At 43.6% G+C, this 124,918-nt stretch overlaps 7 protein-coding genes across 26 annotated transcripts in view; 2 read left to right on the top strand and 5 right to left on the bottom strand.

Moving 5' to 3' along the window:
• Nucleotides 1-2,682: 2,682 nt before the first annotated feature.
• On the bottom strand, nt 2,683-15,929 carry LOC110486648 (nucleobindin-2). The gene is made up of 13 exons (XM_036941352.1): nt 15,544-15,929; nt 14,893-15,025; nt 14,188-14,295; nt 11,301-11,433; nt 11,113-11,216; nt 6,491-6,676; nt 6,282-6,372; nt 6,144-6,202; nt 5,967-6,059; nt 4,822-4,911; nt 4,569-4,742; nt 4,290-4,404; nt 2,683-4,170 (listed from the first exon to the last, which is right to left on the bottom strand). The coding sequence occupies exons 2-13, from the start codon at nt 15,019-15,021 to the stop codon at nt 4,082-4,084; spliced, it is 1,371 nt and encodes a 456-aa protein (XP_036797247.1). The 5' UTR covers nt 15,022-15,025; nt 15,544-15,929; the 3' UTR covers nt 2,683-4,081.
• Nucleotides 15,930-16,433: 504 nt separating this feature from the next.
• On the bottom strand, nt 16,434-18,576 carry LOC110487552 (G1/S-specific cyclin-D2-like). Its single transcript, XM_036942627.1, has 4 exons — nt 18,064-18,576; nt 17,734-17,949; nt 17,221-17,541; nt 16,434-16,960 (listed from the first exon to the last, which is right to left on the bottom strand). Exons 1-4 carry the CDS (start codon nt 18,307-18,309, stop codon nt 16,811-16,813), a joined length of 933 nt encoding a protein of 310 aa, XP_036798522.1. The 5' UTR covers nt 18,310-18,576; the 3' UTR covers nt 16,434-16,810.
• Nucleotides 18,577-21,479: 2,903 nt separating this feature from the next.
• Nucleotides 21,480-30,430, bottom strand: LOC110486649 (TBC1 domain family member 17). Its single transcript, XM_021558409.2, has 17 exons — nt 30,273-30,430; nt 29,062-29,157; nt 27,255-27,332; nt 27,057-27,174; nt 26,748-26,931; nt 26,376-26,487; nt 26,122-26,292; nt 25,282-25,407; nt 25,052-25,155; nt 24,841-24,935; nt 24,625-24,741; nt 24,384-24,484; nt 24,179-24,278; nt 23,855-23,952; nt 23,609-23,725; nt 23,426-23,512; nt 21,480-23,308 (listed from the first exon to the last, which is right to left on the bottom strand). Exons 1-17 carry the CDS (start codon nt 30,300-30,302, stop codon nt 23,114-23,116), a joined length of 1,929 nt encoding a protein of 642 aa, XP_021414084.2. The 5' UTR covers nt 30,303-30,430; the 3' UTR covers nt 21,480-23,113.
• Nucleotides 30,431-30,654: 224 nt separating this feature from the next.
• On the top strand, nt 30,655-36,831 carry LOC110486650. Of its 3 annotated transcripts, none has more exons than XM_036941354.1 (6): nt 30,655-30,955; nt 34,135-34,945; nt 35,043-35,307; nt 35,395-35,478; nt 35,553-35,725; nt 35,821-36,831. In XM_036941354.1, the coding sequence occupies exons 2-6, from the start codon at nt 34,562-34,564 to the stop codon at nt 35,956-35,958; spliced, it is 1,044 nt and encodes a 347-aa protein (XP_036797249.1). In that variant the 5' UTR covers nt 30,655-30,955; nt 34,135-34,561; the 3' UTR covers nt 35,959-36,831. The 3 variants fall into 3 exon arrangements, with proteins under 3 accessions (XP_036797249.1, XP_021414085.2, XP_036797250.1); XM_021558410.2 differs by lacking the exon at nt 30,655-30,955 and adding an exon at nt 33,048-33,392; XM_036941355.1 differs by lacking the exon at nt 30,655-30,955 and adding an exon at nt 33,406-33,771.
• A 1,333-nt stretch (nt 36,832-38,164) lies between these two features.
• LOC110486651 (tripartite motif-containing protein 16-like) lies at nt 38,165-57,228 on the bottom strand. The gene is made up of 5 exons (XM_021558411.2): nt 57,028-57,228; nt 39,847-39,873; nt 39,609-39,671; nt 39,178-39,317; nt 38,165-39,025 (listed from the first exon to the last, which is right to left on the bottom strand). The coding sequence occupies exons 1-5, from the start codon at nt 57,086-57,088 to the stop codon at nt 38,618-38,620; spliced, it is 699 nt and encodes a 232-aa protein (XP_021414086.1). The 5' UTR covers nt 57,089-57,228; the 3' UTR covers nt 38,165-38,617.
• Nucleotides 57,229-63,590: 6,362 nt separating this feature from the next.
• Nucleotides 63,591-71,523, bottom strand: LOC110486652 (ER membrane protein complex subunit 10). Of its 2 annotated transcripts, XM_021558413.2 has the most exons (8): nt 71,370-71,523; nt 69,222-69,288; nt 68,986-69,098; nt 68,778-68,888; nt 68,490-68,674; nt 68,246-68,336; nt 64,481-64,581; nt 63,591-63,839 (listed from the first exon to the last, which is right to left on the bottom strand). In XM_021558413.2, exons 1-7 carry the CDS (start codon nt 71,463-71,465, stop codon nt 64,492-64,494), a joined length of 753 nt encoding a protein of 250 aa, XP_021414088.1. In that variant the 5' UTR covers nt 71,466-71,523; the 3' UTR covers nt 63,591-63,839; nt 64,481-64,491. The 2 variants fall into 2 exon arrangements, with proteins under 2 accessions (XP_021414088.1, XP_021414087.1); XM_021558412.2 differs by lacking the exon at nt 64,481-64,581.
• Nucleotides 71,524-80,466: 8,943 nt separating this feature from the next.
• The window catches only part of LOC110486653 (myosin-binding protein C, fast-type), a 48,014-nt gene continuing 3,562 nt past the window's right edge, over nt 80,467-124,918 (top strand). Inside the window, exons 1-31 of one of the 17 annotated variants that reach the window (XM_036941359.1) lie at nt 80,467-80,592; nt 96,500-96,520; nt 97,325-97,360; nt 97,486-97,491; nt 102,478-102,498; nt 103,868-103,888; nt 104,242-104,256; nt 104,948-105,022; nt 105,175-105,323; nt 105,591-105,708; nt 107,417-107,465; nt 110,216-110,272; nt 110,361-110,533; nt 110,751-110,883; nt 111,042-111,166; nt 112,388-112,493; nt 114,216-114,376; nt 114,511-114,676; nt 114,998-115,104; nt 115,208-115,237; nt 115,359-115,498; nt 115,691-115,850; nt 116,122-116,226; nt 116,432-116,620; nt 116,739-116,873; nt 117,013-117,180; nt 117,314-117,402; nt 117,674-117,869; nt 120,043-120,182; nt 120,390-120,549; nt 122,619-122,755. In XM_036941359.1, the coding sequence (XP_036797254.1) occupies nt 80,571-80,592; nt 96,500-96,520; nt 97,325-97,360; nt 97,486-97,491; nt 102,478-102,498; nt 103,868-103,888; nt 104,242-104,256; nt 104,948-105,022; nt 105,175-105,323; nt 105,591-105,708; nt 107,417-107,465; nt 110,216-110,272; nt 110,361-110,533; nt 110,751-110,883; nt 111,042-111,166; nt 112,388-112,493; nt 114,216-114,376; nt 114,511-114,676; nt 114,998-115,104; nt 115,208-115,237; nt 115,359-115,498; nt 115,691-115,850; nt 116,122-116,226; nt 116,432-116,620; nt 116,739-116,873; nt 117,013-117,180; nt 117,314-117,402; nt 117,674-117,869; nt 120,043-120,182; nt 120,390-120,549; nt 122,619-122,755 (3,210 nt within the window). In that variant the 5' untranslated portion in view covers nt 80,467-80,570. Of the gene's footprint in view, nt 80,593-95,053; nt 95,156-96,499; nt 96,521-97,324; nt 97,361-97,485; nt 97,492-102,477; nt 102,499-103,867; nt 103,889-104,241; nt 104,257-104,947; nt 105,023-105,174; nt 105,324-105,590; nt 105,709-107,416; nt 107,466-110,215; nt 110,273-110,360; nt 110,534-110,750; nt 110,884-111,041; nt 111,167-112,387; nt 112,494-114,215; nt 114,377-114,510; nt 114,677-114,997; nt 115,105-115,207; nt 115,238-115,358; nt 115,499-115,690; nt 115,851-116,121; nt 116,227-116,431; nt 116,621-116,738; nt 116,874-117,012; nt 117,181-117,313; nt 117,403-117,673; nt 117,870-120,042; nt 120,183-120,389; nt 120,550-122,618; nt 122,756-124,918 lie in introns of those variants that run through there. The other 16 variants (XM_036941356.1, XM_036941361.1, XM_036941362.1 and 13 more) reach the window with 16 other exon arrangements.

Here is a 124,918-nt window from a genome sequence, read left to right on the forward strand (position 1 = left end):
CCGGTGTCGAGATAATTGAGGTAATATGTACATGTAGGTAGAGTTATTAAAGTGACTATACATAAATAATAACAGAGAGTAGCAGCAGCGTATAAGAGGGGGGGGGGGGGGGGGGGGGGGGGGGGGGGGGGGGGCAATGCAAATAGTCTGGGTAGCCATTTAATTAGCTGTTCAGGAGTCTTATGGCTTGGAGGTAGAAGCTGTTTAGAAGCCTCTTGGACCTAAACTTGCCGCTCCGGTACCACTTGCCGTGCGATGGCAGAGAGAACAGTCTATGACTAGGGTGGCTGGAGTCTTTGACAATTTTAGGCCCTTCCTCTGACATCGCTTGGTATAGAGGTCCTGGATGGCAAGAAGCTTGGCCTCGGTGATGTACTGGGCTGTACGCACTACCCTCTGTAGTGCCTTGCGGTCAGAGGCCGAGCAGCTGCCATACCAGGCAGTGATGCAACCCGTCAGGATGCTCTCGAGGATGTAGCTGTAAAACCTTTTGAAGATCTGAGGACCCATGCCAAATCTTTTCAGTCTCCTGAGGGGGAATAGTTTTTGTTGTGCCCTCTTCGCGACTGTCTTGGTGTGCTTGGACCATGTTAGTTTGTTGGTGATGTGGACACCAAGGAACTTGAAGCTCTCAACCTGCTCCACTTCAGCCCCGTCGATGAGAATGGGGGCGTGCTCGGTCTTCCTTTTCCTGTAGTCCACAATCATCTCCTTTGTCTTGATCACGTTGAGGGAGAGGTTGTTGTCCTGGCACCACACAGTCAGGTCTCTGACCTCCTCCCTATAGGCTGTCTCATTGTTGTCGTTGATCAGGCCTACCACTGTTGTGTCATCAGTAAACTTAATGATGGTGTTGGAGTCGGGCCTGGCCGTGCAGTCATGAGTGTACAGGGAGTACAGGAGGGGACTGAGCACGCACCCCTGAGGGGCCCCAGTTTTGAGGATCAGCGTGGCGGATGTGTTGTTACCTACCCTTACCCCCTGGGGGCGGCCCGACAGGAAGTCCAGGATCCAGTTGCAGAGGAAGGTGTTCAGTCCCAGGGTCCTTAGCTTAGTGATGAGCTTTGTGGGCACTATAGTGTTGAACGCTGAGCTGTAGTCAATGAATAGCATTCTCACATAGGTGTTCCTTTTGTCCAGGTGGGAAAGGGCAGTGTGGAGCGCAATAGTGATCGCATCATCTATGGATCTGTTGGGGAGGTCTGCAAATTGGAGTGGGTCTAGGGTTTCTGGGATAATGGTGTTGATGTGAGCCATGACAAGCCTTTTAAAGTATTTCATGGCTACAGACGTGAGTGCTACAGGTCGGTAGTCATTTAGGCAGGTTACCTTAGTGTTCTTGGGCACAGGGACTATGGTGGTCTGCTTGAAACATGTTGGTATTACAGACTCAGACAGGGAGAGGTTGAAAATGTGAGTCTCTCTGATCTGGAGATGATGGTGAAGAAGACATGTGTCAGCAGCATCAGCACCATATCTAATACTAGGATCATTCCATAATGGTATCATTTCCTATTATTATCTGGTGATTCCTTCAGGTTCCAGTGGGGTTCATTGGGGGTACCAAAGGTCACACACAGGCAGAGACAGTCAGTTGTTCTATCCAGAGAATTAACACGTGGGAACAGAGGCTGTGCTGTGCCTCAGGCTATGGACATTGGACACATAAGAACAAGGTAACACAGGTCACCTCCATAACCAACTCATGAAGTAACCCCCCCCCCCCCCCCCAAAACTCCAAGATGGAAGCGAGGTGCTGTAAATATCAAAGCTGAAAGATGATTCCTTTATAGATAAAAAGGAAAGACAGTTACATAAATCTGTGTGAGGGACACTCAGTTTGATCCGTGTCCACCATCATCTGCTGTGTTGCTCTGGTACTGCATGTTTTCCAACCATATAGATGTTCAAAATGGTCACATATAGAACTTATCTTACTCATAACTTGAGATTACATCCAGCTGTCTCTCCTTCATGTTGTCACATACTTGTCTCACCTACTACCAGACTGAGAATAAAAAATATAACATTTAGAAGAAAAATGACATTTCAGATGTTGCTAGATGCAGATGTTGCTCATCCCTGAGCAGTGACATCACCAGCAGCGGAGTGATTGACAGCTAACAGCAGAAAGAAGGGGCAGTGAGGTCATCATTGAGGTCACCGGGGGTCAGTGGAATGCAGGGTAGGAATGCACTGTGTGCCAGGGGACCCATTCCATGGGAGACAACAACGATGAGCACATACTCCCCGGGCAACCATACCACTGGACAACAGCAGAGGAAAAGAGAGAGCACAGTACAGAGACACTGAAGGGATTCATTACTACAACAATGTTTAAAATACATTTAAAATAAGAAGGGTGATGACAGAAGGGACAAGGCTGGAATAACAACAATGTACAGAAAGAAGCATTCAAGATCCCAGTGACCAATATACAAATTAGTTACTGGCAGGAGAGGTCAAAGGTCAACTAGAGGAGTGTGATGGCAGAAAGAATTGGGAATTAAATATTCAAACAATGTACCTCATCTGGGAAAGGGTTAGTGGTCAGATATGACATTTGGGGGAAACAGTGGAAATAGTAAGCTAGGTATACACCACAGACAGACAACGTAAGGGCAGAATATCTAGAGTCATTTCACAGGCATGACAGAGAATTTAAAAATGAAGAAGGCTAGGTCCAGTGAGTTGAATAATTTATTGAGATCAAATGTAAACCACAGAGATAGGTGAACACCGGGACTGTGCCAGGGGACGATACGATGTGCTTGACTGACTGGGGTTTGTGCGCTTGTGCTGTATGATGTCATCTGCTGTACCCATCTGGATATGTGTGTCAGTGAAAGAGATGTGTTCCTGCGAGAGCGTGTGTGTATTTAGGGTTGCACAGCTACCACTATTTTACCAAAGTTACTGGAATCCTCCGTAATTTTGGTAAATAACAGGTAATCTATGGTAACTTTGGCGATTTATACTTGAACTAAAACAAATGTTATTCATATATATAGTAAAACATTTTGTATATCTGTGACCATAATGTCCATGAGTTTCTAGTGGATAGACTATATGGTTCAAGAGAAAAAATAACCTAAATAATTTTGGAAAAGCATCTAAATCAACAATTGCATTGTTTTCAATTCACTCCAAACTTTTCAAACTATTGTATTTTTTCACAACTGCCACCAGTTTGACCCCCAAATATTTACAACAAAGACATATTGACATAGTAAAATAAAAAAAGGCTATTTTATTCTGAAACTCTCATATTAAACATCAATGACATTCACTACGTTGATGGTTTATATTTAGGATATTTTACAGCTTTGTCATCTCATTGAATTATTGTATAGATTTTATATCTGATAAGGCCACACAGAGGGCCAGAGATAATTCATGAGTATGTTTACATGCACACTAATAATTCAATATTAAACTGATTATGGCAGTACGCCAGGTATGGATATAGTCATGTGAACACCTTACTCTGCTTATCTTAAAATCGGCGTAAGGTCAAAATCTAAGTAAGCATCCACCGATTAAAACACCTGGTTTTCGGCGCAATCTTTCGAATTACTGCATTCTAGCTGTGTATTTGATTTGCGCCAGCACAGGTAGCGCAAGACTCCCTCTTACGCGTGAATTTGGAAAAACAAAGTATGCATATTAGAAATTGTTTTCACATACAAACTTTATATGTCCCAACTCAGAATCAAAAAGGTTTTACAAAAAAGTTTGGCCAATGTGGTCGAACATTTTTATAGACGGCTGATTTTTGGAATTTATCATCTGAAGTCTCATCAGTAGCCTGATTTCAGACGTAAACAGGATTATTAGGGAAATCGTTCTTCTTGCAAAGCATGTAAATGTATTAAACAAAATCAAATTATGGTGCGCATGTAACCATGCTCACAAACACCTGTGATAATCTGAAGTACCAAAAAAAGACACTAGATGTCATCTGATAAAATTTCATACATTCCTTGAAAGTTACAAAAATTCTGGTAGTTTACTGGTAAACTTAGAACGTTTCCAGTAATATACCCTCCCATTGCAACCCTATGTGTATCAGGGTGCTGCATTAGGTGTGTATGGGCAGGTTCTGTGGTGGTTCTGCAGGCAGGTTATTCTGGGCCTCTTGGACTTCTTGTTCAACAGGAGCTTTAGCACCTGAATGAGAGCACCAGAGAGAACATTCCATTACTGAAAGAACCCCTCAGAGGAGACAAAAGCAAAAATGTCCCCAACTCACTCCATCCCCGCCCTTTTATCTCATCTATCCCGTTTACCTTGATCTTCCAGTTTCTGCATCTCTTGGTGGAACTGTAGTTCTCCGTTAGGACCCGTAGGAGGCTGCCCCTCCACTGCCTGTTTCTCCTTCCTCTGAGACATCTCTAGTACTGCCTGACAGAATCAGATAAACATTTCATCATATGGCTACTCATAGTTTCATATTTCATTGAAGATATAATCGCTATAGTGACAGTATGGCTTATTCTGCAGTATTTGGCTGTTCATAGTATGGCTATCCTCCATACCACTGTGCAGAGTAAGTGGTGGTTGTCTACCTGTTGGTACTCTCGTCTCTGGGCCTCCAGGGCCTTGCCCCTCTCCTTCAGCAGATCCTGCTCCTGACGAAGAGACTCCGCCCTCCTACCCAGCTCCTCCTCCTTGGTGTGCAGTTCTGCCTCAAACCGCTGGAGCTCAGCCTCTGTAAACACCGGCTTGGTGTCATCTAAAGTCTGGAGGGATGGGGAAGATGAGCCTGACATTACTCAACACACAAACTATAAAACGACCCAACGTCCATCACTCACTTACATCCCATTCTTTAGGGTTGTTGAACTCTTTCTTGTCTGTTGATTTAAGGAACTCTTCCAGGCTGACGAGTCGATCTTGATTGATGTCCACCTGTCAAAACAGAAAATAGCTGAAAAAAGTAATAGGCAACAGACCGAGAGTGAACGGATGAGAGGTGAACCGACAGAGAGTGAAACGACAGAGAGTGAACGGATGAGAGGTGAACCAACAGAGAGTGAATGGATGAGAGGTGAACCGACAGAGAGTGAAACAACAGAGAGTGAACGGATGAGAGTTGAACCAACAGAGAGTGAATGGATGAGAGTTGAACCAACAGAGAGTGAATGGATGAGAGGTGAACCGACAGAGAGTGAAACGACAGAGAGTGAACGGATGAGAGTTGAACCAACAGAGAGTGAATGGATGAGAGGTGAACCAACAGAGAGTGAAACGACAGAGAGTGAACGGATGAGAGTTGAACCAACAGAGAGTGAATGGATGAGAGGTGAACCAACAGAGTGTGAATGGATGAGAGGTGAACCAACAGAGTGAACTGATGAGAGGTGAACCGACAGAGTGAACGGATGAGAGGTGAACCGACAGAGTAAAACGACAGAGAGTGAAACGACAGAGAGTGAAACGACAGAGAGTGAACAGATGAGAGGTGAACCGACGGAGAGATGAACCGACAGACCGTGAACGGATGAGAGGTGAACCGACAGAGCGTGAACGGATGAGAGGTGAACCGACAGAGCGTGAACCAACGGAGAGGTGAACCGACAGAGAGTGAACGGATGAGAGGTGAACCGACAGAGAGTGAACCGACGGAGAGGTGAACCGACCGGGAGTGAACGGATGAGGTGAACCGACAGACCGTGAACGGATGAGAGGTGAACCGACAGAGAGTGAACCGACGGAGAGGTGAACCGACAGGGAGTGAACGGATGAGGTGAACCGACAGAGAGTGAACCGACGGAGAGGTGAACCGACAGGGAGTGAACGGATGAGGTGAACCGACAGAGAGTGAACCGACAGAGAGTGAACCGACAGAGAGTGAACGGATGAGAGGTGAACAGAGAGAGAGGAGAGAGGAATAAAGACACAGAAACAAGGAAAAACAGGAATGGAGGATTAAAACAGAGGATAGAAATCCAAACAATACTAACGTTCTTCATGACATGCTCCCTCATCCTCAGCCTCTCTTCCTCCATCTCCATCATATCATCCTCCTCATTCTTTGGGTCGTAGACCTTCTCCAGCTGGTGGTAGAGGGCAGGAGAGAGCTGTTACTATAGCACACGGACACACACACACACACACACACGTGTGAGGGCGTGCGTTACCTCTTTGGCAAAGAGGGCCTCTAGTTCCTGCTCATCTAAAACACCATCTCCATTCGCATCTACAAGGAGGAAAATGAACATTATTTGAACACATACAAACATCATCATCATGTAATAGTAGAGTGCAGCTTAACTGACCATGCAGTTTGAAGAAGGTCTTTGGGTTAAACTCTGTTGGGTCCAGTCCATCAGTCTCCTCCCATACCTCACGCAGTTGAGCTACACTGCCCTGTGCGAGAGATAGAAAGGAGAGGGAGAGAGAAAAGAGAAGAGATTCCATTCTAATGGTCTCGCATACAAAAAGCATTCCATCCATCTTACTCGCTCTCTCCGTCTTTCTCTCTCACCGGAGCGTTGACCTTGGGGTGCTTGCGGTGTTTATCCTTCAGCTCCTCCATCCTCTTCTCCTCCTTCTCTCTTTTCTCCTGGTCCAGACCCTTGAGGTACTCCCGTCTCTCGTGCTCCTTCAGCATCTCATAGCGTTTGAACTCATCATGTCTCTCTGCATCGTAGTTCTCTAGGTCTTTAGTGGCCTAGCAGGGAGACAGAGGACAAGGATGAGGGGGATACTGATGTACATTGGCCTATCAGGGAGACAGAGGACAAGAGGAAAACTGATGTACAGTACCAATCAAAATTTTGGATACACCTACTCCTTACTTTTTTTCTACAATGTACAATAATTGTGAAGACAAACTATGAAATAACACATATGGAATCATGTAGTGACCACAAAGTGATAAACAAATCAAAATGTATTTGAGATTTTTCAAAGTAGCCACCCTTTGCCTTGATGACAGCTTTGCACACTCTTGGCATTCTCTCAACCAGCTTCATGAGGTAGCCACCTGGAATGCATTTCAATTAACTGGTGTGCCTTGTTAAAAGTTCATTTGTGGAATTTCTTTCCACCTCAATGCATTTGAGCAAAGAGAAAACAACAGTCCATCATTACCTTAAGACATGAAGGTCAGTCAATCCTGAACATCTCAAGAACTATGAACGTTTCTTCAAGTGCAGTCGGAAAACCCATCAAGTACTATGATGAAACCGGCTCTCATGAGGACCGCCACAAGAAAGGAAGACCCAGAGTTACCTCTGCTGCAGAGGATAAATTCATTAGCATTAACTGCACCTCAGATTGCAGCCCAAATAAATGCTTCACAGAGTTCAAGTAACAGACACATCAACTGTTCAGAGGAGACTGCGTGAATTAGGCCTAAATGGTCGAATTGCTGCAAAGAAACCACTACCAAAGGACACCAAAAAGAAGAGACTTGCTTGAGCCAAGAAACATGAGCAATGGACATTAGATCAGTGGAAATCTGCCCTTTGGTCTGATGAGTCCAAATTTGAGATATTTGGTTCCAACCGCCATGTCTTTGTGAGACGTAGAGTAGGTGAACAGATGATCTCTGCATGTGTGGTTCCCACTTTGAAGCATGGAGGAGGTGGTGTGATGGTGCATTGCTGGTGACACTGTCTGTGATTTATTTAGAATTCAAGGCACACTTAGCCAGCATGGCTACCACAGCATTCTGCAGCGACACGCCCTCCCATTTGGTCTGCGCTTAGTGGGACTATTATTCGTTTTTCAACAGGACAATGGCCCGAAACACACCTCCAGGCTGTGTAAGGGCTATTTTACCAAGAAGGAGTGATGGAGTGCTGCATCAGATGACCTGGCCTCCACAATCACCTGACCTCAACCCAATTGAGATGGTTTGGGATGAGTTGGACCACAGAGTGAAGCGAAAGCAGCCAACAAATGGTTAGCATATGTGGGAACTCCTTCAAGACTGTTGGAAAACCATTCCTCGTGAAGCTGGTTGAGAGAATGCCAAGAGTGTGCAAAGCTGTCATCAAGGAAAAGGGTGGCTACTTTTAAGAATCTAAAATATTTAGATATTTTTAACAGTTTTTTGGTGACGACATGATTCCATATGTGCTATTTCATAGTTTTGATGTCTTCACTATTATTCCACAATGTAGAAAATAGTAAAAAAATAAAATAAAGAAAAACCCTTGAATGAGTAAGTGTGTACAAACTTTTGACTAGTACTGTACATTGGCCTAGCAGGAGACAGAGGACATGGATGAGGGGGATACTGATGTACATCGGCCTAGCAGGGAGGAAGAGGACAAGGATGAGGGGGATACTGATGTACATCGGCCTAGCAGGGAGGCAGAGGACAAGGATGAGGGGGATACTGATGTACATCGGCCTAGCAGGGAGGCAGAGGACAAGGATGAGGGGGATACTGATGTACATCGACCTAGCAGGGAGACAGAGGACAAGGATGAGGGGGATACTGATGTACATCGGCCTAGCAGGGAGGCAGAGGACAAGGATGAGGGGGATACTGATGTACATCGGCCTAGCAGGGAGGCAGAGGACAAGGATGAGGGGGATACTGATGTACATCGGCCTAGCAGGGAGGCAGAGGACAAGGATGAGGGGGATACTGATGTACATCGGCCTAGCAGGGAGACAGAGGTCAAGGGGCAAACTGATGTACATCGGCCTAGCAGGGAGACAGAGATCAAGGGGAAAACTGATGTACATCGGCCTAGCAGGGAAACAGAGGACAAGGGGGAAACTGATGTACATCGGCCTAGCAGGGAAACAGAGGACAAGGGGGAAACTGATGTACATCGGCCTAGCAGGGAGGTGGAGGACAAGGATGAGGGGGGACTGAAGTACATTGGCCTAGCAGGGAGGCAGAGGACAAGGACGAGGGGATAATGAAGTACATCAACACCAGTGTTATGATACAAGTAGATAAGAACAAGGGCCCGTATTCATAACGCATTCCAGAGTAGGAATACTGATCTAGGATTAGCACCCAATATAATAGCATTAATTATGATAAAAGATGGCAAGATGGTGCCGACAGACATACATGGCAGCTCTGCTTCTAGCGCTTAAGCAACTTTGCAGTATTTAGTTGTTTTTTGTGTTATTTCTTACATTATTAGCCCAGAACGTTTGTGTTATTACATACAGCCGGAAATAATTTTGGAAATCGGAGAGGCAGTAACTCACCAGCATTACGACCAGGAATACGACTTTCCCGAATACTCAGGAGGCTTGCACACCCTCCACCGCTTCCAAGTATATTACTCACTAATATTCAGTCTCTGGACAATAAAGTAGATGAGCTCAGGGCAAGGATCCCCCTCCAGAGAGTCATCAGGGACTGTAACATACTCTGTTTCCCAGAATCATGGCTCTCTCGGGATATACTGTCCCCGTCCATACAACCAGTTGGGTTCTCGGTACATTGCGCAGACAGGAATAAAGAACTCCCAGGGAAGAAGGGAGGTGGTGTATGTTTCATGATTAACTACTCATGGTGTGATTGTGATAACATACAGAAACTCAAGTTCTTTTGTTCACCTGACCTAGAATACCTCAAATTCAAATGCAGACCGTATTACCTACCAAGAGAATTCTCTCCGGTTCTAGTCACAGCTGTGTATATTCCCCCTCAAGCCAATACCACAACAACCCTCAAGGAACTACACTGGACTTTATGCAAACTGGAAACCACATATCCTGAGACCGCATTTATTGTAGCTTGGGATTTTAACAAAGCAAATTTGAGGAAAACGCTACCGAAGTTCTATCAAGACATTGACTGTAGTACTCGCTCTGAATAAAACACTCGACCACCTCTTTCGAAAAATGTCAGCCCAGACGGCATCCCTAGAAGCGTCCTCAGAGCATGTGCAGACCAGCTGTCTGGAGTGTTTACAGACAAATTCCATCTCTCCCTATCCCAGTCTGCTGACCCCACTTCCTTCAAGATGTCCACCATTGTTCCTGTACCCAAGAAAGCAAAGGTAACTGAACTAAATGACTATTTCCCCGTAGCACTCACTTCTGTCATCATGAAGTGCTCTGAGAGGCTAGTTAAGGCTAGTTACCTTACAACCTAGACACACTTCAATTTGCATACCACCCCAATAGATCCCCAGATGATGCAATCGCCATCGCACTGCCCTATCCCATGTGGACAAGAGGAATACCTACGGAAGAATGCTTTCAACACCATAGTACCCTCAAGTTCCTCGGCGTACACATCACTGACAATCTGAAATGATCCATCCGCACAGTGTGGTGAAGAAGGAGCAACAACTACTCTTCAACCTCAGGAGGCTGAAGAAATTCAGCTTGGCCCCTAAGACACTCAAACTTTTACAGATGGACAATTGAGAGCATCCTGTCGGGCTGTTTCACCCCCCTGGTATGGCAACTTCTCCGCCCGCAACCGCATGGCTCTTCAGAGAGTGGTGCGGTCTGCACAACGCATCACCGGGGGCACACTGCCTGCCCTCCAGGACACCTACAGCACCCGATGTCACATGAAGGCCAAAAAGGACATCAACCACCTGAGCCACAGCCTGTTCACCCTGCTATCATCCAGAAGGCGAGGTCAGTACAGGTGCATCAAAGCTGGGACTGAGAGACTGAAAAACAGCTTCTATCTCAAGGCCATCAGACTGTTAAATAGCCATCACTAGCGGGTTACTCAACCCTGCACATGAGAGGCTGCTGCCCTATATACATACACATGGAATCACTGGCCACTTTAATAATGGAACACTAGTCACTTTAATAATGTTTACATACTGCTTTACTCATCTCATATGTATATACTGTATTATATTCTACTGTATTTTAGTCAATGTCACTCCGACATTACTCGTCCTAATATTTAGATATTTCTTCATTCTTCATTACTTCTTTTAGATTTGTGTGTATTGTTGTGTATTGTAAGATACTACTGCACTGTTGGAGCTAGGAACACAAGTATTTCGCTACACCCGCAATAACATCTGATAAATGTGTATGTGTACCCATAAAATGTTATTTGAAAAGGCTAAACTGTTCCTAGATCTGCACCTACTATTAGATGTTCTATGAATACAAATACAAGCCTGGACTCTATGCTCACTGCATTACCGTTGAGATGAGCAGCTCAAGGTCTTTGGCCTCAAAGGTGTTCTGATTGTGTGGATCCAGGTGTTCAAACTGCTTCAACAGAGAGGCATGGTCCATCTGTAAACCTTGGGGATAAACAGAGGGTTTTAACAGGTGACTGAGAAAACATATATAATCTTGGTCTTCCAGGCCTTTAAAAAAAACCTCACTCTGTGTGTTGGTGCTGTCCAGTTTGGCTTTGAGCAGCATCCTGAGGCGAGACACCTCCTGTCTCTTCAGCTCATCCAGACGAGTTCTAACATGGTGCCCCACAAGGTCCAGCTCCTTACTGAGACGACCATTCTGAAGAAGATGGACAGTCAGTCAGACACATAGATTCACCTTTATTCGCCAGGACAATTACTTTACATGTACCAGGAACTTGACCCAGTGACTTGATGCTGCCACAATAAACAGAACATAGACAGAATGTATAGACAAAGAATTTACACATACTCGACATACAGTATATACACTATAGATTAGGGATGGGCATCTGAAATTATTTCACTATTCAAATATGATATTTTTTCAGATATCTGGATTGTCGAAGTACATGTTTGAAAGAAAACGGTACCCTACGCGTTTCAGCAGAAGGGTAAGTGAGGTGTGAGAGAGGAGCAGGGGCCAGTGTGTGTGGCACAGAGGGTGAGAGAAAAAGTAGACAAACCGACTTGTGCTAGTTAGAAAACCTATGGCAGCAACAAGTTATCTATCATACCATCTGGTAGTACCGGTCTTGACTGAACCAAATCATTGTAAAGAAGCTAGCTGGCTACAGTAGCCAGCTAAGTTAGTCAGCTAGCTACAGTGCCTTGCGAAAGTATTCGGCCCCCTTGAACTTTGCGACCTTTTGCCATATTTCAGGCTTCAAACATAAAGATATAAAACTGTATTTTTTTTTGTGAAGAATCAACAACAAGTGGGACACAATCATGAAGTGGAACGACATTTATTGGATATTTCAAACTTTTTTAACAAATCAAAAACTGAAAAATTGGGCGTGCAAAATTATTCAGCCCCCTCAAGTTAATACTTTGTAGCGCCACCTTTTGCTGCGATTACAGCTGTAAGTCGCTTGGGGTATGTCTCTATCAGTTTTGCACATCGAGAGACTGAAATTTTTTCCCATTCCTCCTTGCAAAACAGCTCGAGCTCAGTGAGGTTGGATGGAGAGCATTTGTGAACAGCAGTTTTCAGTTCTTTCCACAGATTCTCGATTGGATTCAGGTCTGGACTTTGACTTGGCCATTCTAACACCTGGATATGTTTATTTTTGAACCATTCCATTGTAGATTTTGCTTTATGTTTTGGATCATTGTCTTGTTGGAAGACAAATCTCCGTCCCAGTCTCAGGTCTTTTGCAGACTCCATCAGGTTTTCTTCCAGAATGGTCCTGTATTTGGCTCCATCCATCTTCCCATCAATTTTAACCATCTTCCCTGTCCCTGCTGAAGAAAAGCAGGCCCAAACCATGATGCTGCCACCACCATGTTTGACAGTGGGGATGGTGTGTTCAGCTGTGTTGCTTTTACGCCAAACATAACGTTTTGCATTGTTGCCAAAAAGTTCAATTTTGGTTTCATCTGACCAGAGCACCTTCTTCCACATGTTTGGTGTGTCTCCCAGGTGGCTTGTGGCAAACTTTAAACGACACTTTTTATGGATATCTTTAAGAAATGGCTTTCTTCTTGCCACTCTTCCATAAAGGCCAGATTTGTGCAATATACAACTGATTGTTGTCCTATGGACAGAGTCTCCCACCTCAGCTGTAGATCTCTGCAGTTCATCCAGAGTGATCATGAGCCTCTTGGCTGCATCTCTGATCAGCCTTCTCCTTGTATGAGCTGAAAGTTTAGAGGGACGCCAGGTCTTGGTAGATTTGCAGTGCTCTGATACTCCTTCCATTTCAATATTATCACTTGCACAGTGCTCCTTGGGATGTTTAAAGCTTGGGAAATCTTTTTGTATCCAAATCCGGCTTTAAACTTCTTCACAACAGTATCTCGGACCTGCCTGGTGTGTTCCTTGTTCTTCATGATGCTCTCTGCGCTTTTAACGGACCTCTGAGACTATCACAGTGCAGGTGCATTTATACGGAGACTTGATTACACACAGGTGGATTGTATTTATCATCATTAGTCATTTAGGTCAACATTGGATCATTCAGAGATCCTCACTGAACTTCTGGAGAGAGTTTGCTGCACTGAAAGTAAAGGGGCTGAATAATTTTGCACGCCCAATTTTAAAGTTTTTGATTTGTTAAAAAAGTTTTAAATATCCAATAAATGTCGTTCCACTTCATGATTGTGTCCCACTTGTTGTTGATTCTTCACAAAAAAATACAGTTTTATATCTTTATGTTTGAAGCCTGAAATGTGGCAAAAGTTCGCAAAGTTCAAGGGGGCCGAATACTTTCGCAAGGCACTGTAGCTAAAGTAGAAAGGCTAATTGAGGCACTCCTCGTAATTGTCCACGACAACTCCATTCATATGAAACAACAGCCTATCGGTTGGTTGATCATTGTAGCCTACTCCTTCTCATTTAGCCAACTTAATTCCCTAATTTTTATTATATTTTGCATCGATTAGAAATCTCCCACTTCCTTTGCTACACATTGAGCCTCCGACTGTAACACCACTTTGATTGACCAACAATAACAACAAGCTACACGTGTGAAGGCTACCGGGGCATCTTTTTTATGGCCATAAAAACGGTCATAAAACTGTTGTGTTATTAAAATGTTTAATGTAATGGTCTATCCTTGTAGGCTATGTAGCAATGTCACATAGATACTTTTAGGACATTTTAGACCAAGCATTTTCATTGTTAAAATAGACCATTAAGTAATCGAATACTAACGTCCATTCAGATCTTCAAATAACCCGTGCCAATCCCTACTATAGATGACTTGTGTAACATCATAGGTACTACACAAGGAGGTGAGGGGGTACTTAGTGAGTTAATACTTTAAAAAACTAATAAAAAACTACTAAGGTCAGAAAATATAAGACAAGGGGAAAAACAACAGAGAGCGAGAAAGAGAGAGCGAGAGACCTTGATGTCCTCTGTATTGGCAGTCTGGAGTTTCTCTCTGAAGTGGGGATCTGTCTCCAGCACCTCAATCACCTCTCTCAGATACCGGTCATAGTATAGGCCTGTGTCCTGCAATGGACAGGAAACCACACACACACAAACATCACACATGGATACAGATACCGGTCATAGTATAGGCCTGTGTCCTGCAACGGACAGGCAACCACACACACAAACATCACACATGGATACAGATACCGGTCATAGTATAGGCCTGTGTCCTGCAACGGACAGGCAACCACACACACACACAAACATCACACATGGATACAGATACCGGTCATAGTATAGGCCTGTGTCCTGCAACGGACAGGCAACCACACACAAACATCACACATGGATGGTTACAGACAGACAGGCAACCACACACACACACGGATGGTTACAGACAGACAGGCAACCACACACACACACACATGGATGGTTACAGACAGACAGGCAACCACACACACACATGGATGGTTACAGACAGACAGGCAACCACACACACACACATGGATGGTTACAGACAGACAGGCAACCACACACACAAACATCACACATGGATGGATACAGACAGACGGGCAACCACACACACAAACATCACACATGGATGGATACAGACGGACGGACAACCAACCACACAAACGGATGGATGGACGAACGACAGACAGAACAAAGGCGTACCACATTATCCTCCTGTTTGTCCTCCTGGGGAGAATGTGCTTCCTGGGGGGTTGCATTGCGGTCGAGGGGCACTGACCAAACCTCCAGAGACATGGATAGGAGCAGCAGCCAGCCAGGATCTAGGTTCATCCTCCTGCAAGAGAAGTATGAACATATAAGATCTGTCTATGTCAATTGTGTATTCAGACATTATTCAGCTATCTGTCATTTGGTACTGAACACCAACTGAATGATGTTTGACGGCTGACATCTGACAGACAGAGGCACATCACAGGAGGCGTATCCTGTTGCATGGACATTATATGGGAACTGGCAGACTGGCCATCAGATACTGTGGGCTAGTGACGCACTATGGGCTAACGCGAAACCTCACTGAATAAAAGGTCTACGCTCCGAATTCGTGTGACAATATACAGCTTTTCAGTAGAAAGCGCAACAACACGCAAAGACACTACCGCCCTCTGAACAACTGCAAGCTAGCTATCTAGCCAACGTTAGCAAGCTACGGATGAGAGAGAGAGAGGCTTCCATCCATCTTGCATCCCCCATTCATATTAAATGCGCGAATCCCACTAGAAAACGTCTGGCAACGCCAACAGGCCAAATGTTGTATTATGTACACTCGGTGTGACATGAGGGATACTCGCTTACCGTTACTTGTTGATCGGTGGCTAATTCTTGCCCGTTGTATTAGCCAGCTAACGTTACTTCCTTTACCGAAAGCTTTCCGAAATAAAAAATAAATGATTTTGCGTCGCAGTCGAAAATGACGTCCAAAAGAAGCGACTGTGTGTGACCGATTGTATGGGTACCGTCCGTTCTTATAACGCGTTCAACTACTATTCGGAACTAGGAAAATCGTATATTTCCGAGTTTGCTAGTTTTGAGGTTCCCAGTTCCGACTATCACATGAACGCGGCATTATTATACCTAAGCGTCTCCATCCCGTCCGTTCTTAATAAACTGTAGTTCAGTGGTCTCGTCAGAGAGGAAGGGGCGAAGCGAGAGGATTTACTGCGCCCAAAATATGTCCGCGTGAGATAAGCCCTTTTTGCATGGAGGGCTATGAGAGGGTGTCGAAATCGAATAGAAGTTTTGTAATGTTTAGGCTGTTACACATGTACTTATAGAAGCGGATTCATGTGGCATTCCGGCAACTTTGATAAAAAACAACTTAGTTGTGCCTGTTGGTCACACGCCTATCTGTCCTCTCATTGGCTAAAATGGTTTCACCTGATTTCTCCTGCCTTCCATCGTTGATGACATATGTTTCCGTTGTTAGAATGGTCAGTCTTGTCAATATAATAGATCATCTTTGGTCTCGTTCCAATACAAAAAACGTAAATTTCCTTTACGTCTTCCTTATCGTATGAAAAACACCCACATATGCGAAGTACAGTTATTGTTTTGAAGTTAAATAAGGTAATTGTATTTCATTTACATTGTAAGGGTGTTTTTTTTCCATAAGGGTGTTTGTCCATCACACACATCACATATAAAGAGAAAATAAATCAAATATCAAATTCCAACAGGTAAAAAGTATGTATTTATTTAATTAAAATAGATAGCTATGTATATTATTTCATCAATTACCTTGTCACTTCACGTACAAACACAAACAATGGTGAATTGAAATAAATTAACATTATGTAATTGCACATAATAAATAAATGGATAAATAATAGATTAAGGACATAGTATCAACAACATAATGACAAAGAATCACGGTCATGAAATAGATAATAAATATGGCACAATAAACACAATTAATAAATAAACAATATTAAATTAAAGTAATTTCAAAATATGATAATAAATTGTAGAGCATTTGAGGTCATAAAGAGTTTATATCAGTTTCACTGATGAGCTAAATGCAGGACTTTGATTGATTTGCACTTTGTCTCACACAATTTAGTGTTTAGAAATCAATCTCTCTCATATCAGTAGGAGTGCCTGCTCTTTCATCCTCTATTTCTCCATCCTTCTCCATGGCACTGTCTTGGAGTCCACCTCTGAGCCGTTGTTTGAGGGCAGCTTCTATCAATTCACTGTAACACTGCAACACCATCTGTCATCAAAGAAGAAAGATAAACACAGATTAGGATTAAAACCAGCACCCTTCCAGTCACACTAACCATATCACAACCAATCTGTAACTCAAACACTTAGTTCTGTGGTCCTTTCTTTCCAGTCCCATTTTCACCTCTAAATCAGTCTTTCATTCAGCATTGCTATTGAATAGAGTTGAACTGCAGCTCCTGGCTGTAATACAACAAATATGTTGAGATATTTTATGTAGAGATATTAGAGATACTGCTAGGCACTCACCAGGTCAGTCTGACACAGTTCTGCAAGCGTAGCACTCATATGACCCAGATGACCTGGACCCTTGTTGCCCAAACCCCGGAGGGCAGAGTTCAGTGCTGCCGCAGCAACCAGGGATGGAGGGGCTCCCAGGAAACGGTAGTCGCAGACACACATGGCAACCAGGGTGTCACTATGCCGACGCAGTGTGGAGAAGAACTCCTCTGTGTCTGTCTTTCCATCCTTCCTCTCCCCTACAGGGGGAAGGAAATGTGGAATGAAGTCCTGAGCGGTTACCGCAGCAACGTCCCATCGAAGAGTCGCAAGGATGACACGTTCCATCTCCTTATGATGAAAGGGCAAGAACATCAATATACATGTGTTTATGTGTAAAAACATTTTCATTTAGTGTATATATAGCCCACTGAATACAATGCATAGAATAATACAGAGATGGTTTGCATTCACAAGGTCCACCATATTGTCACATACAGAGTTTTGAAAGTGTCTCTCCTCAATATCAAAATGGTGACCTACCCGTATGTTGGAGGGCAGGAAGCTGTACTCAGCTGCAGCACAAAGAGAGTCAGCAGAGATTGTGTCACACTCTGTTAGTTTGGAGGCGATGAGGATGCAGGCTGCAGCCAGGCAGTAGGGTGAGACAGGGAGAGACAGGGAGGCAGACAGGAAGCAGTCCAACATAGAGACAGACAGGGGAAACACTGTTTCGTCACAGCCGCGCTCACAGCATACCTAGTAGAGAGACCAACAGGTGATAATCAATTAGTGCCTCATCACAGTACACCAAAGACATTAATGTGGGGAAAAAAGAGATGAAAATGGAATCCAGAGAATGAAAGTTCATACTTCCATAGCCCACTTGGCGAGCTCCTCTCTGCGCTCCGGATCTCTCTGAATGAGGGCGACGTAGAGGGCGGAGGGCAGATATCTCTCCTCCACCTGTAGCAGCCTTTGGATGATCCGCTGCCCAGACACACTGGGGTCCCAGGGGGCCCGGAGCTGTGAATGGCCCCTGGCCTGGCCCTGCTGGGCTCCCTGGCCTTGCTGGCCTCGGACTTCCTCCTCACACCACAGAGACACAGACACAGACATCCCTCAGCTCAGCCCACACACACAACTACCTAGGTGGGTTTGTGTTCCTCTCGGTCCAGAAAGTGGGATACAACAAGTCAATGTTACTCTGTCAGTGTAAGGAGAGAGAATGTAGGACCAATGTGTGTGCTGAAAATCTGCAACTAATCCAACTCAATTGAACCCTCTTCTTGTCACTGCTATGTTGGATGTCCTTTTATTTCCTCGCCCCTCTGTATGTGTGTGTTCCTGTGTGGCGCTGGTGTGAATCTGAGCCCGAACCTCCTCTGGCTGGGTTTTATACCCCTCAGAGAAAGAGGGTGACAGAGAGGGTGTGGTGAAGAGGGAATGAAAGAGAAAGAGGGTGGTAACATAGTGACTGACATAAAATAATAAAAAGACAACAATGCTGTCTGTACAACAATGGCATCAACAGGTGGAGAGAGGGAGAAAATAGAGAAGGAGAGAGAGGGAGGGGAGGAGAGAGGGTGCAGACAAGAGAGGGAGGGGCCCGCAGGGACAGGGCAACAGCTTGTCCCCAACAGTGAAAAAGAGAAGGGGAGAAAGGGAGAGAAGGGAGGAGAGAAAAGGTCATCTCCAAACTCTGACAATGGGAATGGATAACATGAGGAGTAGGTTGTTTGTTGACAATATTAAAGGGGAAAGAGAAAAGATGGAAATATATGTTCTCAAACTGAAAGTTCCAAATTCTTTCCCATTAAATAATATAAACTGTATAGAGAAATTAGAGATTAGAATTGCGGTTAATTGGAAAAGCAACTTGAGGGTTTATGCTGTGTTGAATGGTTGCATTTTTACAAAATCCTTTTGTAAATATTTTTGTCCTGTCCTGTTTGTAGCTATACAGTACTTATTACGAACTAATATCTATGTACAAAGATTTCCGGCCTCTAAATGTCTAACTTCTGGCATGAAACTCTCTCTCTCTAGTGCCCAGAACTCTCTGAGGAATCTCATTGTCAAAGCAACCTGTGTCCCGTCACTCTACTCCCCATTACCCCCCCCCCCCCCCCCACCCCCCCAGCCTGTGGCAATCTGCTCCCCCTGTTTAAAGAGCAGTGAATCCACTGGGGAGGACAGGGTATGGGGTATGAGCAACAGACAGTAGAGCAGGCAGGTCAATGAGCCGTATTGTCTCCTTTACAAATCAGTGTCAGACACCAGCCCCTGGCCTTCTGCTGGGTCCTCTCTCTCTCTGGCACACACACACACCCTTCACACATTCACTGGACAGCAGACACACTCTCGCATGCTCCTCAGGGACTCGCCTGACGGTCACAATGGGGTCACACTTACAAGTAGTGAATTCAGATTCTATTTGACACAGTGAGTCACTACAGGTGGTTTAAGGGACACACGAGGGCTTATGTTTCACAAAGACATTTGGGAAGCACTGAAAATGAAACAATTACACACCTCTTGAATCAGCCTTAAAATATCATAAGACAAAAGCATAAATTAAGGTTAGCTTGCATTTTTACTTGATTAAAGGGGAAATCTGCACATCAGAACCCAAAATACTAGCTTGTTTTATCCCAATGGTTGTAAACAAACATGTTAAATGCAAACAAACAAGTAAATGCAAACAAACATGGTTAAAACTATCATATTGATATCATGGATGGTCAGTCCTTGCATACATAGCTCTGTCTTTGAATTTGAGAGTTGTTACATTTCTACAGCCCCATCCCTTAGCTTTTTACCAAAACAGGGGCGGGGAGTCACTTATTGTTTCAACTGCTGATTGCCGCTTTAAATCAATCACGATAATCAGACCTTCAAATAGATATGTTGTAATACAGTTGTTTTCCTTTAAAATAGTATCTGTTTTATGCAAATGTTTAGCTGGAATGTATTTTGTGTTTCTCACTAACATTTACTGTGGAAAGTCAAAGCATCATTTCTGAGTCCTTTTGTTGAATCTCTTCGAAGTCAAGAGATTTCATTGCTGAAATATTCCTCTATCACCCGTAATCATTAGTCATCTGTGTGTGTGTTATTCATGGCTGCACATTTGCTGGAAAACCCCAAGAAGAATGCAAAAGGCATTCTTCTTTAGTAAGAGCACACTTATCTGGGACTTGAGATTTAAACAAACATACTTTATCTCCTCTGAGGTCTCAAACACTCCAGATAAAACCCCTTCCAAGCAGTAACACAATCACAACAAGATAGATTATCACCCCAACACACTGGGACCATTGTAGAATTAGAGGGGATGATGGCTGTTGAGAGACATCATCCGTAAACAGGGATTGGATTAGCACTGAAAACAGATTGAGTTTGAATGAGAGCCAGAGTGAGTTTGGCTGTGGGAGTCAGAAGAGGTCAGGTCAGAAGAGAGAGAGGGGCGTGGGGAAGAGAAACAGAGTGACAGATCGCCCGCCTGTTTAAGTACCCTGCTAAATTCATACATTGCAGCTGTATTCAAACTGAGACAGAGAGGGAAGGAGGGAGAGAGGGGGACGGAGAGACATGGACGACCCAGTCGGTCTTGAGAGGGGTGTGTGTTTCTCCGCCCCTCATTTTCCACCTCATTGCCCAGGACAGTGGAGGACAGAGATCCCTTTTCACCTCACAGACACCTGCTGACGGGGAGGGGAAGGGGGTCTGCTCACTCAGTTAACACACTGCATAAACCTACAGAACTGATAAACACTTTATCACTCAGAACTAAGTCAACCAACTAAGTGCTTTTGACACATTTCTGGCAAATGAGTGGTGTTTTACACTTAACTTTATTAGTTTACAACAATAACTACAGTGTAAACAGCAAGAGCATCAAAACTCACAGACCATCAAAACTCACAGACCATCTGACAAGACAATATTTGAATGAACCTTTATTTCAACAGGAAGTCATTAAGATACATACTTGTATTTTAGGTTTCCGGTAAATCTTTTATTGTTCGCAATTCGATCTCCCTCTTATACGTACTAGTATTACCATGTCTAAAACTTCATATGGAACTGAGATGAGGGAGAGGGCATGGACCAGTCACACATTAAGATTCATGGGAGTGTTAGGATGAATAGTTTGGGAGGGTAGTGGAGGGTTAACAGAATTGGGGGGGGGGGGGGGGTGTCTCACAGTCTGGTGGGAACATATGACTAGTAAACACCTATAAAAAAATAATAATAATTTAAAAAATAGTCAATTTCACCAGTAATTTATTGTTTTTGTACCCTTTATTTGGTAAGATTCAGCAATTTCATATAAGTGAAAATATTGTTATGACATAATACCAGTAGTTAAAAACCTTAAACATTATAGTACTGCATGTATAACACTCTATAGGAAGGCATTTTATAGTACTTGTAATGTTCTGTCAGTAAGATTATTCTTCATATTATATTTAGTATTACTTCGAGTGAGAAGGACAGCAATAGAAAGGAGAGCATGGATAGAAGGAACAACAGGAGAACAACAGGGTGGAACTAATGCAGACCACAATGATACACCATTAAAAAAGGGACAAATGGGCTGAGATAAAGAAAGGGATAAAACAAGTTAACAGACAGTTTTAAAATAGAAGCATTTCACAAAGAAGAATTTGGAAGAAAAAAATGAAAAAAAGAAATTCTCACGAGACAGGTACACAAATGGAAATATAAATGACTGGACATGACTTGGATTCACACAAAATACTTAAGGGAAACAAAAAAATGTATTGCGGTATTTATATAAAGACAAAGCACTGCATATGTAGACCATTTCAATATTTTGGGATAGTTACATTCATGAAAATACAACCTATCACCGTTCACTCTAATGCCCCGTCTGTCAGAGATGGTAACAGTCTGCAACCCTCATCATGTACTACAGTACATTATCAAACACTCTCTCCTATGCCCCATATCATCCAATATACAATACATGGCCCGTTTATTAGGTACACCTCACCATTCACAAAAATGGTTAGCTCCTACAGGCAGTGAGTGTCATGGCCTATATAAAAGCAGGCAGACAGGCATTCAGTTACTGTTCCATTGAATGTTAGAATGTGCAAAACAAGTGCCCTAAGCGACTTTGAGTGCGGTATGATCGTTGGTGCCAGGCGCGCCGGTTCCAGTATCTCAGAAACGACCACCCTCCTGGGCTTTTCACGCAGGACAGTGTCTAGGGTTTACAGAGAATGGTGCGACAAACAAAAAACATCCAGTCAGCAGCAGTCCTGTGGGCGAAAACAGCTCGTTGATGAGAGGTCGAAGGAGAATGGCAAGAATCATGCAAGCGAACAGGCAAATAACGGCGCAATACAACAGCGGTGTGCAGAACGCCATCTTGAACCGCTGAACTCTGTCCTTTTCATGGATGGGCTATTGCAGCAGACGAGCACACCGGGTTCCATTCCCATCAGCTAAAAACGAAGTGGCTCCAGTGGGCACGCGATCACCAACACTGGACAATTGAGAAGTGGAAAAACATTGCCTGGTCCGACAAATCACGATTCCTGTTGCATCATGCTGACGACAGAGTCAGGATTTGGTGTAAGCAGCGTGAGTCCATGGACCCATCCTGCCTGGTGTCAACGGTACATGCTGGTGGAGGGTAAAGTAATGGCATGGGGAATGTTTTCCTTCGCACATATTAGGTCCCTTGATATCAATTGAGCAACGTGTCCATGTCCCGAAGAATTCAAGCTGTTCTGGAGGCAAAAGGGTGTCCGACCCAGTACCTAGATGGGTGTACCTAAAAAATAAAAACAAATAACTGGCCATTGAGCGTATATATTCCTATATGGAACACCTCATATCGGTTAATGGCTTTCTCTCCTCATGTCAATCACCCTGTCCTTCAGAGTTACGGGTAGGTAGGGCGAGGGCGTGCTGCTGCAGCAGTAGTGCTGTTACTTGACTGGCTCGTTTCTGTAGCTGCTGCCTGTGATTGGCTGAGAAGCTGCTGCGTCTCATGTGACTCTGATTCTGGGCTCGTCTCGTCATCAGGGCTGGGGGGAACGTACAGACCAATGACCTCCTGCACCTTCACCGGCAGCTCCTGAGAGATAGAAGGAATGGAGAGAGGAGAGGAGGTTAGATCAGTTAGATGACAACACACAATATGTTAAATATATCATGTCCAAATGAAAGTATCCTCCTCTAAGATATTTCCTACTTTGCAGCAGGCCAGCTGTAGGTAGTTAGCTTCTGCTCCTCGTAGGACTGTCTGCAGATCCAGCTTCATGGTCAGTTCATTGATGTGCTGCACATAGACACAAACACAGTCCTTAGTACTGTACACACAAACAAAAAGACAACATCATTAAGAAAAATTACTTCAAACACATTTCCAACAAACCTTCAAAATAGTGTTGAAGTCGTGGTCAGAGCCGATGAACTCCCCCCTCTGTGATTCCAGAATGGAAGCAGCCATCAGCAGATGGAAGTTTTCACAGGGCAGACGAGTCCAAAGAACCTAGCACAGAACAGTGCGCTCACTGTGTGTTTACTTACATATATTGTAAAACTAAGTTTTTTTTCCATATAGTGTGTAGAGCCTAGGCTACATGCGAGTGTTTCTAATGAGTAGTATCCACCCACTCACCTCCCAAAGGGACAGGATGTCCTCGAAGGAGAACTCTCTCTTAAACCAGATCAGTAACCAACGGAAACAGAAGCACAGAGAGCCACTGTCCTGGGAGTCTGAAAGAGGGACAACATAATAACATAACAATGAAGAATTTACTATGTCAATTGATTACGCATCCAGGTAGTTACATAACACAACTTGAGTTAAGGTCAAATATAATCAATTGGCTGATTGGAGAATTGACTGCATGATGAATGTCTACCTCACTGAGTAATAACACATTTGAGTTATGGTGAAGTGTGAGAGAAACACAGTAACTAAGTGATAGTCATTGTTTACCCAGGTAGTCAAGGAGCTCAGGGTCCAGAGCCTTCATCAGCAGGCTGAGCTGAAGGAGCTGTTGCTTCATGGCCTCCTGAGACTCCTCAAAGTTCTGGTGCTGAGGGCCCGAGAGAGAGAGAACATTAAAATAGTGTATAATGCTACGTTTTAACACTCTTATGTGGTAATATATGAGTATTTAACAAGAAAGTAAGGTGCTTACCACCATCTCCATAAAACCTGTCAGACACCAGAAGGACTCCACTTCGTTCTGAGTGACAAAAAGGAGAGGAGCCAAGAGGTCACTCATCCCCTGGACATAGCCTGCAGGGAGAGAAAGAGATAAACAACAGGAACCACAAGGAGAGAGGAGAGTCAGGTGTGAGATATTGATAATAAATACAGTTGAAATGTGATACAATGGCTTTGAACTTTCAAGTGTAAGGACAAGGGAAGTGGCTTACCCAGATCAAAGTTGAACATGCAGTATGTCATCAGCACGTCATTGAGAAGAGTCAGGCCTGGGTTGTCGTTGCCAGAGAAGAAGGTGTTGTGTCTGTCCGTCCGACTCACGTCCCTTTCTGTCCAATCAAAACAATATGAACAGATAAGTAACAAATCATAAAATGTGTGTCAACCAATGAGGCGTGAGATCATGTTTAACAGACAGCAACACCAACCTATCAGGCTGCGGTATCCTCTGAGGAGGGAGTTCCTCATCTCCTGCTCTTCACTGACTGACTTCCACTGAACCTTCATTCTGAAATACTCATCTCTGAAGACAGAGAAACACAGAGGGGTTGAGGAGATGAATTTACTCACTCCCGTTTAGACAACAGTCCCAGTCTGTGATAAGAGAGCCATAACAAGCAAGGAAGATAAGAGACTAACGTTTTCATCCTCAGAATGTCCTCCCTCTCTTTCACAGTACTATTCCAGGGATAGAAACCCAGCAGAAACTTCCACACATCCTTCCTCAGGGAGGGTGTGATACCCTAGGAGAGGGAAAGGAGGGATGGTTTGAATGACAAGGTGCAGACAATGTACAGCAAAACACATTTGGATGGAAGATGGTGTCAGGTGTTTTTTTACAAGAGAGGAATTATACTGTACGGTCTTACCCCCCTGAAGACCAGCTCTTTGATTTGCTGTGGGTCCTTCACACGCCCCTCTGGGTCCAGGAACTCCTCCCATTTGTCGAGAGGCTGTCCCCTGGTTACGTCTGGTTTAGGGCCAAGCTCCACCCCCTGGTACCACCAAAAAGAAAACTCTCACCATTGATATCGCCACCCGTATGTTACAGCCAACGTCTGGATGACGTCGCCATCGGTATGTTACAGCCAACGCCTGGATGACGTCGCCATCCGTATGTTACAGCCAACGTCTGGATGACGTCGCCATCGGTATGTTACAGCCAACGTCTGGATGACGTCGCCATCGGTATGTTACAGCCAACGTCTGGATGACGTCGCCATCCGTATGTTACAGCCAACGTCTGGATGACGTCGCCATCCGTATGTTACAGCCAACGTCTGGATGACGTCGCCATCCGTATGTTACAGCCAACGTCTGGATGACTTCGCCATCCGTATGTTACAGCCAACGTCTGGATGACGTCGCCATCGGTATGTTACAGCCAACGTCTGGATGACGTCGCCATCGGTATGTTACAGCCAACGTCTGGATGACGTCGCCATCCGTATGTTACAGCCAACGTCTGGATGACGTCGCCATCCGTATGTTACAGCCAACGTCTGGATGACGTCGCCATCCGTATGTTACAGCCAACGGCTGGATGACGTCGCCATCCGTATGTTACAGCCAACGTCTGGATGACTTCGCCATCCGTATGTTATAGCCAACATCTGGATGATATAAAGTGAGGTCCTCTTCACCATCTACTCCACAGATGTAAACTCATCACTAGCCCTGACATCTCCAACCCCATCCCCCCCACTTACACAGGTGATGAGCTCAAATCCTGGTTCGTCATCAGCTGAGTGGGGCCCATGGTGGTCCTGAGGGCCACGAGGGTGGAAGGGGGAATCTGGTGGTCGTAGAGCCCCTCTGAAGAAATTGGTGACCTTGGAGAATCCCCCAAAGGTGGTGGCATAAGGGTCCTGGATAAACCTCTGGAAACAAAGAGATTAATATCATTATAAACACACACATTACATCTTCTCAAAGAATAGCGCACACAAAACACAAGACTTACAGAGACGAGGTCGGAGCTTCCATCGTCAAAGAGGTGCAGCTCATCAAAGGACTGAGAGAGAGCCCCAGAGTCATGGGGATACGCTAGGAAGAGACGACCATCTACAGGTGATCTAAAACAACAGAAAAACACAGTCAGGCAGATAGTAAGAGACAACGACAGCGACTGCTCAGAATAAAAGAAAACGCTAGCAAGAAAGAGAGAGAAAGTATGAAAAAGACGCTTCAAAATGTATGTAGAAAGGGGGTTGGGTACAACAGCTGCTAAACTCTACTGTTCAGAGTCAAGTTATATGCCAGTGAAATGCCTTGAATTCCTCTGAGGCATTGATCTGAGAGAGAGAGGGAGAGCTGGCTGTCTGCTGCTACTCACGGGGCCAGGATGATGTAACGCTGCAGGGCCCTCAACAGCTCCCTGGTGCCCCCCCTGTGGAAGTGCAGAGGAGGTAGGGGGTGGCCACCCCTGCTGGTAAAAACCAGGAAGTTACGGCCCAGGGAGAAACGGGACCGTCGCAGAGAGTACAGCTCCGACAGAGGCAGGGAGAACGACCACTGGCCTGGGACCAGAGGGGGAGACATCAACATCAAGAATAGCACTATACACTTGCTGCAAACACACTTGTGAGTATAGCCTAGAATGAGAACTACAAACACAGAAGGCAAGTTATAAAAGTCTCCGTACTTGTCTCTTTGACAGGGGGGTGCTCTCTGACTCGGTCTCTCTTCACTGTGCTGATGACTGCCCAGTCTGGCTCGTAGCCAGGGTCAAAGTTGGTGTCCTCCACCCCTCCTTCTCCATCCTAACAGGAAGACAGGCCGTATATAAAGAACATGAAGAAAACAGTGATGCGTGTCACTAGTGTACTAAACAAGCGCTCACCTTTTTAGTGTAGAATACAGCTGCCGCATTGCGGCCCTCGTCCTCTAGTGCGCTCCACTCCAAAGCTGGCTCCCCACCCTGTAAACATAGACAAACACCTTAGTCTAGTCCAGAATAATGTGTGACAGGCCTATAGACCATATACAGTGTTAGGCTATGTGTTTGACTAAAGGAAGCAAAACAAAGTTACTGATGACAAAGTCTTCCACCACAGGGATGAGTACACTTTGAATATGACTAGAATTGGTTTTCGATCAACCAATAGTCGTTTTTTAATTTTATTTGTACTTTTTACCCCTTTTTCGTGATATACACTTACAGTCTTGTCCTGTCGCTGTAACTCCCGTACGGACTCGGGAGAGGCGAAGGTCGAGAGCCATGCGTCCTCCGAAACATGACCCCGCCAAGCCGCACTGCTTCTTGACACACTGCTCGCTTAACCCAGAAGCCAGCCTCACCAACGTGTCGGAGGAAACACCATCCAGCTGGAGACAGATGTCAGCGCGCATGTGCCCGGCCGGTCACAAGGAGTCACTAGAGCGCGATAGGACAAGGACATCCCAGCCATCCAAACCCTCCCCTAACCCAGACGACGCTGGGCCAATTGTGCACCGCCTCATGGGTCTCCAGGTCACGGCTGCCTGCGACACAGCCTGGCATCGAACCCGGGTCTGCAGTGACGCCACTAGCACTGCAGTGCCTTAGATCGCTGTGCCACTCGGGGAGGCAATATTTTCATATACAGTGAGCTCCAAAAGTATTGGGACAGTGACAATGTTGTTGTTGTTTTGGCTTTCTACTCCAGCACATTATACAATGATGAGTTAGAAAGTTATCATACCCCCAAGACATGCTAACCTCTCACCATTACAGTAACAGGAGATGTTAGCATTTTTGAGGGGATATGACATTTATGCCTCTAACTTTCTCACAACTCATTAAGGATTATCCTTGATCATAGTAGCATCCACAATAATGTGAGGTGTTTAGAAACATATTCTATTCTTATTTACAATAAAAGTGACTCCAAAATGACAAAATACATTATTTACCATTCATTTCTATTGGGCACAAAATCTGAATCTAATCTGAAACACAACCAAAAGAAACAGCAAATGCATCCAATAAATGTGTAGGTTCACACGCTTAATGTAGTGATTGCATGCTAAGAATATGGGACCAAATACTTAAATGTTGACTACTTTAATACACATAAGTGAATTTGTCCCAATACTTTTGATCCCCTAAAAAAAAGTGCTGCAACTCCTAAGCGGGTGAAAATACCCTAAAATTAAAGCTGACAGTCTGCACCTTAACCTCATATTCAATGTATCATTTCAAATCCAAAGAGCTGGAGTACAGAGCCAAAACAACAATAAATGTGTCACTGTCCCAATACTTTTGGATGGGTGGGTATAATTTGTGGAAGGTTCCAACCGGAATCTGTCCCAAAAACATTGTAAATAACAAAGTTGCCAACAAACAATGCATACAAAGTTGTATAGTGGCAGAATAAGATACCGGGTAGGGAGTGGGCTATTTCATTAAGTTTTTCACAAAAAATGTCTGTCCTCACTCTGGTAGTCTAGGGACAAACATTAAGTATAAGCTACGTGGTGAGCTGATGCCTATTTGGCAGATAGTTAGCTAGGTGAATTGATCATGCTACTTTGTATGTATTGTTTGTTGGCAACCTTGTACTTCACTTAGTTTTTGGACAGATTCCTTTTGGAACGTTCCACAAATTATACCCACCCCTTTTGGAGCTCACTGTAAATATGGTGTCTATGGGAGAAGCCCAACTTACCCGTTCCACTATACGGATGAATCCTGGGATTGTGGTGTCCTGGTTGCTCCTCTTGGCATTGGTGTGAAGGTAAACCCCCTCCTTCTCAAACACCAGCTGTGTGACAAAACAGCATATGCTATTAATAGAATATAAATTTGCTGTGAAAACTAATGGCAAAATGTCATGTCATGGATTCCAGTGCAATGAATCAGAAAGTGTGATCGAGTGGGAATAGGGTGGTGAATGACAATCATATGACATCCCAAAGAGGATGAGTTAGCTGACTTTACTGTAGCCTACAAAATAGAGTCACATGAACTCTGAGTCACTCGCACAGTGATTCCACCTGTGTGCCTGCCAGGGGTTTCTCCCAGGTAGTGTTTGGTACTGGTACTCCCTGTCTATAGCTCCATTCCTGTGCATTTTAGTCCTCGTGTTACCATTTTTATTTTATTTTTTTAACTCGGCATTGTTGGAAGGGCTCGTAAGCAAGCGTTTCACGGTAAAGTCTACACCAATTGTATTCGGCGCATGTGACAAATAACACTTGATTTGTGTCTTAAACTGACTGAACCCAATTGGATAGATCTAGCTAGCTTCCATACAAATACAATATACCATCATATCTATCCTGAATATTACCCTAAATGTATAATGAATAATAATTTGCCAGCTGCGACATCAATTCAGGTGAAATATTACATAATCCATCCTCCACCAACGAACTGCTCAAACGTTTAGTTAGTTAGATACCGTAATCACATTCACAGGGAAGTTTACGATGCTAATTCTATGGAATTGGGATCCTCGGCCTCGGGACCCTTTCTTCACCGTAAACAGGTCTAACTAATATTAGTAGCTGTTAGAGAACCAGCAGTGCTTATTGCTTTACATATTGAAGTCTGCCGTGGAAAATAGCACAGCTATGATGATATTTCTCGTGACCAATTTATTGAACAAGTAATATATTACAACAGCAACTATCAATTGAATCTGGAAATAATGATGAAGCTAGCTTGTTTGTTGTTATAACGTAAGCTAGCTTGTTTGTTGTTATAACGTTAGCTAGCTCGCTAACGGTTACTGTAGTTACGTCAGCGTCCCCAAATATCACACGACTTTGTTGTGAAGGTGATAGTCTATCTACAATGGTGATAACCGAGTTTGTTATCCGAATCAATCAGACGAAGACGAAATCTAAAACGTCAATGTCAATACATTGCGCCTACCTTGTGACTAGTCTCAGCCTTTGGCTCCATTTTTCTTCCACTAGCCTTTTTTTTCCAAAACAAATGTCGTCAGAAGAAGACTTCCGCTTTCATAGACTGCACCGTCTACGTTATACGTCAGTCAGGAACATCAACCAATCATAGGTGGTGGCACGTCTAAATTGGAATAGATGCCGCGTTCAAAACAACTGGGAAATCGGAAATCTCCGAATTCCGAGCGTTCAAATCAACAGGAAACTCGGAAAAACGAGCTCCGACTCGGAAAAATCGATTAGAACAGTTATCCAACTCGGAATTCCAACTCGGGAAGTCGGGCCTCTTTCTAGAGCTCCGGCTTTCCGACATGAAGATCAATGATGTCAAGATTTGACGTATTTTCCCAGTTGTTTTTAACGTGGCAAGAGTACCACCATCATAATACCCATAAACCCTAGTGTTCAAAGCGGGAAATGATTCCAATCTGTTTTTCCACCATTGATAAATCACTTTAAAACAAGGCCTGTATTTAATTTAGGATTACTCTGGTGTGACGTTTTGATAACTGTGTGAATCTCTCTAGGACAAGGTGACTTATCAATATTTTCGCCTGTATTTACCCCCCAAAAAGGAAACGCTAATGAGGCTATTATAAAGAACTACAAATGCCATGATGATCTGGATGAGACTGCTGAATTGAGGCAAAGGTAAGAATCTCTGGATTAACTATATAAATGTAGTAATGAATAAATTGGCTACATTTCTTTAAATGGACAATTCTGTGAACTGTCTTGTGCAAGTTTTAAATTGACACAATACCTGTTAACAAGGGTGTCAGCTAGCGATGATGTGCAGGAGCTTTCGGGGATTTGTAGTTTTGCATGATGTCCACCTTGATGGTAATTAGAATTTTCGAATTCGAGAGTAAATAGAGCCGAATATACTGATAAATCCTTGTCCGAGATTTACATGATTATCAAAACGTCGCGCCAGGGTAAGGCTACACGAACAGTCCTTATGTGTTTCTGAAATCCCAAATGGGAAAAATTGTATGGTGGAAAAACGATTGGAACCATTTCTCTGTTTGACAACTAGGTTTTATGGGTATTCAAATCAAATTGTATTGGTCACATACATATATTTAGAAGATGTTATTGCGGGTGTAGCGAAATGCTGGTGTCCATAGCTCCAACAGTGCAGAAGTATCGAACATGTCAAAGTAAAATAATGGAATTTAGAAAAATATAAATATAACGACGAGAAATGTCGGAGTGGCATTGACTAGAATTTATTTCTTAGTTTTTTTTCACCTTTATTTAACTAGGCAAGTCAGTTAAAAACACATTCTTATTTACAATGACGGCCAAACCCGGACGACGCTTGGCCAATTGTGCACCGCCCTATGGGACTCCCAATCACAGCCGGTTGTGATACAGCCTGGATTTGAACCAGGCGTCTGTAGTGACACCTCAAGCACCGATATGCAGTGCCTTAAACCGCTGGAATACAGTATATACATAGGAAATTAATAAAACGGCATGTAAAAATTATTAAAGTGACCAGGGTTCCATTATTAAAGTGACATATGATTCCTTGTACAGCCTCTAAGGTGCAGGGTACTGGGTGGAGGCAAGCTATTGATGGCTATTTAACAGTCTGATGGCCTTGAGATAGAAGCTGTTTTTCAGTCTCACAGTCCCAGCTTTGATGAACCTGTACTGACCTTGCCTTCTGGATGATAGCGGTTGAACAGGCTGTGGCTCGGGTGGTGGATGCCCCTGATGTCTTTTTTGGCCTTCCTGTGCCATCGTGTTCTGTAGGTTTTCTGGAGGGCAGGCAGCGTGCCACTGGTGATGCGTTGGGCAGACCGCAGCACCCACTGGAGAACCCTGTAGTTGCAGGCGGTGCAGTTTCCATACCAGGCAGTTATACAGCCGACAGGATGCTCTCAAATGTGCTTCTGTAAGAGTTTGTGAGCGTCTTAGGAGCCTAGACAAATTTCTTCAGCCTCCTGAAGTTGAAGAGCTGCTGTTGCGTCTTCTTGGGTGGACCATTTCAGATTATCAGTGATGTGTACATAGTGTAACTTGAAGCTTTTCACCTTCTCCACTGCGGTCCTGTGGATGCGGGCGTGCTCCCTCTGCTTCTCCTAAAGTCCATGATCAACTCCTTTGTTTTGTTGATGTTGAGGGAGAGGTTATTTTCTTGGCACCACTCCAACAAGGCCCTCACCTCCTCCCTGTAGGCTGTCTCCTTATTGTGGGTAATCAGGCCTACTACTGTTATGACACCTCCACCGTGGGGCTCTATTCTTACAATATTTGTCAGTTTCATGTAATTATGAAAATGGCAGTTTATTAGGCATCAGTGGTGGTAATGAAAATCCCAATGTGAATAGTGAAACACTTCTAACAAATGTATGAGTGACAGTGAGTATCCTGGTGCTGCCACCAATGTAGCAAAGAACAGAAGGACAGAGAAAATTTAGACAGTGAGGCTGATGAAGGCGGCAAGTGGTTGTTGTTGTCTGTCTTCTCAAAGTTGCATCCCAGTTTTAGGACTCCCAAGTGGCACAGGGGGTCTAAGGCACTGCATCTCAGGGCTAGAGGTGTCATTACAGACTCTGGTTCGATTCCAGGCTGTATCACAACCGGTCGTGATTGGGAGTCCCATAGGGCGGTGCACAATTGGCCCAGCGTCGTTAGGGTTTGGCCGGGGTAGGCTGTCATTGTAAATAAGAATTTGTTCTTAACAGACTTGCCTAGTTAAATAAAAATTTAACGTTTAACTATCCTCTCTTTTCCTTCATCTGCACTGCACAATTAGAAGACAGTTTAGGTGGGAATAATATAGAGATTGAAAAGCCTACCAGAAGCATTTGCTTCCATCATGTCAGATCAGTGAGGATGAAGTAAATTATACCAGTAGAAGAAACCATGACAAGCTATTGAGATGCAGCCTCGTCTTGTTTTGGACGCGCACTTGGACGAGTACGAGCCCGCCCACAGTCACGTGTAAAACGTGCGTCTCGTCTAGCGTCTCTAAACAGCAACGTCGGAGTCTAGGGGAGACCATTCTTGAGAGATAAAGAAACAGTTAGAACTAGAAAAACGCTTGCAACAGACGAAATAAGGAACTGAATGTGTAAGCTGACTTCTGTTCTTGCTGTTTATTTGTGTCTGTGTGTGCTAGTGTCTCTGCAAAGGCGAGAAATTAAATGTGTTCATGTTGGGAGGAGAGTGCACAGGAGACCAGTTGGCTAGCATGTTAGCAAACAAACAAGCACAAACAATCCGCAGTCCATGACATTTTCATTGAAGTGCTTTCCTGGTAGTAATAATCACAGGGATGACATTTAGAAACGAGCTGGGTAAGTCTAGAGCAGGCAGTCACCCCATAAGGTTTTGGCAGAGCCAGTTCGTATGCTAACGAATGCACGAGATTGTGGGTGGAGGAAGGGACGACGACGCTGAATTGCGACAGTTCGCGAGACGTAACGACAGGTGGACAACGTCTTCCCACGGTTAGCATAGGTCTATTTTGGAACATCCTCAAACTGCCACTGAGATATTGACCATTGAGATACTGACCATGAACTCAGACTTCTACAAGGCAGTCTGACGTCAGAAAAGTTATATGGAATTGAAATGTATGTACAGTATTTGGATCATGTGAATTTTACAAATTCCATGCTTGAGTTGAGTGTAGTCTAATTTCATGAAGTTTCATCATGCATAATTTTATGAGATTATTATCTGAATTCTGGTTTAGTGATAATCTAAATAGTGCCTAGCTAGTGACATCAGCTAATATTGCTATAATGACTAACAATGCAAACTTCTTTTTTTTTGAGCAACTCAAGCTTTCTCCATTTTGTTTTTTCCAGGTAACACCAGCAACATTTTCATTTATCTCTCCCCTAGTTCTCTCAGGCACACTGACATTAAAAATATTAAACAATCACCTTGTGCCTCTGAAACCTGCTTTATAACAACTAAGGATAGTTTTATTCTTAGCTTAAACCAAACCAGCAATAGTAAAAGATCCTAACGTTTCCTCAGATTAGCCAAAAGCAGATTCCAAAAACACATCAACACTACAGCCTACAATCCAGTGAGAAAAAAGGTACATTTATCACAAAACTTGTTAACAAAAATATATAGTATTTAATATCAAACTGCTGGCTGAGTCCTACAGGTGCCTGATTACACTAACCTAAACCATTTTAGCTATTGATCAATAAAAACCATTACAAAGCATCTATACATTCCATAAAAGCTAGCCCTAATAAATTAAACACCTGTTTACCCACCATGGCCTCCATCACCCAATCATCTGACCCTGAGATCCCAGACAATCACAAAGAGAGCTGGCTGGCACTACTTGCCGCGGCAGAGGGATATTGTCTGAAGTCAGGCTGCGACCTGGCTATTCTTACAGCCTGTAAGAAGTTCTGGCCATCTGTAGTGGAGGGAGATGAGAGGAAAAAGGAGAGTGGCTTGCCTGCCGGAGGCCGGAAGTGGGATTTCTCCTATCACGTGTGGGGTCAGGGGGCTTTGGCTGAGTCTTCGCGGCGCTACATGGACGACATTGCGGTGCTGCACTCCACATCTATGGTAACGGCACATAGATATACACGTCTGAGTGCAGGAGACGGAAGAGCTAAACTGGTAGTGGACATACCCTCTGACAGGGCGGTGAGTAGACTGACTGTCAGTCATTTTGTGCCATTCAATGTGGCTGTCATTCATAGTGCTGTGTGTGATCGTAAAGTTCTTAACTTCTCTTCCACAGGGCCTAACAGGTGAGGGTGGTGTGGGAACCATCAGCCCCAGTACCACACTCTATTCGCAAAGCTACCCATCAATCTACCACTCAGGGGCTGTCATTGGCCAAGCTGCTGGGCAGCATGAGAATGGAGAGAGGGAGCAAGAGATGGCTGTGATGATAGAGGAGGCTGGACGAGGGAGAGACATTCCCGGAAATGGGGACTTAGAGGAAGAGTGTGAGGAAGAGGAGGACATGGACGAAAGGAGCCGTAATCTGAATGAGACTGCAGGTGAACACAGCTCTGTGGCACTATTTTTTTTTTTTTAAATCTCCTGGTCTGAATGACTTCGTAAATATTAATCTCTCTCTGCTTCAGGAGTGTTTTCCATGGATGAGGACTCGCTGTCTCGTGACTGTGAACCATTCTTTGAGTCTGATGGAGAGGAGGAGAGCACTGATGGTGAGTGTATGTGTGTCGTAATATTAGTTAATGATGATCTAATGCTCTTAATATGTGCCTCCTCTCTGCTCCAGGCTCGTTAAGTGAGGACTGTCCTCCTCCCCCGCGCAGCATGGCCATGGGGCAGTCATTCTCATCCCGTCACCCCAACCCCATGAACATGGCCCGCTCTCTTCCCGTGTCTGTTCCTGTGTGGGGCTTCAAGGGCAACAGACCCCACCAGGGAGAAGGCCACAGTGGGGAACGGGTCAGTCAACCTTCGTTTAAAAACATACAGCTCACTTTCTCTCTGTCAATCAGTCATTCTGACACACATACCCACTAACTGTCTCCGTGTTGCAGGCTGGTGTAGCTGACCTGGATCATATTGCTGCCAGCATGAAGGCCCTGTTGGCCCCAGGAGCCAACGACGGAACAGAAATGTTTGGAGGACTACCTCGCCCTCGCCTCAACACGGGAGACTTCTCCCTCAAACACTGAGCCAAAGAAAGTGAGGGGATGAAGGAGTGAGAGAGAGAGTGTGTGGATGAAAGAGAGCTAATTGATTGGCTGGCAGGTGGAAAAGTACCCCAGTGTATTAGCTAATCACTAACCCCAAATTTGGTAGTAACAACGGTGAACCCAGAGAGGATTAACTGACATAACATATGCTCGTATACACACTAAGATCATTTTCAACACATTACATTACACCCATACACACTTAAACACTACAAGACAACTCGCTACACACAACTTCACTTCAAATGTGCTCATAGTCATGGACACTAACATATTGAAATGTTTCTAACTGACACAGGTGTTGAATCTGTTGTGGGACTTTGCCAAGTAGATTCGTGGAGGATGGGTCAACCTTCTAGAAATGGTTGGCTCTAGGGGGCTTTTTAACATGAAGCCTGTAGCTTTTCAAATTGTGAGTGAAGGGCACCATGTCTCCATGAAACATGGCTTTTTGTACTTCTACCTTGCCAATGAATGACTGACTGGTAGAATGATTGTACACGTACTATCTCTGATATTGACACTATTATAATAATAATGTCCTCCAAATGTGTTGACTGTGAGAGCGAGAGAAAGCGGAGGAGGCAAACAGAGATGTATCTATCATCTCCCAACTTTTCAAAAGCAGATAAATGTTTTAATTTGAGTACCTGTATGGTTTAAATTAAGGAACAACATCCGTGAATCAGGCTGTTGGTTCTGACACTGAATATTATTTGGATGCAGTATAATGGCTGTCCTAGAGAGGGCAGTATCAGATTAAGAAATATCCTGAACAGAAATAAACACAACATGTAAAGTGTTGGTCCCATGTTAATGAGCTGAAATAAAAGGTTCCAAATGGCACAAAAAGCTTATTTCATTTTGTGTACACATTTCTTTACATCCCTGTTAGTGATAATTTCTCCTTTACCAAGATAATCCATCCACAGGTGTGACATAACAAGATAATTAAACAGCAATATCATTTAACAGGTGCACATTGTGCTGGGGACAGTGAAAGGCAACTCTAAAATGTTTAGTTTTGTCACACAACACAATGCCACAGATGTCTCAAGTTGAGGGAGCATGCAATTGGCATGCTGACTGCAGGAATATCCACCAGAGCTGTTGCCAGAGAATTGAATCGTCATTTCCCTACCATAAGCCGCCGCCAACATCATTTTAGAGAATTTGATAGTACGTCCAACCGGCATCACAACTGCAGACTTACATGTAACCACGCCAGCCCATGACCTCCACATCTGGCTCCTTCACCTGCGGGATCGTCGAAGACCGGATACCCAGACAACTAATGAAACTGTGGCTTGCACAGCCGAATAATTTATGTCAGAAACCGTCTCAGGGATGCTCATCTGCGTGATTGTCATTCTCACCAGGGTCTTGACCTGACTGACTAAAGTAGGTAAATGCTAACCTTCAACGGCCACTGGCACGCAGGAGAAGTATGCTCTTCACGGATTAATCCCGGTATCGAAGATGGCAGACCGTGTGTATGGCATCGTGTGGATGAGCTGATGGCAACGTTGTGAACAGAGTGCCCAATGGTGGGGATATTGTATGGGCAGGCATAAGCTATGGACAACGAACACAATTGCATTTTATCTAGGGCAATTTGAATGCATAGAGATACTGTGATGAAACCCTGAGGTCCATTGTCGTGCCATTCATCCACAGCCATGTTTCAGCATGAAAGTGCATGGCCCCATGTCACAAGGATCTGTAAACAATTCCTGGAAGCTGAAAATGTCCCAGTTTTTCCATGGTCTGCATACTCACCAGACATGTCACCCATTGATTATGTTTGGGATGCTCTGGATCGTGTACGACAGCCTGTTCCAGTTCCTGCCAATATCCAGCAACTTTGCACAGACATTGGAGAGGATTGGGACAACATTCCACAGGCCACAATCAACAGCCTGATCAACTCTATGCGAAGGAGATGTGTCGCGCTGCATGAGGCAAATGGTGGTCACACCAGATACTGTCTGATACACTCCCCTAACTTTTTTTAAGATATCTGTGACCAACGGATGCATATCTGTTTTCCCAGTCATGTGAAATCCATAGATTAGGGCCTAATGAATTTATTTCAATTGAATGATTTCCTTATATGAACTGTAACTCAGTCATTGTTGCATGTTGCGTTTATATATATTTTGTCAGTGTAAATAGTTGAACTCTATTGTTTACACAGTTGTATTTATTCATCACATTCATACATGACCATGGTTCAATCAGATATAAAATGATACCAGCTATGAATTTAAACTACACACCCTACTTTAACACTAACAAACTAGTGCTGTAACAAAAACAACTGACGGTACAAATAAATAGTAATAGTCAATATAATTGTCATTCTAAATATTATAATATAACCTAGCAATTCACATGTATGTTGTCCTCATGCAACAGAGGGATAACAGCAACACTTAAAACCATAGACATGATGTGAACAGATTACAACTGATTTCATGTTGTGAAGATTCCATTATTCTCTGCTTCAATTCTGCATTCTGACACCAGTGCTTGTGCTCCAAATATTAGAAACATATATCTTCTCGTTCACTTTACCTCCCTCTCTTACAAATTCCCTGACCCATTATTCCATCTCTCCTTTCCTACACCCTTCTTGTTACTGTCCCTCTTTCTTCCGGATCCAACAGAAGGATTTACTGCCAACCCAGAAACAAGGCAGAATCTTCTCTTTGAGGTCAGTTTTGAACTTGTGTATCAGTCGCACCGCCTTCTCCGCCTCCTCTTCTCCTTCCACGATGAAGAACTTGATGATGCCAGCGGGCTGGTCCAGGTATATGCTCATGGTGTTGCACAAAGGGAGCCCGACCTCCACGTTCTCCCCGTTGTGCCAGACTTGGTAGCAGGAGCCGGCCCAGCCCGCACCCCATGAGCTTTCGTTCTCCCCCAGCCCACATGGCCCATCCTTCCGGCCCATGCTCTCGTACACTGCCCCAATCACCACCCAGCCGCCATAGTCCACCTCCCAGTACCCTCTCTGCCCCAACAGACCCTCCTTACACAGCACCTGCACAGAGTAGAGAGTGGATAGTAGAAAAGGTAGATTAGAGATGTCTTAGAGCCAGGCATGCACTGATGGCATGTCCAAAACAGTGGGCACACTTTAGTTACACAATGGCACTATGATGTGTGCCCTGTAACTGAGGATGGCAGACCAACCTGTGGTGAATGCTCATATCTCTCCGGTCTCATGGGGTATGGACACACCTCCTCTGACATACGCGACACCTTGAGGTTGCTCTCGGATATCCACAGCAGCTTCTGGGCCGTTTTGTCATCCAGGGAGAGGGGGATCCAGTCTGAGGGGAGAAAGAGAAACGATGAGGTAAAGAGAGAGGAATTGAGTTGAGTGGTTGGATGAATATGGATGAGATGAAAGGGTCGGAGAACAGATAAGGTCAGATGAGTACTGTGATATTATTGCGATATGTACAATCTCTTGTGTGTAGGCAGTAAAGTGGATATAATGTAAGCCAGGTCCTAATTGTGCATTTCAACATTGTATAGGCTGTGTGCAAGCAGAATTTAGCATCACATGCATTACAGAGAGTGAGGCCCAAAGTGATAAAGAGCCGATTACATGGCCTTACATTTCATGAGGTCAGCCCTGGTGGTGGGATCATGAATATTGGGCTCGTACACCGGCGGCACCTCTGTTATGTGGAGAGAGAGAGAGAGATAAAGTGTGAAATCCATTAACGGTATACTGATGAGATAATCCAGTTCGAATTACACCACCGGTCTAATGTAATTCCTGGGATGCCATTGTTAGTCAGGATTTACAAAGGCTTTTCAGTACTTATACATGCAGTATTACAGAAATCATACCTGCAGGAGCTGCCTGGGATTTTCTTCCTACAGACAAAAAGGCAAAAATGAATTATCTTTCCCAGGTAGAACATTATCTTGTGTCAGATTGTTATGTATTTATTCACTGTGCATTTGCAGAGGTTGTGCTTGTTGCAGTATGTAGAGGTTGTGCTAGCTGCAGTTTGTGGAGGTTGTGCTAGCTGCAGTTTGTAGAGATTGTGCTTGTTGCAGTATGTAGAGGTTGTGCTTGTTGCAGTTTGTAGAGGTTGTGCTAGCTGCAGATTGTAGAGGTTGTGCTAGGTGCAGTTTACTGTCCATGATTCCTTCTCTCCCTTCCTTCTCTTCATCTCTCCTTCCCTTGCCTCTATCTCCCTGCTCCTGTCACTCTCTGCCTTCATCCCCCCTCCCTCCCACTATTTGCCTTTATGCCATATATCACTTTCGGAGTCTTTTTTCTTAGCACTGATTAATGTAGTTTACCCATACCAGCCCAGGTTTGGTTTACAGCTTTACATCCGCTAAGGACACACATCACAGCCACTGACACCAGGGGTCAGGCCGTTATAAGATTACAAGTTGTGTGTGATGGACGTTATTTCACGCCACTGACAGCATGTCTGTCTCTGCTGCTGAAGTGCTCTAGATGTTGTTTAATCTCCAGTTCTCCCTCCTGTCCATTCGTTTGTCATCCCACTTTCTCAGAAAACTGGGTGCTATTGCTGTTTCCACTCGGACTGTCACCGTCCGTCAATCTCCTTTCATCTATGGGCGACATTATATGGGCGACAAATTACGTGATTTTTCACAGGGTCATCCATCTCGTTTCAGATCACCCCTATTACTAGCCTGTTCAACCTCTCTTTCGTATCGTCTGAGATTCCCAAAGATTGGAAAGCTGCCGCGGTCACCCCCCTCTTCAAAGGGGGTGACACTCTAGACCCAAACTGCTACAGACCTATATCTATCCTACCCTGTCTTTCTAAGGTCTTCGAAAGCCAAGTTAACAAACAGATTACTGACCATTTCGAATCCCACCATACCTTCTCCGCTATGCAATCTGGTTTCAGAGCCGGTCATGGGTGCACATTTTTTTTCTCATTTTGTCTGTCATAGTTGAAGTGTACCTATGATGGAAATTACAGACCTCTCTCATCTTTTTAAGTGGGAGAACTTGCACAATTGGTGGCTGACTAAATACTTTTTTGGCCCACTGTATATACAGTGCCTTGCGAAAGTATTCGGCCCCCTTGAACTTTGCGCCCTTTTGCCACATTTCAGGCTTCAAACATAAAGATATAAAACTGTATTTTTTTGTGAAGAATCAACAACAAGTGGGACACAATCATGAAGTGGAACGATGTTTATTGGATATTTCAAACTTTTTTAACAAATCAAAAACTGAAAAATTGGGCGTGCAAAATTATTCAGCCCCTTTACTTTCAGTGCAGCAAACTCTCTCCAGAAGTTCAGTGAGGATCTCTGAATGATCCAATGTTGACCTAAATGACTAATGATGATAAATACAATCCACCTGTGTGTAATCAAGTCTCCGTATAAATGCACCTGCACTGTGATAGTCTCAGAGGTACGTTAAAAGCGCAGAGAGCATCATGAAGAACAAGGAACACACCAGGCAGGTCCGAGATACTGTTGTGAAGAAGTTTAAAGCCGGATTTGGATACAAAAAGATTTCCCAAGCTTTAAACATCCCAAGGAGCACTGTGCAAGCGATAATATTGAAATGGAAGGAGTATCAGACCACTGCAAATCTACCAAGACCTGGCCGTCCCTCTAAACTTTCAGCTCATACAAGGAGAAGACTGATCAGAGATGCAGCCAAGAGGCCCATGATCACTCTGGATGAACTGCAGAGATCTACAGCTGAGGTGGGAGACTCTGTCCATAGGACAACAATCAGTCGTATATTGCACAAATCTGGTATTTATGGAAGAGTGGCAAGAAGAAAGCCATTTCTTAAAGATATCCATAAAAAGTGTTGTTTAAAGTTTGCCACAAGCCACCTGGGAGACACACCAAACATGTGGAAGAAGGTGCTCTGGTCAGATGAAAACAAAATTGAACTTTTTGGCAACAATGCAAAACGTTATGTTTGGCGTAAAAGCAACACAGCTGAACACACCATCCCCACTGTCAAACATGGTGGTGGCAGCATCATGGTTTGGGCCTGCTTTTCTTCATTAGGGACAGGGAAGATGGTTAAAATTGATGGGAAGATGGATGGAGCCAAATACAGGACCATTCTGGAAGAAAACCTGATGGAGTCTGCAAAAGACCTGAGACTGGGACGGAGATTTGTCTTCCAACAAGACAATGATCCAAAACATAAAGCAAAATCTACAATGGAATGGTTAAAAAATAAACATATCCAGGTGTTAGAATGGCCAAGTCAAAGTCCAGACCTGAATCCAATCGAGAATCTGTGGAAAGAACTGAAAACTGATGTTCACAAATGCTCTCCATCCAACCTCACTGAGCTCGAGCTGTTTTGCAAGGAGGAATGGGAAAAAATTTCAGTCTCTCGATGTGCAAAACTGATAGAGACATACCCCAAGCGACTTACAGCTGTAATCGCAGCAAAAGGTGGCGCTACAAAGTATTAACTTAAGGGGGCTGAATAATTTTGCACGCCCAATTTTTCAGTTTTTGATTTGTTAAAAAAGTTTGAAATATCCAATAAATGTCGTTCCACTTCATGATTGTGTCCCACTTGTTGTTGATTCTTCACAAAAAAATACAGTTTTATATCTTTATGTTTGAAGCCTGAAATGTGGCAAAAGGTTGCAAAGTTCAAGGGGGCCGAATACTTTCGCAAGGCACTGTAGGTCCTGGATGTCAGGAAGCTTAGCCCCAGTGATGTACTGGGCCGTACGCACTACCTTCTGTAGCACCTTACGGTCAGATGCCGAGCAGTTGCCATACCAGGCGGTGATGCAACCCGTCAGGATGCTCTCGTTGGTGCAGCTGTAGAACTTTTTGAGGATCTGGGGACCCATGACAAATCTTTTCATTCTCCTGAGGGGGAAAAGGTGTTGTCATGCCCTCTTCCCAACTGCCTTGATGTTTTTAGACCATGACCAGGAACTTGAAACTCTCGACCTGCTCCACTTCAGCCCGTCGATGTTAATGGGGGCCTGTTCGGCCCTCCTTTTCCTATAGTCACGATCAGCTCCTTTGTCTTGCTCACATTGAGGGAGAGGGTGTTGTCCTGACACCACACTGCCAGGTCTCTGACCTCTTCTCTATAGACTATCTCATCGTTAGGGGCGGCCCGTCAGGAAGTCCAGGATCCAGTTGCAGAGGGAGGTGTTTAGTCCCAGGGTCCTTAGCTTAGTGATGAGCTTTGTGGGCACTATGGTGTTGAATGCTGAGCTGTTGTCAATGAACAGCATTCTCACATAGGTGTTCCTTTTGTCCAGCTGAGAAAGGGCAGTGTGGAGTGTGATTGAGATTGCGTCATCTGTGGATCTGTTGGGGCGGTATGTAGATTGGAGTGGGTCTAGGGTTTCCGACATGATGGTGTTGATGTGAGCCATGACCAGCTTTTCAAAGCACTAGCTACCTACATGAGTGCTACGGGGCGGTAATCATTTAGGCAGGTTACCTTCGCTTTCTTGGGCACAGGGACTATAGTGGTCTGTTTGAAACATGTAGGTATTACAGACTCAGTCAGGGAGAGGTTGAAGATGTCAGTGAAGACACTTGCCAGTTGGTCCGCGCAGGCCTTGAGTACATGTTCTGGTAATCCGTCTGGCCACCTGTTTAAAGGTCTTGCTCACATCGGCTACAGAGAACGTGATCACAGTCGTCTGGAACAGCTGGTGCTCTCATGCATGCTTCAGTGTTGCTTGCCTCGAAGCGAGCATAAAAGTCCTGTATTGACGCTTTGCCTGTTTGATGGTTCGTCTGAGGGCATAGCGGGATTTGTTATGTGGCTTGATTGAACCATTGTTTGTGGTAAAAGTGTTGGGATTGGTAAGAATTTCGAGCCTTCTTTTTGTAGTGTGGTCATTGAACAGTTTTATGCAGTAATATTGCTGTGATTTGACTGGTTTATACAGTAATAGTGTGGTGATTGGTCAAATTTACAACCCCTCGCATAATATGCAGAATCGCAGAATTCCAAAATCCTGGAGGGACTGATATGGGTATTTTCTCCTTTACATAACACACACATGCACACATAGGATACCGGTACGCACGTGTACCCCTACACACCCACCCATGTGAGAACTAGGTACAAAGTGAGCGTTTCCATTTATTTTCTACATCCATTGCAATGCCAACATGCTCTCAAATGCCCTAAACGCGTTTTTGAGGATGTCGCTGGATAGCAAGCTTTCAGTGATGGAGGGGATAGCAGAGAGCGTGCGCGATATGTCTTAATGGTTCTTCCTGACAGTCTGCACCATTGCAGGAAGCCAACGCCTTTGCTAACACCAAAGGATTACTTTTTAGAGGACAGGTGATCAACTGCCAACACATTGCTGGAAGGATTGGCCAGTCTGTCCGTTTAGCCCAGCTCTTTTGCGCAGGACAGTCCATGCTGGCACCTGTCTGAGGGAAACCTAACTCTCCAGCTTTCGCGATGTGTCTGCCCAGTGGCGGAGAGGGAGCCGACAGGATGATGACCATGAGGAAAAATGTGAGCTTGTTACAACATCAGCAGAAGCCAAGCGAAACTGGGAGGATAAGGAAGAATAAGGCTGAGAACCTCACTGTCTTCCTTGCTTGAAGCATATGTACCAAAGAAGCTGCCACATTACTGTATGCCCAGTTTAGAGGTTAAGATGTATTTCAACAACTTCCCATCGTGGTTGGCTGAACTCTGATCCACTGGTCTTTCCAATAAAGCTTCCATGTTTGTGACTTACACTCCACTGTATGTGTCCTGAAGACTGAACAGCTGCACACTGCCCCAAAGAGATTAAAATGACTTTGACAGAAAGGCATGCATATAATGTATACTGTGCTGAACAACAAGCAGAAGTAATGATCAGGCAAGAGAGAAAGGGAGAAGGACATCTGATCTCTGAGGTCGGGACGTGGGCAGTAGGAAGGAAAGGGGTTGATGACAGGTCACTTAATCCGTCATCCCTCCCCATACTCTCCCGGAATCCTCCCTTATAGGGACAGAGTGATGGGAGAGGGAGGGACACAGAGAAAGATAGCAAGAGTCGGCTAATGGGATAACCAAGGATAGTTAGTAGATGGCAAAAGTAAGACATTGATGGAGGGTGTCACCAAGGGATTCAGGAGAATCATTGCGAGGGTAGAGAGATTTAAATATACGTTTGAAAGCGAGGATGGGCAATTGGCGGCTCCCCCCAAAAAATGCAATAAGCCTTACTGTTGCAAGTTAGAATAGTAGAATACACAAGGTGTATTTGGTTGTGCATCAGCAGTTTTTCTCTTGTTATGTCAGACCCTGATAGTCACTCACTTAGCCCATGTCAGCAAAACATTTGTATATTGGCAAATTAGTCTAGCGGTCAGCTAGCTACTTAGTAATCACGGTCGAATTATCGGCTGGGGGGCCCCCATTGATTTTGTTAGTAAGTGATTTTGTCAGTCAGTCTCACTCCGATATCATAAAACCTGCAAACATTTCTCTCCACCCTATGGAAAAATGTATAGAATTGCAGGAAATTAGCTGTCAAACAGCCAATTGTTTCTCTCCGCCATCTTGGCAAAATTAGTACAATTACATGAAATTAGTTCTAAAATTGCTAAATCGTCTCTCTGCCGCATGGTAAAATGTGTAGATTTGCAGCAAACTTGCTTTAAATCGTCAACATTTTGTCTGTGCCCCGTTTCACAATGTGTGGAATTGCGCAAACTTAACTCTAAAATGCTGTCAAGAGGGGCTGCTAAAATGTTTTGCTCGCACAGTAATGTGATGGAGCATTTGACAGGCAATCTTGCTATTTGAAAGTGTCTGATCCTAATTTGAAGAGACAGAGGCAGTATACAGTGCATTCTGAAAGTATTCACACCCCTTGACTTTTTCCACATTTTGTTACATTACAGCCTTATTCTAAAATTTATTAAAGTTGTTTTCCCTCATCAATCTACACAGAATACCCCGTAATGACAAAGCAAAAACATTTTATTTTTTTTTATTCAAAAAGGGAAAGGTTCTGAATACTTAATGACATCCAGAAAACATCCAGTCACCATGGAGTGAGATATCACCCTGGCTGGTTATTATGAGCGGGGCCCGGCGGGGGTGGGGGGGATATGAGTGGGCTCTGGCTCCCCTGTGGAGGATAAGCCCAGCCAGATACCCTGCTGCTCTCAGTGGGGTCACCAGCAAAGCCCTGGACAGATTGACAGATGGATAAACAGATACTCAGAGAGATTAATGAGTTGACACAGAGAGAGACATTTAAAGAAAGAGAAAACGGGTGGATGAATGTTCAGGCACATAGAGACAGTGGCAGAAAATGACAAACAAGGGAGGTTGCTACCTCAGGTCAAACATACGGGTCAAATGCATTGGAATCCATTGAACCATAAATCTAATTGTGAAATCATAGGATTGAATTGGCAGGGGAAGGATTGGAATGGAAGTCAAACAGTATTGGGGACAGCATTTGATTTCTTCTGATCTTGGAAAAGTTTGTCCATTTAACCAACATTTGTCAATTTCTAGAGATGTTTTTGAAGATGAGTATGATTTTTATTCACAGTAACAACAATTCAGGACATATGATAGGTGTGCTGCGGATGGACAGAAGTTAATCTGAGAATGAAATGAAGACTCCTCCCTGGTAATTGGAGGAAAGCCAGTCGGCCATGTCTAGGACATCTGTAGATGCCTTTCAGAGGCCAGGACGATGACCCCTCTGACATGGTAGAAAAGAAGCTGCTTATGTTGGACGTGCTCGTCGGTGGTCTGCGCAACCCCCCTGGATGAGATGGAGCTCTCTGCCCGGATCGGGTTCGGGAACAGCGGGATCCCCACTGATAGGGAGATCACGAGATGTGACAGAGAGAGGTGAAGGGAGCTGGCCAAAGCTCAGAACCATCCCTTTGCCCTCTGTTATGAAGTGTCTAAAACAACCCTGCTGTGTTCCATGCTGATGATGAAATGGAGATGGATGGAAAAAGCATGGACTGAAAGATGAAAGACCAGTCTTCACTGGTCTCAAAAGTTGGACCAGGACCGGAATGGACCCAAGGACAACTCGACCTAGACCCAACCCGTATCCTAACTGGTCCGAGTGACAAAAAAAAACTTTGTCTGCCAAGTTGTTCTTCTGGTTAACAAATAGGTCTTTACAGTATATGTTGGCTAGGCCTTCTATAAGTCAATAAATTCTCCTTATTAGCGTGAAATAAATATGCTAGAGGCTATGCAGAGCCGTGGCCGGGTCCGATCAAACAGGACCCAACCCGGACCTGAGGGACAATTTAGAATTTCAGACCCGAACCCGATCAGGCCCTGGTCCGAAAGCGGGTATATCGGGTCCACCTGGACCCGTGAAGACCTAGCTCCAATTGACTTTGTAATAATCAATGTTTAGCAGTACATTGTCATGAAAAGCAATGCAACTGTCTAAATTTAAATCTTGCAATCTGAAGAAATATAATTCTTCATGAGTCAGAACTGGAGCAATCAGATATGTACCTCAGCGGTCAGATTTTCACAGAATCAAACAGCCATGAATAAAACGTAGTGTTTCACAGCCAAGTACTTGAGTTACTGTCCATGACTTCACACTTCATTACCATGGGAGCCAGAGGATGGCAGTGATAGGGAGTGATGGGACATTGAGGCCACATTGGGCTGGATACATGTGAAGGATCCTTAGCAGGGTTGGATGGACAGAGGGATATATGGAGAAGCACAGAGTGGAAACTGGAGAGGGAGAAAGATGATGAGAAATATAGAAAAAAAGTGGACGGAATCCTTGGCAGCATTCAGAGAGGTTAGTTTCATGGAGCAAAGTGACAGACAGAGATGAGGCGTGAGATCTGACATGGCCAACGGGCCAGTGAGGCTGTGTGAGAGCTGACTGCTGAAAGAATGGATTTGATCCGGTGGGAACATTGTGGTCTGGAGAGGTGATGTCAGAAGAGGGGGAAACACTTTGATGAGCTGATTGATGAGATGGGGGAGAGATTTGGCAGCAAGACGGGCGGAGAGAGGTACTTGGCAAAGTGGGCCTGTCAAAGGAACATGATAGAGCTTGTAACTAACTGGTGGTCAATAAACAACATGTTATCAACATCATACATTCATAATAAACACTCAGTGATGAGCACTGTCTGCCTGTCTGTCTGTCTGTCTGTCTGTCTGTCTCTCTGTCTGTAGTTTTTTGTCTGTCTCTCTCCTTAGCTAGCCTTATAATAAAGTCCATATGCCAAAACAGTAGTTAACACTTAAGATTCCATGTAGCTTAGCCGTAACTGAACAACACTCTTATAAAAGTGAACCTGCACAGAAATGCTACTGTAAGAAGTAGGGTGTGAATATCAGAGTACACACAGTAGCCTACATATAGACTCCACTATGCCCCATAGCCTACATATAGACTCCACCATGCCCCATAGCCTACATATAGACTCCACCATGCCCCATAGCCTACATATAGACTCCACTATGCCCCATAGCCTACATATAGACTCCACCATGCCCCATAGCCTACATATAGACTCCACCATGCCCCATAGCCTACATATAGACTCCACCATGCCCCACCATGCCCCATAGCCTACATATAGACTCCACCATGTCCCATAGCCTACATATAGACTCCACCGTGCCCCATAGCCTACATATAGACTCCACCGTGCCCCATAGCCTACATATAGACTCCACCATGCCCCATAGCCTACATATAGACTCCACCATGCCCCACCATGCCCCATAGCCTACATATAGACTCCACCATGTCCCATAGCCTACATATAGACTCCACCGTGCCCCATAGCCTACATATAGACTCCACCATGCCCCATAGCCTACATATAGACTCCACCATGCCCCATAGCCTACATATAGACTCTACCATGCCCCATAGCCTACATATAGACTCCACCATGCCCCATAGCCTACATATAGACTCCACCATGCCCCATAGCCTACATATAGACTCCACCATGCCCCATAGCCTACATATAGACTCCACCATGCCCCATAGCCTACATATAGACTCCACCATGCCCCATAGCCTACATATAGACTCCACCGTGCCCCATAGCCTACATATAGACTCCACCATGCCCCATAGCCTACATATAGACTCCACCATGCCCCATAGCCTACATATAGACTCCACCATGCCCCATAGCCTACATATAGACTCCACCATGCCCCATAGCCTACATATAGACTCCACCATGCCCCACCATGCCCCATAGCCTACATATAGACTCCACCATGCCCCACCGTGCCCCATAGCCTACATATAGACTCCACTATTCCCCATTGCCTACATATAGACTCCACCATGCCCCATAGCCTACATATAGACTCCACCATGCCCCATAGCCTACATATAGACTCCACCATGCCCCATAGCCTACATATAGACTCCACCATGCCCCACCATGCCCCATAGCCTACATATAGACTCCACCGTGCCCCATAGCCTACATATAGACTCCAACATGCCCCATAGCCTACATATAGACTCCACTATTCCCCATAGCCTACATATAGACTCCACCGTGCCCCATAGCCTACATATAGACTCCACTATGCCCCATAGCCTACATATAGACTCCACCATGCCCCATAGCCTACATATAGACTCCACCGTGCCCCATAGCCTACATATAGACTCCACCATGCCCCATAGCCTACATATAGACTCCACCATGCCCCATAGCCTACAAATAGACTCCACCATGCCCCATAGCCTACATATAGACTCCACCATGCCCCATAGCCTACATATAGACTCCACCATGCCCCATAGCCTACATATAGACTCCACCATGCCCCATAGACTCCACCATGCCCCATAGCCTACATATAGACTCCACCATGCCCCATAGCCTACATATAGACTCCACCATGTCCCATAGCCTACATATAGACTCCACCATGCCCCATAGCCTACATATAGACTCCACCATGCCCCATAGCCTACATATAGACTCCACCATGCCCCATAGCCTACATATAGACTCCACCATGCCCCATAGCCTACATATAGACTCCACCATGCCCCATAGCCTACATATAGACTCCACCGTGCCCCATAGCCTACATATAGACTCCACCGAGCCCCATAGCCTACATATAGACTCCACCATGCCCCATAGCCTACATATAGACTCTACCATGCCCCATAGCCTACATATAGACTCCACCATGCCCCATAGCCTACATATAGACTCTACCATGCCCCATAGCCTACATATAGACTCTACCATGCCCCATAGCCTACATATAGACTCTACCATGCCCCATAGCCTACATATAGACTCCACCATGCCCCATAGCCTACATATAGACTCCACCATGTCCCATAGCCTACATATAGACTCCACCATGCTCCATAGCCTACATATAGACTCCACCATGCCCCATAGCCTACATATAGACTCCACCATGCCCCATAGCCTACATATAGACTCCACTATGCCCCATAGCCTACATATAGACTCCACCGAGCCCCATAGCCTACATATAGACTCCACTATGCCCCATAGCCTACATATAGACTCCACCATGTCCCATAGCCTACATATGGACTCCACTATGCCCCATAGCCTACATATAGACTCCACCGAGCCCCATAGCCTACATATAGACTCCACTATGCCCCATAGCCTACATATAGACTCCACCATGTCCCATAGCCTACATATGGACTCCACTATGTCCCATAGCCTACATATAGACTCCACCGAGCCCCATAGCCTACATATAGACTCCACCGTGCCCCATAGCCTACATATAGACTCCACCGTGCCCCATAGCCTACATATAGACTCCACCGTGCCCCATAGCCTACATATAGACTCCACCGAGCCCCATAGCCTACATATAGACTCCACCATGCCCCATAGCCTACATATAGACTCCACCATGCCCCATAGCCTACATATAGACTCCACCATGCCCCATAGCCTACATATAGACTCCACCATGCCCCATAGCCTACATATAGACTCCACCATGCCCCATAGCCTACATATAGACTCCACCATGCCCCATAGCCTACATATAGATCCAAGATCGCATAGCAGTTCAGACGTCTTTTGTCCTCGTCTTGTCGTGTCCTGTATATATATATATATTTACAACTTTTTTCACATACATTTTATTTTTATTTTCCATCAACTCATCTTCTAAACACTCTCCTGCAACCAGCCTCACCAATTTATATTTATAAAAAAGTATTATTTACCTCAGATCTGCAATCCTTCAGGAAGCTAGCCAGAAACTCCAGGAGGCTGGCCAGAAACTAGCCAGAAGCTAGCCAGGAGCTAGCCCAGAAGCTAATCAGAAGCTAACCACGGTTTGTGGTCATCGGCTGTCCTTTAGCTCGAAAATCTATCGAAAATCTATCGCCAGTTTTGTACGGCGCAGCGCGGCTCGGAACGGAACATACCGGACCAATTTTTCTCTCCATGTCCCTGGATTTCAACTGCTCTCTGGACATTCATACCCGGATCTCACAGCTAGCTAGCTGCTATCCGTGTGACAGTCGGCTTTCGTCGATTCCGGAGCAAACATCGATTGTTCCGGTGCTAGCCAGCTCCGTCAATCACGCCTGAGTTCCATCATTCACTCCTGGGCTGCAGTCACCTATCCGGACCCGTTTCACTGCCTACGCGGAGCCCCACCGGGCCTTCACAACCGGACTGCCGACGTTATCTACCTGAAGGAGATCCGGCTGGCTCCTCTGTCGCGACGTTACCGGAACGCCCATCTGCGGCCCGCTAACCGTTAGCTGTCTTTCCGGCTGCTATCTGAATAGACAATCGGACAATTTATTTATTTGAATTATTATGTTTTCTTCTCGGGCCTCTATAACTATATCTATTGTTCTTATTTTTGTTGTTGTGTGATTTGGATTAATCCCCTCTACCACACGGAACCCCACTAATCTACTGACCGAACGCAAGAGGTGGCTAACAACAGACTCCATCCTATGCTAGCTTGCTACCGGTTGGCTTGGCTAGCTGCCTAAATCGCCGTGACCCTAAACCAACCTCTCCACTCACTGGACCCTTTTGATCACTCGACTAAGCATGCCTCTCCTTAATGTCAATATGTCTTGTCCATTGCTGTTCTGGTTAGTGTTTATTGGCTTATTTCACTGTAGAGCCTCTAGTCCTGCTCACTATACCTTATCCAACCTATTAGTTCCACCACCCACACATGCAATGACATCTCCTGGTTTCAATGATGTTTCTAGAGACAATATATCTCTCTTCATCACTCAATACCTAGGTTTACCTCCACTGTATTCACATCCTACCTTACCTTTGTCTGTACATTATACCTTGATGCTATTTTATCGCCCCCAGAAACCTCCTTTTACTCTCTGTTCCAGACGTTCTAGACGACCAATTCTTATTGCTTTTAGTCGCACCCTTATTCTACTCCTCCTATGTTCCTCTGGCGATGTAGAGGTGAATCCAGGCCCTGCAGTGCCTAGCTCCACTCCTATTCCCCAGGCGCTCTCTTTTGACGACTTCTGTAACCGTAATAGCCTTGGTTTCATGCATGTTAACATTAGAAGCCTCCTCCCTAAGTTTGTTCTATTCACTGCTTTAGCACACTCTGCCAACCCGGATGTTCTAGCTGTGTCTGAATCCTGGCTTAGGAAGACCACCAAAAATTCAGACATTTTAATTCCAAACTACAACATTTTCAGACAAGATAGAACTGCCAAAGGGGGCGGTGTTGCAATCTACTGCAAAGATAGCCTGCAGAGTTCTGTCCTACTATCCAGGTCTGTACCCAAACAATTTGAACTTCTACTTTTAAAAATCCACCTTTCTAAAAACAAGTCTCTCACCGTTGCCGCCTGCTATAGACCACCCTCTGCCCCCAGCTGTGCTCTGGACACCATATGTGAACTGATTGCCCCCCATCTATCTTCAGAGCTCGTGCTGCTAGGCGACCTAAACTGGAACATGCTTAACACCCCAGCCATCCTACAATCTAAACTTGATGCCCTCAATCTCACACAAATTATCAATGAACCTACCAGGTACCTCCCCAAAGCCTTAAACACGGGCACCCTCATAGATATCATCCTAACCAACTTCCCCTCTAAATACACCTCTGCTGTCTTCAACCAAGATCTCAGCGATCACTGCCTCATTGCCTGCATCCGTAATGGGTCAGCGGTCAAACGACCTCCTCTCATCACTGTAAAACGCTCCCTGAAACACTTCAGCGAGCAGGCCTTTCTAATCGACCTGGCCGGGGTATCCTGGAAGGATATTGACCTCATCCCGTCAGTAGAGGATGCCTGGATATTTTTTAAAAATGCCTTCCTAACCATCTTAAATAAACATGCCCCATTCAAGAAATTTAGAACCAGGAACAGATATAGCCCTTGGTTCTCCCCAGACCTGACTGCCCTTAATCAACACAAAAACGTCCTATGGCGTTCTGCATTAGCATCGAACAGCCCCCGTGATATGCAGCTGTTCAGGGAAGCTAGAAACCATTATACACAGGCAGTTAGAAAAGCCAAGGCTAGCTTTTTCAAGCAGAAATTTGCTTCTTGCAACACTAACTCAAAAAAGTTCTGGGACACTGTAAAGTCCATGGAGAATAAGAACACCTCCTCCCAGCTGCCCACTGCACTGAAGATAGGAAACACTGTCACCACTGATAAATCCACCATAATTGAAAATTTCAATAAGCATTTTTCTACTGCTGGCCATGCTTTCCACCTGGCTACTCCTACCCCTGTCAACAGCACTGCACCCCCAACAGCAACTCGCCCAAGCCTTCCCCATTTCTCCTTCTCCCAAATCCATTCAGCTGATGTTCTGAAAGAGCTGCAAAATCTGGACCCCTACAAATCAGCCGGGCTAGACAATCTGGACCCTTTCTTTCTAAAATTATCTGCCGAAATTGTTGCCACCCCTATTACTAGCCTGTTCAACCTCTCTTTCGTGTCGTCTGAGATTCCCAAAGATTGGAAAGCAGCTGCGGTCATCCCCCTCTTCAAAGGGGGGGACACTCTTGACCCAAACTGCTACAGACCTATATCTATCCTAACATGCCTTTCTAAGGTCTTCGAAAGCCAAGTCAACAAACAGATTACCGACCATTTTGAATCTCACCATACCTTCTCTGCTATGCAATCTGGTTTCAGAGCTGGTCATGGGTGCACCTCAGCCACGCTCAAGGTCCTAAACGATATCTTAACCGCCATCGATAAGAAACATTACTGTGCAGCCGTATTCATTGATCTGGCCAAGGCTTTCGACTCTGTCAATCACCACATCCTCATCGGCAGACTCAACAGCCTTGGTTTCTCAAATGATTGCCTCGCCTGGTTCACCAACTACTTCTCTGATAGAGTTCAGTGTGTCAAATCTGAGGGTCTGTTGTCCGGACCTCTGGCAGTCTCTATGGGGGTGCCACAGGGTTCAATTCTTGGACCGACTCTCTTCTCTGTATACATCAATGAGGTCGCTCTTGCTGCTGGTGAGTCTCTGATCCACCTCTACGCAGACGACACCATTCTGTATACTTCCGGCCCTTCTTTGGACACTGTGTTAACAACCCTCCAGGCAAGCTTCAATGCCATACAACTCTCCTTCCGTGGCCTCCAACTGCTCTTAAATACAAGTAAAACTAAATGCATGCTCTTCAACCGATCACTACCTGCACCTACCCGCCTGTCCAACATCACTACTCTGGACGGCTCTGACTTAGAATACGTGGACAACTACAAATACTTAGGTGTCTGGTTAGACTGTAAACTCTCCTTCCAGACCCATATCAAACATCTCCAATCCAAAGTTAAATCTAGAATTGGCTTCCTATTTCGCAACAAAGCATCCTTCACTCATGCTGCCAAACATACCCTTGTAAAACTGACCATCCTACCAATCCTCGACTTTGGCGATGTAATTTACAAAATAGCCTCCAATACCCTACTCAACAAACTGGATGCAGTCTATCACAGTGCAATCCGTTTTGTCACCAAAGCCCCATATACTACCCACCATTGCGACCTGTACGCTCTCGTTGGCTGGCCCTCGCTTCATACTCGTCGCCAAACCCACTGGCTCCATGTCATCTACAAGACCCTGCTAGGTAAAGTCCCCCCTTATCTCAGCTCGCTGGTCACCATAGCATCTCCCACCTGTAGCACACGCTCCAGCAGGTATATCTCTCTAGTCACCCCCAAAACCAATTCTTTCTTTGGCCGTCTCTCTTTCCAGTTCTCTGCTGCCAATGACTGGAACGAACTACAAAAATCTCTGAAACTGGAAACACTTATCTCCCTCACTAGCTTTAAGCACCAACTGTCAGAGCAGCTCACAGATTACTGCACCTGTACATAGCCCACATATAATTTAGCCCTATCAACTACCTCTTTCCCAACTGTATTTAATTTATTTATTTATTTTGCTCCTTTGCACCCCATTATTTTTATTTCTACTTTGCACATTCTTCCATTGCAAAACTACCATTCCAGTGTTTTACTTGCTATATTGTATTTACCTTGCCACCAAGGCCTTTTTTTGCCTTTACCTCCCTTCTCACCTCATTTGCTCACATTGTATATAGACTTGTTTATACTTTATTATTGACTGTATGTTTGTTTTACTCCATGTGTAACTCTGTGTTGTTGTATCTGTCGAACTGCTTTGCTTTATCTTGGCCAGGTCGCAATTGTAAATGAGAACTTGTTCTCAACTTGCCTACCTGGTTAAATAAAGGTAAAATAAAAATAAAATAAATAAATAAATATAGACTCCACCATGCCCCATAGCCTACATATAGACTCCACCATGCCCCATAGCCTACATATAGACTCCACCATGCCCCATAGCCTACATATAGACTCCACCATGCCCCATTGCCTACATATAGACTCTACCATGCCCCATAGCCTACATATAGACTCCACCGTGCCCCATAGCCTACATATAGACTCCACCATGCCCCATAGCCTACATATAGACTCCACCATGCCCCATAGCCTACATATAGACTCTACCATGCCCCATAGCCTACATATAGACTCCACCATGCCCCATAGCCTACATATAGACTCCACCGTGCCCCACCATGCCCCATAGCCTACATATAGACTCCACCATGTCCCATAGCCTACATATAGACTCCACCGTGCCCCATAGCCTACATATAGACTCCACCGTGCCCCATAGCCTACATATAGACTCCACCATGCCCCATAGCCTACATATAGACTCCACCGTGCCCCATAGCCTACATATAGACTCCACCATGCCCCATACACCAGTGCTAAAACGTGTGTTTGAGTATGACACAGTGAAATGGCTGTCGGTTCCTTTGTCAACTTAAAACAACGACTCGTTTCTTAATTCTGCGGACCAGAAAAGCCTGGAGACACTGGCCTTTTGCAACTGAGGTTGTCAGGAAAAACAACACTGGCATCATTGCACAATACGACACTGGACTTACTCCATATTTGGATGTAGTTTTCAGTGAGAGGAAGGCATAGGAACTTGAATAACTTGATTTTCAGAAATACATCAGCCACAATAATCCTAATTTCCCTATTCACTAGGTACAATTTCATCTCAAAATTATTATAAAAAATGACCCAATGGTAATGAAATTATTTCCTATTGATTATTTAGTTGAGTTACTGACAAACTACAGTGAATCATTTGAGACATAACAATACAATGTCAATAAAGTAAAACAATCCAAAATGATTCATTATTTGCCTGGTGTTTGATAAAGTAAAACCATTTATAACACAACAAAACACAAAACATGTATTCATGAGAATGTGAATATTAAATATGAATGCTAATTTCTGAAAATGTGAAATATACATAAAAAATTGTCATTTCTATAATTTATTGGGAAATCCAATAAAATGTTATATTAATGTAATACTGATTGAATGATTATTACATTTTCTTAAAAAATCTGCTCAACTGAGGAGGAGAGGGTTTTGGTCCGCTTTCAATTACATAATGTACACATGCAAGCTCACAGAGTAGATCATGAACCCTTACCTGCTTTCTTTGGCACAGGCATGATTTCGTTACTGCTTGGAGCGTAGTTTGGCAATGGCATGGTACCCTATGGTCTTCAGCAGAGATAGTGGCTGATCCTCTCTCCATGAACACTTTTATTTCCTCAAGGAGAATGGGGAGGGGGTGGCGGGTCAGGACAGGACAGGAGGTGCCCAGGTTGGGAGATGAGGGGTGTCTGGTGAAGTTTAGTTGGATGTGAGGGGTTACCGAAGGGTTGGTCCTGTCATCTGAAACTTCTGCAAACCTAGTGAACCTTTCTAGAGCGCAAAAAAACACAAGCAAACACACACTGTACAGTATGTCACAAACACTATACGCCTTTTACATACAGTACCAGTCAAAAGTTTGGACACACCTACTCATTGAAGGGTTATTCTTCATTTGTTCTATTTTCTACATTGTAGAATAATAGTGAAGACATCAAAACTATAAAATAACACATATGGAATCATGTAGTAACCAAAAAAATCTAAATATATTTTAGATTTTACTCTTCAAAGTAGCCACCCTTTGCCTTGATGACAGCTTTGCACACTCTTGGCATTCTCTCAACCAGCTTCACTTGGAATGCTTTCCAACAGTCTTTAAGGAGTTCCCACATATGCTGAGCACTTGTTGGCTGCTGTTCCTTCACTCTATGGTCCAACTCATCCCAAACCATTCCAATTGGGTGGAGTTCGGGTGATTGTGGAGGCCAGGTCATCTGATGCAGCCCTCCATCACTCTCCTTCTTGGTCAAATAGCCCTTACACAGCCTGGAGGTGTGTTTTGGGTAATTTTCCTATTTTCCTATCCACTAAGCCCAAACCAGATGGGATGGTGTATCGCTGCAGAATGCTGTGGTAGCCATGCTGGTTAAGTGTGCCTTGAATTCTAAATAAATCACAGACAGTGTCAACATTAAAGCACCCACACACCGTCACACCTCCTCCTCCATGCTTTCGGTGGGAACCACATGTGGATATCATCTGTTCACCTACTCTGCGTCTCACAAAGACACAGCGGTTGGAACCAAAAATCTCAAATTTGGACTCATCAGACCAAAGGACAGATTTCCACCGGTCTAATGTCCATTGCTCATGTTTCTTGGCCCAAGCAAGTCTCTTATTATTTATTATTGGTGTCCTTTAGTCGTAGTTTCTTTGCAGCAATTCGACCATGAAGGCCTGATTCACACAGTCTCCTCTGAACAGTTGATATTGAGATGTGTCTGTTACTTGAACTCTGTGAAGCATTTATTTGGGCTGCAATCTGTGGCTGGTAACTCTAATGAACGTATCCTCTGCAGCAGAGGTAACTTCCTTTCCTGTGGCGGTTCTCATGAGAGCCAGTTTCATCATAGCGCTTGATGGTTTTTGTGATTGCACTTGAAGAAACTTTTAAAGTTCTTGAGATTTTCCGCATTGACTGACTTTCATGTCCTGAAGTCATGATGGACTGTCATTTCTCTTTGCTTATTTGAGCTGTTTTTGCCATAATATGGACTCTGTTTTTTACCAAATAGGGCTATCTTCTGTTTACCACCCCTACCTTGTCACAACACAACTGATTGGCTCAAATGCATTAAGAAAGAAAGAAATTCCACAAATTAACTTTTAACAAGGCACACCTGTGAATTGAAATGCATTCCAGGTGACTACCTCATGAAGCTGGTTGAGGGAATGCCAAGAGTGTGCAAAGCTGTCATCAAGGCAAATGGTGGCTACATTGAATCATTTCAAATCTCAAATATATTTTGATTTTTTTTAACACATTTTTGGTTACTACATGATTATGTGTTATTTCATATATGTTATTCATAGGTTTGATGTCTTCGCTATTATTCTACAATGTAGAAAATAGTTTTAAAAAAACAAAAAAACAACCTTGAATGAGTAGGTGTTCTAAACGTTTTGACCGGTAGTGTATATGTGTGAAATTGGTTTTGATTTAGAATGGACCAATATCATGGACCTCTCTCTCGAAACTGTGGTTCATTTTCATGCCAGCCAGGTATGCTAATCTCCTGCTGTAAAGATAAGCAATGTGCTTAATATTAGGAAAGTTGAGAAATAAATATAGTAGGCCTAGCCTATAGAAAGGTGATGGAATATTGTGAATGTGAGGTGTGGAGCAAAGTGCGGAGCTATTGAATGACGTTTGCATTGCCCTTGCAGATACTGTATGATTCTTGGGCTGCGGGCTTGTGTTGAAGTGTTCTAGCTTGTAATGTCAAAAGCCATGCTGTCGGCATCCTCAGATACTGCCTGGGAAGGTACACCTTACCTGCCTCCTATCTCCAAATAATTTAAAACAGGAGGATTTCTGTATTTCTGTAACAAAATAACTTCCTGACAGGACACAGTGTTTCATTGGGTCACTGTGTTCGGGGACATCTAGCTATTAGAAGAGGCATTTTAATGAAGTGAAAGAGCCTGCTTCGTGCTGGCCACTAGAAGACCAGATATGTTGAGTGTGTGGTATGCTAATAAACATCAGCATTCAACACCCACAGCGTAGGGCTGTCAGTGTGTGGACTTAAAGAGTATTACACTAAGATCTTTCAGCACTCCCCGGGTTGCTATGCATCATTATTATATAGACTAATACCACCACGGTATATTCCATACAGGAACATGTCCACTCACTGACTTATCTGATAGCTAGTGTTTTATTCCATTTGTTACGAGTTATGATAATGTTATAGTGGTATGGTGAAATGACTCAAATAATGGCACACTACGCATACTGTACCATATAGATTTAGAAGCATAATTGTATGTGGGACTGTAATGCTTTACATGCCCTTGCGATCATGTCCCTTTTTTGACGCCCTGTTAGGAGCCAGTTACCAGCTGATTGAAAAGCCAGGTGCTTTCCTCCTCTCACGTTTCTCATGGTGGCTGTTTTTCTATGTGTGCTTTTGGGTCAGTACGAACTTCGCAACCTTTCCAGCAACTCTACTTAAACTGGCAACCCAGGACCCGCAAATGCAATGAAGCTCGTACATGAACTTTACCAAGCTTGTTAATGCTGAATTTAAGCAATGGCTAATACACTTCTTGTAAAAATGATTACATTGTTTGCTACATGTACTAATGTAATGTATAAGAATTGTTGTTCATGACTTATATATGATAACGTGTTCTCATAAATACACGGAGGAGGTTTTCGCGGCATAGGTTAAGCCTAGTCCAGGACTAAAAAGCACTTTCAATGGAGATTCACTGTCTGGGAAACCGCACCATGGTGTACCATGTATACATGAGTTACAAACCGTTTACTAAGTAGGCCCTCGAAGGAATAGAACTTGGTAACCTACATTGTGCTTACAGAGCAGAGGTACAGACAAGGTAAACATTAACCAGCATTAAAGATGTTTGCACTAAATATGTTTTCCCTATAGCTGTGCCAGAGCAACATAAACCCCATAATACTCCTTAATCACAGGATATCCAAAGCCGGGTGTCCCTGCCCACGCACGGTGTCATGGTGACATTGTTGGTTTCTTAGCGACAGGGAACCCAGAGATTTATGTGGCACCACCGGCATGCAGGCAGCAGCCCAATTGGTCTGTAAGATTTATCTTACTCTCTTCACCCTTCACTCACTCTATCCTCTACCTTCTTTCTCATCCTTTAATTTCTTATCCTTCGATTTGTCTATTATCCCCCCTTTCCTCTATCCCATGTGACCATCCTCACTTTTCCAAATTTATTTTGGTTTCTCTTGCTTAGCTATCTGTGGCCTGTGATATATTATCTGTCCTTGACACCATACATCACTCCATAGTGCTATGCAGAGACTTATATATTGGTATATTGATATATATGGGTAGGCCGTCATTGTAAATAAGAATTTGTTATTAACTGACTTGCCTGGTTAAATAAAGGTTAAATAAATACGTAGAAAATATTGAGAGGCTTTGGTGCTATGAACATGGCTGTATGCTTATAATATACACACCTCCATGGGACCCTGTATTACCCACTACCCAACGTGTGTGAGAGTGGGGAAGTTAAAGCATATGAGCTGGACAGGAAATATTTGAACTTCAACACATAAAACATCAATATACCGCTCACTTTTGCTGGTAGACATGTTCTGTAACACAATTATCCAATTTGATCACACATCAAACAGTGTTTCATCTAGAGCATGGACTTGTTTATGCATTTTCTTAAATCCCTTTTTAAAGCTAAGCAACAAACTCATAGGATTCCATTCTTGAAGATTCCAACTCTCATGTGCACCAGTGTCATCTTCCCCCAGCTTCCTGGTAGACAGGCATTCATCAGGGCTGGTGCTGATAGGCTCCTCTGGATGCAACCTGGACTCATGGGTAGATGTAACATAGTAAATGTAAATCCTGACACTCCAATTAGTATATGTTACGTTTCCTATGGTATGTATTAATTTGTGGATGTCCATCATCCATTTCATATGATATGCTATGAATTACAATTCGTATATGTTACAAATTGCAATTCGTAAAATGTTACAAATTCGTACAATATGTAAAGCATTTGTTAAACTTATGACATGTTATGAATTCCAATTTGTTATGGCTAATGTTAGCTAGGTGGCTAATGCTAACATTAGCTAGTCTAGAAGTTAGGGTAAATTGTTAAGGTTAGGGGAAGGGTTAGCTAACATGCTAAGCAGTTGCAAAGTTTCTAATTAGCTAAAATGCTAAAGTTGTCCTTGATGAGAATCAAACACGAAACCTTTGGGTTGCTAGACGTTCACGGTATACCCCCGACCAACCACCCAACTTTCGTTTTTGCCTTAAGTAATCTTCTGTCTTATGTAACCATACCGAACATAACATATCATACTAATTTGAGTGTCCTGGATTTACATTTACTATGTATTTACTATGTTACATCTGGTCTATGAGACCAGAATGCTGGATGAGAGCTATTTGTGGAGAAAGTAAAAGGTGACCAACTACCTAATGCTGATGGACAGGCTGGTGTTACGAATCATTTATGAATAAGGATGATTTTTCATTTAACAAAACATCCGTGGTTAGTTTGAGAGAGATTGGAGAGCTGCAATGACGTAGATATAGGTCAGGTGTAACATTCAAAATCATATTAATTCAGATATATTCATACATATAAAATACAAATATAACAATGTACCTGTCGGCTGCCACTAGAAAGACACTAGAAAGACAATCAGACATATTTTTCTGATATAACTTTCCCCACATTGCTTGAGTGTTTTCTACTGTCATATGCCTTCCCACCTGACACAGTGGCATATCTTTTAACTAACAAATTACTTTGTCGCTCTCTCCCTTCTTCCATTCAAGCTCTCCATTTTCCTTCAGCTGTCCTCGTCACCTCATCCCTTCCTTTCTCAAGTTAACAGAGCGAGGTGGGAGGAACATGGGGATAAGGTTGAGGTTAAAGGTTTCAGGGCAGAGCCTAACATAATGCTGTGTTTGTAGGACCAAAGTGGTAGCTGGTAATGTGGGGTGGGGGGGCAGAGGACACTAAAGCGAGGGAGCTCAACACTGAGCTTCTGAAAATAAGGGGCTACACTTCACAGCTGTGTACATAGACTAAAAACAGACAAGTGAACGTTGAGGCTGACTGACGAGGGGTGGCCATGTTGACACAGGGGTTCCAGAACATTCTGTCTCTAAAGCTATACTGCTGGCATTTACAATCCCCCTAGCCTGACTCATTCTTATAAATATGAGGGAGAGGAGAAGTGTAATTGGAAGACAGTGAGAAGGGTAGAGACCAACTGGGAGATGGGTAGAGACCGAGAGGGGGAAGAGTGGTAGAGAGACAGAAGGAGAAGGGTAGAATCAGAGGGAGAAGGGCAGTAGAGACACGGGGATAAGGGTAGTAGAGACAGACAGAAGGGTGGTAAAGACACAGAAACTATGGCTTAGAATTCAGCAAAGATGAGATGGGAGTAAAGGCAGAACTAGAGAGCCAGGCAGAGAATTGAATAGAAGCAGAAGGATTTTCACAAGGAGGGACAGAGTAAGAGATCAGAGAAGAAATTTGAGGAGGGTGGTTGGACTTAACCAGTGACTCAATAGTGTCCTGGCAACACTGTATTATTGGACTGTGAAGCATGACTGCTTCGATGTGGTTTTATGTTCCCGCCAGTCAAGCCGTGCAATAAAATAGAGATTAATGGCAGGACAGGGTATGTGATCTGAATGACAGTTCTCTGACACTGCAATAGCTAAACACATATTAAACACACCTTATTACACTACTGTCTACAGCTATTACACTAAGTACTTTTAAGAATTACCACAAACAAAATGCTGCAAATATTGTCCATGGTGACATGTTCACGAAAGCGACAATTTCCCTTTGTCATCCTCCATTGAATTGCGCTAACGTTGAACGAATCTTCAATAAGGCATCGTTCTGGATGGGCAGAGAAAGAGGACATCTAGTGGAGTAGAGAAGACTGAAAACAACTCCCATTTCCTTCTTTACTCAGCGTCCCCCACCCACCCCACTCTTGAATATGTTTCCAGCGGCATCATACTGGCTATCAATACCATAGTCAGACAGACACAGTTATCAGGTAGTAATAAATATTTTATTTTCCCCCATCAGTTCAATATTAAAAATGAAGTTCATGACATACGTTCTCAAGGTTAGCTCATCTGTCTCATCTCTACATAATTATTTACAAGTAGAAGAAACTGCTCCACATAAATCATGTTGGCATGGCGATCATCGGCCTCCTCCATTAGCTGCTCCAACCCCGGACTGATCCTGAGCTCCTGACATCATCAGGAAGAGAACGAGGGGAACAATGTACATCCACTGGAGAGAGGGAGGCAGATGTTCATGTTATTATCAAATGATACAAGATGTTAATCTAACTCAGGGTAAGACTACAAGCTGTGATTAGTGATGCTTCTCCTGCACAACAGTCCCACAGTTTCATCCCGTTCAATGTCCACCTCACTCAGCAAACGAGAGAAGGACAAAGAGTGGCTGAGAGAGTGAGGTGAACAGTGAAGTGAAACACATCTCAGGGTCAATGCCAATGAAAAGTGTGTAAAAGAAGGAGGCACAAAATGACTGTGGTGACTTTGGCTACTTAAACTGTGATAATCTAATCCACTTTAGCAACAAAGGTGTGTATGTTGTCCAATCATATTTTACCAGAGTGCTTCAGCTTATTACTAATCAATGGGACACACCTGGATTAATTAAAGGTCTGCAGTGACACAAAAAAAACTGATCATTAGCACTGGATCATTAGCATTGACCTTGAATGACAAGGACAGGAGAGGAGGGACAAACAGGAAAAATGATTAGTGAAAAATGTTAGCGTTAATCAAATCAGTGAACAGTATAACACATAAGCTTGCAAGAAGCAGAAGAGACATGGAGCGCGGCACAGACATAGGCTGACAGCCCAGAGTGAGTTGCTGAATGAGCCAAAGTGAGAACAGTACTTGAGTGGGAATCAGCTCTGCTGCTCTTCGGCTCCCCCTGCTGAGGGTTGTGCCGAACTGCTGGCCATGAGGAAGATTGCACCTCCCAGAATCAAATACCACTGGAACACAGCACAGCATAGCACTAAGTCAACAAATGGCACAGCACAGCACTGAGTCAACAAATGACACAGTCACACTCAGCAACACAGACTCAGACAACAGCACTGATTAAATCAAACACAGCAATGGAAGCACAGCACATAAAACAACACAGCACAGAGCCCTATACTATGAACGCGGTTTGAGCAGTTAGTGAGGTAACGTTGGTCAACCGAGTTAAACTCGGTATAACTGATACCACGGAAGTGGCTCACCTTTTAGCCAGGTACATTTCTATGGCAACAAATCCTTCAGAACTACCCTGCTCTCATTCAAGGTTAACTCAGGGCTAACTCAATTTATCCTGATTGAAGTGTCTGAGCTGCGAGTCGAGGACCAAACGCAATCAGACTCCCTCCCTCTTGCAAAGATTGCATCACCATCCCCTTAATTTGAGGAAGACGACTTTGTGTGTTAAAATACGTAGAGTTAGCGGCAGGCGGACAACCAATATCAACCGTTGTAGTACGGATAAAGCCTGAGCTGGAATGTGAAGCTAACTGAAGCTGGCTAGCTAGAAAACCCAGAGTAGCTTCAAATCGTAGCATACCCCTCAGGACAGGACATATCCGTATTGGTTAGACAAAACAAAGACACCTAACAACATGCAGATATACACTGAGTATACCAAACTTAAGAACACCTTCCTAATATTCAGTTGCACCCCCCTCTTTGCCCTCAGAACAGCCTCAATTCATCAGGACATGGGACTCTACAAGTAGGGCTGTTACAGTGACCCCATTACTGCCACACCGGCGATCACGAGTCATGATTACAGTCAAATTCCACGTGACCGTTTAGTTACAGTAATTAGGCTTCTCCAAGCTCTTATGCTGCTGCTGATCATTAGTAGCCTACAAAACTTGCTATCTGCCTGGTACTCAGCTCTCTATTGTCCCTCTAATCACTTTGACATCAATGCAGATGTAATTGAAAATCAAAACACTAAATGAGAGCCCATGCGTGTGATGGCCTCTATTAAAAAGAGGAGGATCCCGTCAGCTTTCTATGGGCTAGGCCTACTATATTTATTTCTCAACTTTCATAATATTAAGCACATTGCTTCTCTTTACAAAGGGAGTATAGCCGACCTGGCTGGCAAGAAAATGAACCACGTGAAAGTCGTCCTCTATTCGCTGTTTAAGTGCATAGATGACATGTATTTTCTCACCCTGCCAATTCCGACAGGTGAATGATAATGGTACATTCTAAATCAAATACTTAATAATGTGTGCAATTTAGTTATGTAAAGACAAGAATAAATCAAGAATAGTCTGATGGGTGATAATATTAGTCTATCACTTGTGAATGATGTGTTATAACTTGTGAATGATGCCCAGCTTGTGTGCAGTAAGGAAAGAAACAGCGCATGCCTTTTATTGGTGACTTTTTCAAATCATAGTCGCACACGTCATGTAGCCTGGCCTATATGTTTAGTTGTGATACAAACCATATCAAAAGTGGCCAAATAACTTCTTAAAATGAGGCATATTAAATCAGCTTTACAACGGGTTCAGAGCCTAACTGGCATACATACGCAGCATGTGAGTCAAGAAGACCATTTTCACCATATAAATACACCTTTATTTATTTATATATGTATATATATAAAAGCATTACATGTATAATTGCATTTGCGGTCACATTTGAGAATTATGTTTTCCCAATAATGGACATCCGCACTTTTAGCCTACTGCCAGGTGCACATTGCTGCGGTTATAATGTGAAGAAATGCCTAATAGTTTAGCAACATTTTCAACTAAACGTTCTGATCTGTTGTGTCAGCTTCATTGCTTAAAATATGTTTTTTGATGCTAGTGGTGGTATTCATTTGGGATCTATCCCATCCCACAACTGTCCCAGACTATTTTTGGAATATTTATTTTTTTCGCACAGAATGTCAATTTTTGTACTATGGAGGATGGTAGATTGACATAGTCGAGTGCCTTTGCTATTTGTTAGGCCTGACGAAAAGTAAATGTGGACAGTTCTTTCAATATCTTCAATATGCGCCTCGGAATTGAATAAGGACGCGCGCAGTGGCGTCCCCGAAGTGTCTGTCTTCACTTGTAGCCTGTGAGAAAGACATGATCACGTAACGGAGAGCCATATGAGTGAGAGGTGCTTTATATTCAGCCCAAGGGCATAACGGCCACTGGTGGCAATGGCATGAATTTTTTTAGGAGCAATACGGCCACACAAAGGGGATGCCGCCAGGAAATTCAAGGCATTATCAAGTGCTTGTCAAATTGTGAATGAGAGACTGATGTGTACAACCTGCGCAAGAAACAAAGCAGAGCTCATGCCTTTCATGCGACTTTTTTCAAATCATCATTACAGTCGCATCATGCAGCCATAGAATGTATTACAAAACATATAGCCCAACATTTGTATCACAACTAAAGTTACATAAATCTCTAAATTAAGCATATAGGAGTACCTGTTCCTTTGTTAATTGCTCAACACAGAATAGCCGCATGTGCGCCCTCCCTCAAATCAAAATATCCTTTCTATTTTATTCAACCATGTTCAATTCTATTCTTCATATTATAAAATAATATAAAATAATGCCACGGAATTCTAAGCAAATCTTGTCTGCTAAATGAACTAGTGCAGCCCACAGCCGTATGGCATAGCCAGATCAGGGCCTAACACTCAGAGTATGCTACCCTGTTCTGAAATAGACCACATTTTCTTCATATCATGTTTCTTTAGACCTGTCTAAAATAAATCATGGATTTATTGTGATGGTGTAGGCTATATTACATGGATTTATTAGACTTGATGTAGATGTTCCAAAGATCTCCATCAGTGGAGTTTCGCAGTTTCACTGTACCGGCCGTGTGTACTTAGACTTGCATGGCTTAATCTTTGAGACAAGCATATGCTACTGGCAGGATCAACCACAGCCACTCACAACATAGAGGTTGTACCTAGGCACACTAAGCAAAGAACAACCAGGGACCGGTCCTATCCCGTAGGCTATGCGTGGAAGACAGGAGATGCTAAATGTGTTTATGTTAATTAATGGTAAATTACTGTGAGACCGGCAGTTATTTGCTTGACAATCACCAGCGTATGAAATGTCATTACCGCCACAGCCCCATCTACAAGGTGTTGAAAGTGTTGATGTCCTTTGGGTGGTGGACCATTCTTGATACACACGGGAAAGTGTTGAGAGCGGACAAATCCAGCAGCGTTGCATTTCTTGACACAAACCGGTGCGCCTGGCACCTACATACCCTGTTCAAAAGGCACTTAAATCTTTTGTCTTGCCCATATACCCTCTGAACGGCACACATACACAATCCATGTCTCAATTGTCTCGAGGCTTAAAAATCCTTCTTTAACCTGTCTCCTCCCCTTCATCTACACCAATTAAAGTGGATTTAACAAGTGACATCAATAATCTTTCACCTGGATTCACCTGATCAGTCTGTCATTGAAAGAGCAGGTGTTCCTAATGTTTCGTACACTTAGTGTATATATATAATGGAACAGAGCAGCTCAATACTGAACAGCAGAGCAGAGTTTAAAAGACTTGAAGAGCCCAGGGATAGACCCAATAGACGGCCATAATGACACAGTGCAGGACACAAACCACAGATGTCTATGCACACTTACATATTTGGCAAAGAAGGATTTCTGCTCCTGTGGCTTGCCTCTCTTTTCATGTTCTATGTCCATGCGCTCAATAAACAGAGCCGTCTCCGGCCTGGGGGAGAGGATGATGAAGAATATTGTTAGTCAGAGAAAGAGAAAGGTTGAAGTCGACCCAAAAGAGTTAGAAAATCAAATCAAATGAAGATTTGATAGAGCAGGAACCATATTTCTGTGACCAGAACATCAATAAGGACTGATGACTCACTGGGGTGCATTGGTAGGCGGTATGATGGTCAGCGTAGTATTAAAGGCCTCCAGATCAACTTCGTCCTCCACCTCTGTCCCCCGACACGCGCCTGGAATGGTCACTATGGAAACGCCGATGAGGTAGCCTGAGACATCAGTGTGGAGGGTGATGACATCGCTGAGGTGGGACTCAACTAAAGAGCACTGAGGGAGACAGAGAAGAAACAGATATGTTTACAAAAGAAAATGCCAATGAGGTGTGTTGTCTTTTTTATTTCAGCTTGCTATGAGGGTGAGACACACATACCGCTCTGACGAACGCCGTCAGGTAGCCATCCATCTGGCGCTCTGTCTGCCTGTCTGTCAAAGACACTCTGGGCACTCGGATTTTGTACAGACCATCCACAGCAGCCACTTCCTGTGTCAGAGGGAGAGGAGGGATACAGATTCAGAACAAAATCCTGACTGCTGACAGTAAACTCCAAACCACATCTGCCTCTACCTTCCTCTCCCACCTTCAGATTGTTCCTGTCCTCCTCTGATAGCTGGCTCTGGGAGAGGGACACACTGGTCTCCCTCCCACCCCTTAACTGCAGAGCTCCACGCATACGGAACCGAGACACATCATCTGAAAGAAAGAAATGGTATAACAACACATGATGAGCACCAAAATCGTGACCTCGATATCTCCTTCATTTGGTAAATGGAACCTTGAAGAATAACATACCACAGTTAGACAATACATACTCACCAACTTCAAAGGAATGCTCAAGAGGGACAGAGAATCCACTGAAGTCTGTGTCCAGCCCATCACCAGTCTGTGGAGAAGGAAATAGATGCAGTTTTACTAGAAAGAATAGATTCCGACTCTTGCTTACAGGTACACTGTGGTTGGAATAGCTTCCTGTTTAGATTAAGACACCGCGGAGCTGGAGCGAGATATGGCTTGGAAAACGTACCTCAATCCACAGAATTGTGTTGTACTACAAATTGTCCAATTATCCCAAATGTTAGACCGATAATTTATTTTTTAATGGCAGTGTCTGTCAGCCAATCATCTCCTTTGTTGTGTCCCCGACTAAAAAAAATATTGGTCGACCAAAAGTTGTCTGTTCTTTCGACCAATCGATTGACATATCCTATGTGTTTCAACTATATGCACAGAGCCTGTCCGATGCTTTAAGTGAACTGTTTGATGAATTAGTTAAGACACAAATGACTAGAGGGAATCCGACCGCAATTGATTTGATTGTGCTGCCTGGCTCAGATTTGCTGCTCAGTGTTAAAAAAAAAAAGAGACAGCGAATGACTGTGTGATTAGCACCCGTTGTCTCTCTCTCCTCCCTGCTGCAGAGACCACCACAGAACATCAGTGTGTATAGTGTTGTCTCTCTCTCCTCCCTGCTGCAGAGACCACCACAGAACATCAGTGTGTATAGCACCGTCTGTGTTGCTGAAGCTGCAACAGCCATTTCTGACTGAAAAGTTCTGTTACCAAAATTACTCATTTGTTTAGGAAAAACTATCCCCATTCCCTCAACCTGTGCTCTCTTTATGTGACACATGTATGCTTCACATGCACGTGGCCAATAGGGCCTGACCTATAGCATATCATAATCACATCAATAAATTGGTTAGAACAAACTCTGTACACCTTTACACGTGACAGCAAAATGAATGCAGAGGACGTGACAAATAAACTTGAAGCAGGGGAACGTTTACTGGTTGCGCAGGAGGTAAAGGGGAAGCCAGATGTGTGGAATAAATTTAGCTAGTTGTGGAAATAACGTTACATTTTTAGTAGCACATGTCTTAGACTGATGAACTGTGCCATTTCAACGGCCTCCACAATGGATCAGTTCACTCAGACAGGTGTCTTGTACACCATTATTATTATTTTTTTACTAAAGAAATCTCAGTCGACCAACAACCTATCAACCAAACAATCGACCAATTGACTAAATGGGGTCAGCCCTATATTCAACACGACCTGTCATTCCATAATGGCTGCTGTGGCTACTGCTATCTAGCATTAGGACTAAAAACGGCAGTTTTCCCCCCAAAAAACTAGCAGTCCTTCATTCTTCTCGGTGTAACAGTTGGGATAATGGGACATGTTTTAAGTGTAACGCATTTTCTCATCCCCCGTGGTGTATTAACCTAAACAAGAATCGAAACTATCCGACCCAGCGCAGATGTAAACAAGCGTAGGATCGGAATCTATTCTGGCTAGCAGTTTTACTTACTGCATTGGCAGTTCCCAGGGCAAAACTAATTTGATTGGCTTTTGAAAGTTGGGGTAGAACATTTTTCAACAGAAGTGCTGCAGCAAGAAGGAGCAAAAAGTGCAGTTAGCTAACTAGGGCCCCAATGGATGCTGTAATAGAGATATCTACCCTGGGAACACTTTACAATGAGCAGTTCAGATGTAAGATGACATTTCCACAAATTGGTCCTGCCATTCAAACATAGTGGTACTGATCCGAATTCTTCTTGGCTTGATTTACAGTGCGTATGTGTTGAACACATCCGTGCAATATTACAAATGACTACCATAGCGTGACAAATTGAGCACCACCACCAAGGCAGTCAAAGCCACCTACCTAGATAACGTTAGCTATCTAACTAACTACGGCTAGCTAAACAACATAATATCAATCTAGCTAGATTTACTATAACGCTAATTTTGCTGCCAACGTTACGTGTTTGATATGCGTTGGTGAAAACATTATCTGCACAGTAAGTAACGCTGTATTGCATTCATGCGTTGTATTCATTAACTCATCTGGCTAGTTAGCTAAGTTCGGACGGTTAGCAAGAGCTAACAGCAAGTACCCTAGTTATCTAAGTTAATGGAATTAGATATTGGCAAATAAAATCAAAAGTGGTTTTGACATACCTTTCTGCCAGTGTTGCAACACGCAAAATCAGCACACAATATAAGTATTGTGGGAATAATTGACAGTAACAAAAAGGACCGTGAAACTGAAGCCATTTTGTCGGACGGTGCGTCAAAGTAAACATGGAACTACAATGTTACGCGTTGACGTAACACACTGGAGAACGAGCACCAACCTATAGTAAACTGCAGGTGGCGATAGAGTAGCGTTGAGAGCAAACTTCATGCAGGACTGTTGAAATGTCTAGATAGGAGATTGAAAAACGAAAGTTGGCGGAGTGGCGTGGAGGGGGGTTGGGCAGGGGGATGGAGCATTGGAAGTTAAGACCAGGTTTAGCCATTGTTCTCTATCTTACTTCTGGCCTTCACAAGAGAAGGTCACAGTTGTTTTATAGGTTGTTCTTCATTTATTTGGCGTGGGCTATGGACAAACAGTAGCCCGTGTGAAGTTAGGTTAATGAACCGTAAACTTGTAAACTCAAACCTCTGTCTGGACAATTGTTCCTCTATGATCTAGTCAGGTCATTTAAAAAAAACATTACAGTTCCTCAATGTAGGATGCAAGCATTTTTGTAAACGTGTGGTTAGCGTGTATTTGAATACATTTTTTATTTTGTTTAAAAAAGTCGAATAAGATAGTACTTTATTAATCTCCCAAAGGGGACATTTGATAAAACAAGAAAACACAACAAAGGACGCACAGACCCTAAAAGCAGAACATCAAACAAATATAAAAACGAAGTGTTCGTGTGACTTATTGAAGAACACGTGATTAGTCTTGTTCAAAACACAATGTGTTGAGCTCCCGTTCTTTGCGTTTTAATTTCACTGTCTTAATATATTACCCTTCTTTTACTAAATAATGTATAGGCCTAGAGTTATCCGTGAGACTAATTATGTATATTATGGACTTCAAATATATTATTTGCTGTGACATGGAGAGTGAGGGCGAGCATAATTATAGTAAATGGGCTACACAGATACTCACATTGTCACACATTCAATACAAGCAAAAGGCCCAGGAGTGTAGTCATGTACCATCCTGTTTCACTTGAAACCTGTATATTTTACCTTCCTTCCCAGGATTCCTGTTTCTGTCTGAATGTGTGAGTGTTCCTTATGGGACATGGCAACTCCCCTGCCATGTGATTCTCTCAAATTCTTGCTTTCAATCCATTCCCTCTCGCTGGGGCTGCCCATTACTCTCTGTCACCACTCTCAGACAATGGTACTGCCTCCCTGTACACCCCTCCATACTATTCTTAGGACAATCAGCACCATGTACACAGCATGTCCCTTCATGTGAAATTGTAGAATGACCTTCAAAAATAATAATCCGAATATAATAATTAATTGAATATGGAATTTTTTTTACATTTTGGCCTTACCCAGGCCTCCTTTAAGACTCCATAAAGTTTAATCTGTAGCTGCTACAAAGCAACAATTGGTGTCAATAATCCTTCCAAAAACCCTTTGATGGATTACATTTTGTGGAAATCTCTTTTGTTATAGTTTGTGAGGAATCACCCATTAATATCTTATGAGCCCCTACTGAGAAGTTAAGAACCTTGGATGATCAGAGTGGGCGCACCAGTTGGTGTATGGTTCTTAACATGTATCTCAAATTAGAATTTTAGTGTTAAAAGAATCAAGTTTCAACCTCTACTATGGATCATTCAGTCCTCTCGGGACAGATCTATAGTAGCAGTTCAGGTCCATTACATGAAATCCAAATTGTTGTAATTTGTAATTCAACAAAATAGGAAAAATGCCCCAAAAAAATCACTTGGGGGCGGCCCGTCAGGAAGTCCAGGATCCAGTTGCAGAGGGAGGTGTTTAGACCTAGGATCCTTAGCTTAGTGATGAGCTTTGAGGGCACTATGGTGTTGAACGCTGAGCTGTAGTCCAGGTGGGAAAGGACAGTGTGGAGTGCAATAGAGATTGCATCATCTGTGGATCTGTTTGGGCAGTATGCAAATTGGTGTGGGTCTAGGGTTTCTGAGATAATGGTGATAATATGAGCCATGTCCAGCCTTTCAAAGCACTTCATGGCTACGGACGTGAGTGCTACGGGTCTGTAGTCATTTAGGCAGGTTACCTTAGTGTTCTTGGGCACAGGGACTATGATGGTCTGCTTGAAACATGTTGGTATTACAGACTCAATCAGGAACATGTTGAAAATGTCAAGGAAGAGACATGCCAGTTGGTTAGCAAATGCCCGGAGCACACGTCCTGGTAATCCGTCTGGCCCCACGGCCTTGTGAATGTTGACCTGTTTAAAGGTCTTACTCACGTCGGCTACGGAGAGCGTGATCACACAGTCGTCTGAAACAGCTGATGCTGTCATGCATGCCTCAGTGTTGCTTGCCTTGAAGCGAGCATAGAAGTGATTTAGCTCATCTGGTAGGCTTGTGTCACTGGGCAGCTCGCGGCTGTGCTTCCCTTTGTAGTCTGTAATAGTTTGCCGGCCCTGCCACATAAGATGAGCGTCGGAGCCGGTGTAGTACGATTCGATCTTAGTCCTGTATTGGCGCTTTGCCTGTTTGATGGTTTGTCGGAGGGCATAGCAGGATTTCTTATAAGCTTTCCTGGTTAGAGTCCCGCACCTTGAAAGCGGTGGCTCTACCCTTTAGCTCAGTGCGAATGTTGCCTGTAATCAATGGCTTCTGGTTTGGGTATGTGCGTACAGTCACTGTGAGGACGACTTCCTCGGTCCACTTATTGATAAAGGCAGTGACTGATGTGGTGTACTCCTCAATGCCATCAAAAGAATCCCGGAACATATTCCAGTCTGTGCTAGCAAAACAGTCCTGTAGATTAGTTCTGGGCCACTGCAAAGTCCATGGAGAACAAGAGCACCTCCTCCCAGCTGCCCACTGCACTGAGGCTAGGTAACACAGTCACCACCGATAAATCCATGATTATCGAAAACTTCAACAAGCATTTCTCAACGGCTGGCCATGCCTTCCTCCTGGCTACTCCAACCTCGGCCAACAGCTCCCCCCCGCAGCTACTCGCCCAAGCCTCTCCAGTTTCTCCTTTACCCAAATCCAGATAGCAGATGTTCTGAAAGAGCTGCAAAACCTGGACCCGTACAAATCAGCTGGGCTTGACAATCTGGACCCTCTATTTCTGAAACTATCCGCCGCCATTGTCGCAACCCCTATTACCAGCCTGTTCAACCTCTCTTTCATATCGTCTGAGATCCCCAAGGATTGGAAAGCTGCCGCAGTCATCCCCCTCTTCAAAGGGGGAGACACCCTGGACCCAAACTGTTAAAGACCTATATCCATCCTGCCCTGCCTATCTAAGGTCTTCGAAAGCCAAGTCAACAAAGAGGTCACTGATCATCTCGAATCCCACCGTACCTTCTCCGCTGTGCAATCTGGTTTCCGAGCCGGTCACGGGTGCACCTCAGCCATGCTCAAGGTACTAAACGATATCATAACCGCCATCGATAAAAGACAGTACTGTGCAGCCGTCTTCATCGACCAGGCCAAGGCTTTTGACTCTGTCAATCACCATATTCTTATCGGCAGACTCAGTAGCCTCGGTTTTTCCAATGACTGCCTTGCCTGGTTCACCAACTACTTTGCAGACAGAGTTCAGTGTGTCAAATCTTAGGGCATGTTGTCCGGTCCTCTGGCAGTCTCAATGGGGGTGCCACAGGGTTCAATTCTCGGGCCGACTCTTTTCTCTGTATATATCAATGATGTTGCTCTTGCTGCGGGCGATTCCCTGATCCACCTCTACGCAGACGACACTATTCTGTATACTTCCTGCCCTTCCTTGGACACTGTGCTATCTAACCTCCAAACGAGCTTCAATGCCATACAACACTCCTTCCGTGGCCTCCAACTGCTCTTAAACGCTAGTAAAACCAAATACATGCTTTTCAACTGTTCGCTGCCTGCACCCGCACGCCCGACTAGCATCACCACCCTGGATGGTTCCGACCTAGAATATGTGGACATCTATAAGTACCTAGGTGTCTGGCTAGACTGTAAACTCTCCTTCCAGACTCATATCAAACATCTCCAATCTAAAATCAAATCTAGAGTGGGCTTTCTATTCCGCAACAAAGCCTCCTTCACTCACGCCGCCAAACTTACCCAAGTAAAACTGACTATCCTGCCGATCCTCGACTTCGGCGATGTCATCTACAAAATAGCTTCCAATACTCTACTCAGCAAACTGGATGCAGTTTATCACAGTGCCATCCGTTTTGTTACTAAAGCAACTTATACCACCCACCACTGCGACCTGTATGCTCTAGTCGGCTGGCCCTCGCTACATATTCGCCGCCAGACCCACTGGCTCCAGGTCATCTACAAGTCCATGCTAGGTAAAGCTCCGCCTTATCTCAGTTCACTGGTCACGATGGCAACACCCACCCGTAGCACACGCTCCAGCAGGTGTATCTCACTGATCATCCCTAAAGCCAACACCTAATTTGGCCGCCTTTCGTTCCAGTTCTCTGCTGCCTGTGACTAGAACGAATTGCAAAAATTGCTGAAGTTGGAGACTTTTATCTCCCTCACCAACTTCAAACATCTGCTATCTGAGCAGCTAACCGATCGCTGCAGCTGTACATAGTCTATCGGTAAATAGCCCACCCAATTTTACCTACCTCATCCCCATACTGTTTATATTTATTTACTTTTCTGCTCTTTTGTACACCAGTATCTCTACCTGTACATGACCATCTGATCATTTATCATTCCATTCTGCAAAATTTTAATTATTCGCCTAACTCCTCATGCCTTTTGCACACAATGTATATAGACTCTCTCTTTTTTTTCTACTGTGTTATTGACTTGTTTATTTTTTACTCCATGTGTAACTCTGTGTTGTCTGTTCACACTGCTATGCTTTATCTTGGCCAGGTCGCAGTTGTAAATGAGAACTTGTTCTCAACTAGCCTACCTGGTTAAATAAAGGTGAAATAAAAATTAAAAATAAATCTGCTTCGTCTGATCACTTTTTTATTGACCGAGTCACTGGTGCTTCCTGCTTTAATTTGAGCTTATAAACAGGATTCAGGAGTATATAATTGTGGTCAGATTTGCCAAATGGAGGGCAAGGGAGAGCTTTGTATGCGTCTCTGTGTGTGGAGTACAGATGATCTAGAATTTTCTTCCCTCTGGTTGCGCATTTAACATGCTGATAGAAATGAGGTAAAACTAATTTAAGTTTCCCTGCATTAAAGTCCCCTGCCACTAGGAGCGCCGCCTCTGGGTATGCGGTTTCCTGTTTTCTTATTTCCTTATACAGCTGACTGAGTGCGGTCTTAGTGCCAGCATCCGTCTGTGGTGGTAAATAAACAGCCACAAAAAAATATAGATGAAAACTCTCTTGGCAAATACAGCTTATCATGAGATACTCTAATTCAGGCGAGCAAAATCTAGAGACTTCCTTATATTTTGGCCACCAGCTGTTGTTTACAAATATGCACAGACCGCCCCCTCTCGTCTTACTGTGTGTGCTGTTCTATCTAGCCGGTGCAGCGTATATCCCGCAAGCTGAATATCCATGTCGTCATTCACCCACGATTCGGTAAAACATAAGATGTTACAGTTTTTGATGTTCCGTTGATAGCATATTCGTGATCGTACATCATCTAATTTATTGTCCAATGATTGCAAGTAATACTGACGGTAAAGGCAGATTTCCCACTCTCTGTTGACGGATCCTTACGAGGTACCCTGCTCTGTGTCCTCTGTACCTACGTCTCTTTCTCTTGCCAATGACAGAGATTTTGGCATTGTCGGGTGTCTGAAGTACATCCTGTGTGTCCTGCTTGTTGAAGAAAAAAATCTTTGTCTAATCCGAGGTGAGTGATCGCTGTCCTGATATCCAGAACCTCTTTTTTGCTATAAGATACGGTGGCAGAAACCATTATTTTCAAAATAAGTTACAAAATATTCCAAGGGCTTTCTATTTTACTATTTTGTAGAATAACAGTGAAGACATCAAAACTATGAAATAATACATATGGAATCATGTAGTAACCCAAAAAGTGCTAAACATATCAAAATATATTTTACATTTGAGATTCTTCAAAGTAGCCACTCATTTGCCTTGATGACAGCTTTGCACACTCTTGGCATTCTCTCAACCAGCTTCATGAGGTAGTCACCTGGAATGCATTTCAATTAACAGGTGTACGACAGACAATCATTACTTTAAGACATGAAGGTCAGTCAATCCAGAACATTTCAAGAACTTTGAAAGTTTCTTCAAGTGCAGTTGCAAAAACCATCAAGCGCTATGATGAAACTGGCTCTCATGAGGACCGCCACAGGAAAGGAAGAGCCAGAGTTACCTCTGTTGCAGAATATACGTTTATTAGAGTTAACTGCACCTCAGATTGCAACCCAAATACAGTGGGGCAAAAAAGTATTTAGTCAGCCACCAATTGTGCAAGTTCTCCCACTTAAAAAGATGAGAGAGGCCTGTAATTTTCATCATAGGTACACTTCAACTATGACAGACAAAATGAGAAAAAAAATCCAGAAAATCACATTGTAGGATTTTTAATTAATTTATTTGCAAATGATGGTGGAAAATAAGTATTTGGTCAATAACAAAAGTTTATCTCAATACTTTGTTATATACCCTTTGTTGGCAATGACAGAGGTCAAACGTTTTCTGTAAGTCTTCACAAGGTTTTCACACACTGTTGCTGGTATTTTGGCCCATTCCTCCATGCAGATCTCCTCTAGAGCAGTGATGTTTTGGGGCTGTTGCTGGGCAACACGGACTTTTAACTCCCTCCAAAGATTTTCTATGGGGTTGAGATCTGGAGACTGGCTAGGCCACTCCAGGACCTTGAAATGCTTCTTACGAAGCCACTCCTTTGTTGCCCGGCGGTGTGTTTGGGATCATTGTCATGCTGAAAGACCCAGCCACGTTTCATCTTCAATGCCCTTGCTGATGGAAGGAGGTTTTCACTCAAAATCTCATGATACATGGCCCCATTCATTCTTTCCTTTACACGGATCAGTCGTCCTGGTCCCTTTGCAGAAAAACAGCCCCAAAGCATGATGTTTCCACCCCATGCTTCACAGTAGGTATGGTGTTCTTTGGATGCAACTCAGCACTCTTTGTCCTCCAAACACGACAAGTTGAGGTTTTACCAAAAAGTTATGTTTTGGTTTCATCTGACCATATGACATTCTCCCAATCTTCTTCTGGATCATCCAAATGCTCTCTAGCAAACTTCAGACGGGCCTGGACATGTACTGGCTTAAGCAGGGGGACACGTCTGGCACTGCAGGTTTTGAGTCCCTGGTGGCGTAGTGTGTTACTGATGGTAGGCTTTGTTACTTTGGTCCCAGCTCTCTGCAGGTCATTCACTAGGTCCCCCCGTGTGGTTCTGAGATTTTTGCTCACCGTTCTTGTGATCATTTTGACCCCACGGGGTGAGATCTTGCGTGGAGCCCTAGATCGAGGGAGATTATCAGTGGTCTTGTATGTCTTCCATTTCCTAATAATTGCTCCCACAGTTGATTTCTTCAAACCAAGCTGCTTACCTATTGCAGATTCAGTCTTCCCAGCCTGGTGCAGGTCTACAATTTTGTTTCTGGTGTCCTTTGACAGCTCTTTGGTCATAGTGGAGTTTGGCGTGTGACTGTTTGAGGTTGTGGACACGTGTCTTTTATACTGATAACAAGTTCAAACAGGTGCCATTAATACAGGTAACGAGTGGAGGACAGAGGAGCCTCTTAAAGAAGAAGTTACAGGTCTGTGAGAGCCAGAAATCTTTCTTGTTTGTAGGTGACCAAATACTTATTTTCCACCATAATTAGCAAATAAATTCATAAAAAATCCTACAATGTGATTTTCTGGAATTTTTTTCTCATTTTGTCTGTCAGTTGAAGTGTACCTATGATGAAAATTACAGGCCTCTCTCATCTTTTTAAGTGGGAGAACTTGCACAATTGGTGGCTGACTAAATACTTTTTTGCCCCACTGTAAATGCTTCACAGAGTTCAAGTAACAGACATATCTCAACATCAACTGTTCAAAGGAGACTGTGTGAATCGGACCAAGAAACACGACCAAAGGACATTAGACCGGTGGAAATCTGTCCTTTGGTCTGATGAGTCCAAATTTTTGATTTTTGGTTCCAACCGCCGTGTCTTTGTGAAACGCAGAGTAGGTGAACGAATGATCTCCTCATGTGTGGTTCCCACCGTGAAGCATGGAGGAGAAGGTGTGATGGTGTGGGGGTGCTTTGTTGGTTACACCGACAGTGATTTATTTAGAATTCAAGGCACACTTAGCCACTTACCACAGCATTCTGCAGCAATACACCATCCCATCTGGTTTGCGCTTAGTGGGCCTACCATTTCTTTTTCAACAGGACAATGACCCAAAACACCCCTCCAGGCTGTGTAAGGGCTATTTGAACAAGAAGGAGAGTGATGGAGTGCTGCATCAGATGACCTGGCCTCCACAATCACCCCACCTCAACCCAATTGAGATGGTTTGGGATGAGTTGGACTTCAGAGTGAAGGAAAAGCAGCCAACAAGTGCTCAGCATATGTGGGAACTCCTTCAAGACTGTTGGAAAAGTATCCCTCTTGAAGCTGTTGAGAGAATGCCAAGAGTGTGCAAAGCTGTCATCAATGCAAAGGGTGGCTACTTTGAAGAATCTAAAATATATTTTGATTTGATGAAAACAAAATTGGTTACGACATGATTCCATATGTGTTGTTTCATAGTTTTGATGTCTTCACTAAACAGTCGGGGCTCCACTGATTTTGTTGGATAAACCTGGGTCAATGGAAACTTGCCTAAGGTGTCTTGTGTTAGACAGTCAAAAGTGATATCGAGAACAGTCAGACAATCAACCTGTCAATCAATGCTAGTCGGTGTGTCAATCAATTAGCTAATGGGCTGGCTCCCGCCCTACCATGTTAACCAATTAACAGTTTCCAGCCGGGTCGTCCTCTTCATTACTGCATCCAACCCCCATTCACCTCTATGCTGTCTTCCTTTCCTTCTCACCCTCTACCCCTTCCTTCTTTCCTCAGAGCTCCTGGATCCCCTCTAGGTGTCATCTGACAGCCTTTTCCTGGGGAGGGGGACTGAAGTGGAGAGGGAGGAGGGAATAAAAAGGAAAAGCAGACAGACTAACAGACAAGGAGGGAGGGAGACACAGTCAGAGGAAGAGATAGACACACATTCGCAGCTATGCCCGAAGCCAAGAAGCCAGGTAAGCGGGTCATACACATCATAAGCTTCAGTACTGTTGTACAGCTAGTGTCCTCTTTGGACTTCTGTGTATCTATATTGGTCAGTGTTCTTCCTGTCATCGACCGAGACAGACTCTCTACTACTCCCATAGGCTGGTTCCCTACGTATGATAGTATGTTGTTGTTCACAGTAGTAATATATGAAGTTTATTGTCATATCTGTTGGGAAATGTTACGATAAGCATGACAAAGTGATGAAATCATCTGAATTAACATAGGTTGCATTCATTATGAAGGTAGAGTGAGTTAAAGAGAAAAGTGGATGGCAGGAAAGATAGTGAGAATCTGTCTGTTTTTGTGATGGTGGAGAGTCTAGGCAGTGGCAAGGTAGAGGCCTATCTCGTCTCAATAGTTAGTTTGGAACTTTTATTATTATATGCATTATGATAAGGGTTAAGGTTAGGTCTATGGTTAGAGTGGATAGTTAGTTAAAATGTTGTTGATAGATAATTGATCTACTGAACATCTACAAACCATCTATTTGACACTATCGAAAATAGCACATATCTGTTAAAATGAGGTTATAGATCATAATAAGATTCATGTTATTATTTGCACAGATCTGTGCTCTTTTACACCACAAAGTCTTCCCATGTCTGAAATAGACCCACACTGTTGAAATGGGGGAAAAGTGGTTCAAGTGTGAGGACTTATACATTGTTGGCCTATATTCAGACAGCATTAACACCAGCAATACGTAGGTCTTTTATGCATGGAATTAGTTGTTATGAAGACCTAGACATTACAGCTCCGGCATCTGTTGACAAAACATTGCCATAAGTGTCAGTGAAATGTATTGCCCGTATGTAGTAATGTTTGTCTATCTGAGGGGATCTAAAATATGTCATGGTCTCTTTTCAACAGTGACCTTAAGGCACTGTAAATCACATGGCAACATGACATTTGAGAGACTCAAACAGGGAGGGAGGGAGGGAGGGAGGGGAATCATTCTTAGAAAGAAAGGTGCTGTCTAGAACCTAAAAGGGTTCTTTGGCTTTCCCCATAGGAGAACCCTTTTGGGTTCCATGTATAACCCTTTCTACAGAGGGTTCTACATGGAACCCGAAAGGGTTCTCCTATGGGGACAGCTGAAAAACCCTTTTGAAACTCTTTTTTCTAAGAGTGTAGTGTGCATAGTAGTGCAAGCATACCGATAAGATGAGGGGAGAAAGATGAACGTGACCTCTTTTCACATCACTTCTCTGCACCTCAGAGGCTCAATCTATCTGACCCTGATTGCCTGTCTACTTCACTTACACCTCTACTGAACTCTTTCATTGGGCTAACCGATTAATGTGGCCTGTTTGGATCCTTACCATAGACTATTAACTATATACAGTAAATGTATTCAAAGGACATACAGTATCTTGTGCTGTATTTACTATATGTTTTTATTTTTTTACTGTACTCTGTCATCTTACCTTACACACCCTTCGTTTCACCACTGTTATTCCTGTTTATACTGCCTGCCTGGCTGGCTCAGAGTAATTACACACCAATTCCTTTATGTCTCAGCCATGTGTTGCCAATCTAGCATCATGACATCATGCAGATCGTGTTCCTGTCACCACATTAATTCCATCCTTTAGACTGCTCTCCCTTACTTTTCCACTAACCCCAAATCCTTGCCCCCCCCCCCCTTTGAACTTCAACTCAGCCCGGAGCCTTCCCCTCCCTCATGGTGACTATCTGGTACTCAAGAAGCCACTGGGACATGGAGAAAGCACGCTTCCCGATAAACAGCATTAAGAATAGTTCTGCAGCCTGTGTGCTTAGCCTGAGGAAGGGGATTGAGCATACCAGAGAGGGAATACCTAAGCTTGGTCAACCTAGTGTTGTGGAAAATATGAATATTTTATCAGAGATATTAATGATTAGCCATGAATGTCTTGTGTTTTGGACATACAGTATATGATTGTGAGACACATCATGGTATCAATTACACTCAGGCAATATGAGGGGTGATAACAGGTGAAGAGTTGTTTGTTGACGCTGCTTCCCTTCATCAGGGGAGCGAAAATAACACAATTAATTATTCGCTGTAATGCAGTGAAAGATCAGCATCTTTACACCCCCCTCCCTGGAGGTCTGGAGCAGTAGACCGGTGCAGGGAAATGTCCCTAATAGAGTGTTATGATATCCCACCAACGTGTTTTGCGGTGGGGCCATTTGATTTGTGAAAGTTTAGGGTTTCATGACCCCTTCAAGTGGAGGCTCTTCAGAGGAGGAAGGGGAGGACCATCCTACTCAGTGAATTTAAATAAATAAAAAATAGTGAAACATTTCAAAGTGATCTTTTTTTAGATAAAACTGTACTAAATATATTCACGTCACCAAATAACTGATTTAATCACTCTGTGAAGGTCTACAGTAGCCTTAACAGCACTCTGCACCATGGTGTAGCCAGAGGACAGCTATTTTCCGTCCTCCTCTGGATACATTGACTTCAATACAAAACTTAGGAGGCTCATGGATCTCACCCCCTTCCATAGACTTATACAGTAATTATGACAACTTCCGGAGGACGTTCTCCCACCTATCAGAGCTCTTGCAACATGAACTGATATGTTGTCCATCCAATCAATGGATCAGATAATTAATCTAGAACTGAAAGTATAAGCTACAGCTAGCTATAGCACTGCAGTGCATAACATGTGGTGAGTAATTGACTCAAAGGGAAAGACAATAGTTGAACAGTTTTGAACAAATTAATTTCTTAAAACATTAAGGAACAGTGGAAACACGTTGTCTGGAATAATGAATCACACTTCACCATCTGGCAGTCGAATGGACGAATCTGGGTTTGGTGGATGCCAGGAGAACGCTACCTGCCCGTATGCATAGTGCCAACTATAAAGTTTGTTGGAGGAGAAATAATGGTCTGGAGCTGTTTTCCATTGTTCGGGCTAGGTCCCTTAGTGAAGGGAAATCTTAATGCTACTGCATACAATGACATTATAGATGATTATGTGCTTCCAACTGTGTGGCAAGAGTTTGGGGAGGGCCTTTTCCTGTTTCAGCATGACCTAATCGCCCAACATCAGTGCCCGACCTCACTAATGTTCTTGTGGCTGAATGGAAGCAAGTCCCCGCAACAATGTTCCAACATCTAGGGGAAAGCCTTTCCAGAAGAGTGGAGGCTGTTATAGCAGCAAAGGGGGGACCAACTCCATATTAATGCCGATGATTTTGGAATGAGATGTTCGACGAGCTGGTGTCCACATACTTTTGGTAATGTCGTGTATGTTGACGTTACCTAATATGGTGACAACGATGCAGGCTGTGTGTAGCACTTATGGTATGAAGGTTTGGCTTGGAGAGGTTTTTTCGCCTGGTCCAGACAGCTGTTGTGTTGTGCACTGAAGTCCTCAAGTGAAGGGAAAATGTGAGCGGAGGAGAGCGCGTAGATGTGATGATGCTGTTTGTATGGCTGCAATGAAAGTGAGCTGTGTGATCAGGGGTGTATTCATTCTACCAATTCTGTTGCAAAATGTTTCTTAAACAGAAGTAAACGTTTTTTTATTTTTTTTTAATTTTTAATTTTAATTTTATTTTTGAGTACGTGTGCGTATGTATGTATGTATGTATGTATGTATGTATGTATGTATATATATGTATATATGTGTATATATGTGTGTGTGTGGGTATGTATGTATATATATATATATATATATATATATATATATATATATATATATATATATATGCACCAAGGAAAATAAATAAATAAAATAAAATAAAATCACTTATTATTTTTCTAAATCTTTCATTTTAATTGTATTTTTTTTTAAATGTATTATTATTATTATATATATATATATATATATATACAGTATATATATATATATTTTTTAATCCTGTCACATCTGTGAATGTGGAATGTGTTTTGTTGGTTGATTGAAAAACAAGAAAACTTAATAACACTTTAAACTGAAAAAAAAAAACCAGAAGCAAACGGAACTAAACGGGATGGACATGCCTGTATTTGTCCAATAAAAACTTGTTTTAGTTGCAAAACATACTGTTTTTAAACTGTTTGGACTAATGATTACACCCTAGATCAGCTAGGTGCAGGCAAGAGTGTGCAATGGGGTATTGAATGTGTCCCTGTCTGTCACGTTGATTACACCAATTTGTCTCTTGACCTGTTAAACATTGTAGGCTAGGATGTAGCAACTTCATGATAGGTATAGGACAAATTCAAGTATCATGCTGTAGTCTAAACCTATCGCTGTTACATGGAGCTTGGTGAAAGGAATATGAATGACAGTCATTCAATATACTGTAATAGAATTGAGGCCCTTAAAAAAATGAACCGTCCTCCCTAATCTTAAATGGCACTGACTGCCACTGACCCCCTCTACCCACACCCCTTTCCACCCCTTCTTCTGGACTGGTCCCTGCTGCCTGGACAGAGTGGCAGGGAAAGACTGACGTCTCCTGAGCCTCCTCTTCCACACCCTGCCCTCATGAAACCGAGGCAGTGAGTATAGCATTACCTCATACCAGGGCCTTCACCATACCCCCCCAGGTATGCAGCTCTGGCTTGATGGATTACAGACAGATGCAGAGTCAACAGAGAGCCAGAGGAGTTCACAATCAGAGTGTGAACCGTTAAGCCCCAATATGTCATTAACTAAGACTTTATAAACACTGTGGCCGATAGGAACACTGGCAGTAGTATTTGGTAATGTCCTCTAATGTAAAATGTTGTTTCTGCGCTTTGAGCCAGACCTATTTTAAGCACCCTCTGGTAAGGCACGGAGAGAGATGCGGAGGGAATGGTAATGAATGGAGATGAATGGAAAAGATAGAGGACAGTTTGGGATGATATTTATGGGGTCTCGTTTATTCCATTCTGCAGATTCTACTTCCCTAAAGATGTGTCATTTTCCTCTGTGCCAAAGTGGTTTTTGTTGAAAGCTTTCTATTTACAAGATGTTCTAAAATACTCGGTCATATTTACGACAATACCAAATAGTATTTGGTATTGTCCTCTCTCTCCGTTTACTTCTCTACCACTCCTATTACCATGTCTCATCCTCTCTCCTCCACTGTTCCACTATAGACCTTCACCCCAGACTCGTGCCAGCGGATGGGGGAGGGGTAGCGGAGAGAGACATCACTTGAGAAATGCATACAGGCTATAATTCTTATCATCATTACTGTCTGATAAAATACTGTGTGATATACTACCCGCCCAGGTTCTCTCCCCTCCCTTCCTATGTTCCCTTACAGGCTTACCTCAGTACTGTAGTACCCTAGTAAATGTCCTCCCACCTCTTCCTGTTGCCATGTTGGAAAACATGAAAGTGGTTCGTTAAACAGGTGAAGTTATAGTTGCCAGCCCAGTGACTTCTATAGCCCACACATGCTATGTTAAAAGACAGCTGCAGCGATTACACAGCACAACTACTGCACAGTGGAAACAAATACACCTGGCTGGGACCCACCACAACCTCCGCCAACTTACAACCACAAATGATTACTACATTAGAGTGATATTAATGCTATTCATAGCATTATAGGCCTGCATATATGTTATGGTATTCATTCAATTTACATTACTCTCCCTCCACCATGCCACCTTCCCTACCCCCCTACTACTACTCCTTAGAATATGCCCCCTCCTTCTGCCTTTGTCCAGAAAACACTATGACATATACCTCTATAACTCATATCATCGGAACTGTCAAAGAAAACCGCCAAATGATGGAGCGATATAGAGAGCAGAGGCTTAAGTGTACTCCCATGCTGCCAAAAGCATCACTCTCTTCATCCTCATCATAAAACGATGAAACTCCATCAGTCACACTCTGCCCCCAGCATAGATGCCCGCCAAATGCCAATAATACCATTGATACTCCACCACACGCTCAGCGGTATAAATAGACCCTTTGAATATAAATCTCCTCTTTGAGTCCTTATGTGAATATGCCCGCTTGGTGCTACAATTATATATATATTTATGAAATGTGAAAATGCCTGCATTATACGCAGGTTGACGTTGATTTTCATTAATCTTGCCCCGTATGCAGAACTGAGCTTTTTCCAGTAGATGGGCCAGCTGCAAAGTCAAAATTGTCTGTACCGTAAAAAATTAATGAAAATAAAAAAATGAGCTTTTTGGTCTTCATTTAAGGTTAGGGTTAGGCATTAGGGTTAGCAGTGTGGTTAGGGTTAGGTTTTGATGGCTTTGTGACTGTGCCAGCTAGTGACCACACTTCAGAACTGCATCCAGGGTAAGATTCATGACAATACATTCCACCCTGCGTATTATACCATGGTGACTTTTATAGATAAACAAGCACATGCTGATGTCTAGATAAAGATGTTTATTTGTATCACATACTGTATGTACTGTAGGTTATGCACTTAGAAATATAATTACTCATTGAATTACAATACTAGATACAACTACGAACGCTGAATATTTTATTACTTTATTAGCCCACACAGGAGGTTAGGTTTAGGTTTAGGTCCTCATATTGAAGTTTATAGAGACCCCAGCTGATGTATAGAACAATCTTAAAATGATCTACTTTGGTTTAGAAACAAGCATCATGAAACCTCTTAACACAATAAATTAATTGGATTTGGTGAAAATCACCTGTTTGGACCTAACTTGCTTACTTCTTTTTCCATGTGGTTTCCTCCATGAAATGATGGAAGAAACCCCTTTGGCTCAACTTAACCCACTCTCCCATACTGATATGCAGGATGTTTTGGGGTGTGCAGCATCACATGTGAGTAATGAGACGTGTACAGTGCATTCGGAAAGTATTCAGACCCTTTGACTTTTTCCACATGTTGTTACGTTACAGTTTTATTCTAAAATTGATTAAATTAATTGTTTTCCTAATCAATCTACACACAATAGCCCATAATGACAAAGCAAAAACTGTTTTTTAGAAATGTTGGCAAATGTATTACAAATAAAAAACAGATATATTATAAGTGTTCAGACCCTTTTCTATGAGACTCGAAACTGAGCTCAGGCGCATCCTGTTTCTATTGATCATCCTTGAGATGTTTCTTCAACTTGATTGGAGTCCACCTGTGGTCAATTCAATTGATTGGACATGATTTTGAAAAGCCTGTCTATATAAGGTCCCAAAGTTGACAGTGCATGTCAGAGCAAAAACCAAGCTATGAGGTCGAATGAATTGTCCGTAGAGCTCCGAGACAGGATTGTGTCGAGGCAAAGATCTGGGAAAGGGTACCAAAACATTTCTGCAGCGTTGAAGGTCCCCAAGAACACAGTGGCCTCCATCATTCTTAAATGGAAGTAGTTTGGAACCACCAAGACTCTTCCTAGAGCTGGCCGCCCGGCCAAACTGAGCAATCAAGGGGGAAGGACCGTCAGGGAGGTGACCAAGAACCCGATGGTCACTCTGACAGAGCTCCAGAGTTCCTCTGTGGAGATAGGAGAACCTTCCAGAAGGACACTAATCAGGCCTTTATGGTAGAGTGGCCAGGTGGAAGCCACTCCTCAGTAAAAGGCACGACAGCCTGCTTGGAGTTTGCCAAAAGGCACCTAAAGGACAGTCAAACCATGAGAAACAAGATTGTCTGGTCTGATGAAACCAAGACTGAACTCTTTGGCCTGAATGCCAAGCTTCAGGTCTGGAGGAAACTTGGCACCTTCACTACAGTGAAGCATGGTGGTGGCAGCATGCTGTGGAGATGTTTTTCAGCGGCAGGGACTAGGAGACTAGTCTGGATCGAGGGAAAGATGAATGGAGCAAAGCACAGAGATCCTTGATGAAAACCTGCTCCAGAGCACACAGGACCTCAGACTGGGGCGAAGGTTTACCTTCCAACAGGACAACGACCCTAACCACACAGCCAAGACAACCAGGAGTGGCTTTGGGACAAGTCTCTGAATGTCCTTGAGTGGCCCAGCCAGAGCCCGGACTTGAACCTGATCGAACATCTTTGGAGAAACCTGAAAATAGCTGTGCAGTGATGCTCCCCTTCCAACCTGACAGAGCTTGAGAGGATCTGCAGAGAAGAATGGGAGAAACTCCCCAAATACAGGTGTGCCAAGCTTGTAGCGTCATACCCAAGAAGACTTGAGGCTGTAATCGCTGCCAAAGGTGCTTCAACAAAATACTGAGTAAAGGGTCTGAATACTTGTGTAAATGTAATATTTCTTATTTTTTTATACATTTGCAAACATTTCTAAAAACCTGTTTTTGCTTTGTCATTATGGGTTATTGTGTGTACATTGAGAAATAACAATTGAAAACGTTTTAGAATAAGGCTGTAACCTAAACATCTTTGAAAAAAGGGAAAGGGTCTGAATACTTTCTGAATGCACTGTATGTCAGACGTATGTCACACGTCTATAGGTTGTAGATATCTCTGTGGTGTTGTGAGGGTCACCAAGCACCATTAACACAACATGTTGCCTTTAACTCACGGTTGTAGACGTGTTAAAGTGTCACGCCTGCTCCCTCTCCCCCTCCCTGGCGCTCGAAGGCACCAGGCTCCCCAGCATCACGCACACCTGCCTTCCGATGTCATGCGCATCAGCAATTATTGGACTCACCTGGACTCAATCACCTGTGTCATTACCTCCCTTATATATGTCTGTCCCAAGCTCTGTTCCCTGGTTCAGGATTAATGTTTGTATGTCATTGTGTGCCCCCCCCCCCCCCCCCCCCCCCCCCCCCCCCCCCGTGTGCTGACGCTGTTCCTGCCTTGTTCCATGTCTGTTCCTCATTAAATGTTCAACTCCCCTGCTTCTCTACTCCAGCGTCAGCCCCTACATTAAAGAGCCTATAGGCAGGTATTTCAGAAGCTCTCTAACATTGGCTTAGGAAAAGGAATCCTCACCAAGCATACTGTAGATGAATTACCGTAAGGCTAAAATATATAACTCTAATGGTAGTATAAAACAAACATATGTTCTTTTCAAGATATCACAGATTCAACTCTTTAAGACAACTCTTGCTAATGTATATACATTGTGACCTGGGTCAGTGATGAAATTAGCGAACACTTCAAAGATTAAGCCTTTGAAAGTGATGTATAAAAAGAGGCCACATGTGGCAGTAGACTGTCTATAGCATACTACTACTGTATCTGAGGGAGGAGAAGCACACAGAGAGAAGGAAGAGGGGGAAATGTCAAGAGAGATTAAGAACATTCCACAGAGGTTACCCTTCAAAAAGAGAGAGAGAGCGAGAGAGAGGGGGAAGTAGAGGGGGAGAGAGCTGAGAGAATATATATATATATATATATATATATATATATATGTGTATATATATATATATATATATATATATATATGTATATATGTGTGTATATATATATATATATATATATATATATATATATGTATATATGTGTGTATATATATATATATATATATATACAGTGGGGCAAAAAAGTATTTAGTCAGCCACCAATTGTGCAAGTTCTCCCACTTAAAAATATGAGAGAGGCCTGTAATTTTCAGCATAGGTACACTTCAACTATGACAGACAAAATGAGAAAAAAAATCCAGAAAATCACATTGTAGGATTTTTTATGAATTTATTTGCAAATTATGGTGGAAAATAAGTATTTGGTCAATAAAAAAGTTTATCTCAATACTTTGTTATATACCCTTTGTTGGCAATGACAGAGGTCAAACGTTTTCTGTAAGTCTTCACAAGGTTTTCACACACTGTTGCTGGTATTTTGGCCCATTCGTCCATGCAGATCTCCTCTAGAGCAGTGATGTTTTGGGGCTGTTGCTGGGCAACATGGACTTTTAACTCCCTCCAAAGATTTTCTATGGGGTTGAGATCTGGAGACTGGCTAGGCCACTCCAGGACCTTGAAATGCTTCTTACGAAGCCACTCCTTCGTTGCCCGGGCGGTGTGTTTGGGATCATTGTCATGCTGAAAGACCCAGCCACGTTTCATCTTCAATGCCCTTGCTGATGGAAGGAGGTTTTCACTCAAAATCTCACGATACATGGCCCCATTCATTCTTTCCTTTACACGGATCAGTCGTCCTGGTTCCTTTGCAGAAAAACAGCCCCAAAGCATGATGTTTCCACCCCCATGCTTCAGAGTAGGTGTGGTGTTCTTTGGATGCAACTCAGCACTCTTTGTCCTCCAAACACAACGAGTTGAGTTTTTACCAAAAGTTCTATTTTGGTTTCATCTGACCATATGACATTCTCCCAATCTTCTTCTGGATCATCCAAATGCTCTCTAGCAAACTTCAGACGGGCCTGGACATGTACTGGCTTAAGCAGGGGGACACGTCTGGCACTGTAGGATTTGAGTCCCTGGCGGCGTAGTGTGTTACTGATGGTAGGCTTTGTTACTTTGGTCCCAGCTCTCTGCAGGTCATTCACTAGGTCCCCCCGTGTGGTTCTGGGATTTTTGCTCACCGTTCTTGTGATCATTTTGACCCTACAGGGTGAGATCTTGCGTGGAGCCCCAGATCGAGGGAGATTATCAGTGGTCTTGTATGTCTTCCATTTTCTAATAATTGCTCCCACAGTTGATTTCTTCAAACCAAGCTGCTTACCTATTGCAGATTCAGTCTTCCCAACCTGGTGCAGGTCTACAATTTTGTTGGCCATAGTGAAGTTTGGAGTGTGACTGTTTGAGGTTGTGGACAGGTGTCTTTATACTGATAAGTTCAAACAGGTGCCATTAATATAGGTAACGAGTGGAGGACAGAGCAGCCTCTTAAAGAAGAAGTTACAGGTCTGTGAGAGCCAGAAATCTTGCTTGTTTGTAGGTGACCAAATACTTATTTTCCGCCATAATTTGCAAATAAATTCATTAAAAATCCTACAATGTGATTTTCTCATTTTGTCTTTCATAGTTGAAGTGTACCTATGATGGAAATTACAGGCCTCTTTCATCTTTTTAAGTGGGAGAACTTGCACAATTGGTGGATGACTAAATACTTTTTTGCCCCACTGTATATATATATATATATATATATATATATATATATATATATATATATATATATATATATATATATATATATATAAAATAAATACTCAGGCTACCTGGTACGAATGTTGAAAGATTCTGTATATTTTGAGAAATAATATGATATCCTTAATCCATATCCTTAACCCCCCCCCCCCCCCCACATGCATTTCCATTTCTTATTGAATGGTAAAGAACTTGCATTGTGATTTGTCCCTGATTTGAATCTGTAAACCTCAAATGATGATGATAATATGATGGATTTTTCCCAAAAAGATGAAGCACCACTTTTCAGAGCAGTGAGGCTGAGGCATGAATACATACTGAACAAAAATATTAACGCAACAGGCAACAATATTTCAAAGATGTTACTGAGTTAAAGTTCATATAAGGAAATAAGTCAGTTGAAATAAATTAATTTGGCCCTAACCTATGGATTTCACATGACTGGGAATACAGATATGCATCTGTTGGTCACAGCTACCTTAAAAAAAGGTAGGGGCATGGATCAGAAAACCAGTCAGTATCTGGTGTGACCACCATTTGCCTCATGCAGCGTGACACATTTCCTTCGCATAGAGTTGATCAGGCTGTTGATTTTGGCCTGTGGAATGTTGTCCCACTCCTCTTCAATGGCTGTGAAAAGTTGCTGGATATTGGCAGGAACTGGAACACGCTGTCATACACGTCAATCCAGAGTGTCCCAAACTCATGCTCAATGGGTGACATGTCTGGTGAGTATACAGGCCATGGAAGAACTGGGACATTTTCAGCTTTCAGGAATTGTGTACAGATCATTACGACATGGGGCTGTGCATTATCATGCTGAAACATGAGGTGATGGCGGCGGATGAATGACAGTGGTGTAAAAATACTTTCAAGTACTACTTAAGTCGTTTTTGGGGGTATCTGTACCCTATTTTACTATTTATATTTTTGACAACATATACTTTTTACTTCACTACATTCCTAAAGAAAATAATTTACTTTTTACTTTTTACTCCCTAACACCCAGAAGTACTCGTTACATTTTGAATGCTTAGCAGGACAGGAAAAGGTTCCAATTCACACAATTGTCAAGAGAACATCCCTGGTCATCCCTACTGCCTCTGATCTGGCGGACTCACTAAACACACATGCTTCGTTTGTAAATTATGTCTGAGTGTTGGAGTGTACCCCTGGCTATCCGTAAATAAAATAAAAACAAGAAAATGGCGCCATCTGGTTTGCTTAATATACGGAATTTGAAATTATGTGTACTTTTGCTTATATTTTAGCATTTACATTTACTTTTGACACTTAAGTATATTTAAAACCAAATACTTTCAGACTTTTACTCAAGTAGTATTTTATTCGGTGACTTTCACTTTTTTTACATTTTCTATTAAGGTATCTTTACTTTTACTCAAGTATGACAACTGGGTACTTTTTCCACCACTTTAATGACACGACAATGGGCCTCAGGATCTCGTCATGGTATCTATGTGCATTCAAATTGCCGTCGATAAAACACAATTGTGTTCATTGTCCATAGCTTATGCCTGCCCATACCAGAAACCCACCACCACCATGGGGCACTCTGTTCACAATATTGACATCAGCAAACTGCTCGCCCACACGACGCCATACACGTCTGCGGTTGTGAGGCTGGTTGGACGTACTGCCAAATTCTCTACAATGACGTTGGTTGCGGCTTATGGTAGAGACATTAAAATTCAATTCTCTAGCAACGGCTCTGGTGGACATTCCTGCAGTCAGCATGCCAATTGCATGCTCCCTCAAAGCGAGATCTGTGGCATTGTGTTGTGTGACAAAACTGCACATTTTAGAGGGGCTTTTTATTGTCCCCAGCACAAGGTGCCCCTGTGTAATGATCATGCCATTTAATCAGCTTCTTGATATGCCACACCTGTCAGGTGGATGGACCATCTTGGCTGATTTGTGCACAAAATTGGAGATATATAATCTTTTTGTGCATATGGAACACATTTCTGGGATCTTTTATTCCAACTCGTGAAACATGGGACCAACACTTTACATTTTGCATTTATATTTTTGTTCAGTATATATTTAAAGGAAGGCTTAACAGTGATGGGGAAGCTTGGGTAGAGAAATTGAGGAAATCAAACACGGGTTCATCAACTATCTCACAGGATATTTGTTAAATATACACCATGGTATCCATCTCTCCCATGACCAAATCTGATGGAGCTGACCCTCAAGCCCTCAAACTGAACACTTCTCACCGTATCTGACCCCTGATGGCCTATCTCATTTACCTCTCCCTCTAGCTCCTTCTCACTTTCTCTCATTTCTCACTCTCTTATTTTCTCTCGCTCATCTTTTCTCTCTGTCTGTCTGTCATTCTGTACTTAGAACTTTTGGTATGAGTACGGCAGATAGACAGACAGACACTGAGCTGGCCTGTGATAGAGAGAGTGCTGACAGGTCGTAACCAGAGAGAAGCCTTGGCCAAACTGGGCTGAAGGCCTGAAGGAGAGAAGGGGTTGCGTGTTGGTCTAACCAAAGACAATCACTTGTCAAATTCCGGCCTGTTTTTATAGTATCCTAATGCATCTTATTTAGCAACGGAATCTAGGGATGGTCTCATCTATCAATTTCTGCTATCATACATTTTCATGGGAATCTGAACAGGGGATTTGACTGGTAACCACCGTCCTGGAACATACTGTAGTATAGGGACAGGATTTGTCATTTTGATTGCTGACTTCTACACTGTTGTCACAGAGGAGACCATGCAGTGATAGTCACTACATGTTCCATATTTTTCCCGTGCTTCACAACAGCCACTCATCCTGTGTCCTTTAACAACGTCATGATGGGTGGTTAAACAAATGCTTTGTGCCAGCTTAGTACACAAGGCCTTGTCATCGGGGCTTACCGTCTCATGCCATGTGCTCAATGGTGCATAACACCCATCCCAGTCAACAATAGTGGACTGAGCAGCGAATGGAGCACCAGAACTTCACTGACCCACTTACCCTCCATCTATGGACTGGGCCTGCTAAAAAAGGCTCAGAACCTGGGCTAAAGAAGGCTTTTAATGCCCTGCGTGTCAAAGACCCCCTGAGACCTAAGACAGTGGGTGTTGCCAGGAATAAAACTAGATGTGCTGAGAACGCTAACATATTGCTGCCTGAAAAATAAACCTTTTCAAAAATAGACGTGTCAGCTGCTCAGTATGCCAACACTGAGAACACAGCCAGGGTCATTCAGCACAACCAGAGTGTCAAGGCCAAGGCTGAAATCTCAGAATCGCAGTTCGGTATACTTATGGGACAATAGTTCTGAAAAGTCAGTTGTGATTGATCAGATGGAGATGGTTCGGGAGACTTGGTTCATGTTCTACATTCTGTGGTTGGGTAGTTTAATGGATTTAGCTCACTACAAATCCCAAGGCACTGAGACTATTTATGTTATCACTTTAACAGGTGCTCTGAACAAGGACACTGTCTGTACAAATCATAGCTTTGGATGGCAGATCCATGTGTCCGGCCAGAGTTTGAGACAGAGATCATTACCATTACTGTGTGGTTCAGTTCGTTTTTCAGTAAGTAAGTCTTAATCTCTACATTCATTAGGCACCCTTGTATTGTTTATCTCAGATATCAGTACTTTGATGGTCTTAAACCCTATCAAAAGCATCTTAGTCTTGAGGCTGCGTTCTTTGATATTTTTCAGAAACGGACTATCCTACCGATACTTGACTTTGGCGATGTCATTTCCAAAATAGCCTCCAACACTCTAATCAGCAAATTGGATGCAGTCTATCACAGCGCCATCCATTTTGTCACCAAAGCCCATATACTACCCACCACTGCGACCTGTATGCTCTCGTTGGCTGGCCCTCGCTTCATATTTATCGCCAAACCCACTGGCTCCAGGTCATCTATAAGTCTTTACTAGGTAAAGCCCCGCCTTATCTCAGCTCACTGGTCACCATAGCACCACCCACCCATAGCATGCGCTCCAGCAGGTATATTTCACTGGTCACCCCCCAAAGCCAATTCCTCCTTTGGCCGCCTTTCCTTCCATTTCTCTGCTGCCAATGACTGGAACGAACTGCAAAAATCACTGAAGCTGGAGACTCATATCTCCCTTACTAACTTTAAGCACCAGCTGTCAGAGCAGCTCACAGATCACTGCACCTGTACAAAGCCCATCTTTAAATAGCCCATCCAACTACCGCATCCCCACACTGTTATTTATTTGATTTATTTTGCTCCTTTGCACCCCAGTGTCTCTACTTGCACACTCATCTTCTGCTCATCTATCACTCCGGTGTTTAATTGCAATATTGTAATTATTTCGCCACTATGGCCTATTTATTGCCTTGCCTCCCTTATTTGCACACACTGTATATAGACTTTTTCTATTGTATTATTGACTGTATGTTTGTTTGTTCCATGTGTAACTCTGTGTTGTTGTTTGTGTCGCACTGTTTTGCTTTATCTTGGCCAGGTCGGAGTTGTAAATGAGAACTTGTTCTCAACTAGCCTATCTGGTGAAATAAAAATAAAAATTATTTTCTCTTTAAAACTTCCCATCTCTATCAAGAACATATACACAGTAGCAACTGTTTCTATAACATGTTGATGTTTTTTGGGATGAATCTTGTCCTGGAGGCATAATTGAGTGATATCCACTAGATGGGCCAGCTGCAAAGTCAAAATTAGCTATATATTGTAAAAATACATTTAAGGTTAGGGTTAGGCGTAAGGTTAGCAGTGTGGTTAATGTTAGGGTTAATTATTTTATGATTTTGTGGCTGTGCCAGCTAGTGACTACACGGCAGAGCTGCCTCCAGTACATGAGTTATCCCAGTGAATGCCAACCTTTTTCTATATACAGTGTACTTACATTGACTCCAATTCCAATACTCTTTCTTTGCCAGAGGCAGAGCCGGAAGGAATTGGTAAGAACTGCACAAAGCAAGGTTGAGTGAATGTGCAACTCCTCTGTGGTTACATTAGAATATGTATTTGTTTATCGTATGAACTTATGTGTTATGTGTCTACGTACCGGTATAATATTGTATGTACAATGTACATGGGAATGCATTAATGTATCAACATTCTGAATTTACACTACAGTGCTGTGTGCATGCGTGGATTATGCATATCTAGACTTCTACATAATACACATGCATTCAAATAAGTTGTGAATGTTTGTATGTATGCATGTTTGCACAGTGTGAAGTCAAATATTGGTAATTCACAGTGGTGATTATTTTATATTATCTTAACTATATTGTAAATTGGCCTCCCGGGTGGCGCAGTGGTTAGGGGCGCTGTACTGCAGCGCCAGCTGTGCCACCAGAGACTCTGGGTTTGCGCCCAGGCTCTGTCGTAACCAGCCGCGACCGGGTTGTCAGGTACACAGTGTTTCCTCCGACACATTGGTGTGGCTGGCTTCTGGGTTGGATGCGCGCTGTGTTAAGAAGCAGTGCGGTTGGGTTGTGTATCGGAGGATGCTTGACTTTCGACCTTCGTCTCTCCCGAGCCCGTACTCGGAGTTGTAGCGATGAGACAACAATACTAACAATTGGATGCCACGAAATTGGGGAGAAAAAGGGGGTAAAATAAATAAAAACTTAATTAAAAAATATATATATATATTGTAAGTTTAATGGTTCATGATGTTTTCGAGATGATATGGTTGGAATCTAACCTTTGCTTTCTAGTTATTCATTATTGTATATGTTTGTCTTTAATTGTAGCGGCCAAGACAGATAAGGTTGCAGCAGCACCTGCTGGTGAGTCCACTCATAACAAATGAATGACAAATACGTATACATGAAATACTTCGATGAATGGTTAGGCCTATACTAAAATCAATGTCTGATTCAATTTCTCTTTTTTCTTTTTCTTTTATTTACAGATAAGGGTGGGTGAGAACAGGGTGTGTGTGTGTGTGTGTGTGTGTGTGTTTTAACCTGTGTCCCTTTGTGTGTGTTTGTGTTAGTCAGTAGGGCATAACCATCCCCTCATCATTCCAATGTAATGTCGGTTAACAGTTTTCCCTCACTCAGCGAAGCCAGCGGAGGATCATGGTAAGGCCTCTAAGACCAATCACAGAAGTAGCTTTCTGTGGGGATGAGACCGAGTGGCCATGCATGATTCTCACCACGCACCATGACAGTGTTGACCAGATAGAACACCACTACACTTAACTTAGGCTTCACACGTTTATATTCACGCCTATTACAATATCCTACTGGTTTATGCCTGACAAAGCAGACTATATTCATTTAAATGATATATTTGTCATGATTCTTCTGATTCTTACTGGGGTTTTTTATTACCTGAGATAACAGGTCACCAATCAGTTGGTAAGAACTACCTATGTTAATGTTGAGGTGATGTTTGTTATGTGGGTTATTTTGGCAAGCACTGGAGTGTGTGTTTCTGGGTGCGTGTGTATATCTGGGCGTGCGTGTGTGTATGGGGTGTGTGTGGTGTGGTCTGTGTGAGTGTGTTTATTATTTTTATTTTATGTGTGTGTACGCTGTAAAAAAAAAAAAAAAAATCTGTTGGATCAACGTACATTTGTAAAACTACCAGCTGCAATAGGATTGTGAGTTTGCTCAACAAACAATAGGATTGTTCAGGAAACGTTTCGGATGTGTATTTCCTTGTACTCAGTGTGTGAGTTTGTGTGAGTGTCTGCTACTGCAGTATACCACCTTTATTACACACTTACTCCACACTGAAATCCTCTCGTTTTAGTGGCAGAGGCCCAGCCTGCTGAAGAGGGTTAGAGCTATTCTGTTGTGTCATCTGTGGATGTATTGCATGTGGATGTGTGCAGGTATAGGTTTTTGTCCGTGTTGTATGTTTGTATCTGTTTTTGTATGTCTGTGTGAGCGTGTGTGTGTGTGTCAGCGTGTGTATGTGCGCGTGACTGTCTGTACATAATGCTATCTCCAATATGGACTTAAGTCCAGTACCTCCTACTGAAATCCATTTGTGTGTATTAACAGAGGCCCAGCCTGCTATAGAGGGGAAAAGTTTTTGTGGCTGAATGAATTACATAAATTAGTGTATGCAGCACGAGCACATGGGTTGTTGTGTGTGTACACGGTAAGTTTGCATATATTGTGAGAATGCTGTATGTGTACACTGTGCATCATGTCAGTTCTATTCAACAATGAAGTCCAGTCGTCCTCCCTGATAGCCTTGTTAATCTGACAGAAGGCGAACCTGCTGTAGAGGGTAAGAGCTGTTCTGGCTTAATATGGTCCTTCAATGTATAACACACACAGCATTAAGTTGAAGTCAGTGTGTTATCTACGGTTCATCAGAGAGGTGGTGGAGGCATTTGCTTGTGGGTATACGAGTACTTTATGTGAGAGTGTATATGTACATGTAGGATCTTAATTTGAGCCAGATTGCTACAGCAGTAAAATAATTCTGCAGTAACTGAAAATGTGAATTATTATGTTGATTATAATTCATGGATATATTTTGTAGGGATACACTTTACGTTAAGGCAAATCAAGTTTGACGTTTTAAAGTGGAAATTACAAACTTTGGAAGCCTTTTTAAACCTTGAGTGCACGAGGTGTGAGGACGTAAGTGACCGCTTTTGACGCTTATGCCTGGAGCCGGCCCTGTTTGTGTGTACAAGTTGCATCATGCTAACATTAAAATCATATTTTAATTAACAGAGGCCCAGCCTGCAACATTAACACAGGCCCAGCCTGTAATATTAACACAGGCCCAGCCTGCAACCTTAACACAGGCCCAGCCTGCAACATTAACACAGGCCCAGCCTTCAACCTTAACACAGGCCCAGCCTGCAACATTAACACAGGCCCAGCCTGCAACATTAACACAGGCCCAGCCTGTAATATTAACACAGGCCCAGCCTGCAACCTTAACACAGGCCCAGCCTGCAACATTAACACAGGCCCAGCCTTCAACCTTAACACAGGCCCAGCCTGCAACATTAACACAGGCCCAGCCTGCAACATTAACACAGGCCCAGCCTGCAACATTAACACAGGCCCAGCCTGTAATATTAACACAGGCCCAGCCTTCAACCTTAACACAGGCCCAGCCTGCAACATTAACACAGGCCCAGCCTGCAACGTTAACACAGGCCCAGCCTGCATCATTAACACAGGCCCAGCCACAGAGGGTAAGAGCTTTTCAGTCAATGTGTTAAGCCTTAATTTACACCCTACGCTGTATGCAACTACAATAAGCTAGGCAAAATGGCGATCATCTATAGTTGAGAAGCTAAAATATACAGACGTGTGCAGCCTCACAATTAGAAAGTTGATGCAAGTATGCAGGAGGATCGCCATTTTGTTACGTTACAGTATTGTTCTAAAATTGATTAAATAAAAATCTACACACAATACCCCATAATGACAAAGCAAAACAGGTTTTTAGAAATTGTTGCAAATTTCTTTAAAAGAAAAAACAGAAATTCCTTATTTACATCAGTATTAAGACCCTTTGTATGAGACTCGGTATTGAGCTCAGGTGCATCCTGTTTCCATTGAAAAAAATGATTTTATCCATTTTACAATAAGGCTCTCACGTCAAAAAATATGGAAAAAGTGAAGGGCTCTAAATAGGTTTCGAATGCACTGTGTATTAGCCTTTACTTGTTTGTTTGTATCTTGTATACATATTTGCAGAAGTGTCTTTTGGGTGGGTGGGTGTGGGTATTTCAGTGTGTGCTTCTGCATATATAGTACCAGTGAAAGTTTAGACACACCTTCTCATGATTTATTTATATTTTTCCTACATTGTAGAATAATAGTGAATACATCAGAACTATAAAATAACACATATGGAATCATGTAGTAACCAAAATAGTGTTAAGCAAATCAAAATAGATGGATTTTAGATTTTAGATTCTTCAAGGTAGCCACTATTTGCCTTGATGACAGCTTGCACACTCTTGGCATTTTCTCAACCAGCCTCATGAGGAATGATTTTCCAACAATCTGGAAGGAGTTCCCACATATGCTGAGCACTATTTGTCCGCTTTTCCTCCACTCTGTGGTCCAACTCATCCCAGAATATCTCAATTGGGTTGAGGTCGGGTGATTGTGGAGGCCAGGACATCTGATGCAGCACTCCATCACTCTCCTTCTTGGTTAAATAGCCCTTACACAGCCTGGAGGTGTGTTTTGGGCCATTGCCCTGTTGAAAAACAAATGATAGTCCCACTAAGCGCAAACCAGATGGGATGGCATATCACTGCAGAATGCTGTGGTAGCCATGCTGGTTAAGTGTACCTTGAATTCTAAATAAATCACAGACACTGTCACCATTAAAGCACTCCCACACCATCACACCACCTCCTCCATGCTTCACGGTGGGAACAACACATGCGGAGATCATCTGTTCACCTACTCTGCGTCTCACAAAGACATGGCGGTTGGAACCAAAAATCTAAAATTTGGTCTCATCAGACTAAAGGACAGATTTCCGCCAGTCTAATGTCCATTGTTCGTGATTTTTGGCCCAATCAAGTTTTTTCTTATTATTGTTCTTCTTTAGTAGTGGTTTCTTTGCAGCAATTCGACCATGAAGGCCTGATTCACGCAGTCTCCTCTGAACAGTTCTTGTTGAGGTGTGTCTGTTACTTGAATTCTGTGAAGCATTTATTTGGGCTGTAATCTGAGGTGCATTTAACACTAATGAACTTATCCTCTGCAGCAGAGGTAACTCTGGGTCTTCCTTTCCTGTGGCAGTCCTCATGAGAGCCAATTTTATCATAGCGCTTGATGGTTTTTGCTACTGTTCTTGAAGTGTTCTGCATTGACTTACCTTCATGTCTTAAAATAATGACTGTCGTTTCCCTTTGCTATCTTCTGTATACCACCCTTACCTTGTCACAACACAACTGATTGGCTCAAACACATTAGGAAGGAAATAAATTCCACAAATGAACTTTTAACAAGACACATCTGTTCATTTAAATGCATTCCAGGTGAATATCTCATGAAGCTGGTTGAGAGAATGCCAAGTGTCACGTTCGTCATAAGGAGTATACCAAGATGCAGCGTGGTATGTTTCCATCCTTTATTTTGGAAATGAAAACTTCAAAGAACAAAACGAACAAACAAAACATGACGCTAATAATAATATAATGCTCGCTGGCAACTATATCTAATACAAGATCCCACAAAGCACCTAAATATGATCCCCAATCAGAGACAACGATAAACAGCTGCCTCTGATTGGGAACTATATCAGGCCACCATAGAAATACAATTCCCCGAGATAACCCACCCTAAATCACACCTCGACCCAACCAACATAGAGAATAAACAGCTCTCTATGGTCAGGGCGTGACACCAAGAGTGTGAAAAGCTGTCATCAAGGCACAGGGGGGATACTTTGAAGAATCTGAAATAGAATATATCACTTTTTTGGTTACTACATTATTCCATATGTGCTATTTCATAGTTTTGATGTCTTCACTATTATTCTGCAATTTATAAAAAAAAGTACAAATAAAGAAACTTTTGACGAGTACTGTATATATTAGCATTCTCCTCATACTTAACCATAAAACCTTTTACTTTCTTTTATTAGAGGTGAAGCACCCTGAGACAAGGAAGGGTACTGTAACAAAAAGGATTGTAGTGCAGTGACTGTATGAATGCACAAATGTATCAATGCATTCTGCGTTTGTGTGTATTTGTATAAACCAGCATGTATGCCAGTGTTATCATGGGTAAGCCTATGTATGTTTGTATGTCTTGTTTTTATGATCTAGTATTTCGTATATTCATATATCCACAACTTTTTTCTCCAGTCACAGGGACAGTATATTTGGTTGTTGTTTAACCCTTCGCTGTCCGCAGTACTAATGTCTATGTACCAATTGTTTCTTTTCATTCAGAGGGAAGTGAGTGCAGAGATGGTAAGGAAAGGAAACAATACACAACTCCCCCTCTGTGTTTGTGTTTGTATGCTTCCCTGCTTCCTGTCAATCACCTGGTTAACGTGCATGTCTGTCAGTCTCAGTCACGGCACGGTGTGACGGTGACCTGAGCGTCCGTCACGGTGGACTGACAAACGGAGACTACTGAATCCTGGGATTGCTCTGGCGATGGCCGTCAGTAATGGAAAAGATCCTGCAGGCCTATTTGATGGGTTTATGGATACTGTATAATTTATGTAGAGATCTTTAGGAATCATCTGTTGAGGAGTTAGACCCAGAGAATCAGTCTGACAGATAGTTGTTGTGATATCAGCGCCGACTGATACTAATTACTAGAGATCAGCGGTGAGTTTCCCAAAAACATAAAGATCATATTGGCAAAATGGCATAAAATCATAATTTTTCTATTGCTTATGAATAGACTTAAGATGATTTTTAGTGCTTAATATGATATTCATGTTTTTGGCAAAAAACATCTGTTGAGATTAGACATGACATGATACAGTATCATGGTTTCGCCAAAGCATCCAAGTGAAGGAATTGTATTAAACATCAAATGACCTTGACTCGAAATTGATGCAGAGTGAAAACGTAATCTAAATTACAAATTACAAAATGATATATACTGTATATATTTACTCTGAGTATATATCGTGACCAGTGTGTATGTGTGCACTTACTAAGGTAATGGTTTAATAGAAGGATAAGTTGATGATACGTTTTGCTGTTTTGTTGCGTTAGTTCAAATACTGTTCCTGCACAATACCATATCCCTTATCATTAATCACTGTATTGCAAAAGATGTTGATATGAAATATCAAGGTATTATCTGTTCCTGAAGTGTTACAGTAATAATCAATTACGTGATATTTACCTACAGTAATATTTCCCATAATACACATTATCCTCCAAAATGATCTTACTGAAGAATTGTTATGGTTTTGATGGATGCCGGTTCTGCTGTTCCATTTGAGGTGTTTATCGCTGCACTCCCAACCTCTCACAGTTTCAAACCGCAGCGACTTTCCAATGTGAGAGTGAAATGGTGTAAAGAGCTGAAGGAAAAGTGTCCCTTGGGTGCTGGTCCAGGATCAGCTTGACCTATTCACATTCTTACTGAAATGATTTAAATCACACTAGAGAACTGAGCCTGGATCTGTGCACAGGGGTCACTTGATTCCAATCAAATTAACTGAGCCCATAAAAGCAGAGTTTATGGAGGTGCATGACCTCACTTGATTCTTGACCCTTGTTCCATTCTCTCGACAACCTTTTCACCCAATCGATTGGTCAATCGATATGGCTTTTTACCTGCTTCTCTATGCTTATAAACTCTCTTTTTCCATAGAGCTCTTGTCAGAATCAGAAGGTGAGAGAACAAATCAATTGTGTTCCGTTTGCACCGCTAATAATTCCCCTAAATTCTCAATAATAATAATAATAATAGTAATGATGAGTACAGTGTCACCAACTGGTTTGAATTTGACAAGTGAGGAAATAACTCATTAACCGTCTAGTTTTTACCTCCATTTTGAAAAGAAAGGAAATGTTCATCCAAGTTAGAGAGGGAAGAGAGAGACATTAAGTGTGTGTGAGAGAGCACCTGCAGGTCAGGTTTTCATAGCTGCTCAGTAAACGCTCATCCTTCAGATTACAGTAAAGATACTGCAGCTAATGTGTTCCCTCGCTGTGTTTCTCTCTCTCTCTTTCTCCCTGATACAGAATTGCCCGATGATGGTAAGACAAACAAATACTTAAGCTTGTATTTGTCTATCTGCTGACACAAAACAATGCAATCCTTTTTTTGAAAAGGAGGGAGCACGCAAAGGAACAGGAGCGAGCAGTCATGCTTTGATAATATCACAACATTAAAGAGCTATATTTACTTTTGTCACAGTGGGAGAAGACTAGTGGAAAGGGATGGATAAACACGTCTTCAGATGTGTTTTTAGTTCCTTGTTCATTCCCAGGTGGGCTTACCTTACTGCTGTTAGAGGCCCTCTTCTGGTGTTGACTAGACGCTTGGATACTGACCCTCAGTTAAATACAAGACTGATGTCATTGTCATGATTTCTCATGATCATCCATTAGAATAATGGAGACATTTCAGGGAGTGGAAACACATGCCACAGCACTTTTCTCTGTCTTTGAGAAAAGCTGTTGCTAAATGTGGATGTAAGAAGTCTCAATAAGTCACAGGGTGAACAAAGACAAGCTTTACCTCTGACCTTTGATCTTGCTGCCTAGTAGACAAAATATTCATAAATTAATGGCATTTATAAACAAAGGTTAGGTGCTTTGGTCTAATGTTTGGTTTTCTGCCTCTACTTGTCTGTTCACTGATGGTGTTGTGTCTATGATGTCTGATGAGCAGTCATCAATGACCTTATTCTAACCCCTGACCTCTATGACCTCTCCCTACTTTTAGAGACTGTCCAAGGAGGGCAGTCCGAGCTGACCGGACTATTTGTAGAGAGGCCAGAGAGCACTACAGTAATCAAAGGTGAGACCCCTGCCCTCTTGCCCCTCTCTGACATACTGTAGCACTCTGAAGTTTGGATTGACACTCACATACGGATCATGGATAACAACCGTAAAAACACCATTATCCAGAGGTCAGAATTTCTGATTGCTGATGTAAATTGTGGGTGGCAGGGAAGAACGTCACCTTTGTGGCTAAAGTGGACTCATCTGACCTGCTGAGGAAGCCCAACATGAAATGGCTGAAAGGGAAGTGGCTGGACCTGGGCAGCAAGGCTGGCAAGCACGTGCAGTTTAAAGAGGCCTATGACAGGAACTCCAAGGTGTGTGTGTGTGTCACTGTTTTCACATTCTCTCAAACCTGCACAAGTGAAAGTCTACTGTACATCTGTGTTACTCTTTTGTGTGTGTGTGTGTGTGTGTGTGTGTGTGTGTGTGTGTGTGTGTGTGTGTGTGTGTGTGTGTGTGTGTGTGTGTGTGTGTGTGTGTGTGTACTGTGTGTGTGTACTGTGTGTGTGTGTGTGTGTGTACTGTGTGTGCATGTATATATTTTAAGAGTGTATGTCTTCCTCTCTCGCCATCTCAACCAGGTCTACACATATGAGATGAGCATCATCAAAGTAGTGGAAGGAGACGCAGGTGGCTACCGTTGTGAGGTCACCTCCAAAGACAAGTGTGACAGCTGTACATTTGAAGTAACAGTGGAAGGTGGGTCCCTCCCAGGCCATCATCGTCAGCCATTTAGTCATGTATCTGTCACTTAACCTGTGGTCAGTGAGTTTGTCAGTAAGTCATTCAATATTTGATACAGAATGTATCAAAGCAGGTAGTGTACAGTGCCTTGCGAAATCAAAAACTGAAAAATTGGGCGTGCAAAATTATTCAGCCCCTTTACTTTCAGTGCAGCAAACTCTCTCCAGAAGTTCAGTGAGGATCTCTGAATGATCCAATGTTGACCTAAATGACTAATGATGATAAATACAATCCACCTGTGTGTAATCAAGTCTCCGTATAAATGCACATGCACTGTGATAGTCTCAGAGGTCCGTTAAAAGTGCAGAGAGCATCATGAAGAACAAGGAACACACCAGGCAGGTCCGAGATACTGTTTTGAAGAAGTTTAAAGCCGGATTTGGATACAAAAATATTTCCCAAGCTTTAAACATCCCAAGGAGGACTGTGCAAGCGATAATATTGAAATGGAAGGAGTATCAGACCACTGCAAATCTACCAAGACCTGGCCGTCCCTCTAAACTTTCAGCTCATACAAGGAGAAGACTGATCAGAGATGCAGCCAAGAGGCCCATGGTCACTCTGGATGAACTGCAGAGATCTACAGCTGAGGTGGGAGACTCTGTCCATAGGACAACAATCAGTCGTATATTGCACAAATCTGGCCTTTATGGAAGAGTGGCAAGAAGAAAGCCATTTCTTAAAGATATCCATAAAAAGTGTCGTTTAAAGTTTGCCACAAGCCACCTGGGAGACACACCAAACATGTGGAAGAAGGTGCTCTGGTCAGATGAAACAAAAATTGAACTTTTTGGCAACAATGCAAAACGTTATGTTTGGCGTAAAAGCAACACAGCTCATCACCCTGAACACACCATCCCCACTGTCAAACATGGTGGTGGCAGCATCATGGTTTGGGCCTGCTTTTCTTCAGCAGGGACAGGGAAGATGGTTAAAATTGATGGGAAGATGGATGGAGCCAAATACAGGACCATTCTGGAAGAAAACCTGATGGTCTGCAAAAGACCTGAGACTGGGACGGAGATTTGTCTTCCAACAAGACAATGATCCAAAACATAAAGCAAAATCTACAATGGAATGGTTCAAAAATAAACATATCCAGGTGTTAGAATGGCCAAGTCAAAGTCCAGACCTGAATCCAATCGAGAATCTGTGGAAAGAACTGAAAACTGATGTTCACAAATGCTCTCCATCCAACCTCACTGAGCTCGAGCTGTTTTGCAAGGAGGAATGGGAAAAAATGTCAGTCTCTCGATGTGCAAAACTGATAGAGACATACCCCAAGCGACTTACAGCTGTAATCGCAGCAAAAGGTGGCGCTACAAAGTATTAACTTAAGGGGGCTGAATAATTTTACACGCCCAATTTTTCAGTTTTTGATTTGTTAAAAAAGTTTGAAATATCCAATAAATGTCGTTCCACTTCATGATTGTGTCCCACTTGTTGTTGATTCTTCACACAAAAATACAGTTTTATATCTTTATGTTTGAAGCCTGAAATGTGGCAAAAGGTCGCAAAGTTCAAGGGGGGCCGAATACTTTCGCAAGGCACTGTATATGTGTTTCAGTGTCAGTACTCAGTCCATTATTCATCCTGATTTTTCAACTGTCTGTCAGTTAGTCCAGTGTTCCTCTCACAGTTCCCTCCCTCTGTCATGTTTCAGCCGTACAAGAGGAGCAGCCCGCCAACATCCTGGATTCCTTCAAGCGATCGTGAGTGTGACTGTCAGGGTGGTTCCATTCAACATATCCTCTGTCTTTCTCTCCCACCTCACATATGTTGGTTATTCTCTCTATCTTTGCCTCCGGGCATCTGTCCCACTGTGAGTATATCTTCCCCTGACTGTCTTTCTGGCTCACATATCTGTGTTTGTAGGTGTCTTTGGTATATCTGTGTCAGTCACGTTGTCTGTGTGCGTTTTGGCTTCACTGTATGTCTGTCATTGTACTATACATCTGCCTTTTCTATGTCTTTATCTGTGCATTCATGTCTATTTGTGTCTCTGTGACTTACTGGTGTGTCTGTGACTTACTAATGTGTCTCTGTGACTTACTAATGTGTCTCTGTGACTTACTGGTGTGCCTCTGTGCCTTACTAATGTGTCTCTGTGACTTACTGGTGTGTCTCTGTGACTTACTAATGTGTCTTTGTGACTTACTAATGTGTCTCTGTGACTTACTGGTGTGTCTGTGACTTACTAATGTCTCTCTGTGACTTACTAATGTGTCTCTGTGACTTACTGGTGTGCCTCTGTGACTTACTAATGTGTCTCTGTGACTTACTGGTGTGTCTGTTACTTACTAATGTCTCTCTGTGACTTACTAATGTGTATCTGTGACTTAATGGTGTGTATCTGTGACTTACTGGTGTGTCTCTGTGACTTAATGGTGTGTCTCTGTGACTTACTAATGTGTCTCTGACTTACTGGTGTGTCTCTGTGACTTGCTGGTGTGTCTCTGTGACTTACTGGTGTGCCTCTGACTTACTGGTGTGTCTCTGTGACATACTGGTGTGTCTCTGTGACTTACTAATGTCTCTCTGTGACTTACTAATGTGTCTCTGTGACTTACTGGTGTGTCTCTGACTTACTGGTGTGTCTCTGTGACTTACTGGTGTGTCTCTGTGACTTACTGGTGTGTCTCTGTGACTTACTGATGTGTCTCTGTGACTTACTGGTGTGTTTCTATGACTTACTGGTGTGTCTCTGTGACTATGTTTGTGTGTTTTTATGTTTAAGTTGTACATTTTGTCCATATGTTTCTATTTCTGTGTCTGTTCACTATGTATATCCCTGTATGTCTGTATTCGTGTCTTCTCTTCCCTCTCTCCAAAGACTTGTGTTTCAATATGTGTGCAGCAGCTCTGTCTCTCGCTGTGAAGCTGTAGAAAATCCCTCTGTGTTTGTTGGCATAGTGCTGCCGCCAGTCAGTTCACTCTAGTTACTGTTTTAAATATGATTTCCTCTCCTGATCAGACAAAAATACAAAAAAGCAAGGGTAAGACAGGAGGCACAACGTGCAAAGGACCATTTCAGATTGTCTTTTTGTGTTTATTTTGTGAATTTTGGTATGAAGAAAAGAAAAAGAGAATGAAAAGATATGAAAAAATAGATGTTACAAGCCTGAATTAAATTGTGAAAACCCAAGATGCCAAAAAACCTTCAACACCCCAAAGGTTGCTGGATGGGTTAGTGTTGACCTTGCCACAGTATGTGGCGGTCTTTGCGTTCCAACTCCCACTGTCAGTAAGTATGGAGAATCCAGTCATTGCGATTCATCCGTGTGTACCCCCATCTACCTCCTCAGCGATTCTGTGTCTGGCCTTGCTGCCTCTCTGTTATAAGGCAGCCTTGTCCTAAGCTTCTTCCAGAACCTGAATCCATTGTGTGTGTTCTGAATATATTATTTGGGATTCCCTTCCGTGTGCTTCCATATTCCCACCTTTGTAATTCTTCATCTGTCCACTGTGTGTGTTCAGATGTGAAATAGCCTGTGCTTCCCCTCATGTGTTCTTTGTCATGTGAGGCTATTTCTGGTACTGTACGTCTGGCCCATTGACAAGGCCTCAAGTGGAACTAGTGTATATTTCCCATGGATTACATACATTAGAGATGCAATCATGAGGTGTCATATGTGTGGATCTTTATGTGAGTGTAAGAAAAGCTCTGTGTGGGTGTGTATCAGCAGTACCTGTGCGTGTACATTTACACAGTATTTACCTTGTATATATATGTCAATGTACAGCCTTGTACATGTACAGTGTATCTGTGTTTGGGTTACATACAGTAACAAATAGAGGTCAATACTGAATGTTCAAATGTGTGTGTGTGTGTGTGTGTGTGTGTGTGGGGGTGTGTGTGTGAACACTAGTATGCTGTTTTTTTATGTCCCATTGAATTTAGGCGGGCAAAGTGTCAGTATGCACCGTATTGATTCCCACAATGCTCTATATGCTCACTCATTACCATCCTGTTTTGTGTTATCAGAGGCATAAAAGGCGCCAAAAAAGGGTAAGACATGGCTACAGACACTGTGCGATACTGTGCAACCACAGTGTACTGTCTGTATATTTGTGTGTATTTGGGAATTCCGGCCCTGTTGTTATAACTTTTATTTCAATACTGTATCGTTGGTGTCTTTACGTCAGGGAAAGTGAATTTGGGTGTGGATGTTTGTGTGTGTGTGTTCGTCTTAGCAGAGTGCAGTGTAGTACCATCTACTGTATGTCCAGTACCATTCGTTCACTTCCATATTTTTTGTAAATAAACAATGATTCACTACTATAGCATTGAAATAGCACAGCTATTCATTGTTGATTGATCTTATGTGAAACCTTAATAGACAACAAGTATATTTGTATGTACTGTATACTGTATGTTATGTTTGAAATGACCGACTCCTCTAACCTGACCTAACACTGTAGGAAACCTAATTCTCCCACTCGTAACCTTTCTTGTCCCCAGGGGAGATGCAGGAGAGGATGCAGGTGACCTGGACTTCAGTGCCCTCCTCAAAAAAAGGTAGGAGTGGAGTTAACTCCATTATGAGCAATCACACATACTCTCACACACACAATCACAATCAATCTCCTCTCCCCCTCTCTTTCAGGGAAAAAAAGGCGAGGGACGAGCCCAAAGAGGAAGTGGATGTGTGGGAGATCCTGAAGGATGCTAAGCCATGTGACTATGAGAAGATTGCCTTTGACTACGGCATCACAGACCTCAGGGGCCTGCTCAAGAGACTGAAGAAGATGAAGAAGGTGGAACCCAAGAAGAGTGACGGTGAGGGGAGAGAAAGGGGGGGGATACTGGAGGAGGAAGTAGGCAAGCTGTGGGCATTTCTACTTGAGAGTGTTTGGTACAGGGAATGCTTTATTATAGTGAATGCCTGAGGGGCTCTGAAAGGGAGGTAGTCTGGTGTAGTGTTGCTTGGGTTATTCTGGTTGTTGTGTCTGGTGTGTAAAAGCTGGAGACATAAGTGGTTCTTTCCCTCCCTCAGCCTTCCTGAAGAAGCTAGAGCAATGTTACTCTGTGGACAAGGGCAAGAGGACCCAGATGCATGTTGAGCTCCATGACCCCAACGTTCAGGTCAAATGGCTGAAGAACGGAGTGGAGATCAAACCCTCTGCCAAGTGAGACTGACGTGTGTGTGTGTGTATTTGACTATATGAGCGTGTGAGTCATTCATTTGTCGATGAGTTGAGTGAGCAACACTCGGTCACTAGTGTCTGTCTGTCCTCACTGTTTTCTGCCAGTGTCTCTCTCTGCCCCTGTCTGTCTGTCATGCCAGGTATGTGTTTGAGTGCGTGGGCAACAAACGGACACTCACCATCAACAAGTGCAACCTGTCTGACGATGCAGCCTATGAGTGTGTTGTGGGAGAGGAGAAGAGCTTCACTGAAGTCTTTGTCAAAGGTAAACACTCAGCATCTTTACATAGGGTGTTTGAGGGGAGGGAGTTGTTCTCTGCTTAGTTCAGTGTCTTTGAGTGTGTAGGGTCTGTCAACATTTACTGTGTATGCAGTACATGTCTCAATGTTTATATGTATGTGTGTATTAATGTCTATGAACAGTAAGTTTGCACAACGTTGTTGTCCTGTATTTGTTGTCCAGTTTGTAGCGTGTCTTATGCGTGTTCTGTGTGTCTCGTTGATTTTGGGTAGAGGGGCAAAGATGCATTTGCTCCTCAACCATCATGCGCTTTGCTCTCTCTCTGTGCCCATTCATTTCATGCTGTTTTTGCATTTATCCGACCGTACAGCAACGGGTAAGTTTCCCCACACAGACGCCATTCCAGTGCAACAACCACAGAATGTTGTTGTGTGTATTTAGACGTCCCTATTGCTTCTGTCAGTGTTTATATCAATGCCGTACGTGTTGATGTGTCTAACGTGAGAGAAGGTGTACGTGTGTTTAGCGGATGGAAGCTAGTGGAAGCTAGCTGAGCATCGATCACACAGTTCATTCTCCTCCTGGAGAACTGAAGTACTGCCCCCCCCCCCCCAAAAAAAAATCCAGGGTTTTTGCGGTATAGCACTTTTGGAAACTTCTGAGTACGTTGTTGTGTTGTTGTTGTGAGCATGGTACTGTATGGGAGCCCGCGACGGACGGGTTCAGTGGTGCCGTGACTTAGATCCCAGAGTTGATGTCTATCATCTGCTGAGGTTGCTGCGGAAAAGGAGGAGGTCAGAGGGAGGTGGATGTAGATGACGGCGGCTAACGGATGCTAGCTTAGCATCACGCATTGACACAGTGATGTTGATGTCACCTTCCCGGAGACCTGAGGTACTGTCTCCCCCGTACCACAACAGCTCAGTTCTCTGTTTCTATAGCAGTATTAACAGAGACTATGGAGGACATTGTGTTGTTGTGAAACATGGTATCGAATCCTGGTGTGGACTGGTACATGTTAGGTGTTCGTGTCTTTGTGTTAGCACAGTATACAGTGCTGTGCCATGAAATCTTCAGCTTCATCATTCTTCTACTTCTTCCTTTTTATTCTTCTGCTTACTTTGGTGTTGAGTGATCAAGTCTTTGTTGGTGAATTTTCCTGTAAGTGTGGTTGTGTATGTGTAACTTCCCCATGGTGTTTGTATGAGGTGCATGAGTTGTGTTGACGTCTGTGTCTATCCACAGAGCCCCCGGTCACCATCACCAAGCTGCTGGACGATGTGCATGTAGTGGTGGGAGAGAAGGTGGAGTTTGAGTGTGAGGTGTCAGAGGAAGGAGCCAACGTCAAATGGTGAGGGACTCATTCTAATACCCTTTTTAATCAAATGACTAAGTAACTAAATCAATCAATTTCTGTTACTGCTGTGGCATTTGTGTGTGTGTGTACAGTGGGGGGAACAAGTATTTGATACACTGCCGATTTTGCAGGTTTTCCTACTTACAAAGCATGTAATGGTCTGTTATCATAGGCACACTTCAACTGTGAGAGACGGAATCTAAAACAAAAATCCAGAAAATCACATTGTATGATTTTTAAATAATTAATTTGCATTTTATTGCATGACATATGTATTTGATACATCAGAAAAGCAGAACTTAATATTTGGTACAGAAACCTTTGTTTGCAATTAAAGAGATCATACGTTTCCTGTAGTTCTTGACCAGGTGTGCACACACTGCAGCAGGGATTTTGGCCCACTCCTCCATACAGACCTTCTCCAGATCCTTCAGGTTTCGGGGCTGTCGCTGGGCAATAGGGACTTTCAGCGCCCTCCGAAGATTTTCTATTGGGTTCAGATCTGGAGACTGGCTAGGCCACTCCAGGACCTTGAGATGCTTCTTACGGAGCCACTCCTTAGTTGCCCTGGCTGTGTGTTTCGGGTCGTTGTCATGCTGGAAGACCCAGCCACGACCCATCTTCAATGCTCTTACTGAGGGAAGGAGGTTGTTGGCCAAGATCTCGCGATACATGGCCCCATCCATCCTCCCCTCAATACGGTGCAGTCGTCCTGTCCCCTTTGCAGAAAAGCATTTCCACCTCCATGCTTCACAGTTGGGATGGTGTTCTTGGGGTTGTACTCGTCCTTCTTCTTCCTCCAAACACAGCGAGTGGAGTTGAGACAAAAATAGAGCTTTTTGGTCTAATCAGACCACATGACCTTCTCCCATTCCTCCTCTGGATCATCCAGATGGTCATTGGCAAACTTCAGACGGGCCTGGACATGCGCTGGCTTGAGCAGGGGGACCTTGCGTGCGCCATGACGGCGTAGTGTGTTACTAATGGTTTTCTTTGAGACTGTGGCCCCAGCTCTCTTCAGGTCATTGACCAGGTCCTGCCGTGTAGTTCTGGGCTGATCCCTTACCTTCCTCACGATCATTGATGCCCCACGAGGTGAGATCTTGCATGGAGCCCCAGACCGAGGGTGATTGACCTTCATCTTGAACTTCTTCCATTTTCTAATAATTGCGCTAACAGTTGTTGCCTTCTCACCAAGCTGCTTACCTATTGTCCTGTAGCCCATCCCAGCCTTGTGCAGGTCTACAAATGTATCCCTGATGTCCTTACACAGCTCTCTGGTCTTGGCCATTGTGGAGAGGTTGGATTCTGTTTGATTGAGTGTGTGGACAGGTGTCTTTTATACAGGAAACGAGTTCAGGTGCAGTTAATACAGGTAATGAGTGGAGAACAGGAGGGCTTCTTAAAGAAAAACTAACAGGTCTGTGAGAGCCGGAATTCTTACTGGTTGGTAGGTGATCAAATACTTATGTCATGCAATAAAATGCTAATTAATTACTTAAAAATCATACAATGTGATATTCTGGATTTTTGTTTTAGATTCCGTCTCTCACAGTTGAAGTGTACATATGATAAAAATTACAGACCTCTACATGCTTTGTAAGTAGGAAAACCTGCAAAATCGGCAGTGTATCAAATACTTGTTCTCCCCACTGTATGTGTCTCTCACTGCTGTTAAACGCTATTTCTATGTCTGTGTGTCTCACCCGTGCTCAGGATGAAAGATGGCGTTGAGCTGACAAAGGATGGGAAGTACAGGATAAAGAAGGATGGGAAGAAACACACTCTGGTCATCAATGAAGCAACCATAGAGGACATCGGAATGTACTATGTTTACACTAATGGGGGAGAATCTAAAGGAGAACTGGAAGTGGAAGGTACCACTTCCAGATATCATACAGTACACTAAGGAAATGTTTTATGAACTTCATTTTTGGAAGAGTCTGAAATGCTGTCTCTTTCTGTTTTCTCTTTCTCTCTCCTTCCCTTCATCTCTACCCCTGGTGCTCAGCCAAGGAGCTCGAGGTTCTGCAGAGTATAGCTGACCTGTCGGTGAAGGCGTGTGAACAGGCCATGTTCAAGTGTGAGGTGTCTGATGAGAAGGTGGTGGGCAAGTGGTTCAAGGACGGTGTGGAGGTCAAACCCGGCAACCGCATCAAGATGTCACACATCGGAAGGTATGGCATCACATTGCGGGGGGGGGGGGGGGGGTCCTCATTGAGTTGCAGTAACTTCAGACAGGCCTGAACATCCTCAAATTCTCTGTCTACATGGGATCTTGTCAGTACAGTACATATTCTCACTAGCTAGACCCACCCATGGCAGGTGTTTTACCATGGCAACACTGGTCATGCAGGGAGAGAGCTTTCCCATGCGTTTTTTAACTTGATATTGCATAATGAAGCATGTTGCCAGGGTAACTGTGCTTTGCATAATTGTGGGTCACTGCGAGTGTCTGTTGTCTCCTTGGTAACGTTGGGTTGCCGTTGGTTCTCCAGGATCCACAAGCTGACGATTGATGATGTGAAGCCGCAGGACGAAGGAAACTACACCTTTGTCCCTGAAGGATACGCACTCTCCCTCTCCGCTAAACTCAACTTCATTGGTGAGTGAGAGAGAGCAAGAAAGAGAGAGTTTTACTGAGTACAATGAAGCAGAGCCTGCATTTTAAATGATACTGATTCATGTGTTTTCCCTGTTAATCTCAGAAATCAAGATCGAATATGTTCCACGCCAAGGTAGGTGTGGCTATTGTCACCTACCATCCGTTGGCATTACCTATTTATTACAGTGTATTTAATACTGTGATAATTACCCAGGACCACCTGTCCCTCTCTGACATTCCTCCGCCCCTCACAGACCCTCCCAAAATCCACCTGGACACTAGTAGCACGGGCAGCAAGAACACCATTGTTGTGGTGGCTGGCAACAAGCTCCGCCTTGATGTGGAGATCACAGGAGAGCCTGCCCCCACTGTGTGCTGGATGAAAGGAGACACTGTGAGGATCTAGTCTTTCTGTTACATCCTCCTCACACACACATCAAACCCCTGCCCCAGCATGCCTCTCTAAGGAAGGCAAGGTGTCACTCACATTAACCAACCATTAGGCCATCCAGGTTACACCCAGTAGCTGAAACACCAGACAGTGTCAGTCCAGTTGTCTAAGTGCCCTCCCTGTTCCTGTCTCTAGGTGATATCGGAGGCGGAGGGCAGAGTGAGGGTGGAAACCAGGACCACTCTGAGCAGCTTTGTCATTGAGGGGGCGGAGCGGCCAGACGAAGGCCAGTACTCCATCATAGTGACCAACCCAGCCGGAGAGGACAGGGCTGAGCTCACCGTCAAGATTGTTGGTCAGTGGTACTCTCTCTCCTTCTCTCACTCTCCTCTCTCTTTCCAGTCTTCTACTCTCTCTCTCTACACTCCTCTCCTCTTTCCCCCACATCTCCCTGCTCTCTCCCTTTTCTCTCTCTGTGTCTTGTTCTCCCGTCTTATGCAATATATATGTAAAAACAATTCACTAAGAGAGATTCAATAATAGATGTGGCATTAAGTTAGAACCCATTCTGAGCTGGTGAGAACACCTCTATGTTCTGTCCTGACTGTTCCCCCTGTCCACTCCAGATGTGCCTAACCCTCCAGAGAACGTCAGATGTATGGGAGTTGGCGAGGACACAGCCACCATTACATGGGATCCCCCCAAATTTGACGGGGGTGCGCCCATCAAAGGTGCACCTTTCCTATTTTTACATCTATCTGTTGAGCTATCAGACTCTCTTTCCTCTGGGTTAACAGGCTTCTGTTAACCTCTCTCATTACATTGGTAAGATCTAATGATGTCGCTTTGTGATGTAATGTCGCTCTGTGATGATGTCACTGTGATAATGTCGGTCTGTAATGATGTAATGTCGCTCTGTGATGACGTCACTCGCAGGCTACCTGATGGAGAGGAAAAAGCAGGGTTCCTCCAGGTGGACCAAGCTGAACTTTGAGGTGTTTGAGTCAACCACGTACGAGGCTAAGAAGATGATTGAGGGTGTTTTTTATGAGATGAGAGTGTTTGCTGTCAACGGGATCGGGATCTCCCAGCCCAGCGGCAACTCAAAGCCCTTCATGCCCATAGGTGGGTAGACACTTATTACTAGAGCAGTGGAGAGAAGCCTTTCAATTTCCTGATACTCTACTTATACAACTTACCTTGGTCTTCCTCTCCTCTTAACTATTCTCTCTCTCTCTCTCAGCCCCTACCAGTGAGCCCACTCGTCTGACGGTGGAGGATGTGACAGACAGTACATGTGCCCTGAAGTGGCGTCCTCCAGAGAGGGTTGGAGCAGGGGGCGTTGACGGGTACATAATCGAGTGGTGCAAAGAAGGAGGTAAAGGAAGAATTGGGGATTGTTCAATAACATTATTATTCCTTCTAATTCACTAATCGCTCCCATAGAATTCCTATAAAACATCTAATTTCCAAGTGGATGACAATGAATACTCTTCTGCTATTGGTCCATCCCTCAGAGGATAACTGGGTAGGAGCCAATAAGGAGCCAGTGGACAAGAACACGTACCGTGTGAAGGGGCTGCCAACAGGAGAGAAGCTCTTGTTCAGAGTGGTGGCTATGAACATCGCTGGACGCAGCCCCCCCTGCATCATGAAACAGTCTGTCATCATCAGAGAGATCATGGGTCAGACTCACACGCATGCATGGACACACACACACACACACACTTCTCCATAGACCTCTGACACACACGGTATACACAGCCACTTCCATTACTTCTAGGTTGACATTCCTCTTTGTCTCCCTCCATGTCTCAGAGTACCCAAAGATCCGCCTGCCTCGCCAGCTAAGAACCAAGTTCATCAGGAAAGTGGGCGAGAAGATCAACCTGGTCATCCCCTTCCAGGTCTGAGAACACCTAGCACCACACAGTAATCTTCGCCAGGCTAGAGGCAGGGCTGACTTTATGTTAGCTGGGTCTCAGTGTGTGAAAAGAAGAGCAATCATTGTCCTGTAATGCAAAAACAAACCAATCAGAAAATGGGGTATTCTTGCCAGTCTACACCTTTCTCACTTTAGGGTGTTTCTCCTGCACTTCTCCTGTAGCAGCATCTCACTCTTTAATTCAATAAATGTCATTTTCATTCACTGACCATATCACCCCTCTGTTTCCCCAGGGAAAGCCTCGCCCCGTGGTCAACTGGCTGAAAGATGGTGAGCCCCTGGAGAATAAGTCGGTGGGCATCCGCACCAGTGACTTTGACACCATCCTGTTCATCCGCTCGGCAGAAAGGGACCACTCTGGGACGTACACCCTGTCTGTCCAGATAGACAACATGCAGGACAAGGCTGACATTCACATCCAGATCGTAGGTCAGTCACTGGCACCAGCATCATTAGGGGCTCTGGTCAAAAGTAGTGCACTATATAGGCAATAGGGTTTCCATTTGGGATGGAGGCCATATGTACAGTGGCAAGAAAAAGTATGTGAACCCTTCGGATGTATCTGGATTTCTGCATCAGTTGGTCATACAATTAGATCTGATCTTCATCCAAGTCACAACAATAGACAAACACCGTCTGCTTTAACTAATAACACACAAAGTATTGTATTTTTCTTGTCCATATTGAGTACATCATTTAAACATTCGCCTTGTAGGTTGAGATGAGATTGGAGATGTTGGTAAGAGCTGGCCTGCCCTATAAAAATTTGAGTTTGCTATTCACAAGAAGCATTGCCTGATGTGAACCATGCCTTGAACAAAAGAGATCTCAGAAGACCCAAGATTAAGAATTGTTGACTTGCATAAAGCTGGAAAGGGTTACAAAAGTATCTCTAAAAGCCTTGATGTTCATCAGTCCACGGTAAGACAAATTGTCTATACATGGAGTAAGTTCATCACTGCTGATACTCTCCCTAGGAGTGGCCGTCCTGCAAAGATGACTGCAAGAGCACAGCGCAGAATGCTCAATAAGGTTAAGAAGAATCCTAGTGTCAGCTAAAGACTTACAGAAATCTCTGGAACATGCTAACATCTCTGTTGACGAGTCTACGATACGTAAAACACTGTTCATGGGAGGACACCACAGAAGAAGCAACTGCTGTCCAAAAAAAACATTGCTGCACGTCTGAAGTTCGCAACAGAGCACCTGGATGTTCCACAGCGCTACTGGCAAAAATTCCTGTGGACAGATTAAACTAAAGTTGAGTTGTTTGGAAGGAACATATGTGTGGAGAAAAAAGGCACAGCACATCAACATCAAAACCTCATCAAAACTGTAAAGTATGGTGAAAGGAGCATCATGGTTTGGAGCTGCTTTGCTGCCTCAGGGCCTGGACAGCTTGCTATCATCGACACAAAATTTAATTCCCAGGTTTATCAAGACATTTTGCAGGAGAATGTAAGGCTATCTATCCGCCAATTGAAGCTCAACAGAAGTTGGGGGATGCCACAATGACCCAAAACACAGAAGTAAATACACCTTCTGGAGTGGCCCAGTCAGAGTCCTGACCTCAACCCGATTGAGATGCTGTGGCATGACCTCAAGAGAGCGGTTCACACCAGGCATCCCAAGACTATTGCTGAACTGAAACAGTTTTGTAAAGGGGAATGGTCCAAAATTCCTCCTGACCGTTGTGCAGGTCTGATCCGCAACTACAGAAAACGTTTGGTTGAGGTTATTGCTGCCAAAGGAGGGTCAACCAGTTATTAAATCCAAGGGTTCACATACTTTTCCCACCCTGCACTGTGAATGTTTACACGGTGTGAATGTTTACACAGTGTGTCAATAAAGACATGAAAACGTATAATTGTTTGTGTGTTATTAGTTTTAGCAGACTGTGTTTGTCTGTTGTGATTTAGATGAAGATCAGATCAAATTGTATTACAGTCAAACATGGAGCCACCATGTATGTCCCCACTCACCCTTCAGTCACTATACCTAGTATGTTGTACTACTTATTACAGTCAAATATGGAGCCACCATGATGCAATGACTTAAATCTAGGATGACACCCCAGAGTTTAATGTGATGATAATTCCTCATTTAATCCTTGGAGGGAATCATCAAAGAGGCTGATTCCACTCTTCCTCTCCTCTCTTCTTAATCCTTCCCTCCTGCCCTGACTGCCACCGTACCGCCGCTTGGCTCCCTCCCTCCCCTCTTTCGCTCCTTCCTGCTCCCTTTAGCACCCGTGTGAGGGTCAGGGTGCTGTATGGCTGGGTGGGTGGATTATGCAGTGGGGTTCCATTGGCATTATTGGTGTGTAGACTGGGATTAGGGTGGGATTAGGGGCCTTTGTCTCCTTTCCCCTGCTGGGAGGTGAGCTAATGAGAGGGCCCAGCCTCCTCAGATCAGCCCCCACACACGTTTAGTCACAGCAGCAGCAGCACGGCAGAGGCCAGGATTAGTGACAAACATACTGGAGTACTGACGTACATGAGACACACTCCACATGCTCCATTTCCGCTGTCTGTTTGTCTGTTAAAAGATATCTCTTTCTCACTGACACACAGATGTACCTTTCCCCCCCACACACACACAGACAAGCCAGGTCCTCCTATAAATGTGATGGTAACAGATGTGTGGGGCTTCAATGCTGCTCTGGAGTGGAAGCCCCCCAAAGACACAGGCAACACTGATATCACCGGCTACACCATCCAGAAGGCTGACAAGAAGACCCAGGTCTCCAACTCCCTCCTCATCTCTCTCTATAGCTCTCTTTCTTTACTGTGTATCCACCTCACCTCTCCTTCTCTGCCCTCTCTACCCTCGTCCTCTGTTCTCAAACATCTGCCTCTATTATCCACATATCCTCTCCTTTTTTTCAACCTCTCTAGTTCTCTGTAAACATTTCTCTCTCTCTCTCCCTCTCCTTCTCTCTCTGGTCAGGGTTGGTTCACAGTGTATGAGCACAACCGCCGGCCCAGCTGCACAGCGTCTGACCTGGTCATGGGGAACGAGTACTCCTTCCGTGTGTTCAGTGAGAACATCTGTGGCTTGAGCGATGAGGTGGCCTTCAGCAAGAACACTGCCATCATAGGAAAAACAGGTAACACACTACAATACTACACCATACCCCCCCTGCACGCTCACGCAAACACGCACACACCATCGCTGTGCAAATGTAGCCTGTCATTACAGCCATAAACAGTGATGCACTTTCAAAAGGCAAGATCTAGATCTGTTTTACACCAGCATTTTGAGATTAAAGTCATTCATAGCTATTAGCAGCCAATATCAACTAGGGATATTATGTCACTTCTCTGTCCAGAGCAAGCCGGGTCATATGACCAACCTGTATGTATCGGAGGATGGAAACCATGGTTAGGGTAAGCACTAGCCTACAGTATGTCAATCTACTATCCCCCATAGTACAAAAGTTGACCTGTTCTATTCTGTGAGAGAAATAAATATTCCAAACATAGTCTGGGACAGTTGTGGGATGTGATAGATCCCAAATCAATACAACCACTAGCATCAACAAAAACCTTTAAAGGCATTGAGGCTGATGCAACAGATCAGAACGTTTAGCAGGCGATTTCTTAACATTATAAGCGCAGCAATGCACACACGACAGTGCGAATGTTCCAAATGCAATCAATTAGTGGGAAAACACCATTCTAAAAAGTAACCACAAATGAGATTATGCATGTAATGCTTTATTATAGAGATGCATTTTTATGGTGAAAATTATCTTCCCCAAACTTGAAACTCACACGCCGCCTATGTATGCCAGTTAGGCTCTACACTGGTTGTAAAGAGGATTCATGTACTTCATTTTAAGAAGTTATTTGGCCACTTTAGTTGTGTGATACAAACCTTATCAAAACATTTAGGGCTTTGGGCCAGGCTACATGACGTGTGCGACTATGAAAAAGTCGCCAAAAAAAGGCATGCGCTGTTTCTTGCCTTACTGCACACAAGCTGGGCATCATTCACAAGTGATAGACTAATATTATCACCCATCAGACTATTCTTGATTTATTCTTGTCTTTACATAACTAAATTTCACACATTATTTAGTATTTGATTTAGAATGTACCATTATCATTCACCTGTCGGAACGGGCAGGGTGAGAAAATACATGTCATCTATGCACTTAAACAGCGAATAGAGGACGACTTTCACATGGTTTATTTTCTTGCCAGCCAGGTCGGCTATACTCCCTTTGTAAAGAGAAGCAATGTGCTTAATATTATGAAAGTTGAGAAATAAATATAGTAGGCCTAGCCCATAGAAAGCTGACGGGATCCTCCTCTTTTTAAAAGAGGCCGTGAAAACTCTGTTTTCTCATGCATGGGCTTTTCTCATGGGCTCTCATGAAGGGTTTTGATTTGATTTTCGATTACATTTGCATTGATGTCAGAGTGATTAGAGGGACAATAGAGTGCTGAGTGCCAGGCAGTTAGCAAGTTTGGTTGACTACTAATGACCATCAGCAGCATCAAAGCTTGGAGAAGCCTAGTTACTGTGACTAAATTGTCACATGGAATTTGACTGTGGTCATGACTCGTGACCGCCGGCGTGGCCGTAATACAGTCATCGTAACAACCATGGTCTGTCTGAAGTCTTTTTCTTCCATACAAATCTCGCAATAAATTCACCAGAATGTTACATCTTCACCCCATAAGTCAAAAAAGACTGTTAGTGTCACAGCTATCTTTAGAAATATAGCCAGTACTAGCCACCCAATTGTTCTGGCAAAGATGTGTTCGTAGCAGATTGCTAAACTTTATGTAGCTGATTTAAAATGTGTGAAATATTTTTCACATTCCATTTCAAACTTGCAACCCCCCCCCCAAAACCTTCTTGCGAACCCGAGTTTGAGAACCACTACACCGTACTATACTAAACCAAATGTAGTATGTAGATAGAGTAGACAACATGTGGTCCTCTGTAGCTCAGTTGGTAAAGCTAAAGCATGCCGCTTGTGATGCCAGAATAGTGGGTTTGATTCCCGGGACAGCCATACGTAAAATGTATGCACGCATGACTGTCAGTCCCTTTGGATAGAAGCACCTGCTAAATGGCATTTATTAATATTATTATTATTAATATTATTATTATATAGCTTAGTAAACACAGCTATCACAGTCCCCATCTATATCCCTCCCTCAGATCTGGAGTACAACAAACCAGCCTTCAAAGAGAAGGACATGAGCAGCTCCCCCAAGTTTACAGCTCCCCTAGTGGACAGGGTTGTTGTTGCAGGCTACAGTACTGCCATCAGCTGTGCTGTCCGGGCCTACCCTAAGGTGAGGGTGTGTGTGTGTGTGGGGGGGTGGGGGGGGGGGGGGGGGGGCAGTACTGTAATTAAGTGTGAGTGTGTGTTGAGAGAGCGAGAACAAGAAGGTGCGTTTGTGTGTCACAAGCTATGTTTCCATTAACTTGTCCGGTGACTTTTCAACATTTAGAAAGTTGGCATAGAAAATAGAGGCGACAATTGCCTGCTAGGGTGCGTTTCCATGTAACGATCTTGTGTCGATAAAAACAGCTGGACGTAATGATGTCACACCTAAAATACAAATGTAGTGGTTGAAGTGTTTCCATTACCATTTAGTCAAATTTTACATGAATAAATTGGCACCAACCTGTATCCCCTCCCACCTATCTGTTTCATGTTTCAGGTAGCCCGCGAAAGCCAGCATGAATAGAATAATTGACTAATATTTGCCATATTCTAATAATTCTCATGTGCCACTGGGAAACTTGCACTCCTGTAGATCTGAAATAGTTGGATGGTGAGACTTCCATCCACCAGAAAAGCAAGGCGCAGCAATTCTTTATTTATTTATTTGATTTAACCTTTATTTAACTAGGAAAGTCAGTTAAGAACAAATTCTTATTTACAATGACATCCTACCCCGGCCAAACCCTAACCCGGACGACGCTGTGCCATTTGTGTGCCGCCCTTTGGGACTTCCAATCACAGCCGGTTGTGATACAGCCTGGAATTGAACCAGGGTCTGTAGTGACGCCTCTAGCACTGCGATGCAGTGCCACTCGGGAGCCCAAATTCAGGCATTCCTGAAAGTCAGGACAATCCATGTACTGCAAAGAAACATTATTTTTGTACATTGAACAAAAATATAAACTCAACATGCAACAATTTAAGATTTTATTGAGTTAGTTCATATAAGGAAATCAATCAAGTTGAAATGAATTCAGGCCCTAATCTATGGATTTCACATGACTAGGAATACAGATATGCATCTGTTGGTCACATATACCTTTAAAAAAAAGTAGGGGCGTGGATCAGAAAATCAGCCACTATCTGGTGTGACCACCATTTGCCTCATGCAGTTCGACACATGTCCTTCACATAGAGTTTATCAGAATGTTTGTGGAATGTTGTCCCACTCCTCTTCAATGGCTGTGTGAAGTTACTGGTTCTTGTTGGGAACTGGAACACGCTGTCATACACGTCGATCCAGAGTGTCCCAAACTCATGCTCAATGTGTGACATGTCATAACTTCCAGTAATGGTGTACAGATCCTTGTGACATGGGGCCGTGCATTATCATGCTGAAACATGAGGGGATGGCGGCAGATGAATGGCACGGCAATGGGCCTCAGGATCTCGTCACGGTATCTCTGTGCATTGAAATTGCCATCGATAAAATGCAGTTGTGTTTGTTGTCCATAGCTTATCCGTGTCCACGGGGGCGCAACTTTCCACAGGTGCGCAACTTTCATTTTTGTCCCCCACAGTTTGATCATTGGAATGTGATACAAAATGAGAACTGCTTTAGGACCTTGCGGACATCTCCGAGCGGTCAGTTAGGCTGTCTGGAGTATTATTCCAACTGGATAAAAAACAAAGTTGCTCCCCTGCCTGCCTTGCCATACCATAACCCAACCGCCACCACGGGGCACTCTGTTCACAACGTTGACATCAGCAAACCGCTCGCCCACACGACACCATACACACTGTCTGCCATCTGCCCGGTACAGTTGAAACCGGGATTAATCCGTGAAGAGCACGTTTCTCCAGCGTGCCAGTGGCCATCGAAGGTGAGCATTTGCCCACTGAAGTCGATTACGACACCGAACTGCAGTCAAGTCAAGACCCTGGGGAAAACGGGGACCCAGGTGAGCTTCCCTGAGACGGTTTCTGACAGTTTGTGGAAAAATTATTTGATTGTGCAAACCCACAGTTTCATCAGCTGCCCGGGTGGCTGGTCTCAGACAATCCCACTGCAAAGACCTGATGCCGGAGATGAGAAGCAGGTACGGGGAGTCAAACATTTATTCAGGAACAGATATAGAACACGACAGGAACAGCATCAGCCCACGGGTAAACAAGGACATATGACAAACACAATATGGAATAATGCAGACACAGGGAACACAACCAAGGAACAGACAGATATACAGGGGGTAATCAACAGTCCAGGCGAGTCCAATGAGCGCAGCAT

The sequence above is a fragment of the Oncorhynchus mykiss genome, chromosome 13 (genome assembly GCF_013265735.2).
Source record: "Oncorhynchus mykiss isolate Arlee chromosome 13, USDA_OmykA_1.1, whole genome shotgun sequence".
In the NCBI taxonomy this organism is placed as follows: Eukaryota; Metazoa; Chordata; class Actinopteri; order Salmoniformes; family Salmonidae; genus Oncorhynchus; species Oncorhynchus mykiss.

What these genes read in the sequence shown, in the direction of transcription:
- LOC110486648 (XM_036941352.1), bottom strand. Translation starts at nt 15,021, where the DNA reads ATGAACCTAGATCCTGGCTGGCTGCTGCTCCTATCCATGTCTCTGGAG. An exon ending in ACCCCAAGGTCAACGCTCCG is followed by an intron (nt 6,373 to 6,490) that starts GTGAGAGAGAAA and finishes TCTCTCGCACAG; the next exon opens with GGCAGTGTAGCTCAACTGCG. An exon ending in GCAGAAACTGGAAGATCAAG is followed by an intron (nt 4,171 to 4,289) that starts GTAAACGGGATA and finishes GCTCTCATTCAG; the next exon opens with GTGCTAAAGCTCCTGTTGAA.
- LOC110487552 (XM_036942627.1), bottom strand. Translation starts at nt 18,309, where the DNA reads ATGTCTGTGTCTGTGTCTCTGTGGTGTGAGGAGGAAGTCCGAGGCCAG. An exon ending in TCGCCAAGTGGGCTATGGAA is followed by an intron (nt 17,950 to 18,063) that starts GTATGAACTTTC and finishes TCTCTCTACTAG; the next exon opens with GTATGCTGTGAGCGCGGCTG. An exon ending in TCCTGCCCTCCAACATACGG is followed by an intron (nt 17,542 to 17,733) that starts GTAGGTCACCAT and finishes TTTCATCATAAG; the next exon opens with GAGATGGAACGTGTCATCCT.
- LOC110486649 (XM_021558409.2), bottom strand. Translation starts at nt 30,302, where the DNA reads ATGGAGCCAAAGGCTGAGACTAGTCACAAG. An exon ending in CATGTTCAACTTTGATCTGG is followed by an intron (nt 24,485 to 24,624) that starts GTAAGCCACTTC and finishes CTCTCCCTGCAG; the next exon opens with GCTATGTCCAGGGGATGAGT. An exon ending in TACAGCTGGCCTGCTGCAAA is followed by an intron (nt 23,309 to 23,425) that starts GTAGGAAATATC and finishes TCTATCTCTCAG; the next exon opens with GAGCTGCCGGTGAAGGTGCA.
- LOC110486650 (XM_036941354.1), top strand. Translation starts at nt 34,562, where the DNA reads ATGGCCTCCATCACCCAATCATCTGACCCTGAGATCCCAGACAATCAC. An exon ending in TAATCTGAATGAGACTGCAG is followed by an intron (nt 35,308 to 35,394) that starts GTGAACACAGCT and finishes TCTCTGCTTCAG; the next exon opens with GAGTGTTTTCCATGGATGAG. An exon ending in AAGGCCACAGTGGGGAACGG is followed by an intron (nt 35,726 to 35,820) that starts GTCAGTCAACCT and finishes TCCGTGTTGCAG; the next exon opens with GCTGGTGTAGCTGACCTGGA.
- LOC110486651 (XM_021558411.2), bottom strand. Translation starts at nt 57,088, where the DNA reads ATGCCATTGCCAAACTACGCTCCAAGCAGTAACGAAATCATGCCTGTG. An exon ending in CAGGGCTGACCTCATGAAAT is followed by an intron (nt 39,318 to 39,608) that starts GTAAGGCCATGT and finishes TTCTCCCCTCAG; the next exon opens with ACTGGATCCCCCTCTCCCTG. An exon ending in GATATGAGCATTCACCACAG is followed by an intron (nt 39,026 to 39,177) that starts GTTGGTCTGCCA and finishes TACTCTGTGCAG; the next exon opens with GTGCTGTGTAAGGAGGGTCT.
- LOC110486652 (XM_021558412.2), bottom strand. Translation starts at nt 71,465, where the DNA reads ATGGCTTCAGTTTCACGGTCCTTTTTGTTACTGTCAATTATTCCCACA. An exon ending in GTTGCAACACTGGCAGAAAG is followed by an intron (nt 69,289 to 71,369) that starts GTATGTCAAAAC and finishes CCTTCTCCACAG; the next exon opens with ACTGGTGATGGGCTGGACAC. An exon ending in CCGCCTACCAATGCACCCCA is followed by an intron (nt 68,337 to 68,489) that starts GTGAGTCATCAG and finishes CCTCTCCCCCAG; the next exon opens with GCCGGAGACGGCTCTGTTTA.